The sequence below is a fragment of the Erpetoichthys calabaricus genome, chromosome 12, assembly GCF_900747795.2.
Source record: "Erpetoichthys calabaricus chromosome 12, fErpCal1.3, whole genome shotgun sequence".
In the NCBI taxonomy this organism is placed as follows: domain Eukaryota; kingdom Metazoa; phylum Chordata; class Cladistia; order Polypteriformes; family Polypteridae; genus Erpetoichthys; species Erpetoichthys calabaricus.
Genome location: NC_041405.2, coordinates 110,377,816 through 110,521,994, shown reverse-complemented (window position 1 = coordinate 110,521,994; position 144,179 = coordinate 110,377,816). Strand labels below are relative to the sequence as shown.

Here is a 144,179-nt window from a genome sequence, read left to right as displayed (position 1 = left end):
AGATAGATAGATAGATAGATAGATAGATAGATAGATAGATAGATAGATAGATAGATAGATAGATAGATAGATAGATAGATAGATAGATAGATAGATAGATAGATAGATAGATAGAATTCTTTATTGTCATTATGCATACATATAATGACATTTTTTTTTGGTAGGACTCGACTTCAAGGCAGAATACTTAAATACATAATACACTATAAATAATAAGGTAAACATAATAAGTATAAAAGACAGCAGCAATAAAACATGTGTGTGCATGTCTACAGGGGGCATGTTAGGGGTAGATGTAGATGTATGTGTGTGTATCAGCAGGGGCAGATGGACTTCACAGTTCTGGGGAAAAAGCTGTCTTTAAGTCTGCTGGTACGTGTTTTTATGTTTCTGTACCGCTTTCCTGAAGGCAGTGGTACAAACAGTCCATTTCCTGGATGGGTTAGATCCGCAGCTATACATTTGGCTCTCTTCTGCACCCTTCCAGCATATACAGAGTCCAGATCTAGGAGAGGATTTCCCACGATCCCCTGTGCTGTTCTCACCACCCGTGCCAAGTCCTTCCTGTCCTGTGCTGTGCAGCTGCCGTACAACACTGTCATACTGTGACAGAGAATGCTTTCTATAGTGAATCTGTAGAAGTTTGTGAGCAGCCAAGAGGAGAATCCAGCATGTCTCATCTTCCTGAGGAAGTAGTCCTTGTTGGGCCTTCTTTACCAGGTGAGATGTGCTCAAAGACCAGGTCACATCCGATGTGATGTGGATACCCAAGAACTTGATATTGTCCACACACATTACAGCCTCCTCATGTATGAATATAGGAGCATGTTCTGTTCTTCTGGACCTCCTATAGTCCACAATGATCTCTTTGATCTTGCTGGTGTTTAAGATGAACACCAGCAAGATCAAAGAGACGCAGAGTACTGTGTCTACTCACTCCCATCCCTCTACCGCAGCTAACACTGCTGGTGGAGCTTCTTTGATGCTGACTTTTCCAAGTAGTGCAGAGCTGTCATTCCTGCCACACAGCACCAGGGTCTGCATGAGTTTTATATGTTCACCCCAAGTATTACCAGATTGATCGATATAAGTGAGTGTCAATGAGTGTACTCACTCAAACACGTTATCCTAAGTTGTTTTATTACCATATCCTCAGCTAGAGTGACTCTTTGTCAATCTGCTCTGTCACACACTCTGCCTTTTCCATTTCCTGAGTATTTTATTTTTATTGTGCATGTGCTCAACACATCATGGAAACTTCAACACACAGATGGATTGGCCCTTTCAAAAATCTAAGGCTTTTATTAAAAGTAAAACGCAGTGTAATCAAATCAGTTCAGATGTATTGTTATTTGTACAAAGTACAATTAAAACTCTTATGTGCTCTTATCATTACACTCCCACATGGTATGAATCTCACTCTGTAAGCTATGTAAAATAACAACACAGAATGTAATGGGCGAAAAGTAACTTCCATTTAGGGGAAAAAAAAAATGTGATTTGAGTGTGTATCTGTTTTGTTATTACAAGCCATGGCAAAACATAACTGCAGAGGAAAGTGAATTGCAGAAGCAAATGTAGGATTATAAGCTCTGTATAGCTTTTTTGCTTCTTTTTCCTTCCTTGCTTTTTTGTTAATCCCTTTCCTTTAAATACATTCTTTAAATATAAAAAAACTGTTCCTTTGTGGTCCTTTTGGCCCAGAGGTTTCACAATTTCCCTATCATTTTGTGAACTTTAGATTTTTTCATATTTAAAATCCTTAGCCCTCATGCAGGCCAGAAGCCTACCATATGAGTTTGGGGCCAGGCTTCCTGGGATAGGACTAAACCTGTAAACAACACATGTGTTGTTTTGAGAACTGCTCAGCTTTATATGCTTCGCATTAGCAGGAATCATAACACCCAGACACTATGCTCCAAGGTGCCTATATAGTGTGCACCACCAGGAGGCATACCAGTCACCCTATCCAACACAGACAGATGCAGGAGGCACAAGTGCAAGCACCCGCTTTTATTTCTTCTTTTTCCCTCATGGGAAATCCTTTCTCCTGTTTCCCACAAGTACAACAGAGTTCACAGCACAGCAAACAGACATGATACTCTTCTTCTTTCTTTCTCTTTTCTCCTCCACTCCTCCTGTCAAGCTTTGTCTTTTTCCCACTCGACTATGGCTCCTGGAGTAGTGGCTGCTGGCTCCATGTATAAGGCACCCGGAAGTGCTCCAGGTGCTCATTAACCCAGTTCCAGCAGCACTTCTGGGTACGGCAGAAAAGCTTCACTCAGGGGCTCAGCAGCAGCTGCAGTGCCCCCTGGTGGCACCCACAGAACCCAACAGTCCTGCACCAAACTGAGGGAGTTCGAGGCACTGCTGCAACCCAAGTGGGCTGCCATCTAGCACTCCAGGAAAGGTAGTGCTCTGGATAGGCTCCCTCCCCAGTGCTTCCAGTGTGGAGGCGTCCTGGCCAGGCAAGGGCTCCGGCTGTACAATAGTTAATTCAATCTAGTAACACAAATTAGTAAAATTGTGTTCTTCTGTTTTTGTGCATGAACACTTTGACCAGTGTAAGCAAATTATAAATTATGTTTAAAGTCTGAAACAATTACACTAATTAGGCCATCCCAAACTGCAACTAAACTTTAGTATTGGCTTGCCTTGTTTAAAGTTCTTATTCATTTAATGTTGTCACTTTATTTTGTCTGTACAGCAGTCAGATGTATTTCCATGATGTGCCTTTAATGATAACACAATCTAGTAAGTGGGATTAAAATCATTAGCTTTTAAGTCAGTTAGGAGAGCTGTATTACAACTTTGCTAATTTGATGCTTAAAAAATTGTGAAGCAACTCAGTTAAATAAAAAGCATATTTGTTAGAACTCTCTCTCCCTGTCCTCTTTTACCTCAAATAAACTGTCATCCCGAGGGAACTGAGCATTTCCAAAACAATGGTGCAATCACTACTTCATCTTTCAGGAAATTCCCACAGTGCTGTGTGCTAGTTTTAAGATGTGTTTATTCAAAGAGCCAGACAGAGGAACAGTAATATTCACCAATCCAGTTCATAATGCCATCTACAAATGGATTTGGGATTTGAGTGCAAACTGTTATCTAATGTGACTGCAGATTAGCAGGACTTGCTGTAGCATGCTAACATGGCAATTTCTGCAATCTATGACTATTAACACCTACACACCCTTTTAAAACCATTTAAAACTTATTTGACACAGAATGTTAAAGACTGAGTACAGTAGATGCCAAAGAGCTGCAAGGGCGTATGGGGGCACTAAAGCATTACACAGCAGAGTACTACATATTGTAGAAAAGAGAAGCCCACACATTTAACTATAGAGTCTCTTGAAGTAGAAACGGTGCCATGTAGATAGTGCTCTAACACAGGGCTTCTCAAAGTCGGTCCTGGGGGCCCACTGTGGCTTCAGGTTTTTGCTTCAACCAGATTCATAATCAGTGGCAACGACTGGTAACACTGATCTCAATTAATTAGCTGGTATTTTGTTTCTCTTCTCTTATTCTACATTAAGAAAGCACAGAGGCATGATTTTTACATTTATAAGACATTTAGGAATGTTTACATTTTTGCTAGAGATGTAAATGCTTAACTCCCTTTTGTTGATTTCATTATATTTTGCTCTTTCTTTGTGCAGTTTGCTCCCTTCATTGTATCTTAATATTGACAATGAGCAGAGCAGACAGCCAGGCAAACAATACTGAATCAATCATCAAAGTTAGCGTTAGACCCACTAATTAGGAAATAATGAATTAATGAAACAATTAGAACACCTGGAAAAATAGAATGAAAATTAAGATGAAAATATTCTTCAAAAGAAAAACAAATATATTATTCCCATATAACTGCTTGGTACATTTTAATATATATATATATATAGAATCTGGGAAATAACAAATCACTTAATTAGCCCAGGAGTCCAATTAATAACATAAACTGGTTGGAACAAAAACCTGCAGCCACAGTGGGTTCCCAGGACCGACTTTGAGATTCCCTGCTCTAGAAGGATATCCATCCATCCATTTTCCAACCCTCTGAATCTGAACACAGGGTCACGGGGGTCTGCTGGAGCCAATTCCAGCCAACACAGGGCACAAGACAGGAACCAATCCCAGGCAGGGTGCTAACCCATCGCAGGACACACACAAACACACCCAGCACACACTAGGGCCAATTTAGAATCGTCAATCCACCTAACCTGCAGGTCTTTGGACTGTGGGAGGAAACCGGAGTGCACGGAGGAAACCCACGCAGACATGGGGAGAACATGCAAACTCCACGCAGGGAGGACCCGGGAAGTGAACCCAGATCCCCAGGTCTCCCAACTGCGAGGCAGCAGCGCTACCCACTGCGCCACCGTGCCGCCCTCTAGACGGATACTCTACAGGATTTCCATCTGAAGAGAGGCCATGGGGGACTGATGAAAAGCCACAGTTATTCCCCCAAGGTGCTAGATCAGGGGTCCTCAATCACAGTCCTGGAGGGCCGCAGTGGCTGCAGGTTTTTGTACTAACCTGGTTGCTTAATTAGAAAGAAATTCTTGCCAATAATTTAATTTCATGGCTTGTTAGTGCTTTAACTCTGCTATGTCAGATCATTCTCATATCCTAGGTTTTCTTCCCCTTTCTAAGGATATCATCAAAAAGATTTTAAGGCTAAAATGGAGAAGTAATTCTCAGTCCTTCACTTTTTTCAATTCACTTTCCCTCCAAGTATTTAATTAAACCAAATAGTGCATAATAAATACACACAAGTGTAAATGGAAATAAGCTAAATCGAGAAATGCTGGGGGGTATTTTCCGTACGTCGCTTAAATCATCCGAGATCAGATGTCTCATCTTGGATGAGTTAATGCCGGTGAAACTCATCCGGGATAAGTCGGTTTTTCAAACGCAGCTGTGCAGTAGATTAGTCTAGCTGGATCCAGCTGGATATTGAGTCTAGAAAACATGATCAGCAAGTCTTTGATAGGCTGTAACAAAATGACAAAAGAACGGGTGCTGGAAAAAAGTGGCCAACAAATTAAACGCGTAAGTAGTGTGAATTGTTGCATTGTACTTACTGAATGCAGCGTTTCATTTCCTATGTGTCAGATTAATTATTATTTAATATGTCATAATTCCAGATCAAATGTGAGCACAAGGAGAACATGGGAACAGGTTAAAGTGAAGTACAAGAATATACTTCAAACTGGTAAATATTGGTATATAACTATTTAAAGAATTGTTGACATAAATAATCATATATAATATAAAAAACATTCATTTTAAAGCTAATAAGAAGGCAGACAAGCAAAAAACAGGTGGAGGTCCACGCGGTCCAGACCTAACCCGTGCAGAAGAGTTGGTTCTCCAGCAAAATGCCCATCGCCCTGTTTCTGAGGGCATACCAGGGGGAAGCTCCTCCTCAGAACCAGTGGCAGGATGCAGTGGTCACTTCATTTCAGGTAAAGGATGGTCATTGCATATATTTGTCCTCAATGTGTGCCATAGGTATGTTCCATATAGCCCTCTTTTTTTTGGTTGGGTCAGTTGCAGGGAATGTCATATCCCTAGAACCTGTGTCTGACCAACGAGATATTGACGAAGGTCAAATATTTGATAAAGACACTGTCTCTGATTATTCATCAGGAGGAGAGGTAAATTTTCCAAATAATGTTTGATCAAACTCCACTGTGATCAATCCCATGTACCCCAATCACATTTGGAAACCCTGGGTAATGAGAATGTTAGGCTGATTGTGAGATTCTTTATGGAACTGTGGATGTTTTTGCATGTTGTGGCACGCGGCTGGGGGTTGTACCCAGCCGGGATGCCCAAGAGGACCGGAGGAGGGCTCTCGCCTCCTCCAGACCATGAGGGGGCGACCGCCCTGGTTGCTGTGGGGTCCACAGGTACAGAGCTTTGAAGCTCAACCTTGTAGGGGCCCGTGGTCACCGCCAGGGGACACCCCAATGCCTGGAGAGCCCTGGACCTCAGCACTTCTGCTACACCTGGAAGTGCTGGGGGGAAGAGGAGCAGGGACACCCGGAGTGCTTCCGGGGATATAGCTGGCACTTCTGCCACACTAGGGCGTGTCGGTGGAAGATTGCCGGAGTACACCTGGAGCACATCCGGGGGAACATAAAAAGGGCTGCCTCCCTTCATTCAGGGCTGGAGTCGTGTGGAAGAGGACAAGGTCTGAGAGGAGAGAGAAGAAGGCGGCCTGAAGAGATGAGGCAGATTGTGGGTTGGCCTGGACTGTTGTGGTGATTGGTGCTGTGGCACTGGGTTTGTGCACTTTATTATTGTAAATAAACGTGTGTTGGACTTTAAAATCATGTCCGTCTGTCTGTGTCGGGGCTGCTTCCCACACTGTGTATTACCTACCTGCAATGGCATGAAACGCCTCTTTTATTGTCTGCACACTCAGGTGCCTAGGAAACACTATGAAAACCCGAAGGAAATCTTTCAGAGCCAAACAGATTTTACGAATTGCCTGGCAAACTGCACTTTTAGATAGATTTTTCCGAATCGCCTACAATATATCAAAAAAGTGCCGCTTGCAAAAAACCTCAAAGCAATGCATACTGTCTGTGTGTTTCTGAGAGCCCGACTTCGCCTAGTTTGACTTCGAATATAAGGTGCTAATAAATCTTTGAGGTACAATATTCCCTCCCGGCTAAAGCGGTATCTTTCGAAAAAATTTCCTCCGGGAGCAATAATGGATCTTGCCGATCGCGCAAAACCCTCTCTATATGAAATTCTCTTCTTATAATTTGCGCACCGATATCAATTGGTCGTTCATTCATGAACAGCGAAGCCATGACTGAATGAATTCCATGCATGGACAGTGATTAAGTGTGTAAACTAATCCTTGTTTACATCAAACAAACCTGCTCCAAGCAGGTTTAAGGATTTGGATGAGCTGCTATGACAACACATCCAGCAAGAGTTTCGAAAAACCGACAGGTCCAGGATCAGGCCATATCGTCAACAATTACATCCGGCTAAACGAGTAATCCACGTATGAAAAATACCCCCCCCCGGTCTCTTTTGTCATTTGCATCTTATTGCTAATACCAAGAAAACAGCTGTTTAAAAGTAAAATAAGCAATAAGGGTTCAAAATCTTAATGAGTAAGACAACTAAAGTGAAGCAGAAGTGTTACTTGAGAAATAAGGGCTTCTTATTAAGCAATTGGGTTGAAGCAAAAACCTGCAGCCACTGCGGCCCTCCAGGACCGTGATTGAGGACCCCTGTGCTAGATGGTAACAAATGAGCCTGCTAAAAAACAACATGAGTCCTGCCAAGAAGGCTTCATTGATACATGGGCTTTAAAATATAAGGCAGGCTTTAGGGGGGAATTAGGCAACACTGGATTATAATGACTTCCACTGGCTTTTGTACTCATACTAGGAAAGTATCTCAGAAAAATGGAGGATTTCAATTAGCACATATTAAATCTACAGTATAGAATAAAACTCTGGAAAAGTCTTAGAGACAGAAAGAAGTGCAGACAGAATTAAATAGAAACAAATTAGGAAGGAGGGTGGAAGTGTGCTTTTGTGGTTTATGAGACAGACAAGATAGCAAGCCATTACACTAGAAAAAAGAGATAACAGTCAGTATTTTCTCAGGTTCTGTTATGAACTAGAAGTCACAAAGCATGTAAGCCCCAAAAGCACTACCAGAAATGTCCACCGAGGGAGAAATTCCATCAAAACCCCTTGCTCAATAAAAAAAAGGGTTATTAAGAATCTTTATCAAATGACATGTTTATTTCCACAACTACTCAGTGGCACAAAAGAAAGATCTGTGGAGCGCAAAAAGCCAAATGGAATTCTCCATAACAGGAAGGCAATCCAAAGCAAGTAAGTCTAAAAACAGATTCCAATAGCAAGGTCAAAACACAGAGGAGAAGGTCGAAAAAATCCAGAATTTTACAAAAAGCAGCAAAATACTCACAAGTTCACCAACTCCAGAGTGCATTCACAATGAACTGTCTGGAACTGTGGAAGACCTTCTGGATTTATAGACAGAGGGCAGTTCCTGGTGGTAATTGTTAGGGGGCCCCCACAACATACATGAACATTAGCAAGGCATTGAAACATAAACACAATCTATATCAAATAAACATAAATAACATGAATACATACAAAAGAATCAAAAATAAACAAATACAACATAAAACATGAAGTCGAACAGGTTCATTGGCTCAGTTGTCTTTGTATGTACGCTGAGATATTATTAACTAAGGGATTTCTGACAAACTTTCTTCTGCATCCTTTGCTATATTTAGGAATATGGGATATAGTCCGTTTCATTTTTGAACTATTTACATTTGTGTTTGTGGTTGTTTTTATTCCTTTATTGCTATTCTGGCAATGCCATTTTCTGAGTTTTGTTTGTGACAGTCTTTGCACGGTTACAGCCCTATTATTTTCAGTTGATCAGGTCTTCTGCTGGTTATGTGACAGTGGGATGGTACTGAGTCTGTGTTGTTGGCACATTGCCTCTCATTTCCAGGAGAATGGGTTGAAATCTTGCCTCAGCCACTGTCTTTGGGGTATTGGTATACAGTACTCTCCAGTGTTACATAAAGTACCCAAAAGCAATGCTTCAGTAAAAGCAGAGTTACCTTTCTTAAAAGTGACTTCAGCTAAATTTCAGTAAAAGCAAAATTTGCTCATGAAAAAATATGCAAGTAGAAGGTTTGACATTAAGTGTACTTCAGTATTAAAATTACAAGTAAATAAATGATCTCTCCTGGTTTTATATATAATCAAACAAGTTTGTATAAACCTAAAATAATTCAGGCTACTTTCTTTTTGTGTGTGTTGTATTAGAGTCAAAGCTTTGAGCCAAGTACTGTAACTGCATCTTCAAGTTGTGACTTTCAGAATGAGGTGGTGTAACCATAAGGGGGTGCCACTAAACCCCAAACCATAGACACAATAACACCCAAGCACATTTATGGGTTCAAATAAAAGATTTTATTTGGTTCCAACACATTCTTCATGCAATTACTAGCCAAATACGAATCGTCTACTTTTAACTCCCATAGAGCTCTGCTTGCTGCCTCCCAACTCTAACTTAGTCAGTTTTTAAAATCTGACCTGTAAACTGCTTCTGATGTCATGCTCAGGTCGTCTAACTTCATGCTGAAACCAGGGCAGCACCCTCCCCAAGCAGCACCCTCTAGCGGTATCCAAAGGTTCCGACAGGGTCTTTTTTCGTATTTGTAAAAATATTGTGACTGTGTTTGTTTTCCCAAAGGAATGTTTGCAGCACTGAAAGCATTTTATTTAATAGGTAAATTTAATGTACAAGTTTAACTCAAATGGAGAACTATATCAATGTATATGCAGCAGGGTGCCTTATCTTTCTCCTAGATATTTCGGATACCTCTCCAAATGGGGATTGTGGAAGAGAGGTGAAAAAGAGAGTGCAGGCAAGGTGGAATAGGTGGAGAACAGTGTCAGGAGTAATTTGTGACAGATGGGTATCAGCAAGAGTGAAAGAAAAGGTCTACAGGACAGTAGTGAGACCAGCTGTGTTATATGGGTTGGAGATGGTGGCACTGACCAGAAAGCAGGAGACAGAGCTGGAGGTGACAGAGTTAAAGATGCTAGGATTTGCATTGGGTGTGGCGAGGATGGATAGGATTAGAAATGAGGACATTAGAGGGTCAGCTCAAGTTGGACGGTTGGGAGACAAAGTCAGAGAGGCAAGACTGCATTGGTTTGGACATGTGCAGAGGAGAGATGCTGGGTATATTGGGAGAAGGATGCTAAGGATAGAGCTGCCAGGCAAGAGAAAAAGAGGAAGACCTAAGAGAAGTTTTACAGATGTGGTGTGAGAGGACATGCAGGTGATGGGTGTAACAGAACAAAGATGCAGAGGACAGAAAGATATGGAAGAAGATGATCCGCTGTGGCAACCCCTAATGGGAGCAGCCGAAAGAAGAAGAAGAAGAAGATTTTGGATACCTCTGCAGCTGTTTTAACATATAAACATGAGAGGTAATTAGTTAAGCATAACATCAATGATGACTTGCTTTGTGCTTTAATTTGCAGTCAGTCAAAGAGAAGGTATTATATTAGGCATAATACTGGGAACACACTCTTGTTTTATTAGTAGTAGAAGACAAGCAACATGCAAAAATATAAAGATACTTGTGAACTTTATTTGGATCATAACAGTATCTCATTACTAAACTATCCTTCTTTCCCACTAAATATATGCAGAGTTTGGAGAACTGGGACCACGAAAAAAAAAAAAAAATGAAAAAAATGCACAAATCTGCTTTGAGTGAGACGCTAGTTCATTACATGGCACACTTGCTAAGACTTTGTTAATTAATTTAACAGCACATCTTTGGGATGTGTGAGAAGTCTGTGGTCCCAGAAGGAAAACCTGCACTATTACAGTACGGTTTATGGAACCAGGATTTCCATTCTCTTTTACACATTCATGTTATCCTAGGAATTTATCAGTAAATTAAAGGGTAAGCACCTTGTGTAAATGAATGCTGGTGATGATATCTTGGAAAACTGGTTGACAGACAAAATCTAGGAAAACTGGTTGACAGACGAGATTAGACAGGAGTCCCCGTGGACTATAATGTTTGTGATCTGTAGTAAGAGTAGGGAGCAGGTTGAGGAGACCCTGGAGAGGTGGAGATATGCTGTAGAGAGGAAAGGAATGAAGGTCAGTAGGAACAAGACAGAATACATGTGTGTAAATGAGAGGGAGGTCAGTGGAATGGTGAGGATGCAGGGAGTATAGATAGATAGATAGATAGATAGATAGATAGATAGATAGATAGATAGATAGATAGATAGATAGATAGATAGATAGATAGATAGATAGATAGATAGATAGATAGATAGATAGATAGATAGATAGATAGATAGATATGCACACACACTATGGTCTGAACACACACTAGATTGACTAGAAAGACAGTATAAAGGCAAATGTTCATTGGTAAAAAAGAGCCGCTGCAGTGTTTTGACATATTTCTGCTGATTGATTCATTGGCTGAAAGTTCTATGAGTTAGTGTGTCATGGAGAGGATGTGCAGCATTGTTCTTAATGGCACTCCATTTTATTTTGTTTTAATTTTCTCCTTTGCTACTACATCTAGAGTGTCCAGAGTGCATCCCATAACTGAGCTTACCCTTTTGATGTTCTACGCGGTGGTCTCATTTCGAAGCAAACTGAGTTCAAAAGATGCACAATGCCTTAACAATCTTATCAGGGAAGCCTGTGGACACACTGAAAGCTGTTGTGGAAAAGAGGATGGTGGCAAAATTGTATGCCATCATGAAAATCCCCTCCATTCCCAGAAAGAAGTGCTGGTTTCCTCTCTGTGATTATATAACATTACTTCTATTTTTTATGTATATAACATTACTTCTATTAATTATGTATTTTATTTTATGTTCATATATTTTATTTCTATTTATGTTTTATGTTAATTATTTTGTTTTTCTTTTATTCTATTATTGTAAAGCACTTTGGCCACAGCATTACTATGTTGTTTTAAATGTGCTATATAAATACATTGACATTGACATTGATTGTCTCTCCTGTGAGTCTATATCCTTGTTTTATATGTTTATCGGAATTTCCCCTTGGGATTATTAAAGTTTATCTAATTTAATTGAATCTAATCTAATCTAATCTTAATTAGCTTGTTGATTTGGTGAGCCTCTCCTGAAGTAACGTTACCAACCCAGATCACTATAATGTAGAAAATCTCACTGGCCATCACAGGGTTGTAGAAGATGTGAGGGATGTCACTACCCACCTAAAGGAACACAGTCTCCTAAGAAAAAAGACTGGGAATCGCATATGGAATTAATGCATGAAAATGCTACCAGGCAGGAATTAAATGTGTTTCTTTTTGTGTGAGTGACACAAATTTTGCTGTAAAACACAGTTTTGTTTTGTTTTTTTTGTGAAGTAAAAGTAAGGACACAGTCCCAAGCACAACACAGCACAACATAGTCCAAAAGAACAACAGAACTCTCCCTTCTTCTTCTCTTTCTCCTCCACTCCTCCGAGCAAGCTTCATCTCCCTCCTCTCAACTCGACTTGCGGTGTCCACAGATCCCAACAGGGCTGTATCCAAATCCAAATCCCATGGAGCCCTGCAGGAGTCCGAGGTACCACTGCAACCCAGGAGGGTTGCCACCTAGCACTCTGGGGAAGGTATTGCTCAGACCATGCTTCCTCCCCTGGTCCTTCCAGTGTTTGGCTGTCCATCCATGGCATCTGGCCATCCGCTGCACACTAGATAAAACAAAGTGAAATCTCTTCAAATGCTGGAGATCACAGACATTTTGCAATACTTCTATAATTTTACCTTTTTACAATATTATGACTGAAATTTATGAATAGTGTCATGAACTGCCTGAAGTGGATCTACATAAGTGCCAGTACTATTTGTTTAAGAATGATTTATTCAATCAATGGGGGCTTTTCTCCCTTTGATGTTTGAGCGTTGCAGGTGTAGTAGGGGAGGTGAGCTTCAGTATTTATTAGATAGATAGATAGATAGATAGATAGATAGATAGATAGATAGATAGATAGATAGATAGATAGATAGATAGATAGATAGATAGATAGATAGATAGATAGATAGATAGATAGATAGATAGATAGATAGATAGATAGATAGATAGATACTTTATTAATCCCAAGGGGAAATTCACATACTCCAGCAGCACCATACTGATACAAAAAACAATATTAAATTAAAGATTGATAATAATGCAGGTAAAAACAGACAATATCTTTGTATAATGTTAATGTTTACCCCAGGGTGGAATTGAAGAGTCGCATAGTTTGGGGGTGGAACGATCTTCTCAGTCTGTCAGTGGAGCAGGACATTGACAGCAGTCTGTCGCTGAAGCTGCTCTTCTGTCTGGAGATGACACCGTTTAGTGGATGCAGTGGATTTTCCATAATTGATGGGAGCCTGCTGAGCACCCTTCGCTCTGCCACATATGTCAAGCTGTCCAGCTCCATGCCAACAATAGAGCCTGCCTTCCTCACCAGTTTGTCCAGGCGTGAGGGGTCTTTCTTCTTAATGCTGCCTCCCCAGCACACCACTGCGTAGAAGAGGGCGCTCGCCACAACCGTCTGATAGAACATCTGCAGCATCTTATTGCAGATGTTGAAGGACGCCAACCGGCTCTGTCCTTTCTTACACAGAGAATCAGTATTGGCAGTCCAGTCCAATTTATCATCCAGCTGCACTCCCAGGTATTTATAGGTCTGCACCATCTGCACACAGTCACCTCTGATGATCACGGGGTCCATGAGGGGTCTGGGCCTCCTAAAATCCACCACCAGCTCCTTGGTTTTGCTGGTGTTCAGGTGTAGGTGGTTTGAGTCGCACCATTTAACAAAGTCATTGATTAGGTCCCTATACTCCTCCTCCTGCCCACTCCTGATGCAGCCCACGATAGCAGTGTCATCAGCGAACTTTTGCACGTGGCAGGACACCGAGTTGTATTGGAAGTCCGATGTATATAGGCTGAACAGGACCGGAGAAAGTACAGTCCCCTGTGGCGCTCCTGTGTTGCTGACCACAATGTCAGACGTGCAGTTCCCAAGACACACATACTGAGGTCTGTCTTTAAGATAGTCCACGATCCATGCCACCAGGTATGAATCTACTCCGATCTCTGTCAGCTTGTCCCTAAGGAGCAGAGGTCGGATTGTGTTGAAGGCGCTAGAGAAGTCTAGAAACATAATTCTTACAGCACCACTGCCTCTGTACATATTTCTGAGCATAACAGTATGCTTGAAAACACTGATGGTACACAACTGGTAAAAGTGAGAAGTGTAGCTACTCCGTACTATTGCATTCCAGTTCACTTCAAGTCCTGGTGTTTCCCCAATTGCAGAGTTCTTTTGTCCATTCACTGACATTGTCATTCACTGACTTAAAATGCTTTGTTCTTCTTGAGTCCATTTCATGCCTTCTGGCTCATGAAATTTACACAGGGGCCTCTGGAAAGATGTCAGGTCAACTGTGATTTACACTGTTGTTATCAGATGAAGTACAGGCAGATCCTGCTAATGTAATCAGGAGTATTGTGCCTGTTAAATCTAGTGCCTTAACAGGCCTGCTGTGCCAGCAAAGCCAGGCAGAATTGGCAATGCCCACTTTGCCCTACAGTGCACACTCACTCTTACCGTAGCCAGTTTGATTGGGAACTAACTCAGTTCAATTTGGAACTAATGTTGCAGTTTTAGCAATGAAAGAGGAGGACTACAGTGTCAACACATACACAGAGAGAATGTGCAGACTCTAAAGACAGTAATGGGGGCCATGTTTAATTCAAACCCAGTCTTCAGGAGTTGTGCTGGAGTACCAATAACTACTGCAATAATATGTTGTCCAGCTGAAAACAAGCAAAAAGTAAAGCTTATGACAATAAAGTTATTAAACATAGTAAGCTTGAAAGAGAAAAAAACAAACAAAAAAAAGAGAAAAAGAATGTCACTGTAGAGTACCTATTCTTTGTTGCTTTAGTGAGCATCTCATAAAAATACCAAGAAAACAAAAGCAAAATAACTCGTACAATAGTACATAACAAGGTCAGCATGAATGTCTATGCACTGTGTTGAACTTTTATAGCTTCATTCTCAGCTCAAGTGGAATTTTACTACATTTTCCAAGGCGGGGCCCTTGAAAGAAAAGCAAACAATCTGTGTGGTTGTGACTAGCTTTGTTAAATGGTTATCTGTTCATAAGAAGAAAACAGTTTGGCAGGCCTGAGACTCTGCTGTTGATGGGTCGCGGTGACTGTTGGCATTTCTTCCAGCCTATCTAGTAATTTAAAGCTAGTTGTTCCTCCTTTCTTTTAATCAGGCTTTCTGTTTTTCTGTTTCCAAACTCTGAAGCCACTTAAAAATCAGAGGTGTCAGACTCTTATTAGTGAGGACTACGGTGCTGAAGGATTTCATTTCAGTTGCACCCTTAATGAGAGTCTGTTTTGCAGCTTTATTGTGCCTTCTTGCTTAATTTAGCTTTCCATTTCCATATTTTCACATTTAGTTCCATTTCTGCTTAATTTCATAAGATGTGTGAAAATTTCATGAATTCTCTCATCTAACTCTATAGTACATTCTGTGTCTCCATGACTCCTATTAACTGGCACATCATGACTCTAGATTGTATGCTTAAGTGTCCACTGGGATAGAGAAGTGGACCCATGCTATGTGTGCCATGCTGTCACAATGCTTTTACTTCATTTAAAAAATTAAATTTATTTAAAAAATAAATGAAAGAATGGATGAATGGGTAATTCTAAAAAAGTAGCCAAGTAATGAAGGAAAAAGATGGTGCTCATTATTGGGAAACCCAGGGAAATAAACATATGCTGGTACTTTTTGGGTATTTTTTAACAGTTTATTTCACTGAAGAAAATGTTTCTTTGTTGTTTCCCTTTTCTTGTTGTTCATCTCAAGGATGATAGTCCCATCACGTTTCACATCCAAATAGGTTTTCTTGATGTAGTGCTCCCTGTGCATGTGTTAATTAATGATTGATCAAATGTGGCCTATTTAACAGCCTTAAAGTATATTTTACTTAAAAATAAAGGAAAGACTTCACAAGAAGGACTGTTGTTTAGAATTTCAGATTTCTTACTAAAGCGCTTTATAATTTCAGGTTCACCCTTATAAATGAAATTTTGCTTGTTCATTTGAACTTTACTTCTTCTGGTCTCCAGAACCCATAATATTACTATGAATTGTGGAAAGACATTTTAACTGGTCACACACACCATAGCATACTGGCTTCTGGGAGGTGGTCATGTGATGTACACTTCTGCATGCACATTTAACGTTTTGATTTTATTTTCTTACAAAAGAACAGCATAGAGGTAAGAAAGATGATGACAGAATTCAAACCTGTCTCCTCAAATGAATTTTTTAAAGACATCTTTATTAAATAAGGTACCTCTGACTATTTTCAAAGACACAGATTTGGCAGCACTAGGTAGAAGACAGGAGCTAAACCTGGTCTGTACAGCAATTCATCTCAGGGGACATTCACCAACAGACATACTCAATCCCCATTAGGCCTGTTTGGGGATGCCATGAAACCTTGTACACCATTATGACATGAAAAAGTTCCAGAAAATGAGAAAAGCTTGTAAACTATTCACAAACAGTGGCCAAGAGGTCTTGACAAAGCATGTCACTGTGGTGTGCTGCCACATCAGCTTTATGACACCAGGTTTGAACTCTGGACCAGACACTGACTGTGTGTCATTTGAATATTCTGTCTGTGTCTGGATAGATTTTCCATCCAAATTCCAAAGATGTACAGGTGAGGTTGGTTGGTTCTCTAAATTGGCATTGGAGAGTATGTGTGTATTTGTGTGCTTTGTGGCCTACAATGGGGCGCCCCACTGGCATTTCTCCTTCCTTGGGACTTTAGGGTTGGATTAGCTGGGCTCAGAAAATGGATGAATAGATAAAAGTGTTAACCTTTGTTAAAAAGTTTGGTTAGAATGAGAACTATTAGGCAGTGCTCCCTTCCAGAAAGTTAGTTTTGATGCCCATATTGTACACTGTAGTATGACAAAACTCTGCTGTGTAAACTGGTAAAACAAACAACAGAAGTGAAAAGAAATATTTAAGATATTTGTTTATTTTACATACACACTCATTAAACATATTAAATAGGAACACTGTATTAATACTGGGTAGAACTTCCGTTTGCTCTTAAAACAGCCTCATTTCTTCATGGCATTGATTCCAAAGGATGTTGGGAACATTCCTTTCAGGTTCTGGTCAATGCAGATCATGTCAGCTGCACATTCATGCTGCAGATCTCCCCGTTCTACCTACCACATCCCAAAGATGTTCTATTAGATTCAGATACAGTGATTGGAAGGCCACTGATGACCTCTGGACCTCTGTTCATGAAACCAGTCTAAGATGACTTTTGCTTTGTGTGCCTTATCATGCTGGAAGTAACTTTTATAAGAACAACAGTTTTTAACAATATGTGGCATTCAAGCAATAATACATTGGTACAAGTATTAACAGGCCTAGAGTGCCAAGAAAACATTCCTCATGGAATTACACCACAACCACCAGCCTGGACTGTTGACACAAGCCAGGGTGGGTGCATGTATTTATGCTGTTGGTGCCAAGTTCTGAATCTACCATCTGTGTGCCTCAGCCAAAATTGAGATTCGTCAGACCAGGCCACATTTTTCTAGTATTCAGCTATCCAGTTTTGGTGAGCCTGCACCCACTGCAGCCTCAGCTTTCTGTTCTTGGCTCACAGGAGTGGAAACTGATTTGGTCTTCTGCTGTTGTAGGCCATCCAGCTCAAGGTTTGACATGTTATGCATTCTGAGATGCTTTTCTGCTTACCACAGTTGTACAGAGAGGTTAACTGAGTTACCGCAGCTTTTTTGTCAGCTTGAACCAGTCAGGCCATTCTCCTTTGGCCTCTCTCATTGCAGAACTGCCATTCATTAAATGTTTTTGTCTTTTACATTATTCTGAGTAAACTCTAGAGACTGTTGTGTGTGAAAATCCTAAGAGATCACCAGTTACAGGAAATACTCCAACCATCCTTAGCACCATAGTTGAAATCACTGAGATCACATTTTTCCTTGTTATGGTTTTTGATGTGAATATCGACTGAAGCTCTTGACCTGCATCTGCATGATTTTATGTATTGCGTTGCTGCCACATGATTGGCTGATTAGCTAATAAAAGTCTGGTTCATGCGCAGATAAGCAGGTGCACAGGTGTTCCTAATAATTTCAGTGCAAGGTTAAGATAGCACAGTGAAGCACTTTAAATTTCTTTATTATCAAAGACATGGTCAAAGCAACACTGTATCATTTTATGAGGAGCTTTAAGCTGAATAGAAAAAGACTTCCACCACCTAAAGATCGTTTAGGTATGAATCTTTTTATAAACTGTACTTTGTCACTAATTAAGTCATCTGTTTGTTTTGTATTTACAAGAAATTATACAACAATGACAGTACCAGTATCTGAAACAAACAAATAGTTCATGTGGTAGTAAGGAAAAAAGCCTGTAGAAATAAAGAAAGAGAGCTGACTGAAGATATATAAGAAATATGATTCTTGGGTGGTCTTTTTCAACTTGGCTCTAGTCTGTGTTCATCTGCATGAGAGATTTAGGTGACAGCATGAATTTTAAGTTCAATTTGAAAGTGAAAAAGGAAAGGACTAAACAACCGATTGTACCTGTTCACTTAAAATCTGTCTGTGTGTTAGGCTGTGCCCTGGGCATTGGACACAATGGCCACGCCTCTTGGCCACACCTTTCACACGAGTTTGGTCTTCAGCTATACCCCTTGTGTGCTGTTGCCCGGTGACAGCCATTACTTTGAAATCATGTGTAATATAGTAAAAGTATATATTTTCTTATTTGGAGGTTTTTATACATACAGTTTCAGTTTTAATGTTACTTTGATGTTTTGTTTCAAATTAAGAAAGTTATATAATAATAATAACAAATAATACATTTTATTGATATAGCACCTTTCCCATACTCAAGTTGATTTTCTTTACTCCTTTTCTACTACAATGACATTTTGATTCTGGTCACATGGCCACAGGATGTGTGATGATGCCATCACAGGAAGTGATCATGTAAATACTGTATGGCTCTATTCCTTATCCTTCTGTAGATGCAACAACTTTGTCCATTTCTTAGTGTTAGCTGGCTTCTTTTTTAAATAGGCTCTAACACTAGAATTCTGAATTCTGATTACAACTTCCTTCCTTTCGATTTTTTTTTTGCCTTCTCACTCTTGATTCCCCTGCTCTCATTGACTCTGTCTCTGGGTTTTCAAAGTCATTTATCCTCTCACAGTAATCCTCAGACACTGTGCATGCCTGTAATATCAAGTGAACTTGTTTCAGAAACATACAGGTATTTGTTGTTATTTTACAGCCTCATGTACATATTAATACTTTGTGTTACAATATGATTTTTAACTTGCATTTTCTGTTTTAATTTTTGATTGCTTCCTCATGGTTGCTTCCATTTGGAAACGTAATGTAAGCAAATGTGATGGCTGCTGGTGGCTCAGCTCTGTTATAAAAGAAGGCTGCACACATTGTGCTACAAAGAAGAAAGACTTATTGTTTAAACAAACTGTCTCTTAGGGAAACAAATGTGATCAAAGATATCCAAATTATGTGTATTAATTGTGTTACATATTTGAATATTCTTATGTTCTGCCCTATGAAATACCTTTAAGATAAATTAAACCTCTGCTACTTAGGACATCAATATGTCTTGTCAAACACCTTTTTTGTCTTGATTATCAGCATAATTGATCTGGCCACTCAGTTACACCATTTTTAAGATCCCTTGCTGTATGTTCTGATCCTCTCAACATCATTTTTACATTTGTTTTTTGTATGTTCATTTTTGGGACAGGTCTTACCTAGAAAAGACATAACAATCTAAAACCTGTTTAATATCATAGAATTTCCTGGCAGTGCTGAGTGCAAGATGAAAACCAATTCTGAGTGAAGTTCCTGTCCTTCCTAGTGCCCAGTTAAACACAGGTTCATACTCACACCTTCAGACCATGGTCTATCTATCTATCTATCTATCTATCTATCTATCTATCTATCTATCTATCTATCTATCTATCTATCTATCTATTGAACTGGGCAGAACATACAAGATCCACATTGATAGTGACTGGGATTCTGTGTCAAACCTAAGATGCTAGATTTGTAAAATAGCAGCCATTTGTGTAACCAAGCTTCACCTTCATAAGAACAGCTACAATAACACCATACATGTCTTTTAGTTTTAGTTTATGTTGCAAAATAGAAGTTCAAGCTTTTGCCTTTTTTGTTTATTCATGGTCAGAGAGGACCATGCACAAATCTTGCTAATAAAAGTCTGGTTCAGTGATCTACAGTAAATATTTATAAAGAAATACTGTGGCCCTTAGCCACACCCCTGCAATAACTATCCTTAATGCCAAATGTACTTTGTATATTTCTACCAGAGTTTCAGACTAGTAACATTGTACTCAGGTGACATCTTCTGGATGAATATGGGGAGTGCAGGGTTTCTGGCTTGAGTGCAATTAACACTGAACATCGTCTTACATTTCAAGAATTCATACTCAGGAGCTGACAAGGAAAATTGATATAATGCACATTTCTCATATATTTTTGGCTATATTTAGATTTTTCTTCCAGACCATTAAAAATATGAATAAAAACCAGCGGCGGCACGGTGGCGCAGTGGGTAGCGCTGCTGCCTCGCAGTTGAGAGATCTGGGGACCCGGGTTCACTTCCCGGGTCCTCCCTGCGTGGAGTTTGCATGTTCTCCCCGTGTCTGCGTGGGTTTCCTCCGGGCGCTCCGGTTTCCTCCCACAGTCCAAAGACATGCAGGTTAGGTGGATTGGCGATTCTAAATTGGCCCTAGTGTGTGCTTGGGGTGTGTTTGTGTGTGTCCTGCGGTGGGTTGGCACCCTGCCCGGGATTGGTTCCCTGCCTTGTGCCCTGTGTTGGCTGGGATTGGCTCCAGCAGACCCCCGTGACCCTGTGTTCGGATTCAGCGGGTTGGAAAATGGATGGATGGATAAAAACCAGCACATATTAATGTTGCAAACACCAATAAACATGACGGTTTCAAGACAAAAGCAGGCAGAAGTTCTATGGCCTAAGAGTAGGAGAAATAAGGGTATCAAATTTAGCGGGCAGCTGGCTTGAGTCATGGAATATTTATTCAAAGCAGAATTTCATGTTGGTATGTGTCAGGCGATGCTGATGTGGTCCACAGTATTTGCTTAACAAAGGGTATTGCAAAGTGGTGGTAGAGCCCTACTGTTTCATCATTTGCCCTGAAAATCATTCTTCTTGTGTCTGGAACTTACAGGAATACAGAGGAAGACAGCTGATGCTTCTATCTACCCACCAACTGTGGAAGCATGCAGTAGAAGTAATGTCATGTGTACAGCATATGGTTTAAATTCTCATTTTAGATAAACATTTACAAAAATCTCAATTCTAATTAAGAGAATTAGAATTGATAGATTGACTATCTAAATATGTACTTGGCATACAGACTTCAAACTCAATAACAAAATTAATATGTATGAATGCTTGTAGAAGTGCCACACTCTGTTTTTTCTGTCTGTATTGTCCATTTATGGTAAAACATACTGCAACAAAGGAAATCTAAGCAAGTGAAAAGTATTCATATCATGACATTAAATCTTGTTTTCCTTATTGTAAGAATTAGATAGATAGATAGATAGATAGATAGATAGATAGATAGATAGATAGATAGATAGATAGATAGATAGATAGATAGATAGATAGATAGATAGATACTTTATTAATCCCAAGGGGAAATTCACATACTTCAGCAGCAGCATACTGATACAAAAAACAATATTAAATTAAAGATTGATAACAATGCAGGTAAAAACAGACAATAACTTTGTATAATTGACTTATCAAAAAAATTGTAGTTACGATTATTTGGCTTACTTTCAGAAATCTTGTTAAGTAAACTTTTCTTACCCCATTGCCACATTTTTTGCTAAATAAAAGCAGTTTTTGCATATGCATTTTTTGCAGTACAGTTTGTTCATGTGAGGATACACTGACAATTGTGCAGATTGTTTCAGTGCCTTTTCAAATTGCAGGGAAAACAATAAAACATGAAAAGATACATGTACAAATTATGTCATAAAATCATACAAACATCTGCGTAACAGAATAGAGTACAATATGTTCTTTTGACAAAGACAGCATTTATTTTGCTTGTGGCCTCAGTATGTTTCTTGCTATATGAGATTTGGATATTGCAATTTTACACAAACTATCACAGAAACCTGAGAACAAACAAAGATGTAAGAGAAAAATATTTTTTAAAATACCATAAATTGTGCTGTTAAATGTATTTGAGGTGTTAAAAGATTTAGGCATAAAAAAAACAGCATAAATGGAACTTTCCGATCATACAGTATGTGTGTAAGCAAGAAGCAGGAAACAGGTATTAGTTCTCATTATTCTGAATGGATAGATTACTGGTGTGAATTGTGTGCAAAAATAAAATGAAGCTAAATTAAACATCTAAAAAATACAACATAGCCAAACAGTATATGCAAATATTTATAAACACTTGTAAAACATGGAGCAGACTAATAAAAACATGTGCTGATGATAACAATCTGTAGGTTTTAAATTATGGTGTTACCAGATAGAAAGGTTATTCCCAATATGCTAGTGCATTTTCATACAGGAAGTACTAATGTGGTTTCAAAGTAAAATGTATCCAGGATGGATAAAGACACTGTCACGCTTTGCAGTAATGATTCATAAAGGATCTTCTATAGTGATCTTTCCGTAAAATATTTGTTTATATAGTTAGATGGCACAGATAACTTTCTAAAAGAGGAAACGTGGTCAGACAGGCCTTGGTTATTCACAAAGCTTTCAAAACAAATACCTAAAAGACAAAACAAATGGAAGGCCAGAATTCCTAATCAGGAGTCAAAAGCAAGTAAACAAAATCTGTGTCTTTTTTAAGTGGTTTTTGATCAGGCTTTGGCTAAATTCAAACACTATTGTTTTGAACTGCTGTGCTTATATATCTGCAGTTTCCAAGGCTGCTGCCTTGACAGTCATGCTTTTTGCTAATGCACATGCATCTGCACTATTTTTGATAATGTATAATGAAAGTACAGTGATGCAATGATTATGGAATACAAATTTACATCTGTCTGACCTGGTTGTTTCAGATAAAAGCTACACTGCTATGAAAGTTGAGGGAACTAGTGAGCTAGTGGCCTGCTACTTGAGGGGGCCTCCAAGAAGAGCTGAGCACACAAAGGATGTATGCTGATGGACTTCATAAGAACAAAGTAAACAAACTAATGGACAACCTGGGCAGCGTAATCATGGCAAAGTACTGATAAAAAAGAATCTGACGCTGGAAGACATTGCTGCCAAAAGTATGGACTTTCTAATAACTGATGGACATTTGCATATGGAGTAACCAATCAGAATATTGATCAGTATATTGGTATACATTATTACATTGAATTTGAAGAAAACAAATGCATTTAAGGATAATGTAGTACATTTAAGGGGTTGACACAAACTACTAATTGTAGAGACATTGCTGCAGCGAGACAGAGAGAAGCAGTGCTCACAAGAAAGTACTGTAGCTACATACCAGCCTCCAAGCAAGTCGCTATCCAAGAGCCGATACAGAGAAGAATATGCATTCATTGGTTGTAAATCCTTTAAGGAAGTATCTTTAAATAATGAACTTTTCTTGTTGAGAAGTGTAAAGCTTTGCTAGAGTTTGTGCGATTTGTGACGCTTAATGGTATTGATCAAGTTTAACATCACCATAATTCAAACAGAGGATATATGGGTTCTTCCCTGCCATAACTCTAACTTGGAAACTGTAAGATGTGTATTCCTAATAAGCTTACAGTCATTCAGGGTAAGAACTCTGAGAGGTGTGAATGTATGTGTGCTTACAGTGTAAAGGTGAGGTCTCTTTGGTAGCAGAGAAGGAACTATCAGATAAAGTTCTACTACTGTGACTTATATTTAACCCGAATATAAAGGGACAATTTTAAATCATGATACCATGCAGCAAACAAACTAAAAACTAATAGTAATAAAAATACTGAATGATAAATATCATAATATTAACAAAGAGTACATTTAAAAAAACACATGAAAAATGATAATTGAAAAATGACAAAAAAATAGAAAATAAACATAAGCCAGGAAACAAACTCTGTCTGCACCATAACACATGTAGTGTACCCAGGCCATGCTGTCCCCAAGAGGACATCTCCTTCAAACCCTAAACTAACCCAGAGATCTGTCCTATCATTTGTTGCTATCAAAATGCTAACCTAAGAACTGTAATAAGGAGACAAAATGAAGAATCAGAAACGAAGAAATCAAAAGCACAAGAACTAAACACACAGGTATGTAAGACTGCTCTTTCCATGAGAACCTTAAATACAAAGAGGACTATTTCATTTCTGTTAGGTAGAATGCCCAGAGGGGACTGGGCGGTCTCGTGGCCTGGAACCCCTGCAGATTTTATTTTTTTCTCCAGCTGTCTGGGGTTTTTTTTGTTTTTGTTTTTTCTGTCCTCCCTGGCCATTGGACCTTACTCTTATTCTATGTTAACTAATGTTGTCTTATTTTAATTTCTTACTTTGCCTTTTATTTTTCTTTCTTCATTATGTAAAGCACTTCAAGCTACTTTTTTGTATGAAAATGTGCTATATAAATAAATGTTGTTGTTGTTGTGAACATCTACAAACTCAGATAATGATGTGTCTGCTTTGCAGCTTTTTATACTTTCGTGTCAATTATGTTAATTATGATTTTTCTTGAGATGCCCTCTGTAGCAATCAACACCACATAGTAACTACGTCAACTCAACATGGTGGTGCCTATAAAAAAAAACTGCAACAGAAACAACACAATTATTTTTGTTATAAATAAAAACCATAATAATAATAGCTGAAACAGGTGCTCAGGAAATACGCAGAATCATAATACTTGCTATAAACACAATGAGAATGCATCCATCTCTCCATACTTAATTCATAGGATTGTTGGGTAACTGAGCACTAGAAACTACAAGCTTTTAGAAATAGACATGTGATAAGGAGTGTATTATTAAGGTGCCTGAAATTGCCAATTAATAAGTGCCCAGATCCATCAGCCAAGTAATTTTATATGCTTAAAGTATTTATTTATATTGGCATGTGGTAAATATAGACAGTCTTCTAAAAGAAATCAAAGAAAAGCTTAAAAAAGCCAGTAATAGAGTAAGGAAAAATAATAACATAGATAAAAGGATCAGGAAGATTAAAAGGGAAAGAAGTAAGCTGCCCCTAAGTATCAAATTAGGTTTGCATAAGGAAAATATGTGTCTATTGTTTTGTGCATTTGTTTTTTTTTTTACTTTCAAAATGCTCACACATTATATGGCCAGAGATTCTAAGATTATACTAGGTTAAAGAGACCTGTGACAGCCAGCAATTATTTTCCTCTTTGGAACAGCAACCTTGTGTTTAGATGAGCTATACAGAAACCAGTCTATCAGAACATGTGTCTTGATCCACTTATATTATCAGTTAAGAAATGTACTTTTTACATGTATCAGAGCTCATATAAGCAGTGAGTAAGTAAAAGACTTCATCATCTGCTTCCCAAGATGGGGAAATAATCCTTCAGATTTTCAAGCTAATGTGTGGTATTATGTAGCAGCTGTAGTAGAAACTTGTGAATGATACAGAATTGGCACTTTTGACTCAAATGTAGGATTTCAACAATAAAAGTGACTTCTTTCTTCGTTGACCTTAATATTCTAATATAAAAATGTGTCATTATGACAGATAATTTATTTGGCTGCACGTATAGTGACTCCAAACATGGATAAGGGTTTCATTTGACTCTCATTAGGCTCTATTCAATTCCGTTTATTCTTGGTATTTGTCACATTATAATTTTTATCAATAATTTACTAAAAAGTGATATTTTCTTTGATATTAAGATAATGGCTAGTTTACAAAATAAATTGCTCTTCAGTTTTATGTCATACCTCCCTTGCTTTCTGTTTAAACAGTCATGAAACAAGCTACACTCGGGAGGGACAAGTCAGGGGACAGGCTTGGGAGACCTGCAGCATTGAAAAATGTCTCCAAGCCGCCCCTCCATTACTGAAACCCTTCACTTTGAGTTTTCTGCCAAATAAAATAAATGTTCAGGGGTCATAGTTTAGGGGAGATATACATTTTCTTCCCTTCATCATGTGACAGTGATCAGTTTGAAATTGTATTTTGTATCACAAAAATGAAATCACCAGCAGTATAAATGAGTTTATAGAAAAGCAGCCCTAACAGGAAGCGTATAGTGATGGCTAGAGCATAATCATGATTTTACCATACAGCCCCAAAAACCATAAACATACATTAAATGTACATTCCTGAAATAAACTGACTAGCCTAATATAATCATAAAATTCAATGAAACTAAAGTATAATTAGTATCTTTAAACATTTACCCATAAATCCTGTTTTCTGGATCCTCACCAAAATATGTAAACTATGCAGTATCACCATCCAACTAATGTGCTACATTTTTTTTCAGTGAGAGAGAGACTGACTTTGGAGAACATTTTAGCATGCTAGGTTTGATAGGTGTTGATACACTGAATTCAAAGAATAGAGTTGCAGTCTCATTGCTGTGTTGATTCTTTAATTTTGCAGTGTCTGTGCCTCCCATGCTCTACTAGTTTGATGATGATTATTATTATTATTATTGTTGTTGTTGGAGTATTATCTATGTGATACCCTATAATTTGACCTCCCTATTGTTGATGATGAGTCAATGCCCATGATTTCTGACTGGGAACCAGATTAGGAGGGCTTGATAATGGATGCATGAATGTTAGCAAGAGAGAACACTGTTCTCTTCAAACCTCTGTAATAAGTTTATATGTTTAATATGTCACTGTGCTCTGTACAAAAATATTTTATAAATCTAGTTTTCTTCTACTCACATGTACAGCTAACACAAAGCCAGATTTAGCACACAGGAGTTCACCATATAAGAACTGCTAGGCAAGCATTTTAAGACAAGACAAGTTAAGGACAACTGCAAAATGGGCAACGTGCATTATTTCTGTGTGTCAAACTCAGCATGAAGTTGCATCCTCTCTTTGCCTTGTTTGGAATGGCATGATTCACCTAAGTGGGAGCCTGCACATAAAGAAAGAGTATAAAGCCTTGGAACATTGCCCGGCACACCTTTGAAGCCGACGAACGGATGGGAGATAACGTCATCCAATCCTGAAAATCCTTCCAAAGCAGTGACGAAAATGGCAGACTCTATACATCGGGCTCCCACTCCTGAACTGGGTTTTTGTCATGACTTCCTCATCTGTTATGCCACGTAAACTGTCATTAAAGAAAGCTAAGTGATTTCTCCTATGTGATTTCTTACTGCCGTATCACTAAGGGAGGGATATCACCTTTTTATATTATATCTATATAGTTTCTGGTTATGTAACATGCTGCAATTACAAAATAATTTATTCCAACAAGGGAGCTAGCGCCCCCTGCTGAATACAGCCGCAAATAATGGCAAAAAAAAAAATTCACATGCATCAAAAAATATGCAGTGACGACTATGGCGCTGCTCCCTGAGCACCAATACCATGAATGTGAATGTGGGCGATAATGCCCAGAACAGGTGGGAATGTTGCTGTGCCAAGTGTCTGTATGTGATGCATACTACGGTCCTCCAAGCTCTGGGAGGTGGAATCTGTGGGACTGGGCCATCCAGTCAGGTTCCTAAAAGTGGCTAGAGTAAACAAAGGCTGACTGCTCTATGCAAATCTATTTCTAATAGTTTTGAGGGTTTTTTTCTCTGACCATTTTCCTTTCAAGAAGAATCATTCAATTTATAGGTGGGAAGTGATTTTTTATTTTAGAATGATTTTTATTTTTATTATAATGAAATGGTGGCACCGTAGTTAACGGTCTTTCCTCACAGCTACAGAGTTCTGGGCTCAAATCCCAAGCTACTTGCTATATATATGGAGCTTACGCATTTTCTCTGTAGCTGTACCCACATTACAAGGACTTGTGTTTTAAGTTCTGAGTAAAAGTTATTTATTCTGGGTTCCTGTTTAAGTCCTGTTGCTGTCTCAAGGGACTCCGCAACATTAAAGTGGATTCATCAGGCTTGAAGATGAATAGAATTCTTTTGTATGACCATAATTATTACATTCAAGTGTTATCTTGTCATTAGAGCATCTGAGAATCTGAGAGGTGAAACGAATTGGTAACCCTCCATGAAGATAGTCGAGATCTGTTGATTCCAGTTCTGATTGTCACCGATGAGAAATATTGTAGAAAAAGCTAAAGGATGACTGAAAGAAATTCTTTCAATATTTTAGTAGTAAAACCACAACTAGTAACAAATGCAAATAAAAACATAAAGTAGTGATTTCAAAGTTTACCTAAAGTTTACGTTGATTTGTAATCCATTACAAACAGTATAAATGCAAGATATCTCATTTTTAGTCTGGTCAGCTTCGTTATTTTCATAAACATACTGTATATTATTAATTCTTGCCATTGAGGACCTGACACACATTCCAAAAAATGGAGAATGGGGCAATTTTGTGCCAAAAATGAGTTAAATATAGAAAACAATGAAGGGAGAGGATGCTGATGATGTTCAACAGGTAATTGTAATCATGCTTTGGTATCAAGACGGCATCTAGGAAAAGCCAAGTCCTTTAGGATCAAATGCATGAGAAAAAATCATTCAAATGTTTCTTACGGTCATATGAAAAAGTTTGGGAACCCCTCTTAATTCTTTGGATTTTTGTTTATCATTGGGTGAGCTTTCAAAATAGGAACTTCCTTTTAAAATATGACATGCCTTATGGAAACAGTAGTATTTCAGCAGTGACATTAAGTTTATTGGATTAACAGAAAATATGCATCATAACAAAATTAGACAGGTGCAGAAATTTGGGCACCCCAACAGAGATATTACATCAATACTTAGTTGAGCCTCCTTTTGCAAATATAACAGCCTCTAGACGCCTCTTATAGCCTTTGATGAGTGTCTGGATTGTGGATGGAGGTATTTTTGACCATTCTTCCATACAAAATCTCGCCAGTTCAATTAAATTTGATGGCTGCCAAACATGGACAGGCTGCTTCAAATCATCCCATAGATTTTCGATGATATTCAAGTCAGGGGACTGTGACGGCCATTCCAGAACATTGTACTTCTCCCTCTACATGAATGCCTTTGTAGATTTTGAACTTTGTTTTGGGTCATTGTCTTGTTGGAATATTCAACCCCTGCATAACTTCAACTTTGTGACTGATGCTTGAACATTATCCTGACAAATTTTTTGCTATTGGGTTGAATTCATCCGACCCTGGACTTTAACAAGGGCCCCAGTCCCTGAACTAGCCACACTAGCCACACAGCATGATGGAACCTCCACCAAATTTGACAGTAGGTAGCAGGTGTTTTTCTTGGAATGCGGTGTTCTTCCGCCATGCAAAGCACTTTTTTATCTCATCAGTCCAAAGCACTTTGTTCCAAAATGAATCTGGCTTGTCTTAATGAGCATTTGCATACAACAAGTGACTCTGTTTGTGGCGTGAGTGCAGAAAGGGCTTCTTTCTCATCGCCCTGCCATACAGATGTTCTTTGTGCAAAGTAGATTAAATTATTATTCAGGCTGAGAGGGGTTCCCAAACTTTTTCATATGACTGTAAAAGCAAAGTGGAAGGGATTTGAGTACTTTATTCTCAACAGTGCATAGTATAATTAACAAATTGAATTTTGGTTCATAAAGGGCAATGGTGCAAGCCTTAGGTGACTGGCCATGATCTCTGATCCATCAGACAGCACCGCATCAAGAGCCGTCATTTATCAGTAAGTGATATTACCACATGGACTCAGGAGTACTCTTTTAAACCTTTATCAAATAACACAATATAAAGTTACATCCACAAATGCTTATTTCACTGTACTGTACCAAAAGGAAGCCATATGTTAATAGTGTCCAGAAACATTATTAAGTTCTTTGTGATGGAATATCACACAGTGGAAATGTGTATTATGGTTAAACAAATCAATATTTCAGGTTTTTCATGTCCAGAAGCCACCATCTTTGATGTTATGGGATTGTGTCAGTGCCCTGGGCAAGAGTAATTTGCACTTCTGTGAACGCACGATTAATGCCAAAAAGTACATGCAGATTTTGGTGCAAAACATGCTGCATTCAAGACATTTTTTCCATGGACACCCAAACATCTTTCAGCAAGACAATACAAAACCACATTCTGTGCACATTACAAAGGTATCACTGCATAGGAAGGGGTTGCTCAACTGACCTGCCTGCGGTCCCTCATTGAGAATGTGTGGAGCATTTTGAAATGTAAAACACAATAATGAAGACCTTGTGCTGTTGCACACCTTAAGACTTGTCTGCATGAAAAATGAGACAAAGTTATACCTGAAACACTCAGTACATTGGTGCCATCACTACCTTAATGTTTATTAAATGCTGTGAGAAGGAAAGGCAAAGTTACTAATCGGTAAATTTTTTACTGTCCAAAATTTTTTTGGAATATGTTACAAGTATCTAAATCAAATTACGTGTTTATTATTGAAGCTTCAAATAATGAGCTAAGTGGGTTTGAGAATGTTCGAGCCAAAAGCATGAACTAGAGTAGGCATCAGCCCATGGGTATGCCTACACTCACTCACAATAGACCGGTTTTCGAGCTGCCAACTAACTTAACACACATATCTTTCAGATGTGTGAGGAAAATCCAGTAAGCCACAGGGAGAATATGCACTGAGGACTCTGGATCCATGAAGCAGCGCTAACCACTGAGCTAGCACACTGCCTTTGCCTCTGTGTCATTCCTAAAGGTTAAACATTGAAATAAACCCAATTGTGTTTTTATGATATTTTACTTGAACATAATGTTGTTGTGACTAAGACTAATAATAATAATAATAATAATACATTTAATTACACATTTGTTTTTTTTGTTTCTGCCCATGAACAGAGATAGTGAGAAAGGATGGGAGCATGCACTGATGCAGCGCCACACAACGAACCACCTCAGGATCCCAAATTAGGGCTTATTATGCAGTCTTGGAGGAGAGAGCTGCACATTCTGAACAAACTGGACATTCGACCCAGAGTGCCCGACCCAGGAGCAAGCCTTTGCTCTCTGGAAAAAGGTGGCATTTTGGCTACAGCCATTTGATTGCACCCCCTTCCAGATAGTGCAGCAGGTAGCCTGCTTTCTTTTGCTCACTAAACTCCCTGAGCATTTCACCCAACTGGTCTGGGAGACTTTTAGAACATGGATGAGCTCATCGAAACATCTAGTATAGCTTTGCAATCTGGGAGAGCAGAACGGTCCTTTAGCAGATGTGATAGGAATTACGTCCCTGCACCTGTGGGCGGACAAACCGTTCGGGAATGAGGTTGAATGCAACTGAAGGGAAAAGGGGGGGTTGAGTGCACTTATAAACCCCCTGACGATGTTGTATATGTGAGTAGTGACGTTTAATGGATTTAAGGTCGAAGCCCTTTTCAATTCCGGCAGCAACATTTCCATTGTTGATTGCCGATATGTACTACCACAACAATGGGTGAAAGTAAAGACCAGCATTACTTGTATACACAAAGAAATTCAAAAGTATAAAACCTATGTTTCATCAGCCATGAAGGTTCACTGAAGAAATTCCCCGTAGTGGTCCTCCGGAATACATCCTTTCCTGTGATTCTTGGGGCAGGACTGGACTAACAATAAATGCGGTATAGTACTATCTACTCCCAATTATAATTTAGGCCTGGTTATAGACGGGAATGACCCATCTCAAACTGTTTCTACGTCATGTAATCAGATGGCGGAGAGAGAAACGGGAGGCCAAGAGACAAGAGGGGCCAAGGGAGGTTTGTGGACCATCACAGGCCGAAACCTCATCTCCCAGGGCCTCGACAAGCCGGTAGGAATCCCCATCCCTTGAGGTCAGACCAGACCCTCTCTCCGAGATTCAATTCCAATTGAAAGAAACTCCGGCTTCTTTCAAAAGGGAGCAGTGGAATGATGACTCCCTGAAATTTGCTAAGAATGCAGTTGTACTAGTCAATGGCAATGCACTCATCAGCCCATGCCACAAGGACCTCTGTGGTTGAAAATGATCTATTATATCGGGTAGCAGAGCATGAGGGGGAGATGCAGAAGCTGTTGTTAATACCACGAATCTACCAGCGGCAGGTCTGTGAATTGGCACAAGCCCACCTCCTAGAAGGCCATTTGGGCACCGAGAAAACGTTAGAGAGTATTAAGCTCTGATTCTATTGGCCAGGAATTAATGAGGAGGTTCACCGTTTTTATGTCTCTTGCCCAGAGCGTCAATGACGGCAAATTCCTAGGAGGAACCGAGCTCCTCTTGTTCCCCTTCTCCTGATTGATGTCCCCTTGGAAAGGATTGAGGTTGATATAGTAGGACCACTAAAGCCCTCAGCCCGAGGACACAAATATATATTAGTCCTTGTGGATTACGTGACCTGATATCCAGTAGCTGTTCCATTGTGCTCAGCCACATCAAAAGCGACTGCACGGAGTCGGTATCCCTAAGGAAATCCTCACGGATCAAGGGACTCCTTTCACCTCGGAGATGTCCAGGGAAATGGCCAAGTAACTTAAAATAAAGCACTTAAAGACAGCGATGTATCATCCTCAAAAGCGGTCTAGTCAAGAGGTTTAATCAGACTCTCAAACAAATGCTTCGCAAGGTGGTCAGTGGGGATGGAGGAACTGGGATCAGCTTCCCCCTTCGTACTCTTTGCCTATCAGGAAGCTCCACAAGCCTCTATGGGGTTCTCGCCTTTCGAATTACTATATGGACGACAACCTCATGGAACATTGGATATTTAAAAGAAGGTTGGGAAGGAGATGCTCTTCCCTCAACCAATATATTAGAATACATTGCGCAATTATGCAATCGATTTGGGAAAATTAGACCTATTTTAAAAACTCACATGGAAGGGGAAGCAGCACAGGCCCATTATTATGACCGTGGCACGACTCTCTGAGAATTTCATCTGGGGGATCATGTCATAGTTTTAGTGCCTACCTTCCATTCTAAATTGCTAACCCTTTGGCAAGGCCCCTATGAAGTTAAGGAGAGTAAAGGACTCGTCGATTATTTGGTGAAACAGCCCAATCATCAAACGAGTGAACAGGTATATCATGCAAACTTGCTGAAGCTGTGGAAGGAAAGGGATCCTAATCCCTCCTCCACTCAGCACCATTCTTTCTTTGTTCAGATAAATACCCTTAACTTTGAATTATATGCCAGACAGAGATTGGAGCTCGAAGCAGCTATCCTGTCCATCCTGGAGGTAGTGAACTAGAAACAAGGAAGGACCTCTCTAATTACGCACGATATTGTGACTAAGCCCGGGGTTATCGATCGAGAGTGCCCCTATTGTCTTCCCAAAGTAAAGAAAACTGAGGTGGAGCAGGAAATCAAGCACATGCTGGAACTAGGAGTTATTGAGGAAAGTTATAGTCCCTGGTCCAGCCCGATCGTCTTGGTTAGTAAGCCTGATGGGAGGTGGAGGTTTTGCAATGAATTCCGTCATCTTAATCAAATCTCCTAATTTGATGCTTATCCAATGCCTCGAGTGGACAACCTCCTCGAGAGGCTTGAACAGGCAAATTACTTGACCATGCTTGACATGATGAAGGGGTACTGGCAGGTTCCTTTAAAGGACTCTGATAAGTTGAAGACCATGTTCAGCACCCCTAGTGGACACTGGCAATATCATGTCCTTCCATTCGGGTTACATGGGGCCCCTGCGACTTTCCTGCATCTGGTGGATAAAGTGCTCCGACCCCATAACATGTATAGTACTTAGATGATGTTGTTATTTTTTCCAGCACATTGAAGGAACACATAGAGCAGGTCCAAGTGATATTACGGACACTGGGTGAAGCTGGACTTCAGATCAATCCAAAAAAATGTTTTTTTGGGTTGAATGAAGCCAAATATTTAGGCTACCTGGTGGGTCGGGGTACTGTAAAGCCACAGTGTTCCAAAGTAGATGCCATATTGAAGAGGCCCCGTCCATGAAACAAGTGGCAAGTCCAAGCATATCTCGGATTAGCCAGGTATTACCGCCGGTTTGTACCTTGGTTTTTGAAGAGAGCAGCGCCCCCAAGTGATTTAACAAAGAAGAGGGCTCCTAACAACATGGTGTGGACTGATAAGACTGACGCTGCATTCTGTGACTTGAAACAGGCCCTTACATCAGCACCAATGTTGAAAGCTCCCAACTTTTCACTTTCTTTTATTTTCCAGACAGACGCTTCGGACACAGGCCTGAGAGCCGTGCTGAACCAGAGCGCCGATGGTGTTGAACACCCCGTTATGTACCTGAGCTGGAAACTGTTGGATCGGGAGACCAGGAATGCGGCAGTGGTTCACTCTTGTTACGGATCATGCACACCTACAGTGGATGGCCCTACACAAAGAGTCAAATCCACGGGTCAGCAGGTGGTTTCTTGATCTCCAACCATATAAGTTCTCGCTTGTTCATCGTAAGGGTTCTCTCCATGCCAATGCCAATGCCCTTTCTCGTGTTTATGACCTCTTGGTCAAAGCCGCTCAACCCAACGATCTGGGCTGAGGGGGGGGCCCTTCTCACACACGTGTGCATGGGAAGCAGCTAGAGGGCTTAAATAATAGTAATACCACGCCAGACCAGGGGGTGGCAAGCTGCACTAACTCTCTCTCTCCGTCCTCTGCAGACTATCCTCAGGAAATCCCACTAGATGCCTGTGCTTTTGATGATGTCAGTTCCAGAACCAGCACCATTGATGGCATCACTTCCGGTCCAGGTTCCATTGATGGTGTCATGCCTGGTCCTAGCACCATGGATGACGTCGGCTCCGGTCTCAAGGACATCACTTCTGGTTCCAGCCTCAATGACATCACTTCCTGCCATGGCCTTTAAATCCGCCATCTTGTCAAAGCGAAATCAGTTCTGTTTTGGACTTCAACCTGAACACAACTCATCTAAAAATCAATCTTTTGCAGCCGGGCATTATATATGGGTGGCTGCCCCAAACCTTTTTGGTGTATCTGTGTCATTCTTATCACTATATATATATATATATATATATATATATATATATATATATATATATTATATATATATATATATATATATATATATATATATATATATATGGAAGAGAAGGTCTGTGATACGGTTTGCATATTTGCAGTTGGAGATCCACAATGGGAGAAAAAACGAATCACGTATCATAAAATAGTTTTATTCCTGAGCTTTCAACCCCTGTCAGGGGTCTTCATCAGAGGATAATGCTTAGACTTACAAGAATCAAAGGCAATATATAGCAACACATTCAGTGGGGGGTGGGTGGAGGTGACTAAGTCAGTATGATCAAAGGGGGGGGGGGGTGTATCGTTTAATTAAAGTGCATATGTCCTCTTAAGTTGGCATATGCTGGGTTTATGTCCAAGTGTCTGTTGATGGCATTTTCATCTGATAGCCAAGACTCGGCCAACTCTCTGGCGCTTTTTGTACTGGCCTTAAATTTTTTTTTTTTTTTTTTTTTTTTTTTGATGAAGACCCCTGACAGGGGTTGAAAGCTCAGGAACAAAACTATTTTATGATACGTGATTCGTTTTTTCTCCCTTTGTGGATCTCCAACTGCAAATATATATATATATATATATATATATATATTGTGGGGGACGGCCGGCAGCTCAACCCAGACAAGACCCCCAGGATGCTAGATTTCAACTTTCCTGCAGCTTAGCGGTGCCCCAGATTCCCGCAGGGCACTATGGGAGATGGAGTTCGGCTTCACAGCCCTGCTGGGTACCGTGGGTGCCACCAAGGGATGCTGCAGGGAGACACAGAGATTTATGTTTCCAATATAGCCCGGAAGTACTCCCAAGTCATGGGGGCGGAAGGACAGAAGTACTTCCGGGCTAAAGAAAATTGTAATTCTCCATCTGACAAGGAAGTGCTGACAAGTCACGTGAACATAAGAGGAGAAGCACTTCCGGGTCAAGAACTATATAAAGGACTAGTAGAGACCCAGCAAGAGAGCCGAAGTTGGGAGGGAGTGTGACAGAGGTGCTAAGAGGAGAGGAGGAGAATTATTGTGTTATTATTGTCTTTGTATGGTGGCGAAGGTGTTTCGAGGCACCACTATATTTAAAGAGAAGGAATTATAGATCCTTTTGGTGCTTTTACCTGGTGTCTTGGGTGTTTGTCTATTGGGTTTGAGAAGCGACAGAGCCCTCTAGTGTCACAATATATATATATATAAACCTATATAACCCTAACCATAAATATATATAACACACTATTGAGCAAAAGTGTGAAACACTACTGAGGCTCCTTTATACCAATGCCAATACACCTTCATAATGCCTCACTATGACTGTGACAGCAAAGTATTCTTTCTTTCTTTCTTTTTAAATGTTTCTTCCTCTTTCAGTCATTCTGGTGTGTATATGTATATTTATTTATCTATCTCTTTATGCATTTATTTATTCAAAGAGCTTCAGTAAATAGCCAGATTCCCCACTGGGGACAAATAAAGTTCTGTCTATTCTATTATACATAAACATACATCTAACTGCATAACTGCGCAATCCAACATATAAAAGCCATTTGCTGTTATTGATACCAGTTTTTAGCTGTCCATCACCACTCATTCATTAACTCAGGAAACAGTTTCCTTATTTAGTTAACCCAAGAGCACCATGGCGTCAAGGCTAATCAACATCAGTTGTCAAGTATAATCAAACAAATCAATGACTTCAAACAAGCCTATGAACATTGTAAGTATGAGACACAGATTAAATCAAAAATGCACTGTCAAATTCAAGCACTAGTTCAGTAACTGCTACCAGCCACCAAGAAAGCCTTACACAGAAGCCCTGGTTGAGTCTGAAAAAAAATTCCTGTTATCCTCTTCAAACTGGCACAAAACAAAGACAGAAACCATGACTGAAGATTCCCAGACCAGGTACTGTAACAATTTTACCTCCTCCTCGCCATCACAGAAAGAAATTCAGCACACAATAGGTATTTTTGAAAAAGCTGAAGTTGCATCTTCTTGCTTTACATATTTCATTTGGGAATACTGAGCTACAGATTGATAATGTGGTTTAGTAGAATAAATTGTGCTGAGAATAGTGTTGCATATTGTGTAACATACAAGGGGAATAAAATGATTATTTGTTATGAATATTTCTTAACAATCATAATGAAAAAACAACCCAAAATATCTCTATGGCAAGACAGCAAAATATTGGATGTATAGCTTGACAGAAGTAATTTTTTATGTAAACCCAAAGGAGCCTGTTAAGCTAAAGCCCAGCCTAAGTCTTCATATTTGGTGTCCTAGATTTCTTTCAGCTTCTCCATTACATAAATGCATTAGCATTCTAAACTAAAAGGCCATTCCTTCTGATCAAAGTAAAGGACGGAAATTATTCTTCCTGGTAGATTCCCGACCAGCCCAAGCCTTTTTTACTTAATCAGCTGTCTAACTTTTAAAATGTGATACATTGTTTGCTTTCTTTCTTTTAATTATCATCATCAGTTTCTCTCAGATCAAGGATATTTTCAAAAGGCCTTTAGATGTCTGAACCAACTAATCCAAGATTTCCCAAGTTCTAATGCTGTGTGAGCATTAGCGCAACATAGCTGTGAAAGCTTATCATGTTTGTATCACTCATTTCTTTGCTGCTACTTCAGTTCAGCAGCTTTAATATTCATTTTCCGTCATATGCAATCATATTTACAAGTAGAGTACTTTAAAGTATGATGTTCTCCTAATTCAAAGTTGAATTTCCAGATTTTAGTCTTGACATTTTCTTGATGGCATTAAATTTTGCCAGTCAAGGGCTTGTTCACTTTGTTTCTGCTAGAAGTCCCTTTTCTGTTTTTTTAAGCAACCACAAGGCATCTGCATGATGTCTTGTGTGCTAGAGGATAGGTGTTACTTATGTTGACCTCATCTAATATGTTGGTCTTTCCAGGTGATTCTGGAATCCTTTTGCATGCTTGCTTGGTGGTATTTTTCAAGTGCTTAATGTAGATGCTCTTTTATCTTTAATCACATACAATACAGGCATGTATCTATAATCCAGTCAGCTCTCTTTATCTTAGCATTTCACCATGAGATGAATCGACTGTGCTGAGCCTTCCCCTCATATTCCTAAATGTAGGCTAATGTGTAGAAACATTTCCATTAATAGCCACATTAACAGTAATTGAAGAATGAACTGTTTTATATCATAGAGAAATCAATAGTTGCTGTCTATATGTGGAGAAGAGTGTTTTAGGTATTTTGGGAAACTGGTTGGAGATTTTCTGGCTGGAAATGCATTATTTTATTCCCACTTAAAATAATAGGATATATTTTTGATATCGGATTTTCATGTTCTGACCCATTTTCTAGTACAGATTAAAGATGGATAACAGGGGCTGACTCTATAATGTCTGCACAGACTTTGCCAACCTAACAAAAAAATACTAACTCAACTTAAATGGTGGCGGATTTCTCATTAACATCTTTTTTGGATAAGAAAAGTGAACTGTTTGTAAATAATGTTTTTGTCATAACATCTGTGATGGATGATAACCAAGGCCAGGGTTGTTTCCCACCCTGTGGCTGATGTGAACAAAGGCTGCTCCATCCCTCTCATAAAAATGGCAACCCTAAATCAGATCAAGCAGATATCAGAATGTTTTAATTTATTTTATTTTGATCATGTTTTTTAAAAATTGGGGAAACCTTGTTTAGGTAATGGCTGATAGAATGTTTATGACTTTTTTAGGTTTAAAACCTACCCACCAATAATATATTGTTATAAACCCAAGGCGTCAGCGAGCCCCAAACCCCAACACAAACACACTTGTATAGTCCTGGGTTCAAAAGGTTTTTATTTTACATACCTCTAAATGTGACACAAGCACACGCACAAACACAGGTCTTCCTCTCACAATACCTCCTTTCTCCCTACCGCACTACCCTCCTCCACTCAAGCGTTACTCCATTACCTCCCAGCTCCGACTTGCCTGAATAAGGGAGTGCGGCCCCTTTTATTACAGACCCAGGAGTACTTCCGGTGTCAGGGTGACTGCCTGATGAAAGCACTTCCGGGTCACATGGAAGTCCATAATAGGGAGATTGTCTCCCTACAGTGCCCTTTCGTGGTACCCAGTGACCCCAGCAGGGCTCCTCTGCCAGACTACAAATCCTAGCATGCCCTGCTGGTTTCCTACTGTGCACTGACCTCTGGGGCTGCTGCCGTCTAGTGTGTTGGAGGAATAAAAAACCTCCATCAATGTCTCTCTCTTTTTAATGGAGTGTCCGTCCACCCTTTCTGGTCCTTCCTTCCAGGTCTGCTCCCTCTCCTGGCCGGGATGCCCATCCAGCCCTTGTTGCATCTACAACATATACAAGACCAAGTTGGCATGCTGATGTTAACCAAGTTGCCCTGCAGACAGGATCATTTCCTGTGGTAGGTTTTGGTGAGTGAGCTAAAGGGTGGCAAGATGGTGCTGAGACATGTATAGACGCAGACATGTCAACATGCAGCTAACCTGATACCCTGATTTACTAAGTGGCTGAGTCATAGTAATGTCTCTCCAAGAAGACAGTCAATATGTCAAAGTTATTTATTAGGTGTATGAATTCAATTTTTCTTATAACGAATTTCACACCATTACATGCAGGAAAATGTATGTCTATGGCATTTTTGAATGGGTAGAAGATACATTGGGATTTTTAATTATCTTCTCAGATGGTGGTAGAAGGATATTGGCTATAATACATGCCTATGGTAGACAGTATGAAGATGACTCTGTTACTCTCACTTTATTAATTATTTTGGTATCTAAAGATTGTTACAATCATTAGCATATGTCTGAGGGGAGTTCTTTCTTGTACCTTATCTTATGGAAGGAGCAATGTGCTTGTTGAAGGAATTTTAAGAAGCCTTTCCTTACAATATTAACTCAAGATGAGCAGCGTTGTTTCTTAGGCAGTTGATGGCATCCAGCATCTCTGTTGAATTATTTATTACATCAAAGTCATTGTATATGGATCTATGGGATATATGGTTGAACGTCTCTGGGTTTAAGGAGTTGTTACAGTTGAGTAACATTAACAGCAAAAGAAAGTCACTTGTGGCCCTTCCAACCCATCAATTATTTTTAATCATGTTGAATTATGCTTTTTAAGTTCTCATTTCATGCGCTGAAGTTCTGCTGCCATTTCACCTTTTGGTTAATGGACAGTAATTTTGTTAAGGATAAATATTTTCTTTCCTTGGTGACACACTTTCCAATTTCCACCTTGAGCTCATCAATCTAATCCATATATTTTGTGACATGCACCAGAGAGTTTTTTTTGCATATATTGAGGATGACTGAAATGAGAATGTGAGAGTGTCTTTTGATGTCCTCTGGGTGAGCCTAGAGATGTTGTCATACAAAGGAGTCTTCCAGGACACTCTGGGCCAAGTCAGATACTTCAGATTTCTGTTTCTCATAGGTTGGATGGGTATTGTGGGGAGAAATAAGATAAAGATATATGCAGCTATCAATTATATGGAATTTGTATCATGAGTGTAACTTGCATTGAATTACTAAATTACCACTGATTACATTGATGGCAATTCTGCAAAGCTTAACACATGTTTTTGTGGTGGAAGTTGTTTAAAGGAAAGGGCACTCGAATAAAGCAGATGTCGCCAATGCTTCATTTCCATTGTTGCCTCTCCAAGTACTCCCCACAAAATTAAAAAAAAAAAAAAAAAAAAAAGAGTCTAAAATATAGAATTTATAAATGAACACTGGCTACGGACTAAGAATGAAATGATGGGGATTTAATTAAGATTTGTTTAAATGTATTGCTAAATAAAGGAAATGAACTGGCAAATACATTTAGCAGTTTTTACAATGTCAGCAGGCTGCCCAACTCCTTCATGGGCATTCTAACAGAGTAAATATATAGAAGTCTACAAACAAGGTGCTGTCATTTGAAAGACAAATAATGAAGATTGCACCACAACTATCAACCACCTGTGGCTGCATCACCTCACTCAGGTATGAGGAAAAGTTCTGTAACCTAGAGATCACGTTGGAAAAGAAAGGAGCACAAAACTGAAAAAGAGTTCAGCTCAGCTTATAGTCTGCCAACAATGCAATTTGAAACAGGTCTTGATAAAGCGTTTTTTTCTCTATTTATACAATTTGAAATACATATTACATTTAAAACGAAATGGCTATATAAGACTGTTAGATGTTACCATCCATCCATTTACTTAACCTGCTTATTCAAGGTAGGGTTACGGGACAGGTAGAGCCTATCCCTGCAATCATCGGCACAAGACAGAAACAATACCTGGTCAGGGTTCCAGGGTGAACACACATGCACATGCACACACACACACACACACACACACACACACACACACACCCACATGCACATGCACACACACACACACACACACACACACACACACACACACACACACACACACACACATACACTAGAGTTAATTTAGCTATGCCAGTTCATCTAACTTGCATGTACTTGGACTGCTGGGAGGATAACTGAGCACCCAAAGGAAACACATGCAGAGAACAAGAAACCCCGATTTGCAAAGAAGCAGCATTACCACTGCACCACTAGATTGGATACTTCCTTGAGCACATGAATAAGCCCTATAATACTACCATCATTGCTAGAAATGATTCATTATGAAGCATGTTGAATAAACGCAAACATTATCCAAATGAAATTAGACTGACATCTCATTGCACGTGTTTGAGACATTAAGTGCCATGAGTAAAAATTTATCCGTGTCTGTCCTGATACATTTTTGCAGTAAGCAAGTAGTGAAGAGAATGGCCAAAAGTGCTACATCTTCCTATCTTTTAAGATTAATTGAAATACATGTATAGAAAATGCAAGCCATCATTATAGGACAAGTACCGAGCACCCACAGAAAAAGCAACACATGTGCAGGATGATGGTTTGCTTCTCAGCATTTTTCTGAGTAGCTGACAGCAGCAGCAGCATCAGTTGGTACTGAGTCAGATGTTCACACTTACAAGATGTCAGTTTGCACCTTTTATTACTGAGCAGTTTTGACTTTCATAGGGATTATGGACTAAGTCATTGCACCTCTGGAAAATGAGAGGGCAAGAGAAAGATTGGAGAGGAGTTGTTTCCTATCTTGTGTATTCTTTAAGCAAAGTACAGAGCTATAAAAGTTGAAATATTGAGCTAATGTAGCATCTGTCAGAGTAGAAAGAAGGCTGCCCCTGTCTTGGAGTGTGTTGACACAGCTTTAAATATCCAAGATAAGTCAAAGTCTAGGTTATCTGGATTTTAGACGTGCACAGGACAAATACCAAACAGACGCACAATACTTACTTAATGTATTTAACAAAAAATCTATCAACAGCACAGGGTTTCTGTTGTGATGGCAACATCTTTAGGAACATTAAACATCATTCTCAATAACAGCAGCTTGCATTAAGAATAAGTGCAGTCCAGAATGGACATGCAGTATATTGTAGCAAGAAAACTATGCCTTATGTATTATTCAAGGCAGGATAAAATTATTGTATGTACTAGTTGTGAGCCACTACAGTCCTTTTGTTTGCTTTAATAGGGTGGGCTAGGCCAGCTTTACATTTTTGTTTGTCCTTGATTTTTTCTCTGTTTATAATGTGCCTGCAAAAAATACTTGTTACATTTACATTTATTTATCCATTGCTTGTACCCTTCTTCACTTAACTTATTTTCACTCTACTCATCCTAGTAAGTGACTACATCTGGTCACTATTCAAAGAGTGGATGTAGAGGTGGTGTGTTCCTATAAGCATTTGGGGGTCCACATCATTGACATGTTGGACAGGTCTCGGAGCACAGTGGAAATATATAAGAAAGGGCAGAGCAGGCTCTTTTTCCTTAGGAGACTGCATTCCCTTAATGTGAGAAGAGGCATCCTTCACACCTTCTACAGCTCTGTGCTGGCCAGTGTGATTTTCTATGCTGTGGTGTTCTGGGCTGGTAACAGCACTTCAAGAGAGGCCCATCGAATCAACAAGATTATTAAAATTTCAAGCTCAGTTATGGGTCATCTATCTATCTATCTATCTATCTATCTATCTATCTATCTATCTATCTATCTATCTATCTATCTATCTATCTATCTATCTATCTATCTATCTATCTATCTATCTATCTATCTATCTATCTATCTATCGGCTGTTTTGACAATGTGCAAAGCTGATCAGATCCAGCCACATTATCCTCGGCAACTAAAACCAGCTCTTCCTAGACAATTCCCAGAAGTTCCACTTCAGAGATATAAACCCTACAGCGTATCCTGACTCTGCCCATGGGTCCTCTTCTAATGAGTCGTGCCTGGTACATCTTCTGTGGAAGTTACCCAGGAGTCTCATAACTGCCTTTGTGTGGGATGAGGCAGTTGGCTTTTTTATATTACGAAATAATAATAATAAAAAAAAGGTCAGGTATTCAAGAGTTACACACATATCAAGGGCCTAATTTATACACTGCCTTTAAAAACTATAAGAAATATTTTAAAAAATGTGAACATCTCAGTACTGCAATGTTCAATGCTTCGCTGCACTTCACAAATCTACTTCCCAGTAACTGTAGTTACTATAAGTAAATTGTGCTTTGCCAAATTTTGTAAATTTTTGGAATATTATTAAGGCATCAGCCACAGGTACAATGTCTGTTAAATATCTCTTAAGTTGGCAAAGCACATGTTTAGTTAGAAAGGTCAGGCACCTTTTAGCTTGCAGGAAAGAGTTATGTAACATTCAAGGTATTTAGAGAAACGTGGGATTAGCAGAACAGATGAGTTTGGTTTCACATTCAATTTCACTGTTGCAAAACTACAAAAATTATATTTGGATGTAAAACAAGAAGCAGACAAGCAAAAAGGTTTGGTCCATATTTGTGACCCCATATAATGAAAATGCAAAAAAGAGCAATCTTTTTATAAAGAAAATGTGGAACTGCTGGTCATATGGGTTCCAGGCAGGAAGGTACAGGTCCAGGAGGACGGGAAACAGAAGGAACATCGGAGGTGGAATCTTCTATTCCTCACAGGGAGAAAGAGAGTAGGCATTAGCATACAAAGCCATCCCCTGGTTTGGAGTGTAACTACCATCACCCGAGCCTTTAAGATGTCTACGGAGTGCATACGTATGACAGGGTTCAAAGAGAAGCAGTAAAGAATGTATGTATTTGTATAGTTTTTAATGCCTATTTTGTGTATTTTATAGATTTTGAGGTAATCACATTTATTCCAAAAATAATACTTATTATTTAGCCCATTGTTCTAAGCAACCCAGCCACAGGGGATGCACAAACCAGTGTGTTTCTTTGTGCAGTTCACAAGCCCGGAAAAATGGGGAGGATTACGTCAGGAAGGGCATCTGGTGTAAAATTTTGCCAAATCAATATGCGGACAATAATACAAATTCCCATACTGGATTGGTCGAGCCCCTGGTTAACAGCAACCGCCACCAGTAATGTTACCCAACAGGCTGCTGGCGTAAATTGGGATACTGTTGGCCGAAGAAGGAGAAGAAGTGGGGGAAGGAGAGCAGGAAGGTAAATAGAGTGGAACTGAGCGTAGGAACTTTGAATGTTGGCGGTAAGGGGAGAGAGTTAGCAGATATGATGGAGAGAAGGAAGGTTGATATACAGTATTTTGTGTGCAAGAGACTAAATGGAAGGGGGAGTAACGCCAAGTGGATCGGAGGTGGATTCAAATTGTTCTATCATGGGGTGGATGGGAGGAGAAATGGGGTAGGGGTTATTCTGAAGGAACAGTATGTCAGGAGTGTTTTGGAGGTGAGTGTCAGACAGAGTAATGATTATGAAGCTGGAAATTGGAGGTGTGATGATGAATGTTGTTAGTGCATATGCCCCGCAAGTTGGGTGTGCGATGATTGAGAAAAGAAGATTTTTGGAGTGAGTTGGATGAAGTGATGAACAGTGTACCCAAGGGACAGAAAGTGGTGATTGGAGTGGATTCCAATGGACATGTTGGTGAAGGGAACACAGGAGATGAGGAGGTGATGGGTAGATATGGTGTCAAGGAGAGGAATGAAGAAGGTCAGATGATGGAGGAATTTGCCAAAAGAATGGACATGGCTGTGGTGAATACGTATTTTAAGAAGAGGGAGGAAAATAGGGTTATATGCAAGAGTGGAGGAAGATGCACACAGGTAGATTACATACTATGCAGAAGAGTCAATCTGAAGGAGATTGAAGACTGCAAAGTGGTGGCAGGGGAAAGTGTAGTTAAGCAGCATAGGATGGTGGTCTGTAGAATGACGTTGGAGATCAAGAAGAGGAAGAAAGTGAGGGCAGAGCCAAGGATCAAATGGTGGAAGTTGAAAAAGGAGGACTGCAAGGTTGAGTTTAGGAAGAAAATGAGACAGGCACTGGGTGGCAGTGAAGAGTTACCAGATAGCTGGGAAACTACAGCAGATGTAGTAAGGGTAACAGCAAGAAGGGTGCTTGGTGTGACATCTGGACAGAGGAAGAAGGAAAAGGAAACCTGGTGCTGGAATGGGAAAGTACAGGAGAGTATACAGAGGAAGAGGATGGCAAAGAAGAAGTGGGATAGTCAGAGAGATGCAGAAAGTAGTCAAGAGTACAAGGAGATAAGGCACAAGGTGAAGAGAGAGGTGGCAAAGGCTAAGGAAAAGGCGTATGATGAGTTGTATGAGAGGGGACACTAAGGAGGGAGAAAAGGACCTGTACTGATTGGCTAGACAGAGGGACCGAGCTGGGGAAGAAGTGCAGCAGGTTAGGGTGATAAAGGATAAAGATGGAAATGTACTCACAAGTGAGGAGAATGTGTTGAGCAGATGGAAAGAGTACTTTGAGAGGCTGATAAATGAAGAGAACGAGAGAGAAAACAGGTTGGATAATGTGGAGATAGTGAATCAGGAAGTGCAACGGATTAGCAAAAAGGAAGTAAGGACAGCTATGAAGAGGATGAAAAATGGAAAAGCCGTTGGTCCAGATGACATACCTGTGAAAGCATGGAGGTGTTTAGGAGATGGCAGTGGAGTTTTCAAACTAGATTGTTTAATGGAATCTTGGAAAGTGAGAAGATACCTGAGGAGTGGAGAAGAAGTGTACTGGTGCTGATATTTAAGAATAAGCGGAATGTGCAACACTGTAGTAACTACAGGGGGATAAAATTGATGAGCCACAGCATGAAGTTATGGGAAAGAGTAGTGGAAGCTAGGTTAAGAAGTGAGGTGATGATTAGTGAGCAGCAGTATGGTTTCATGCCAAGAAAGAGCACCACAGATGCGATGTTTGCTTTGAGGATGTTAATGGAGAAGTATAGAGAAGGCCAGAAGAAGTTGCACTGCATCTTTGTGGACCTGGAGAAAGCATATGACACGGTGTCCCGAGAGGAGCTGTGGTATTGTATGAAGAAGTCGGGAGTGGCAAAGAAGTACGTAAGAGTTGTACAGGATATGTACGAGGGAAGTGTGACAGTGGTGAGGTCTGCGGTAGGAGTGACGGTTGCATTCAAGGTGGAGGTGGGATTACATCAGGGATCAGCTCTGAGCCCTTTCTTATTTGCAATGGTGATGGACAGGTTGACAGATGAGATTAGACAGGAGTCCCCGTGGACTATGATATTTGCTGATGACACTGTGATCTGTAGCGATAGTAGGGAGCAGTTTGAGGAGACCCTGGAGAGGTGGAGATATGCTCTAGAGAGGAGAGGAATGAAGGTCAGTAGGAACAAGACAGAATACATGTGTAAATGAGAGGGAGGTCAGTGGAATGGTGAGGTTGCAAGGAGTAGAGTTGGCAAAGGTGGATGAGTTTAAATACTTGGGATCAACAGTACAGAGTAATGGCGATTGTGGAAGAGAGGTGAAAAAGAGAGTGCAGGCAGGATGGAATGGGTGGAGAAGAGTGTCAGGAGTAATTTGTGACAGACGGTATCAGCAAGAGCAAAAGAAAAGGTCTGCAGGACAATAGTGAGACCAGCTATGTTATATGGGTTGGAGACGGTGGCACTGACCAGAAAGCTGGAGACAGAGCTGGAGGTAGCAGAGTTAAAGATGCTAGGATTTGCATTGGGTGTGATGAGGATGGACAGGATAAGAAATGAGTACATTAGAGGGTCAGCTCAAGTAGGACGATTGGGAGACAAAGTCAGAGAGGCAAGATTGCGTTGGTTTGGATATGTACAGAGGAGAGATTCTGAGTATATTGGGAGAAGGATGTTAAGGATAGAGCTGCCAGGGAAGAGGAAAAGAGGAAGGCCTAAGAGAAGGTTTATGGATATGGTGAGAGAGGACATGCAGGTGATGGTTGTAACAGAGCAAGATGCAGAGGACAGAAAGATATGCAAGAAGGTGATCCATTGTGGCAACCCCTAATGGAAGCAGCCGAATGAAGAAGAAGAAGCCCATTGTTCTAAGCATTTACTATATTAAGAGCGTATATAATAATGATTCCTGTATTGCAGTATGCATTATATGTGGATTAAGTGTATCAATTTATTCCTAGTATGCATGGGGAATTAGGGGTGAGCAGAAGAAATGTACCTTACCTCAGGTGTCATTATTTAACATGCCAGTCCTACATAACTATATGTCCACATGACCTCAGCTGGTTCCTTTACATATGAAAAAGTAGTAATTCTGTGCTAAATGTCGAAATTATGTCAGGATGTGCCTGTTTTTACATTAGTTTTGTCATTTCCCAGAGACCATGACGACAGGTAAGGATGGTGATATAGACTGATGAGTCTTCTCCCGAAGACTTAGTTCTCTCCTCACTACCAAGGTCCAATAAAAAAAACCTCTACTGTAAACGTTTTCTCCTGCATTGATTTGTTGGCAAGTCCTTTGACGTTCTCTAATATTTCTTGTGAGCAGGACCCTGAGCTACCTGAATTTCTCAACTTAATGCAGCAATTCAACCCTTACATGAAGGGAAAACAAGCCACATGAGATCATGCTGTCAGAGTTGCAGGTGCTAATTGAATCACATGCAACTATGAACCATTACTGTGTCTAAATCACATGTAAACAGTATCGTCAAAATTCCTTAAATATCTGTGCAAAAAGAAAGTGGTTATCTACTTTTCCATAGCCAGTACAAAATCTGAATTTCTTCTCACAGATGTGAGGTTCACCTATTGGATGCATTTGTTGTTCCATTACCCTGACATAAGTTTTCTCACTGTGGCTAAGGAATGTGATAACTTGCTAAGTAACTCAAAGGAATGCCTCCTAAGTACTTCCAGTAAAACCTGTGAGGCTATCGCTGTATTTTTCAATCAAAAAATTAATGATATTAGAAATAACATAGTATATCTCCCCAACACTAAGGATCCTCCTAAACCCCAGTACCCCATAATAAACAAATTAAAGTCTTTCACTAGGATAGATTTACCTGATTTACATAAAATAATTTCTCAAATGAAACCCTCCACCTGTGCACTTGACCCAATACCAACAAATTTTTTCAAAGAAGTATCGGGCGTGCTTAGTGATAATGTTCTTGACATAGTAAATTCGTCATTAGATACGGGGGTCTTCCCAGACTGTCTTAAGACTGCAGTAGTTAAACCCCTACTTAAGAAAAATAATCTCGATCCCTCTGCTCTTGAAAATTATAGACCCATCTCTAACCTGCCTTTCTTAAGTAAAATTCTAGAGAAGGCAGTCATTATACAGTTAAATGAGCACCTCAATAAACATGCTATTCTTGATAAATTTCAGTCAGGTTTTAGAACAAATCACAGCACAGAAACTGCACTCGTTAAAGTAGTAAATGACTTGCGGGTAAATGCAGACAGAGGCCATTTATCTGTTCTCATCCTCTTAGATCTGAGTGCCGCATTTGACACCATTGATCATAATATTCTTAAGAATCGCCTTAGTCAGTGGGTGGGCCTCTCTGGCAGTGTCTTAAATTGGTTTGAATCCTACCTGGCAGGGAGAAAATTCTTTGTTAGTTGTGGTAATTATAACTCAAAGACACATGATATTCTATATGGTGTTCCACAAGGCTCTATCCTGGGTCCACTGCTCTTCTCAATCTACATGCTTCCATTAGGTCAGATTATCTCAGGGCACAACGTGAGCTACCACAGCTATGCTGATGACACACAGCTGTATTTATCAATAGCACCGGATGACCCCAAATCTTTTGATTCGCTAACACAATGTCTAACTTGTATCTCAGAATGGATGAATAGTAACTTTCTCAAATTAAATAAAGAAAAAACCGAAATCTTAGTGATTGGCAATAATGGATACAATGAGGCTATTAGAAATAAACTGGATGCATTAGGATTAAAAGTCAAATCGGAGGTAAAAAGCTTAGGGGTAACCGTTGATTGTAATCTGAATTTTAAATCGCATATTAATCAGATCACTAGGACAGCATTTTTTCACCTAAGAAACATAGCAAAAGTTAGACCTCTTATATCATCGAAAGATGCAGAGAAATTAGTTCATGCGTTTGTTTTCAGTCGGCTAGATTACTGTAACGCACTCCTCTCAGGACTACCCAAAAAAGACATCAATCGTTTGCAACTAGTGCAGAATGCAGCTGCTAGAATCCTTACCAGGAAAAGAAAATCCGAACACATTTCTCCAGTTTTGATGTCACTACACTGGTTACCTGTGTCATTCAGAATTGACTTTAAAATTCTGCTTATGGTTTATAAAGCTTTAAATAATCTCGCCCCGGCTTATATATCGGAATGTCTGACATCTTATATTCCAAATCGTAACCTCAGATCCTCAACTGAGTGTCTCCTTAGAATTCCAAGAGCAAAACTTAAAAGAAGTGGTGAGGCGGCCTTCTGCTGTTATGCACCTAAAATCTGGAATAGCCTGCCAGTAGGAATTCACTAGGCTAATACAGTGGAGCACTTTAAAAAACTACTGAAAACACATTACTTTAACATGGCCTTCTCATAACTTCACTGTAATTTAATCCTGATACTCTGTATATCTAATTCATTATAATAACTATTCATTCAAAATCTGTACTAACCCCTACTCTCTCTTCTGTTTCCTTTTCCGGTGTCCTGTTGGTGGTGGCGTGCGCCACCACCATCTACCCAAAGCACCATGATGTTCCAACAATGATGGATGGATTAAAAGCCAGAAGTCTGTATGACCATCAGCATCAAGTGACTCCGTGAAAAACCCGAACTACAAAGAGGACTATTTCATTTATGTTAGGTAGAATGCCCAGAGGGGACTGGGCGGTCTCGTGGCCTGGAACCCCTACAGATTTTATTTTTTTCTCCAGCCTTCTGGAGTTTTTTTTTGTTTTTTCTGTCCACCCTGGCCATCGGACCTTACTCCTTTCTATGTTAATTAATGTTGTCTTATTTTAATTTCTTATTTTGTCTTTTATTTTTCTTCTCTTCATTATGTAAAGCACTTTGAGCTACTTTTTGTATGAAAATGTGCTATATAAATAAATGTTGTTGTTGTTGTTGTAAGTGAAGCATTGCCCACCCTCCTTTCTAAAATGCAGACTTGGACCTCCGCTTTACTTGCCATTAAAATGGAAGACATGTGTTAGCCCAAACCCCCTGCTAACATATCATGTGCTTTCAGTATTAATGGTCAGATCTCAAACACCCTCACAGCCTTGTCAATAGACAGCCTTTCAATTATTGTAGAGTCTCCAGCCACAGAGATGGGCCCAACTCCAAATGATGCTTCTGGTATTGGCTTATCTAAGGAAAGCATATCTATTTGTTTTAAGAGTTACTCAAAACGCTCCTTCCACTAACATTATAGGGTTTTAATCTCTCTCTTGTTATTATGATGTAGGCTACATCTGCCCTGTGATAAAGTAGTGTTGCTTTTGCCATGGCAACCTCTTCATACTTGTTCCTTTGAACTCTGCTTTTGGCATTTTGAAGCACCATGTGATAATGTTCTCTATGAAAGACAATACTGTATATACAATAACGATGAAAGATTGATGTATTAATCCAAATGGCAACAGCTGGAGAAAGGAAAAAAGTACATTCCTATTCATGTAGTGGTGTCACTGAATTCTTGGCATTCGAAAATAACAGCTTTTTCAGAGTTTAAGCTGCAAGAGACGTGGAAGCTAATGTCAGTGTTTAAGCTTGGAAATGGACTTTGAAATTAAAGGCTTTTCCTGCCTCTCAGATGTTCTAATCATGCTTGCTATGTGTTTCAGTGGCCTCTGTTCAATTTTTATTTAGAATAGTGAAACTCTATTAGAATTTGAACTCAGTGTACCTCCTGAGCTCTCTAAAGATAACAGTATTTAATATAACAGCTGATTACATGAAACTTCCAATATGCATTCAAGCTCCAGCCTATACCTTTAGCAGAATCTTCTAGTTTTTAACATTATTATGCATAGACTCAGATGGATGCATGTTATGGTAACACTTCAATTTAGTTACTGCAAAAATGCATCAATTACTCATATACTGTCATGTAACAATATGCAGGAATATGATGAAACTTATGATCTATACTCTCAATAGATATGGTCCTACAGAAGCTAATTGTATTACTTGCAACAACCACTATACCTACAATCCCTCACAAAAATACATAAGAGTGTGTTATAGTGGAGACTGTTGCCACATGCACTCCAAATGTATCTTTAAAAACACAAGCTCATAAATTACTTTCTCTGTTCCCTGCCAACCTCCCCTATAATCAACCATTTTCAAACCACCTGTACACCTTCACCTCTGTAAATTCTACAACCTCTACAACAAGAAATACATTTACTGCAAAAGATCTGCAAGAAAGTGGCTCTTATGGGCGACAAAGCTGCTATAAGCGGAGTGCAGAATAAATACATACATACATACATACATACATACATACATACATACATACATACATACATACATACATACATAAATAAAACAAAATATTTCATAAAAAGAATAAATAAATAAATAAAACAAAACATTTCATAAAAAGAATAAATAAATAAATAAATAATTTGGGGTGACACAGTGGTGCAGTAGGTAGTGCTGTTGCCTGCCAGATAAAGGTCTGAATCCTTTGCCCAATAGTGTGGAGTCTGCATGTTACTCCTGCATCTGTGGAGTCTGGTTTTCATCAAATATCCCCAAATATGACTAGGTTAGGTTAACTGGTGATTTCATATCCGCCTCTGAGTGTGGGTGTGTGAGTGTGTCTGCACTGCAATGGACAGAGGACTTGTTTAAGTTTATTCTTGCCTTGCTCCTGAAAATGACAGGAGGCTCTGGCACCCACATAACCCTACAACAATGTGCATGTATTTCCATTACATCCACCATCTTCATGTCCTTTCTCACCACACCCATAAACCTTCTCTTAGGTCTTCCTCTTTTCCTGTTACCTGGTAGCTTCATCCTTAACATCCTTGTCGCAATATACCCAGCATATCTCCTCTGCACATATCCAAACCAACGCAATCTAGCCTCTCTGACTTTGTCTCCAAACTGTCCATCCTGAGCTGACCCTCTAATGTACTCCTAATCCTGTTCATCCTTGTAACACCCAATGCAAATCTTAACATCTTTAACTCTGTCACTTCCAGCTTTGTCCTCCTATTTTTTGGTCAGTGCTACCGTCTCCAACCCATATAACATAGCTGGTCTCACTATTGTCTTGTACACCTTCCCTTTCATTCTTGCTGGTACCCATCTGTCACAAATCAAATCTGACACTCTTCTCTTTCCACCCCACCCCTGCCTGCACTCTCTTCTTCACCTCTATTTCACACTCCCTGTTACTCTGTACTGTTGATTCCAAGTATTTAAATTTCTCCACATTTGCCATCTCTACTCGCTGCATCCTCACCATTCCTCTGACCTCCCTCTCATTCACACACCTGCATTCTGTCTTGTTCTTACTGACCTTTATTTCTCTTGACTCTACAGCATATCTCCACCTCTCCAGGGTCTCCTCAACCTTCTCCCTACTCTCACTACAGATGACAATGTCATCAGCAAACGTCATAATCCATGGGGACTACTTTCTAATCTCGTCTGTCAACCGGTCCATCATCATTGCAAATAAGACAGGGCTCTGTCTATACTTCTCCATCAACACACTCAGAGCAAACATTGAATCTGTGATGCTCTTTCCTGGCATGAAACCATACTGCTGCTAATCAGTCATCACCTCCCTTCTTAACCTAGCTTCCACTACTCTTTTCCATAACTTCATGCTGTGGCTCATCAATTTTATCCCTCTGTAATTAGTACAGTTCTGCATATCTCCCTTATTCTTAAAAATCAGTACCAGTACATTTCTCCACTCCTCAGGCATCCTCTCACGTTCCAAGATTGCATTAAACAATCTGGTTAAATACTCCACTGCCAACTCATCTAAACATCTCCATGCTTCAACAGATATGTCATCAGGACCAACAACCTTTCCATTCTTGATCCTCCTCATTGCTGTCCTTATTTCCTCTTTGCTAATCTGTTGCACTTCCTGGTTCACTATCTCTCCATCATCCAAACCATTCTCTCTCTCTCATTTTCTTAATTCATAAGCCTCTCAAAATACTCTTTCCATCTACTCAACACACTCTTCTCGCTTGTGAGCACGTTTCCATGTTTATTGTTAATACCCTGACCTGCTGCACATCTTTCCCAGTTCAGTCCCTCTGTCTAGTGAATTCCTCTTTAGTGTCAACCTCTCATACAACTCATCAAATGCCTTTTCTTTAGCCTTCACCATCTCTCTCTTCACTTTACATCTCGTTGTACTCCTGTCTACTTTCTGCATCTCTCTGCTTATCATACTTCTTCTTCGACAACCTTTTCATCTGTATACTCTCATGTACTTCCCCATTCCACCACCAGGTTCCCTTATCCTCTTTCCGCTGTCCAGATGTCACACCAAGCACCCTTCTATCTGTCTCACTTACCACTTCTGCTGTAGTTGCCAAGCTATCTGGTAACTCTTCACTTCCACACAGTGTCTGTCTTACTTCCTTCCTAAACTCAACCTTACAGTCTTTGTTTTTCAGCTTCCACCATTTGATCTTTGGCTCTGTCCTCACTCTCCTCCTCTTCTATATCCTGACCATCCTGCACAGGATATAATCTACCTGTGGGCATCTTCCTTCACTCTTCTACATCACCCTGTGTTCCTCCCTCTACTTAAAATACGTATTCACCACAGCAATGTCCATTCTTTTCACAAAATTTAGCACCTTATGAACTTTAGCATTCCTCTTCTTGACACCTTACCTATCCATCAATCACCTTCTCATCTGCTCTGTTCCCTTCACCAATGTGTCCACTGAAATCTGCTCCAATCACCACTCTCTCTCCTTTGGTTACACTCTCCACCACTTCATCAAACTCACTCCAGAAATCTTCTTTCTCATCCATGCACACCCAACTTGCAGAGCACATGCACTAACAACATTCATCTTCACACATTCAATTTCCAGTTTCATAATCATTACTCTGTCTGACACTCTTTCACCTCCAAAACACTCATACTGTTCATTCAGGATAACTCCTACCCCATTTCTCCTCCCATCCACACTATAGTAGAACAATCTGAACCTGCCTCTGATACACCTGGCCTTACTCCCCTTCCACCTGGTCTCTTGCACGCACAATATATCAGCCTTCCTTCTTTTTATCACATCAGCTAACTTCTCTCCCCTAATCAGTCATACTGCGAACATTCAAAGTTCCATCCTTCACTTCCATTCTCTTTAACTTCCTCTTCTCCCTCTGCCTCCGAACACAACCCCCGCCTTCTTATCCTTCTTCGGCCAACAGTAGCCCGATTTCCGCCAGCACGCTGTTGGCTAACAGTACTGGTGGCAGCCGTTGTTAACCCGGGCCTTGACCAATCCAGTATGGAAATCTGTATTGTTGTCCGCATATTGATCTGGCAAAATTTTACACTGGAAGCCCATCCTAATTTAACCTTATGTGCAACCTACTTTGCACTCAAAGAATGTCCTGCTTTAAAAAACTGATTGGTAAAAATCAAGGCGGTATTAGTGGCACAATATATTTATTAAGATCAAAAGGAGTAATGGTCTCAGATCCATACCAGCTGACAAACTGGGAGGAATGATTTAAGCAAAATTACACAAGTACTATATATTGTTATTAACTTTATGATATATCTTGGTATGGAGAGAACAATAAGAAATTACAAGATTACTGAATTACAGAATACCTCAGAAACAAATAGATCAAGCCCTCCTCCATCAATTAATTATATGGATCTGGTATTTCTGGGCGCAAAGGCACAACCCAGACAAATACACTTTTTTAGACTTTAACGCACTATGCACCTTAGCAGCCGTTGACCCCGTTCTGTAATTTTATGTGGTCTTCTGCTTCATGGCTGAGTTGCTGTTGTTCCTAAAAACTTAAACAATACATTTACTTTAGACCCAAATGGATTTCAGGTAAGAAAGAAAAACCACAAAAAATGAAATAAACAAGCAAACTACTAACACTGCAGCTAGATGTTGACTTGACAATTCAAGGCTGGCAAACCACAGAAACAACATCTAGCTACATATCTGTTCTTTCAGTGCATCAATTCTGCTTTTCTTAGAAACATGGGCATTACCCCACACCATACCTAATACATAAAGAACTGCTACCACATCAACTGCAATGGCCAGTGACAAGTCCACCTCTGATAACCAATATGGGCTGTCCATAACCTAACACCAAGTAAAGAGATAAATGAGGATGCTACACACAGGAAAATGGAGAAGCTGCGGGACCATATGGAGTCAGTCCTCGATTTCTTAATGCCTGTGCTGACCAACTTTGTGGTGTCCTCAGTCACCTGTTTAGTCTGTCCCTAAGGCTTCAGAAAGTTCTGTTTTTGTGGAAAGCAACCTGCATTGTACCTGTTCCAAAGAAGGAAAGTGCATCTTCTGCTAATGACTATAGACCTCTGGCACTTGAGTCTTACATTATGAAGACCTTTGAAAGTCTGGTCCTGCACTATATGAGCCCTCTTGTGTTAGACCACCTGCACCCACTGCCATTTTCTTATTGGACAAAGAATGGAGTGAAGGATGTAATTACCCATCTGTTCCACAAGGCTTATTTTCGCTTGAACAACGCTGACATCACTGTGAGGATTAATTTTTTTGATTTCTCCAGCTGTCCCTGTTAAGGATAAACTCAGAGATATGCAGGTGGATGAGCCTATAGTGTCTTGGATAATAGACTATCTGTTGGGTAGACCACAGTTTTTGAGACTCAAGGATTGTGTTTCTGATATTGATGTGAGTAACAGTGGACAACCAGAAGGAGCAATCCTGTCTCCTTTTCTCTTCACTCTGTATACCTCTGACTATAAATATAACATCAGATCATGTCACTTGCATAAATTCTTAGATGATTCTGCACTTATGGGGTGTATTGATAAAGTGAATGAGACAGAGTATGTGTCAGGCGGAGAACTTCGTTTCTTGGTGCAAAAAGAATCGTCTGCACCTTCAGCAAAACCAAGGCATGGGTTGTTCACTTTCACCACATCATACAGCCTTTATTTTTGGCCACTATGCAGAAACTGGATGTAGAGCTGGAACATTCCTACAAGTACTTAGGGATCCACAACAATGACAGGTTGGACTTGCCTTGGAACACAGATGAGATACTGTATATAAGAAAAGACAGAGCAGGCTCTTTTTTTCTTAGGACACTGCATTCCTTTAATGTAGAAAGAGACATCTTTCACATCTTTTACAACTCTGTAATGTCCAGTGCGATTTTCTACACTGGTTTGATGGGCTGGTAGCATCAATTCAGAAGAGGCTCACCAAATTAACAAGATAATTTAAAGGACAGGCTCAGTTATAGGATATACTCTGGACCCCCTGGAGGCAGAAATGAGTGTGAGAATTAAAACAAAACTGAGTGCCACTTTGAACAATGCTTCACATCCTCTCTTTGACACACTAGCATTGAGTACTTTCAGCCAATGAATCATTCAGCAGAAATGTGTCAAGTAATCATACTGGGACTCCATTATACCAACAACAATATGCCTGCATAATGCTAAACTGTGGCTGTGACAGCCAAGTCAGTAGTTTTTTCTTTCTTTTTAATTTTCTTCCATTTTTGTCATTTTGCTGTGTATTCAAACCATAGTATGTATGTGTATATATTTATTAAAAAGCCAAATTTCCCTCCTGAGTAGGGTTCTATCTATCTATCTATCTATCTATCTATCTATCTATCTATCTATCTATCTATCTATCTATCTATCTATCTATCTATCTATCTATCTATCTATCTATCTATCTATCTATCTATCTATCTATCTATCTATCTATCTATAATCAAAACAAACTTCCAGAATTGTCATCTGTTTGGGTTTTTTCTGCATCTGGTTTCACTGTGGGCTACTTCTAATTTAGCAAAATCAGCCAGAGATAATGGCCTTCTTCAGTATCCAATGTGGCTGAAGATCAAAAGATGCTCCTCAGCCACATTCTAATTGATGACTTGTGCTCAAAATATTTGTGATATCCATATTCTTGTTTTTTATTATTATAATTTTAACAAGTTTTAATGAATCTAATAGTATTGGGCTTTTTGTAGCTTACCACTGGCTTGCAATGCAAAACCTTGAGTGGGAAAAGCTGAAAACAGAAGTGCAAACTTACATTTAATTTAAAAAAAAATGAAGGCTCCATTTTTCAGCCCACAATATTTAAATACATTTATTACCCACAGTTTCCAGTTTCTTTTAAAAACTTAGAGAATTATTTGAAAGAATTTATGATTATTTATTATTGATGCACCCAAAAAAATAATGCATTTTGCAAATACACATAATAACCTAAATATCCCCCTCACACTCCTATCATTGCTTATCTGAGTCAGGGTTACCATGCAGTCCATACACATCACTGTGTTATTTTTCTAATTTATATTCATTTTTATTCAAGCTAGAGTAGCCAGTTTAAATTAAAATAACATAACTTAAACTTTCCCTTTTTCTCTTTGCCAACCATAGACTTTTAACCTTTTCTTTAACAATGCTTTTTTTATCTCTTGTATGCCTATAGCAATACCCATAATGACTACTCCCGTGCCCAGTGTGCTTTTTTGCCAAGAATTCTGTCAAATTTAATTTCCCTAAATACCAATGTTAGATGGAATGCACACACATTTAATTGTTAAATCAATAATACTTACTAAACAGTTTTAAAAACATTCTTGTCTGTTTGGAGTACTTGCATGAACAACATCAGACAATGCTGCTTAAGAATCAGACAAGGTTAATGTAGCCTAGTTTCCTCTAACTAGATAAAAGCCAAAATGATTCACCATTAGTTCTATGAAAAAAATGAAAGATCATTAAGTTACTAATTTGCCAGACCAAAATACATAACCTACAAACAATACGCAGCTGTAACATCTTTCTCCAAGTCAGGTGTGGCCCTATCTGTTTAAATAGCATACATTTTACATTTCTTTTAAGATCTTCTTACTTACTCGAGCAAATTCACTTCTAACGTGTAAATCCAGAGAAAGCCATGAAAGTCTAATCATTATTAATATAACACCAATAAACAAAATATACCCTAAGCCAAAGTCAATAGCATGTAAACAAAAATAATATGTATTAAAACCTTTTTTTTATCTCTCCGTATATGTATGGTTTAATCCAAACCGATATCTCTTTCTGGGGAAAAAATATATATTAGGTAATCCCCATTATGCAGAACAATTTTCAAATGGTATAATTTAGTTATACCTGTATAACATTCCTTCCCTCCCTCCACAATGCACCATCACTTGCAAACAATGATAAATTGACTTTGTTATTTTTGGTAAATCATTTATCATGCTGAATAAAATTGGACTAATTATACAATGTTGCAGGATAACATTAACATTTCTTCAAATAATTCAACCATTATATTCTGCACTGAGCTTATTATATTGTTTGTAAAAGTGGAGGTATGAGGAAGATTTTTTAATTTTATCAGTTATTTTTTAGCTTGCAGAAAAGAATTAATTACAATGTAACATCCATATTACTAAACGAGAATGGTAAACCGGATATGGACGCAGGGACCTGCCCGTGGACACAAAAGACATAGTGCGCAGGTGCCACACAAAGCCCCCCTCCAACTAACAGAAATCGCAGGAGACATGGTGCGCAGGCGCCACACAAAGCCCCCCTCCACTAACAGAAATAAGAAATGAGGCAACGCGCCCATAGCACACAAAAAAAAAGGAGTGAGACGCAGGCGCCACACAAAGCCCATAGAACACAAAAAAGAGGAGTCCGACCCATGCCCCAGAGTGAAACGGGACAGACTACGGAGTCCACAAAGGGTCACCCATCAAGCCCGAGATTACCGCTCAAAAACGAAAGAGCAACCGCAAGCAAACACCCGACATCATACAGAAACCCCACAAATACGGACAAAACAACATATTTGAATCACATTATCCCCGCCCCACAGTGAAACGGGACATACTACGGAGTCCACAAAGGTTCACAAATCAAGCCCGAGATGGTACTGAAAAAGAGGAGTCACCCCCCCGCACCAGAGTAAAACGGGACAGACTACGGAGTCCACAAAGGGTCACACATCAACCCCGAGATATTACGGAAAGCGAATTGTGGTACGGAAAACGGCAGATACTACGATAGGAGCATTCGCCTACAACGCGCATCTGAAATCAATGTACACACTACACGGCATAATCCACGCACTTCTAAAAAACCGCACGCTGACACCCGACGTCATATATAAACAACAAGAAACCGGTATACACTACATATTGGAATCACATTACAGTGATGCAATATTAACAGGACAACCACAGATAACACAGGCGCAACACCTGATGGGTAATAATAAGAAGAAACGAATGCTCCGTATTAAACATACGTCATTTGAACACGTACAAACTATACAGCATAGGTGAATCTCATTACAGTGATGCACTATTAACCGTACAACCACAGAAAACGCTCCCTATTAACAGTAAGTGCGATCCTCCTTATTACTTACCCATATTACTAACGATAAAGAACAGACATGTCATGAATTCACGATCACGGGTGCAAAACGATACGGCTCGAGTAATGGGACCACAAAGACGAGCCCGCATGAAAAAAAACAATAAACGTAGGCACCTACAACGCGCTTCTGAAACCGCGGAAGAAAAACTGTCTCGGCTCCAAAAACGAAAAGCTCGACTAACACAGGTACAGAAACGAGCCCAAATAGACAGATACAATGAACGTAGACGCATGCAGCGCGCATCTCAAACTGCGGAAGCGAAGCAGGCACGGGTTCAAAAGAAAAGAGCTCCAGTGCCAGACATACAAAAACGGGACTGACGGGAAAAAATCAATGAACGCAGACGTCTACAACGCGAGTCTGAAATGCCGGAAAACAAGCAGGCACGGCTCCAAAATGAGAGAGCTCGACTGACCGGGATACAAAAACGGGCCCGGCTCCATAAAAACAATGAACGCCGGCGACTACAACGCGCTTCTCACACAACACAAGCAAAGCAGTTACAGCTCCAAAACAACACATCCCAAATACTGGACATACAACAACGCACCTCTTAAACGGCACATGCAAAAGATAAATGTCAAAGAGAGTAACGACAAACACCTGCTAAACAATCCCGCCAATTGACTGACAATGCATTCTATAATGAGTCCACTATTAATGAAAATTCATTGGAATTAATGAATGTCATTTGCAATCATTGTCATTCACTTAACTTCCCTGAAGAAACAACTGGCAATACAACTAATGAGTTTACACGTTGTTGTCAAAAGGGTCAAGTTAGACTGCCTCCTTTACATGAATATCCTGAATATCTACGGAAGCTTCTAACTAACGATGTACCTGAAAGTAAAAACTTTATGAACTGCATTAGATCCTACAATGGTTCATTTGCTTTTGCATCTACCGGAGTAAATATCAGGCCACCAGCTGGCAATGGCCCATACTGCTTTCGTGTATGTGGACAAATACAGTATTACATCGCATTGGAACAGTGCACCCTGAAACAAATCACGAACGCAAATTTGCAGAAATATACATCTTAGATCCAGATGACGCAATCTATCAACGAATGAACCTTCCTGAAAACAAACAATGCATGGAGCTTATAATGAGAAACGTCACTAAGGTCATAAACAATCACCCATTAGTTAAGTCTATAAAAATGCTACATGAGGTTGAAAGAGAGGCCAATACAAAAGCAACCTACGGCTGCCCGGCGGGCACGGGTTCAAAACGCCGGGGGTAGGCGAGCGACGCGAGCAGGGGGCGGAGCCCCCTTGTACATTCAGATTTGTATTTTCAATTGCAAGTGTAGAAGGAGAGAAGTGGGTGTGTCATTTATGATTTATAAAACACAAGCGTTGGCTCAAAGGACGCAGTTTCAGTGTTGCAGAGTAGGAGTTGTCAAAACAGCTAATTGTCATTCTGTGACGAGTTCTGTTTGTTCATGTACTGTGGAAAATACACATGCATTTACAGGAGATATTGGTTATTTGTGACTCCTTAAGTGCAGTCCATAAACAAAGTTTCTCTCCTTTAGTATGGATCATCATATAAAATTGTGATGTTTGAAAAGTATGAATAAAAAATAATGAAGGAAATGCAACTGTTAATGATAATTGCAGGAAAGAATGCATATTATTTTTGCAGCAGACATGTGAAACAACAAAGTAATTAAAAAGTATAAGCTCTCTTTAGGTTTATGAGCATGGCTACAAAGAAAATAAAAACTTCACAAATAAAATGAACATTTTTTTAGATTTGGATTTTCATGGACTGGTGATGAAGAACAGCCTATTAAACTTCAATTTTAATTAATCTTTACTGTTTATCAGATTCTAGGTATATAAATGATCTTTTATTCTGCCAACCTATGCCTGGACATACAAATGAGAAGATATTTTTGAAGTTTTTGTAATAAATAAATTGGATAGGAGCTGAGGTATTGGAATTATACAAGGATGGATTAAAAGCCAAGGTTTAAAGGAAGGACTAGAAAGTTGATTCAGTTTCCCTAGACACAGTTCTTTTCCAGGGAAATACGTTACATCACTCATCCAAGTGACTTCCTCAGACTGAAACCAATTTAACACACTGGAAGATATGTCTGAGTCTACACATTACTACATAATACTTATGTAGTAGAAGGCATATCTGTATTTGAACAGCCAACCTAACTGGTGATGGTGACAGCAAAATTATAGTCTTACCAAAGCCACCCAATAAACAATAGACATAAATTTAATTTAGTTTTCTGGAATAAACACTGGTCCATTATAATCACAAAATGTGATTCAATGGAAATATAACTATTAGATTTAAACAGTGACTTATATTCCTGAGTACTGTGCCCACATCAACCTGTGCAGAAAATGCAATACTGTATCTTTATTCACTCAGTACATAATGGCAAAGGGACTTTCAAATGAGATTTAGACTATAGAGAACATAAGAGCAAACCAAGATTGAATGTGAAGAGCGTTATCAATCAGTTCATTAATTATAGTGAACAAAGAAGAATGACATTTGCCAGGTTTTGACACAAGCTTTAATTTCAATTTTTTTTCAGACTTTTTTGACTTTGAATTAAATCATTATTTAGCATTGCGTTTTATGCCTAGCGTTATGGACAGGTTGTTGTGTTGATCGATTATTTTAGTTTTGCCATGTCTGTGTCTCCTATGCCACACCATTTGGAGGATCATATTATAATTATTGTTGTAGCTGTTGCTTTTGTATTATGAAAAATTAAGTAATACAAATACAAGTTTCACACAAAGAACAAACATCAATATTTTTGTTGTTACAATGGCACAAATATTTCCTATATATTGAAAATCAAAAAAAAAAAAAAAAAACAAATGTGAAAAATACACCCTAAAATAGCCCGCAAAGCCTTTCAATAAGTATTCAAAATCACTGCACATCTGGCCAGGTTATTCAAATGCATCAGAGTTTTTAATGCTTTATGTAAATACATTTATTAATTTGGTCATTTGCTGATTTGATTTGATATAAATCTTTCAATAACAATGACAAGTCTCCAAACTCACGCAATACAAGTTGTCAATGACTGCTGTTAAATGTGGCCCAACTGAATTAATATTATTTATATTGCTGATAATTTTTGCCTCCCAATCTATATAACAATTTGGAGCTTGTGTCAATGGCTAAAAATTACAAATATAGATATCCCTGCACTAATTTAATTACAACACAAGCAGTCATATCTTTCATATTTCCGTGCAGTACCCAGTATACTTTGGACAGGTTTTGGCTCCCATGACCCTGAATCAGGCCGTCTTAATGCATGGGCATAGGGGCCCCATGCTAATCTATGTATGTTGTGACTTGCTGAGTGGTTGTGTAGGTAGGGGTCCCAGCGCACTGCTTTGCCTGGGGGCCTATAATGCTATTAAGATGGCCCTGCCCTGAATTGGATTAAGTGGATTTGATAAACGATGGAAAGATAACTGCAAGAACTGTTTACAGGTCATAGCTCCTAAGATTAAGAACAGGCCATCTTAACAAAATGGTGGAAGTAAAAATAATGCAGATGCAGATCTAATAAAACCATTTATGCAGGAAACAAGGAGCATTACATTTACAATTCCAATTACTGTAGCTAACAATCAATAAATATTAAGATTAATATACAGTATCTAGTGTGTACATAATCACGATACAGCAATATATAGTATCTCCTAAAATTTCTAGTATGCATTACTTCTAACTCTGATTTATTCTACAAAAAAGAATTAAACTGTATAAAAAGCTCTACTTACACCTTAAAGAAAAATATTCTGAAAGACATGGACTACAGTATTAAGTAACTGTGAAAATAAAATTAATGAAAAATCATTGCCCTCTACTGGACATCTTGGATATAACAGCACAAAACAGCACAGAACATAACATTTACAGAGCATTGGGAATTAAAGAATAACATTTTTAGTATTTTTATAAGAATATGTAATACTGGAATATTTCATTAAAGGAGGGTTGGGTAAATGATCCCAATATCTGGTTTCCTATAAGCCATGTAATTAAATAAAATTAAATGTAAGCAATGTAATAAAATAAACATTCCCTAAAAATAGTAATCTTTTACTGTGGAAATTCAGTTAACCACTTGTTGGTATGTAGCACACTTTTTGGAAGAATGCACAGTCACAGGCCATTGCTTTATTCTCTTGTATGTACTACTGTGTTTCCCCGAAAGTAAGACCTAGCAGTAATTTTCTTTTTTCTTTCTTTTAAATCGTTCACAGACAGTGAAAGTTCAGGACACTTTTTCAATAGCCATTCATTCAAACACAGGAAGTCCACAGGGGTGTGTCTTATCAGCATTACTGTTTACTCTGTACACAAGTGACCTGAGACAGAACAATGACCACTGCTCCATTATTAAGTATGCGGATGACACCATGATCATAGGATGCATATCTGGGGAGGATGAAAGCCACTATCTAAATCAAGTGGACTGTATGGTAAACTGGTGCAATAAAAACTCTCTCACTCTGAATGTAAAAAAGACCAAAGAAATGATATTTGATTTTAAGAGACAGAAATCTGTATGTTCACCTATTGTAGTTCTGGGAGAGGAGGTAGAAGTAGTGAATGAATATAAATACTTAGGGCCTTACCTAGATAACAATCTTAACTGGAATACAAATACAAAAAAATTATTTTCTAAATGCAACCAGCGCTTATTTCTCCTCCATAAACTCAAACTATTTAAAGTAGACAAGGACCTCATGTTGTCCTTCTATCGTAGTATGATCCAGTCCGTGATCACTTTCAGTTTCATTGCCTGGTTTAATAGTCTGACAAACCAGAACTCAAAAAAGCTCCAGCAGATTTCGAAGTATGCAGCTAAAGTTATTGGGGCTGATGTAGATGATTTGACTAGTGTGTGTCAGAGGGCAATGCTAAAGAAACTGGAAATCATCTCAACTGATGACAGACATCCATTACATGTAGAACTAAACTTCAGTAAATCAGGAAGGATAGTTGCTTTGAAAACCCACACAAATCGCTCCAGAAACTCCTTTCTTCCTAGTGCCATACGACTTTTCAATAAGAAATATCGGAGATAATGTTTAAGGTTTTGATATATATCCTGTTACCTTTTTTTTTTTTTGGTATAAATATGTTTTATCTAACTGCCTTACCTTAACCTTTCTTATTTCTATTTGTCTGTTTTACTTCATTCTGTCTGTTACCTGTTATTAGATGCAACTGAGAAGGCAAATTTCATGTTTTCCTGTGTAAACATGACTAAATAAAGAAACCTAAACCTAATTTCTGATGTAACGCTAATATAAGCCCTCCCCTGAAAATAAGACCTACCGCTAATCCGCCATTTTGCATCTGCCCTGAGAGCTGCCGTATTTAGCCTAGAAGCTGCCCTGGTTACAAGGTAAGGCGCTTTTACAAGTACAGTGGAACCTCGGTTCACGAACGTCTCTGAACATGTACAAATCGGGTTACAACCAAAAAGTTTGCCAAACTTTTGCATCTGTTCACGACCACACACTCGGTATACGAACAAGCCAGTTTCCCCTATCGGTTTGTGTGCGCCGATGATTTCCATACGTGTTCAGTCTATCCCTGTGAAGACAGAGAGAGAGAGAGAGAGAGAGAGACAGACAGACAGACACACACGCGCGTGAAAGAGAGAGGGCTGGCCACATAAGGCCGAGAAGGCAGTTAAAGAATGCACCAGGCTTGTTTTTAAAGAGACTGATTCAAGCATTGTTTTAACCTCGTTGTATTTAATGAAGACTTTTTTCTATTGGATTTTAACCTCCACTTCACTTCTGTTCATAGCAATCGGTTCGTAGCGTGCATTGTTGCAATGTTACTTTTCTTGGTTGTTTATTAAATTACGGATTTTTCAAATGTTCATTTTTTTCCCTGTGCTTAAAACTCATTAAAAAAAAGTGTTTTTAGTGAGCGATTTGTAGCGCCACAGCATGAACTCTTGCAATGTTAGTTTTCTCTGTTGTTCAAGGTTTTCTCAGTGTTATTCAATGTTTTTACATTTAGTTTACTATTACGCTGCGCATTCTATGGTATAATTAACTATGTTTGTGCTTAAAAATCTTTTAAAAAAATATATTTGCATACAGTTCGTATGGTCTGGAACGGATGAATTGTATTTACATACAATGCTATGGGGGAAATTACTTCAGGTCACGATCAAATCGGGTTACGACCAGAGGTTTGGAACGAATTACGGTCATGACCCGAGATTCCACTGTAGTTAAAAGCGTTAACGTTGTCTTTTGTCCAGCATAACATCGGATAAATATTTTTACCCCCAGACAAGATGAGTGCAAAAAGAAAGAGCTACTCCGTTGAGTACAAAAAAGGGATTGTGGAAAACTCCCAGGGAAAGAATCTAACAGCTTTTTGCAAGGAGCATAAGCTGGATCTCCACATGGTACAAAAATGGCATGCAGAGTATGACAACCTCAGTCACAAGATGGATGAGGGACATGCTAAGAAGCGCAAGTGTGGATCAGGTCGGCAACCATTATTTACTGAGCTGCAAGACATCATCTGTGAATGGATTACTGACAAGAGAGCAAAGGCTTTGATTGTGCGTAGGGCTGATATTCAAGCATTTGCTCTTGCAATGACACCTCACATACCGGCAGAATTAGGCCCAGCCAATTTCAAAGCATCACAACACTGGCTGGATGGCTTCCTTCGGCGATATGATCTGTCTCTAAGAAGATCAACAACACTGTTCAAGCTGGATGACACTGAAATTATTAAACGTGCATTAGTGTTTAAGTCTTTTATTGACAACATAGACTTTACTAAATACCAGCTCTCCAACATGATTGCTATGGATGAAACTGTAGTGTATATTGGTCAAGGATTTCAAATGACAATTGATCAGAGGGGCGCCTTGTCAATCTACATTCCCTCCACTGGTTACGAAACTGCACAGGTGTCCTGTATTTTGGCAATTCGTCTGGATGGAAAGAAGGTCCCACCTCTTATCATCACTAAGGGCAAGAAAGAGAAGACTGACTATGTTTCAGGTATTTATGTTCTTGAAACCAAGAAGGCATGGTGCACTCACGCCGTTATAAGAAAGTGGGTAGATTTAATGTTTCCACCTGTTTTGCGAGGTGCCCAAAGAGGTCTGCTAGTCTGTGATTCTGCTAGCACTCACCGCGCTAAAGACATGAAGAACTTCCTTAAAGAGAGAAGAATAGATCAGATAATGATTCCTGCAGGAATGACAGCCTATCTCCAGACACTTGACATTGCAATAAACAAGCCATCAAGGACCATTTGCGAATAGAAGTCAATGATTACATTGAAAACAGAATGGATAGAAATCAGCGGGAGAACTGTGTGAAGCCTAAGCTGCAAGAGGTGGTGACTTGGGTGAAGAATTCATGGGATAAAATCACTAAAAGCTGTGTTGCCAATGCACTATGAGCAGGTTACCTGGACAAGAAGTGTTCATTTAAGGAGAGCAGTATTGCTGCACTTGAGAGATTGGGGCCATTAATTCTAAAGGAATTAGAGTCAAAAGAAATCCAGGAAGGAATTGCAGGTACAGATATGGAGAGTTATGATGATATTCTAGAAGAAGATGACATGATTGTATTTGAATAAATGTAGAAGCAGTTAACATACGGTAGTTTGTATAACATGAATACATGTTGATTGTTAAACCAGAGTTAACATAGGAGGGGGTGCCCAAGGGAGTCCGTGATACCGTTGCACTGCGCTGGCCGGGGCTTTTGGGGTGCACGTTTTTCCCGCTGCGGTGGGTGAGTGTGGAACAGCTTTCAACCTCGTTTTTTGCTTCTTCTCGTTCTTTGTGATCAGCGTGCAGCTGTGGGTTTTTGTTTCCTGCTGGGGAGGGGTGCTGCATTTCACCTTTTTTTAGGCGAGAAAAATCTTTTTTCGTTTAGGAAAGGGTGAGGTGCGGCGGTTCGGGGTTCGCGGCCGTTCGCTGGCCGCAGGGATCGAGAACGGCAGGAGACGGGGTTGAAACTTGGGGCACTACCTTGGAGTAAGTTGTTCTGTGCTTGCCTGCCATGGCGGGGAAGGTGTGTGCTCCGGGGGCTCCGTCCAACGCGGCGCTATTGCGGATTCTTTTGGGTACCCCCTCGTACAGTAGTTTGTAGAACATGAATACCGTACATGTTGATTTGATTGTTGAACAGGTGTTAACGTACCAGTAGTTTGTACCGTATGATTGTTGAACAGGAATAAATGTAATTTACTTTTTTGAACTTCAATAAAAATAAGACCTACCCGAAAATAAGCCCTTTGGATCTAAAATTAATATAAGACACTGTTTTATTTTCGGGGAAACACAGTATAACCTGGAGTAAATGCCAGTGGGTTAGGGTGGTCAAACCTGTTAAAGAAGTTGTTCATTTGGTTTGCTCTCTTCACGTCTCTCTCGATGGTGGTACCCCGCTTCGAGCTGCAGCCAGTGATGATCTTCATCCCATCCCATACTTCCTTCATGCTGTTATTCTGCAACTTCTGCTCCAGCTTTCTCCTGTACTGCTCCTTCGCCGCCCTGAGCTGGACTCGGAGTTCCTTCTGCACGCGCTTGAGCTCATGCTGATCACCGTCTTTAAAAGCCCTTTTCTTCTGGTTCAAAAGGCCCTTACTTCCTTAGAAGGCTGGCGTCCTTCAACATCTGCAATAAGATGCTGCAGATGTTCAGCGATAGACTGCTGTCACTGTCCTGCTCCACTGACAGATTGAGGAGATCGTTCCTCCCCCAAACTATGCGACTCTTCAATTCCACCCGGGGGGGTAAACGTTAACATTTAACATTATACAAAGTTATTGTCTTTTTTTCACCTGCATTACTATCATTCTTTAATTTAATATTATTTATTGTATCAGTATGCTGCTGCTGGAAAATGTGAATTTCCCATTGGGAATAATAAAGTATCTATCTATCTATCTATCTATCTATCTATCTATCTATCTATCTATCTATCTATCTATCTATCTATCTATCAAAGTACATAACATACACATATAACCATGTTATGAAAATTTAAAATATAAATTTAATTTGTATATATATTTACAAATTAAAAGCTATTGGTCACATGACAGCTGGCAATGGAGGAGAGAAAAAGAAACTAATCGTTTAAAAAAAATAAACCTCAGGGAGTACATTGTTGTTGGAAGAAGACATGGAAAATGTCTAACCCAGGACAGCTGTTCCCTTACTGGGTATTATTCATTAATACACTATGGCACATGATTGTTTTCCTTTGTGTATTTTATCATGGGGTTGATGCCACTCTCAACAAAGTTCATTATTCTCTATTAGTACTCACTCAAACAATTATGTGTGTGAGGACAACGGAAAGTGATGTTTACACTCATTGTTATTTATCAAATTGTAACACATATGCATCAACTGATGTAGCTACTAGAAGGCTGCTGTTTATTTTCTTATAACATCGAGTTTGTTAAATGTTTTATGGGGTTTAGAATTCAAGAAATACCTGTGGAAGATTCACCAAAGGCTTGATATTTTACAATTAAGAGATATTTCTTTCTGATGTTTAGAATTTGTAAGTCATATATAAAGCAATGTATTTTCATTTAATGTCACTCTTCCTACCTATAAATCTTGAAAACAAGATATGTGTTAAAACAGGTTAATTCCAGAAAAATGCACAGTTCTGAATCAGGTGGTCCATTGCTTGGGATTTTGTCTTTAAAAAAGAGAACAATTGCTCTATCTCTTTTACTACTGGTAGGTTCACTGATTTTATTGGTGAGTCTAAGGGACAAAATGAACCAGAAATCATGAGGTTTAAAGTTCAGTGCTTTAGCTAATACATCACTGTGCTTTGCCCAGTGATGTGCAGTAGTGTATTCTGTCTAAGATAAATCCAATCACATCATTAAAATACACTTACAGATACTGTAAATTTGTCAATGACACAAATGCTGTCATTTTAAATATATATACAGTATGTGTGACATAGTGGTTATGACTTTGAACTTCAGACCATGAGGTTGTATCCTGCTACTGACATAGTGTGACCCTGAGCAAGTCGCTTCCCCTCCACATTGACATGCTATGTAATAGTCTAGCAGTGTTGGTTCCCTCCTTATGCCAACAGAAGCTGTGGTAGGATTTTGCTTCCTGAAATCCCAACAGTGAAAATGGTAAAGTACATAAAATGGAGGAACTAGAATGCATATTTTTTTTTAAAATTGTAAATATGATTTAATGGTTCAAGCTTTGAATAATGTCAGATAGTGTAGGGGACAGAAGACTGGAAGCAGCAGTATGGCAGTCCTTTGCAGATTTACAGAAGCTTATTTTTATCTTTATAAACATTATTATTGTGTTACTTCTTTAAAGTATTGTGTTATTATGCAAACATTATTGTGTTATTTTGCAAAAGTATTCCATTATTTCGCAATTATTATTGTGATATTTCACAAAGATCATTCCTGATGTAGCCGTTATCATTATGCAAGAGTGTGTTTTGGTCATTGATATTCTAGTGACATGTATTGACAGAGGCACGTATGTGTAGCTTATGATTGAGTGACAAGAACACAAGAAAGGTTATAGGCATTTACAATTAGTTTTAATCACATTAAAGTTTAGTGCAGATGTTTTAACACAGGCAGAATGATAGCGCAGAACTAGCAATCCTGACTTGCAGCAGCAGGAGCGCCAGGGTATGCATTGGTTTTCCATGTTCTCCCTGTGCATTTGTAGACCGATCAGTATTTCTTTGCAAGTAGTTGGATTAAAACTAAAACACTTTATGCTTATATTTCTATTACTGGACTGGTGAACACTCTTTTCTTATTGGCTGTGATTGTGTCCTGAAAAGGATTACCGAACCGTTGCCCACGTTTCCTTTTTGCTTTTGATCCAGCACTGAAGCGATAATCACTGGCTCCCCGTGACCCTGCAATATTAACTGCATTCAATACCTATAAGGTGTTCAGTTGCACACTACGTTCATGCTTAAAATCAGTACATATGCACGCGCAAGAAACGGTTACTACCGAACCAAGCAGACATACTTTTGCAAAATAACACAAAATTGCAAAATAACGTTTCGGTACAGATTTGTATTCTGAAAAAATAAAGACCAATCAATCTATTTGCTAGACGGCTTGCCGTAGTGATGATTATGAAAGGTAACTAAACAAAAATAGATGCTAAAGTGAACACTTTTTTACATTTAGTTAATACAGAAAGCTGACAAATACCAAATCTGCATCATTTGCCATTTCAGTAATTTGATGTTCTGCGGTATGTTTAGAAGCATTGTTTATGTTACTAGGACAATTATAAACCCACTTTGAGAAAAACGTGCTTCAACTATAGCGACTTATCGATCGGTGGCGTTGTTAGCCAATTTACGTTTTCAGTGTAGAATTTTTACTCTACTATTCTACATTTATATTACAGTTTATTTTTAAACCAAGAGGGTTTCGATGCTCTTTTTACTTCTTTTAAGAAAGTGGGGGAAAAAATCTTTGAAAGTTAATTCACGTAAACCTGCTCTTCAATGACATCACTTTACGACACCATATGGGCAGAGATGAAAGACTGTGACCTTCGGCCCTGTCCTTCCGCCTCTTTCATCCACACGAACTCGTCCATGCCCCGCCCCCTTCACTGCCCGCTCCGGTCACACCCCCGTCCGACACTTGTATGAGGGGCGCGCTCCCGAGTTGACGCTGACGTGCACGCACCACAACACGGAGCTGGTGGGAACGCGCGCCATTGAATTAAGCTGCCGCGAGACCGAGTGGAGAATGAAGGATTTGGTTTTGATGAAGTGTTGTTGCGGAAAATGAACATATAAGAACACTCTTGTTCCACTGAAACCAAAAGAAGTGTAAAGGATATCCTAGCGGTGCTGGATGAAACTAAATTCTGACGGTTCACGATATTCAATTTGAATTTAATTCTACGGAAGGCGCGCACTGGTAGGTTTTTGTTATGGTGTTATTACTTCAGGGCATGTATTGGTGTTGTAAAATAACTGCTTATTTAAAGCATCAGTACTAGTTATATTACAGTGACAGTGGCTTCAAATTATTTACTTTTGATTATCGTCACTTTTTTTGTTTAAGTATGAAGGAAAATCGAAGCTCATTAAATGTTACGTTGTCGTGTTGTGACAGTGGTTTAACATGCACGTATATCGTGCACTTCGCACGATTCCTCTGGGGGACCGTTATTGTTGTCGTCATTAAATATACTGTACTCTTCTGTCTTTAAGGCGTTAGTAAACTGGTAAAAAATCACTTATGTTCTTGTTTTGTGTGCTTGCATAGAATATTCGATAAGAATATTCTTTTTTCCTGGCTCTGAATAGAATGCGTTTTTCCCTTTTGATAATAACCTGAAAAGGGTCACAGGGGCGATCCTTTTGGGTCTTCTCGAATGTGCTTTTGCGTTGTAAATCCTGATGCGAGTTTGCGTATATTTCGGTGTGATTGGGGTTCTCATTCGCACCTTAAAACAGTGGCATACCAAAGGTTACCATATCAGTTTCCAGTAAAAGGGCACATTTGGTTGTCGTATTAGAATGTTTATAAACTCCTTCCTAATGAAACTAGTGTGCCGTTGCGTGTATTCCCAGGTTATAGTGTTTCAATACAAGAACTAAGAATGGCTGGCAGTGTTGTTCCATGGAGGTAACAAATCATTTAAAACTGCGAAATGTCTTTGATTAATATTTAACGAACAGTAAACTTTGACGGTTTGACCAGCAACCCAACTCCTTTATATAATCAAAACATAACAGCCTACGTAACTTTTTATTTGCGCACTATGCCGTTAGGGGTGGCGAAGGAGTGAATTGAGTTACTGTATTTGCTTAGCAAAAAAAGAATTGAAACAACCACCTTCACTGTTAGGCCATGGGATTGTTAAACTTATGTGAGCATTTAATAATGTAATGTGCAGAACTCCAGTATTGGGAGGTGAGATTACCTGTTAAATAAAGCAGGAGGGAATGTCTCAGAAAGCAATGACTCCTGTTACAAGCACAGATAGTAATTCTGTATAAACAGGAGTATTTTAATGCAGTGACCTGCTCAAGCTTTTATAGATTTGCGTTGCAGATTGACTTGACCCCTCCCCCTAAAAATCCAACCCCTGGCTGGTGACAATTAATGAGCTAACAGTGACCATTTAATTGAATTTTTATTCGTATCATCGACTGTTACGTCAATGTCGAATAAACAGTTTAACCAAATGGGGTGATCTGGTAGTACAAAGGTATTTCTAGTTTCAGGTCACATTCGAAGTTAAGCTTATTAAGAGACTAAAAATTGACCTGTAGGAATAAGTATTCCTTATTGTTATGAAATGGGTTCCCATCTGAGGTTGGTTGCTGCCTTGCCGTAATGCTTCTAGGATAGGTTTTTGCCCCCTTTACCCTAAACTGGAATAGGTAGATTTTGAAAATGAATGGCCACATTCATACAATTAAAGTTGGATTTTAGACTATTCTTATTATAACAGAATTATTTGTGATCTGATAAATGTATGCAGTTACCATTTAATCTTTTACTTTTTTTCTCCCTATTTTTTTCTCTCCCATTGCAGTCGTGTCAATCATTACCACAGTTATGTCTTTTCAGTGTCAAAGTGCTCTGCATCTCTCCATGTTGCATTCAGCTTTTCAGTTCTGTATTCATCTGTGGGAAATTACCACCTCCCCTAGGCTTTTTCATTGCAGAGAAACTAAGCGAAGGATAATTGTAATTCCTATATTTAGAAAAGTTGAATCTCATTTTGCTATTTTATTTTTTTGTTTTTTCTTTAATTATATTTAATTCAAAGAAAATGGTTTTATCTGGTGTGTTGATTATTATATATTTGATTAGTTTAACGCTATTGTAATGTTACTGAATATACTGATACTGTTTGGCAGCCATGCCTAATTAAAATAACTTTGCTTAATGTATTGTTTTCTATGTAATGTCCCACACTTGTCTATAACTAATTGCTGCTTATATTGCAAAAAGGATAATACTTTTCTAGACAGAGGATGATATGAAAACAAATGTTTTCCTCATTCTATTTAACATGCAAACATAGCCATGAGGTGAAAGTGGAAAGTCACATGAAATAATTCAACCACTGAATACTGTGTGAAGTTATAACCAATGTGACACAGCACAGTTTCTTACTCTCTTCGAATCTGATCGTTAGCAAGCGACCTATTGCAATGCACCCTATGAACTTGCTCATCCAAGGGAGAAGTGACAAGTGATTATGTATAAGTAATTTTGCATGATAAGCATAATAAGACACACAACAAATCATACACACAACTCTGTTCCTTCTTTTCTCATGCGATTTTAGAATTTAGAATTTGTTTAAATGGGCCTTCAAATTATTGAAAAAGGAAAGAGTACACATTCTCATTGGACAGAAGGTTTGTTGCTCATTGATGGCAATGATAGGTATCCAATCCAAAATATGACCGTGATGTATGAATGCCAGGTCTGAAAAGTTCTATAATGTTGTGTAGTGATGGGTTTAAAATAACACCGCATGCTAGGTAGAATATATTCAAAGTTCAGTTAGGAATATGACAACCACACTACTGACTATAAACAGCCAACATGTGAGTAGCTGCTTGTTAGGTGAACACTGAAATAGGTCTAACAGCTGGGCATGGATTGTGATTAATGCTTGCATATATGGTAGTATCTTCTGCACAGTATGTGACAATTTCCCAAAGAACTTTTATACAATTTAAAAAATGTTTATATAAAAAAAAAAAAAAAAAAAAACACCCACACACACACACTCAGATTGCCATGGTAGGTTAGTGATTAGAATTGGCAGTGTTTTCTGCTCATAGGTAGAAATCCTTTTAAACATGGATACAGTCAAACAACTACTGTGGTTTGAGGTGTTAAGGCAAAGAGTTTTCCTGCAAGCCTAAACTGACCTTGAGATTAAAGGGCTGTTGTACTATAGCTCACATGAATGTTACCTCCTTAACACGGAACAGTATTACTCCTAAAAATTCGAGCAGCAAATTTAAAAAGTTATAAAAACAAATTTCAGGGATTTGGCAAGTTCAATACAATGCTTTTTTATTTATTTATTTTTTTTAAGCTTTCTGGTTCTTATTTGCCAATTTAATTTACACCTTTTTTTTGTAATGAGAAGACAAGCAAAATGACATGAAACGAAATGATGATTACACCTTTCCTGAAGAAGGGGCCTGAGTTGTCTCAGAGGCTTGCATATTGTAATTTTTTTAGTTAACCAATTAAAGGGAAGTCAAGCAAAATGACACCATTCCATCCATAATGGCTAACACGGTACATCACCCTAGTATTACATCTTTTTTGTAGTGAAGCATTTCTGTTTGCATTCTTTTTGTTTTTTTTTCCCATGAGCTGTCATCAGTTACTGTACATGCTGCTTTAATAATGTGTTGCAATTTAACTTTATCTTGAACAAATACTGTTTACTTACATAAACACAAATGAGAACAGAGCACAGAATACCTTTTAAATAAAAATATAGAGCTTTTTTCCCACCCCGTCATAACTCATCCCCCTGACACGAAAAGTGTGTGTAAAACTCAATAGTTTTGCAATGTAGTTTGTATCTTATTTAAGTTGCATATGTGTTATGAATGGTAAGAAATACAACAGCCCTCATACAATTTTTTTTTTTTTTTAAACTTACAAAGCTTTTTCTTTCTGTTTTGGATAGCATGTTCTCGGTTTTCTTCCAAAGATGCAGAATTAATGAATTTGTATAATAAGTGAGTGGCAACTATTCATGCACCGTTCTATACTTACTTGTTATATAAAATAAGTCAAACAAAGACTTGGATTGTTCATGCCCATGGTGTTGCTGCCAACCACCGACAACATTTATGCAACAGTAAGCCTTTAAGTAGTATATAATTGGTGTTGCTTCTCACAGTAAAAACAGTAGTCTGAAAATGCTAAATTCTTTATGTACAGTGATTTAAATGGTTATAAAGGTTTTTTTTTGTGTTTTTCTGTTCCATTTCACACTTTATGTAGAAGGCAAAGCACCTGGAAAGATGTTTTTGTCTTAAGATAATAGTATAGTAAGCCATACATAAAAATGGTGAACACAGAAGCATAATGCAGTATTAGTACAAGAGTTTTCTCATATGTACACAATGGATGTCAAATCTATCCATATTGAATTTTCCTCTTGCTCGTTATAGAAAAGCTTTCCATGTAGCAACGTGGGTAAGAGATGAAATCACCATTATATAAATATTTGCTTGATGACTGTCCTTTGAAAAACACTCTGTCAGTCCATTGTGAATAGGCTTGAAACAGCGGCTATCAACCCATCAGAAAATTTATAAACATCGCACCAACACTTTTCTTTTGGAAGTACAGTATTTGAACATCTTCAAAGAACATGCTCAATTATCCTTAAAATGAGCTGAAAATATGCATCTGTAATATGTTTGTCATAGTTTTTAGATTCAGTTTTTAGTTTGTGTCCAAGGTTAATTCAAGTGTATGATTTCAATCCAAAAGCCTGTGAAATGTACAGTGCATCCAGAAAGTATTCACAGTGCATCACTTTTTCCACATTTTGCTATGTTACAGCCTTATTCCAAAATGGATTAAATTCATTTTTTTCCCTCAGAATTCTACTCACAACACCCCATAATGACAACGTGAAAAAAGTTTACTTGAGGTTTTTGCAAATTTATTAAAAATAAAAAAAAACCTGAGAAATCATATGTACATAAGTATTCACAGCCTTTGCTCAATACTTTGTCGATGCACCTTTGGCAGCAATTACAGCCTCAAGTCTTTTTGAATATGATGCCACAAGCTTGGCACACCTATCCTTGGCCAGTTTCGCCCATTCCTTTTTGCAGCACCTCTCAAGCTCCATCAAGTTGGATGGGAAGCATTGGTGCACAGCCATTTTAAGCTCTCTCCAGAGATGTTCAATTGGATTCAAGTCTGGGCTCTGGCTGGGCCACTCAAGGACATTCACAGAGTTGTCCTGAAGCCACTCCTTTGATATCTTGGCTGTGTGCTTAAGGTCATTGTCCTGCTGAAAGATGAACCGTCGCCCCAGTCTGAGGTCAAGAGCGCTCTGGAGCAGATTTTCATCCAGGATGTGTCTGTACATTGCTGCAGTCATCGTTCCCTTTATCCTGACTAGTCTCCCAGTTCCTGCCGCTGAAAAACATCCCCACAGCATGATGCTGCCACCACCATGCTTCACTGTAGGGATGATATTGGCCTGGTGATGAGCAGTGCCTGGTTTCCTCCAAATGTGACGCCTGGCATTCACACCAAAGAGTTCAATCTTTATCTCATCAGACCAGAGAATTTTCTTTCTCATGGTCTGAGAGTCCTTCAGGTGCCTTTTGGCAAACTCCAGGTGGGCTGCCATGTGCCTTTTACTAAGGAGTGGCTTCTGTCTGGCCACTCTACCATACAGGCCTGATTGGTGGATTGCTGCAGAGATGGTTGTCCTTCTGGAAGGTTCTCCTCTCTCCACAGAGGACCTCTGGAGCTCTGACAGAGTGACCATCGGGTTCTTGATCACCTCCCTGACTAAGGCCCTTCTCCCCCGATCGCTCAGTTTAGATGGCCGGCCAGCTCTAGGAAGAGTCCTGGTAGTTTCGAACTTCTTCCACTTATGGATGATGGAGGCCACTGTGCTCATTGGGACCTTCAAAGCAGCAGAAATTTTTCTGTAACCTTCCCCAGATTTGTGCCTCAAGACAATCCTGTCTTGGAGGTCTACAGACAATTCCTTTGACTTCATGCTTGGTTTGTGCTCTGACACGAACTGTCAACTGTGGGACCTTATATAGACAGGTGTGTGCCTTTCCAAATCATTTCCAATCAACTGAATTTACAACCGGTGGACTCCAATTAAGCTACAGAAACATCTCAAGGATGATCAGGGGAAACAGGATGCACCTGAGCTCAATTTTGAGCTTCATGGCAAAGGCTGTGAATACTTACGTACATGTGATTTCTCAGTTTTTTTTATTTTTAATAAATTTGCAAAAACCTCAAGTAAACATTTTTCACATTGTCATTATGGGGTGTTGTGTGTAGAATTCTGAGGAAAAAAAATGAATTTAATCCATTTTGGAATAAGGCTGTAACATAACAAAAAAAAAGTGATGCGCTGTGAATACTTTCCGGATGCACTGTATATATGTCAGCTTGTAGTCCTTGCTGGGTGTAGAGCCACCAACTCATTTGTGTGCAAATTGAAAGGTGCCAGTATACATTTTTATATGCAAAGCAATCCTTTCCATCTAATACTCTAGGTTGATGCTACTCCTCAGATAGTAAGATTAGGAAATGCATCTTTTGTGCTTGGACCTGTCAGCAACAATTTAAGAACACATGAACAATCTTCCAAGGTAAAAATAATTCAAATAGACTGTGACAATTTCAGACCTGGGTTAACTTTTGCCTGCATGTAGCACTTTGCACATCTGTACATTGAACTGCATTCTCCAAAAGTGGGGTTTGAATTTTAGAGCAGAATTGTGGCAGTCATGGTATCTATTTAAAATTCAGTATGATTAAATTGTAAAAAGTGATTAAAATCCCACTGAACTTTTAACACAAAAAAAGTGAATGGCTTTGTTATTACCAGTTGTATCTCATTAAGAGTGAGCTCAGAAATAAAACCACATGATTTGTGCAAACTTTGCAAGTGTGGTGATGTAGTCAATCAGTTGTGAGTTGCAATTGTTTTAAATTATAGTCTGAAAAGAAATCTTACTTTTTTTTTTTTTTTTGAAGTCAATTTTCTTACCTGGGGTATTTCCACCCATTCTTCCTTGCAAAGGGCTTCTAATTTTGTAAAATTCTTGGTATGTCTTGCATGCACTCCCCATTTTTGAGATCTATCTACTAGTGCTGGGTCGTATGACCAAAATTCTATATCACGGTATTTTTCAAAATTATACTGGTTTCACGGTATTCAACAGTATTTTTTACCATGCTTTGAGTGGATGTTAACCACATTTTCCACTGCAATTGCTGCAGTAGACAGGCTATGAATAACCTATTCCACTGTCATGAGAATTGTACACTGTACAAAAAAATATTTTAATGTGCACACAAGTATTATTTCAGGTTTGCATGACCCCATAAAGTTTGTTTTCAAGAGAGTGGCACTAATGAACAGAAGGAATCACATTGCATGACAGATGCAGTCAAAATATAGAACCTCTTTATTAAACAAAGTTTGCAAACAACTTAAACTAAAATGTTGGCAATATATTTTCAACCATCCAAAGAGGGATTTAGAGTTGGTAAAATATCCAGAGGTGCTTGTCAAAAGTTGTATTGCACTGAACATGTCTTAGAAAAGGAATAGTCAATTTTTTTTGTAAACCAACTACACTTTTAGTGTTAACAATCTCTGTCCACTGACACGTTAAAGTGAGGTTTTAAACAACTTTACCATCATTAAACTGTATAATATTTAAACTAATAAATAATAACAATAAAATATGTCGAGATTAAAGTCGACATTTATTCTTTATTCTGTTTGTTTTGTCATTAAAGTAGAATGTCGTAAACTAAACTTCATCCTAAAATCAATGTTTAATTTACTAGATTTTATCAAACCCTGTCATAATTATTGTAGCACATTAAATGCTTTGCATTAAGTGTTCCCCGACCAAGTTTTTAATCGCTACATGCTTCTTAAACTGACTTCTTCTGCATTAAGAGGAGGCACAGGCAGCTATCGCCACACACAATACATTCACTTCATGATATTCCTGCTCTCTGAAAATTTAGAATGCTAAGATAAATGCTTGATATAATTTTCATGATGAAATGCATTGAAGCAGGTATTAAACATGCACGGCAGTGTGGCGGTAGTGCTGCTCCCTCACAGTAAGGGGTCCCCAGGTGTACGTTCAGTGTAGAGAACTTCATGGCAGGTGTGATGAGGCCCCAAAAAAACTGGATGTATGAATGGGTATCAGACAGGTTTAACTTAAATATTGTGTAAATGTTGGGTTTGTTATCTGGTGGGCGTTGACACGAACACAGAATTCAATGGAGGTTCTTCGGAGCGGACTTTCTTTATTGCATGCATGCTGTCTCTGTCTGACACAACAAACCACCAGTTCCTATCCTTCCTTTTTCTTTCTCCACATAACCAATCACCACGCGATAAACATCTTTGTGAAATATAAACTAGTTATAAACTTAGACCAGAACTTTAAAAAAAATCTTCGTTATACATATTTAATTATGCCAGCCATTCAAGGTTGCGCCCATCCCAGCAAGCATTGTGTGTGTGGCAGGAGCAAATCCTGAACGTGGCGCCAGCACATTGCAGGGTGAGTACGAGCAATACATACACTAGCAGGGTCAATATAACGTAACAAAACCCCACATCCTACATGACTTTGAAAGGAAACTGAAGCATGCTGAGTAAACCCACCAGAAAAACATGCAAATTCAAGGCAGGGAACACCCGGGACCCCCTTGTTGCGAGACAGCTGTGCAACCTCCACGCCACCACATGATTAATACCTGCTTTAATACATTTCATCATGAAAATATCAAGTATTTACCTTAGCATTCTAAATATTCAGAGAGCAGGAATATCATGAAATTAATGTATTCTGTGTGTTACCTGCGCTTCCTCTTAGTGCAAGAGGAAGTCAGTTTAAGAAGCACGTAGCAATTAACATGGCACTTAACACAAAGCATTTAATGTGCTACATAACTTATGACGGGGTTTGAGAAATTCTAGTAAATTTTAATATTCATTTTAAGATGTTTAGTTTACAATGTTCTACTTTAATGACAAATCACGATGATAAAGTCAACATGTCGACTTTAATCTCGAAATAAACAGCAAGAATAAATTCAACATGTCGACTTTATTCTCATCTTAAGCGTCGAGTTTAAAGTGGAAATGTTGAGAATAAAGTCCACATGTCATTGCAATATTACACAGTACCCTAAAGCAAGTACTGTACAACTTGGCTTGCAGTATTATCCAGTAGTATGGAAAATTGTATTTACACATTTGAACATAATGGTCCACATCCGACCTTTTAAAACCAAACTATCTCCAGACAACAGACACGGCTACTTTTTTTGGCAAAAGTTCTTCTGTGTCATCATGTTCGACATTTTTTCAGCTACAGCTTCAGATTCGGAATGTTCTGTCCATTTTCACCGTTCAATACCTCCACTAATGCATATACTCCATTGTATGCGTGTTTAGCGGTGCAGCAGTGAAAAAGGTCCCCCCTTAAACAGTTTCCCGCTGTGCCATGTTCAGAACGTTGTTTAGGCTATTTAAACTGGTGTTGCGGTATAAGAAAAATCCATATCATAACAAAAATAAAGTTTTTGGTGTGAACCGGTATACCGCCCAGCACTACCATCCACATATTTTTGATGATGTTCAGGTCCAGAGACTGTGAGGGCCAGGGTAAAACAGTCAGCTTGCGCCTCTTGAGGTATTCCATTGTACATTTTGAGGTGTGTTTCAGATCATTATTTATGTTCTGTTGTGTTTTTCTTCCTGGAATTTGGCACCTTTTTTTTTCCCTCTCTCTATAATCATACTTTTGCATATTGTGGCCAGAAAGTTCTATTTTGAATTCATTGGTCCTCAGGAATTGTTTCCAAAATGCATCAGGCTTGTTTAGATGTTCATTTGCAAACATCAGAATTTTGTGGCTGGAACGCAGGAAAGGTTTTCTTCTGCGGACTCTGCCTTGAAGGTCATTATTTGTTCAGGTGTCGCTGCACAGTAAAACTGTCCTCCACCACCACCCCAGAGTGTGCTAAATCTTCCTGAAACTCTCTTGCAGTCAAACAGGGTTTTTGTTTGCCTTTCTAGCAATCAAACAAGCTGTTCTTTTCAGAAAGTTTTTTTTTTGGTCTTCCATACCTCAACTTGACCTCCACCATCCCGGTGAGCTGCCATTTCTTAATAACATTACAGACTTGGGAAACAGCTACCTGAAAACAGTTTTCTATTTTCTTGTAGCAGCCTCCTACTTTGTGAGCATCATTTTATTTTTCTGGGTTCTAGGCAGCTTCTTAGAGGAGCCCATGGCTGCTGATTGTTGGGACAGAGTTTGAGGAGTCATAGAATTTTTGTGATTTTCATCACCTGGGGCCTAACAGTGACTGTGAGCAAGCCATAGCCCTAACATGCTAATTGACCTCCTTCCATGTTTTTTTTGAGAAAAAAATATTATTTTAAAGAGCGTTGAATTTTTTTGGCTTGAAAAATTACATTTTTGTTAAATCTCCTCTTTCAACTGTAAAATGTGCAAAACACTAAAAGTGCAAAGTCAAAAGCGTAAAAAGTATAATAATGATACAAATAATACAAAATTAATAATTATGCTAATACTGTATATACTGTCAATGTCTTTTGTGTGATATCTTTAAACTAGAAAACTGCTTAGGTGTATTGTCCTTTAACCAACTCTGTTCAGCATAACCGTTTTTCTTAACAATTCTTTTGATCATCATCAAGAAATAATTTCAGTTAAGTGGATCTTGGCTGCCAATGTTCACTTTTACTCCTGGCTTCCCCACAAAATCAAAACGAGGTGGTGCTGGTTTATTTGAAGCAGGGTAATCGGAATTTCAAATGTGAGTGTCACTTTCAGATTCATCAGAATCTCTTTCGGTTTCACTGTCCTTTTAAATTTTACTGCCTAAAGACTGATTCACTTCATTATCACTGCTGTGGAGAGGCTTCTCAACATCACTGCTCATATCATTGTCAAGAGCGTGCAAAACCTGGTTCTGCTAATAAACGCTTCTTATGAGATGCCATTATGAGGCTAGGAAAAGATGATGCATCTACACTGTTGCCTAAGTAATGCTTGGGCCTGATGCTTATGTAAGACACCCAACACCAGGAGTGCCCACACTTTTTTTTTAAGCTTGCGAGCTACTTTTAAAATGACCAGGTTGAAATGATCTACCTACATTATATATAACTAGGGGGCTTCGCCCCCTGCTCGCTTCGCTCACCAACCCCCGTGTTTGGTTTTCCGGATACACACTTTTAAGATTTTTTTTTCTTTGAATTGTTACTATTTCATTAGTTTCACTTTTATTTCAGAAATTCTGTAAAAACAATATTTGTAATCTTGCGAGCCCCAGTATGCTGAATCTTTTTAATGAGGTCAGGACAGGTTTCTCTGTTTGGAATTTCAGCACAGACAAAAACGATCTACATCATCAGCAGTTAATTTTTTTTTACAAAGTAAAAAAGTAAGTAGAGTTCTGCATTGGACTTCTGTCTGTAAAGTCGTGCTATTTTCCTCTCACAGTTCCAAAGGTACATGGGGTTACCAAGGTGATACCCCAGCTTTTGTCTAGGTTTTTGTACAAGGGCTAGACAGAACGTTTTTGACTCCTGGGGTAAATGTAGCTTTTTAAATAAGCAGACAGATAAATATATATATACACTAACAAAGTAACCAATAAATGCATGTGCGGTAAACTCCGTTTCTGAAATTCTCAAGATTCTTTATTTGTCACGTGCATAGTTATACAGGACAACACGCAGTGAAATGCATCCTGATCTGCTTATCAAAAACTGTGCAAAGTTAGAAGAATATCAGTTAAATTAACAAAAAGTCATAGATTGAAAGATAACAGTATAGTAGAACATAATAAATAAGTAAAATTATGTGAATAAAGTAGAATTAAGTGTTAAGGTGCAATAGTGTAGTAATTATTGTGCAAAACCAAAGTTAGACTGATGCATAGTTAAATGAGGCAGTTTGTTTGTTTGCGCTACTGCAATCTTTACTTTCTTTTTTTACTAGGGGGCTGCGCCCCCTGCTTGCTTCGCTCGTCAACCCCTGGTTTTGGGTAACCCAAAATACATTGATCTATGTATGAGATATATTGGAGTGTAAAGGTGCAGATGACGTACATAGGAAGTAAAGAATACATAGTATGGCACATTACAAAGATTTATTTGAATATTTCTTTATACACACCATTTGTAGTAAAGATGGCGTGTTGTCCTTGAATGAGTTCTCCTTGGTATGGAGTATTTATATCCTTAACCTTAATGTCAGATGAACGCCGAATTCTTGAGAAGGCTACATAAAGTTGTCCATGTCCAAATACAGGCTCAGAGAGGTATATGCCAACTCTGTCCATGGTCCATCCTTGGGATTTGTTGATTGTCTTGGAGAATGCAGGTTTAATGGGAAATTGGCGTCGTTTAAGTGTGCAATCAAAACAGTATTGTTAGTATGTGATCCTGTAAGTACATTTGCTTCAATAACATTGTCTGTCATGGTGTTGATGAGTAATCGTGTACCGTTGCATAAACCTTGTTTAGTATTAAGGTTTCTTAATAGCATGACTATTGTTCCGACCTTAAGATTAAGATTGTGTTGTTGCAATCCGGCAGGGTAATAGTGTTTAAATATTCCAAGGGGAAATTAAGATGCTTATTTGGAGCCAAGAGTGTTTTGCCTCCGCTGTTTCAGACGCGTGTTGTAGGATTCTGTACGTTTAATACGGAGCGATCTTTAATTGTTATTATCTATCTGGTGATGTGTCTGTGTTTTCTGTGGTTGTACTGTGAATATTGTATTACTGTAATGTGATTCACATATGCTGTGTAATCCAGACGTTTATTAGACAACGGGAGTTCCTAACAGCCATATATAACGAAAACAATAGTTCAGCCCTACCTATGAAATGTAATCCCCCAGGATTTGGTGTAAAGCGTTCAGCGGTTTGTACAATCCCAAGCTGCACATTATTCCTAACTTCACTCCCCAGCAGTGCCACCCACAATATGGCGGTGACGCCTGCGCCTTCCGTACTATCTCGGTTTTGACTATGCTGTGTAGTGTGGACGTTTGTGGCATCCGTACTCTCTCCGGTCTGACTTTGGGCGGGGCGACGGATCCTGTTGTGTTTGTTTGTTCTGTGGCCGTGTCGTTAGGTATGGGCTTGTTGTTTTATTTGCTATTTCCGTTAGTTGAGCTGTATTGTGTTTGAATTTGGTGTAAAGCGTTCAGCGGTTTGTACAATACCAAGCAGCACAGTATTCCTAACTTCACTCCGCAGTAGTGCCACTCACAATATGGAGGTGACGCCTGCGTCTTCCGTACTATAGTTTGTCTACCGTTAGTAATAAGTAATATGGATAATTGCACTTACTGTTAATACGAAGTGTGTTCTGTGGTTGTGTGTGTTGTCCTTGAATGAGTTTTCCTTGGTATGGAGTTATTATAATCTTGACGTTTACATCACATGCATGCCGAACTCTTAAGAAGGCTACATAAAGTTGTCCATGTCTAAATACAGGCTCAGAGAGGTAAAGGCCGACTCTGTCCATGGTCTGTCCTTGGGATTTGTTGATTAGGTATACATTGTTTATCTCGTGTTTATGTTTGCGGTGTGTTAGAAGCGCGTGGACCATGCTGTGTAGTGTGGACGTTTAGTTCAGAAGCGCATTGTAGGCGCCTGCGTCTTTCGTACTTTCCCGCGCCTTCCGTACTATCTTTGTGGACCTGTGGGGCCTCCGTAGCCTCTTCCGTTTGACTCTGGGGTGCAGCGCAGAATCCGCTTTTTTGTGTGGCTGTGTCGTTAGCGATGGGTGCGTTGTTGCCTCATTTCTCATTCACGTTAGTTGAGCTCTTTCGTTTTTGGGCCGTGACTCCTTCGTTTTCGCGCTTGCGGTTTATGAGATGCGCGCTGTAGGCCCCTTTCGCACTATGTCTCATGGTCCCATCGCCGTGTACCTGTGTCCATGCCTTCCGGTTTACCATTCTTGGTTAGTAATATGGATATTTTCTAATTTTCCTACTTTTATATCCTTTAACTTTCTCCACATGTGTATAGCACGTTTTTTTTTTTTTGTTTTTTTTTTTTTTTGAGCCTTTCTAATTTCACTGTTTTCATAGTCTCTAACCTGCTCTGCATGTGTTTAGTATCAACGTTTGTAAACGTCTTTATGAAGTTTAGTTTGTCATTTTACTCATTGTCTTTTAATTCTGTGCCGTACAGTACAATACATAGAACAGAATAAATCCTCAATGCAATATAAAAATAAAAATTCTAGAAGTACGGAGTAGAATTTCACATTAGATGTTATCACATAATATGATTTGGATTTGTTTTAAGTCCTGGAGACCTCATTCATCAAGCTGCCTCCCCCATTTTGCCATTCAACATCTGAAATAGCGCTAATCCGATGAAAGAACCCCTCATTCCCACGTCCCAATTCATCAGGGATGACTTTACCTTAGGCAGGCAATCTACAATTTAAAGAGATTATTTTCTTGTGAATTGTTACATATGCATTATTTTCACTTTTACTTTAAAACCTTTTGTAAAAACAATACTTGTTTCTTTATTTCCTGCCCCGCGCGTGTTTACATCTCTTTTTCTTCCCAGACGTATAATACTGCTCGTGTTGTGAAGGGTGTTGCGGCTGAACGTACGCTAAGGATATGCCTTTGGATCATTTGCTGTCTTTTTGCTGCTTGCTAGCTGCCTCTTCTGCCTCTCGCATGTCGTTGTTTTAAGAGCTCCAAGCACATGATGCTTGCCTGCCAAAAGCAATCCAACAACTGCTAGATTAGAGGTCTGTTGACTTGTTTTAAATGATGGCTCAATGCCTGGTCTCGCGTGACTTTGTAAAAGCAATACCTGTCTTTTATTTCTGGCCCCGGGTGTGTTTGAATTCTTTCTTGAAGGATGTATAACGCTGCTCGCGTTCGTTTGGGGTAGCAGCTGTCACGCTACCCTTCGATCTTTTTAAAGCCTGTACAGCCGCTGTCCTTTTTGCTACGCCCCTGGGACAATCTATTGGCACCAAGTCTCATGTTATGGTCCCCGCGAGACGCACCGTGGCAAGTGTCCTTGGTCTCGTGGGTCTTTTACATGTCTTTCGAGATTATCATGTATCGTAGCCTTGCATTTGCTTTCCATTCCAGGATTTCCTTTATTTATATATATATCTGTATATTATTATAATATGACTGAGAATACAGTACTGTGCAAAAGTTTTAGGCAGGTGTGAAAAAAATGCTGTAAACAGAGAATGCTTTAACACTTCCATTTTTGAATCATTTATTTTCATCAATCAACAAAATGCAGTGAATGAACAAAAGAGAAATCTAATTCAAATCAATATTTGGTGTGACCACCCTTTGCCTTCAAAACAGCATCAATTCTTCTAGGTATACTTGCACACAGTTTTTGAAGGAACTCGGCTGGTAGGTTGTTCCAAACATCTTGGAGAACTAACCACAGATCTTCTGTGGATGTAGGCTTCCTCACATCCTTCTGTCTCTTCATGTAATCCCAGACACACTCGATGATGTTGAGATCAGGGCTCTGTGGGGGCCATACCATCACTTCCAGGACTTCTTGTTCTTCTTTACACTGAAGATAGTTCTTAATGATTTTGGCTGTATGTTTGGGGTCGTTGTCCTGCTGCAGAATAAATTTGGGGCCAATCATACGCCTCCCTGATGGTATTGCATGATGGATAAGTATCTGGTGTTTCTCAGCATTGAGAACACCATTAATCCTGACCAAATCTCCAACTCCATTTGCAGAAATGCAGCCCCAAACGTTCAAGGAACCTCCACCATGCTTCACTGTTGCCTGCAGACACTCATTATTGTACCACTCTCCAGCTCTTCGACGAACAAACTGCCTTCTGCTACAGCCAAATATTTCAAATTTTGACTCCTCGGTCCAGAGCACCTGCTGCCATTTTTCTGCACCCCAGTTCCTATGTTTTCGTGCATACTTGAGTTGCTTGGCCTTGTTTCCACGTCGGAGGTATGGCTTTTTGGCTGCAACTCTTCCATGAAGACCTCTTCTGGCCAAACTTCTCCAGACAGTAGATGGGTGTACCTGGGTCCTACTGGTTTCTGCCAGTTCTGAGCTGATGGCACTTCTGGACATCTTCTGATTTCGAAGGTTAATAAACTTAATGTGTCTTTCATCTGCTGCACTAAGTTTTCTTGGCCGACCACTGCATCTATGATTCTCAACATTGGCCATTTCTTTGTGCTTCTTCAAAAGAGCTTGAACAGCACATCTTGAATCCCCAGTCTGCTTTGAAATCTTTGTCTGGGAGAGACCTTTCTGATGCAATATAACTACCTTGTGTCTTGTTGCTGTGCTCAATCTTGCCATGACATGAAACTGTCTTCCACAACCTCACCTTGGTAGCAGAGTTTGGCTGTTCCTCACCCAGTTTTAAGCCTCCTACACAGCTGTTTCTGTTTCAGTTAATGACTGTGTTTCAACCTACGTATGACATTGATGATCATTAGCACCTGTTTGGTATAATTGGTTGATCATACACCTGACTATAATCTTACAAAATCCCTGACTTTGTACAAGTGTACCTATAAGAACTGATGCTGGTTTGAAGGCAGAAGCTAGTAACACCAAATATTGATTTGATTTAGATTTTTCTTTTGTTCGCTCACTTTGCATTTTGTAAATTGATAACAATAAACAATCCTTTATATTTCTGAAAGCATTCTTTGTTTACAGCATTTTTTCGCACCTGCCTGAAACTTTTGCACAGTACTGTACTTTATACATAACATATGTTTTCGTACCTTGCATAACTGAATAACCTTTATGGCACAATAACAATTCAATACATTTTATGGTCACTACAGTATTTGGATTTAATAATCTTCATGTAGGAAAAGGCTGACTCCCATAAATAAGTAGAGCCAAATAATGCAGTGAAGGAGGTAGCACATTTCCTCATGTTTGGGTACTTTTCCTCTGTGAGTAAGTTCCAAAACTGTCCACGAGCCCCAGACTTCAGCTGAATGTCATCCTGTAGTGTCAAAATCTCATCCTCCACTGTAGAGGAGTTTTAGGTGAAACAGTTTTTCTATTTTTGATGCGGGTGAATCACCCTCAACATCTTCCCTAAATGAATAGCAGTTAAATGTAGTGACTGGCTCAAGTAAAGCTGAGTCTTGAAACCGTCTGTCAAAGTCTGACAGGCAATTTTCAAGTTGCGCACACGCCTTCCATTGCGTCTCCAGCTCTGACACGAGGATTTGGATGTTCCCCAAATCAAGGCGCTGCAGCTTTGAGGACAGATGTTGCATTTTTCGTTTGAAAGCATTAACTGAGCTAATCATATTGACCATGAAGTTCTCTTTTTCTTGCAGCTGTAAATTTAAGCTCATTCAACATGTTGGTGAGATCGGGAAAAAAAATGCCAAGTCTAGCGGCCATTGATCATTATTAAGTTGCTTGTATTCTGCATGTTTAATGACAAGGAGAAACTCCCTTTTCTCCGGCCAGGGGTCTTGAAATCTCAGCAGGAATTTCACCCTAGCCATCTGTCTCAATGAAGGCCTCTTTTTATTATGTCTCCATCTTGGAAGGACTTCTTATGCTTAATGATTGAGTGACTCACCCAGAACGATGCTTTCGGTGTGTCTGCCTTTGCTTTTTAATTCAGCCGAGTGAAAAATGACGGCTGTCTGATTAACTGCGATTTTAGTTCCCTCTCCTTTCTCTTTCTCAGATCGCTTTTCGGAAGGAAGTCAGTTTCGTAGTTTTTATGAACAGTTTGAAAGTGCCTTTCCACATTTTCCTTCTTTGGAATAGCAATGTTAGATTGACAGATCAGACAAACACACTTCGATTGTGACATTGTGAGAAAAAAAATCCTCTTCCAATTTCACATCCAACCCATACCCTCCCCAAACAAATTTTTAGTCGATATAAATTGGAAGGCTAAATGGATCACAGCCGGAGTTTTGCAGTAGCTCGCACGTTTTGATCGTGTGTGCAGGATGACCAGTGTGTTAGAAGAAAAGAGATCTCCGACTGGCCTCCCTGCATGTCAATCAAGTGGCAAATGCCATAGGGCGGATATATGATAGACTAATGTTTAAAAAAAGTTTTTTGAATGCAATGCGATCTACCTGCACTACCTTTCTGATCTACCGGTCAATCGCGATCGACGCATTGGGCACCCCTGCCCTACACCGTTGTCTAACGCTTGGGACTAATGCGGGTAGCACCTTTACAGCCTGAGTAATCCTTGGGTCTAACGCTTACGCAAGATGCGTCTATATAGTTGCCCAAATGACAAGCGTGACTGATGCTTTTAACACCGTTTTCATGACCCAAGTGATGCTCTGGTGTAATGCTAAGGATGTTAATGTCTGAGACACGGTAAACGTTTTTTGATACCTCAAGAAGCTTGTACAGAATAAAAACAATACACTAATCTTGCATAAAATGCCGCAAAGAAATGTGTCCTCTTTAAATTTGCCTGTTGGAGATCAGTTCCATCTTTTGCTTACTTAACTTTTCAAATTAACAGAAATTTAAAGGTGCCCAAATATTTGCATGCCCCCATATAGTTCAGGGAACAGCTCCTAGACATATTCCACTACTTAGGGGTGTGAGCCATGATCATCTTTGGGTTATGCAGTTAGATAATTAAGGAGGTCTTAATTGAAGTAATACTGAGTACCATGTGTGACATCCAGCACAAAGACAGCAGCAAGTTCTCATTCTGTGCTACTCCTATCAGCAAAACTCTAGTTTACATGTAATCTTTAGCTTGTTAATGCTACAGATATTCTTTTAGCAGAAGTGATCCTATTTTTCTCTGTTTATAACAGAGTTTCACATCTGCCCATCCACCCTTCTTCTTAGCATGCTTATCCAGGACAAGGTTTCTGGGACACTGGGGCCTATCCTAGCAGTCATTGGGTTCAAGGCAAGAACAATCCCTGAACAGGATGAACATACACTTACGCATAACACAGACACCAGGCTCTGTTTTAACACTATCAGTTTATTTAAAGCTGATGTCACCTCAGGTAACTTTTTGTCATGGGTTATGTTAGATTTGGCAATCCCAGTCGCTGATTTTAGCCCTACACCATGTTAAATTGCCTGACTGAAAATTGCAGCCCATGTCACATTTACCAACTAAGTGCAGATTCCTCCAGCATAGACGTGCTTGCCCCTTGTTCTGACAGCTAATAATCTGCTGGTTGACAAGGTCATTGCTGAATGAAGGGTTAATGGCTACAGTGAGATCTACAGCAATCGTTGCTCTTTATTTTTTTCCATTATTTTTTGGTATGCAAAATGTGAGACTTTGGACAAAACAAGCTTCTCTTCTGCTTTTGAGTTTCAAAACATGCACGTTCCTTATTCCACTTCGCTACATTCTATACATCATACTTGGGGCTGAACGCTCATTGTTCTCAACACTTGTATGCAAAGAGTCCGACCAAAGAGAAATTAAAACCTGTTTGATTTTATTCTAGCCAGTTGTAGACTAGTTGATCTCAGTTGTTGGGCAGCTTGCCCCCAGCTGCTCTCCAACTGGCTAAAATTATATAAATGAAGACTCCAACTAAAAATTGCTGGAAAACTCCATCAAGTGTGACTTAGCCTTTACCTTCCCTCAGTGTGTTACAGTAGGTGAAGTTTCAGGTAAATAAGAGATTCTGTCATAAACAAATACACTTTGCATACTGCATAATCCTGGAGAATGGTATACTAAATAAAAGAATTTTATCCTGTTTTTTGTAAATAAGATACACAGCTAAGAGATCTTTCACAGTGTTACAAAGAATTGTACAGAGGCATACTTCATTCTGTGAATTAGGAGAGTAGCCAGGTGTGATTGTGTATTTTGGGATCATTAAGCTTATGCAAAATGAGAAAAAAGATGAACATCAAGCCTTATGGTTCAAGAACCACATGGTAATCAGTTTGTGCAAAAATTTATATGTGGCAGTGCTTTTCAATTGCACTTGCATTCTTTTCTTCTAGCCCATACTGCATGAAAGTACGTTATATTCATACTCGTGAAGGACCTATTCATGGCAGATATCTTATGAAATTTTTAACAGTCTATAAGTGTAAGTGAAACAGGAAGGACTTCTATAAATGAGGCAATTTGTGTGCATATGAAAAAGTGCCTGCATTTTTTTTTTTATTTTATTTTATTTATTTATTTATTTTGCTTTAAAGCACACCCACTTATCAACATTTTTTGAGGTATGCTTTCAAAAAATATATGGTGGTTCTATGATGTATTTAGGGATGGGGTATTCCTCTGAAATATAGTTTTCATAATTCATCAACAATTTATCAATGTCTGCCTAATGTTAAATGCATAGAATAAATACTAAATTATTAACTGATCCTGACACTTTTTATTATTATAGTTTTGTATTTCGTTCTTGTTTTAAAAGGTCACATTGAACCGATTAGTCATACTTGGCCTTTCCTCATTAGGCAAATGGTCCTCTTCATTTACAATAAGATCTTTGTTTACAAATGCAGACTTGTGCAAACTTTATTCTTTGTGTTATGTGGCTACACTTTCCTGTGCCTTTGCTGGTTATATAAACATTGTGGAGAGAAAGAAAGGTCTTTTCATTAAATGTTTTGCTTTTTTTTTTTCTATGCCTGTTTTTGTTTTGAGCTCATACTGAAAGACAGTGAAATTCAGTGTTAAAATGGTGGTTTTTATTGTCACTAAGAGTGCACCATTCATACTTACCAAGTAATGAATTAGTTAGCATTTCCTTTTAACTAATTTCAAAAGGACTGTTGGATTGCAGTATATTAAAGATTCTTGATATTATAATACAGTGAATTTACATGGATGGGTTGTATGAAATAAACCATTAAGTAAAAATGGCTTAGCATACTGATTAGCATATGAATGTAAGAATTTCACCATACTGTGTACATGTGACAGTCCACTATGTATTTTCCTATATGCTGTTTTTATTTAAAACAGTTATACTAGTTCACCCCTTAACAGTAATTTATTTGCAGCACATTTTATCATATTAAAGCAGAAAATACATGAATAGCATATGAATAGTATTCAATGGTGGTGTAATGATAGAAGTACGTGTATTTGTATTCCTCAACATGAGGGTTCTGAGACGATATGCTTAATTAAAGCATAGTGAATTTTCCCAGCTATATCCACAAGTTAATAGTAGAAGCATTCATTCATTACATTTATATAGCGCTTTTCTCAGTACTCAAAGTGCACAAAAACGATGATCATTAAGCCTCCTTCAGTTTGTATCAGAACATTTTTAGAAGGTGTTGCATCTTGTTTAAAATTTTTTGCTTAAACCATTTATGTTAGCACTGCAGTGGCATTGAAATGAAAAAAGCAGACAAGAATAAATGCCCCAGAGTTTAATAGATCATAAGTGATGTGATTTACATGCCAGAACAAAAATACTGCAAGGATATATAAAGGTCACAAAAGGGCAGTTTATTATCATTTATTGTAAAAGGTGTGTGTGTGTGTGTATATAATATAAATTGCATATGCCATTTTTAATTCTGCACCCCATTTTGGCCATGCATTAGACTCCACCCTTTTGGTGGTAGAATTGTGCTAAATGTCAAAAATGTCTCTGTGCGTCACTGATCTGGATTTTGAACTCCAACAAATGATTCAAACCACTTTGGGAAAACAGTGGAATGAATATAATTAGACAGCAGTATTAACACATCTGTTTAAAACATGAGCTGTAAAGCTGTCAATTTTGTCCAGCCTTTGGCAAAAGTCCACCTTCTGTGATCCCTTCAACAAAACACCAAAATTCCCTTTTTCCTGACAGCTCTAACAAAATGCCATTGGACTTGCATTCTCCAAGAAACCTCCATCTTTTGCTTATCCCTTTGGCTGCGTTAATCTCTCCCTTTTCTTCTTCCTGACCCATTTTCTTCAAAACGAAACATCCATCCATCCTCTTCCGCTTATCCGAGGTCGGGTCGCGGGGGCAGCAGCTTGAGCAGAGATGCCCAGACTTCCCTCTCCCCGGCCACTTCTTCTAGCTCTTCTGGGAGAATCCCAAGGCGTTCCCAGGCCAGTCGAAAGACATAGTCCCTCCAGCGTGTCCTGGGTCTTCCCCGGGGCCTCCTCCCGGTTAGATGTGCCCGGAACACCTCACCAGGGAGGCGTCCAGGAGGCATCCTGATCAGATGCCCGAGCCACCTCATCTGACTCCTCTCTATGCGGAGGAGCAGCGGCTCTACTCTGAGCCCCTCCCGGATGACTGAGCTTCTCACCCTATCTTTAAGGGAAAGCCCAGACACCCTGCGGAGGAAACTCATTTCAGCCGCTTGTATTCGCGATCTCGTTCTTTCGGTCACTACCCATAGTTCATGACCATAGGTGAGGGTAGGAACATAGATCGTCTGGTAAATTGAGAGCTTCGCCTTGCGGCTCAGCTCCTTTTTCACCACGACAGACCGATGCAGAGCCCGCATCACTGCGGACACCTCACTGATCCGCCTGTCGATCTCACGCTCCATTCTTCCCTCACTCGTGAACAAGACCCCGAGATACTTGAACTTCTCCACTTGGGGCAGGATCTCGCTCCCAACCCTGAGAGGGCACTCCACCCTTTTCTGGCTGAGGACCATGGTCTTGGATTTGGAGGTGCTGATTCCCATCCCAGCTGCTTCACACTCAGCTGCGAACCGATCCAGAGAGAGCTGAAGATCAAAACAAAACATGAAAGATGAAAACGAGGAGCAAGGCTACTATTAACCATTTTGCTGTCAACGCCGTTAGTCCACCCAACTCTTTGCTATCAGCTAGTCATTAAAATAGAAATACACATCTGTCAATCTTTATTTAATGCGAAATAACATTTTACTCATGTAATTGCCTTTTTTCTCTAAAAGCTTTCTGTTTGAAAGGATACCATCATGTATCATTATGCCTTTCAATATTTTTGTTTAACAGGATAATTGTAAAAGAAAATGGATATATATTTTTTTTAATTCAAATGTAGGGTTACAGGAGAGTGAAAAAGTACTCTAAAAGAACATACTGTAATAGTCTCAAGCCCAGTGGATCTTAACTGGTTTCCTAAGTTACAGTAAACTTCCAGGATAGCCTCAAGATGACTGAAAATAGCAACAAAATACTTAAATCACTAAAAATCTCCTGGGCCCTCATGCATAATGGCGTGCACACAGACAAAAGTCGAAATATGCGTACACACAGAAAAATTAAGATGCAGAAAAATGTATGTAAGCTAACTTCTACACACTTCCGCTAAATAAATCCCGGTCTGTTCGAAATGTAACGCTCATGTATGTGCCTGCCGCCCCTCCCAGACTCCTCCCAGAATTATGCCTCTTTGAATATGCAAACCAATGTAAATATTCCCTTAAGTTCAGAGTTCTGTGAAAAGACAATGGCAAAAGCTCGGAGAGGAAAGAATATCAGCGAATGCCAAGTGAACGCTAGGAAAAACGTAAGGAAGTTGATCAAAAGTTCAAGTTCAGAAAGTCGCACAGTGCCCGAAAAAAAAAAAAAAAAAAAGTTGTCAAAGTCACTGTGAAAATGCAAGTCGTAGCCCTCCGTCTGAGTGTCATATGGAAGATTATTAGGGTACAGAGAAAAGACAAAAATATGGACACAGTGGGGGGGGGGGGGGGGGGGGAGCTTGAAATGTCAACTTTTAATCTTGAAATTTCCACTTTAATCACATAGTTTATTTTGTCATTAAAGTACAACGTCATAAACTTCATCTTAAAATCTTTTAATAGTTTCTCCGATCCCATCGTAACTAAAATAGCATATTAAATACTTTGTTTTCTATGTGTTCTATGTGCTCTGTGTTTGTGAATCACTACTTGCTTCTTAAACAGGCTTTCTCTTATGCCGACAGGACACGGAATACATTGTTCTTCTTTTTTCGGCTGCTCCCGTTCGGGGGTTGCCACAGCGGATCATCCAGAATTGTTGTCTGTATATTCATTCATGATATTACAGCTCTATGAACAATATAAATACTAAGATATGTACTTGATATCATTTTCTTGATGAAATGAATTAAACATGGGGCCGCAATGGTAACGACGAACTGGCGCTCCATCCAGAGATTATTCCTGCCTCCTGCAAGATGCCTTCTGCGCCGTTTGTGACCCTCGATGAAATAATTTATTGCAGCAATACTGTCTCTTTCAGATGTATTAATCCCCAATTCCTGTCTTTCCTTTTTTTTTTTCTCCAGGTTACCAATCGCCACACAATTGGCTCTTTAATAAATGTCAAGCCATCTGTAAACTTAGAACGACAATGTTCAAAACTTAAGGAACATTGAAATATCTTCGTAGTACAAATTTAATTATCCTATCCATCCAGGGTCACGCCAGTCTCAGCAAGTATACAGCGTGCAGCAGGAACAATCCCTGAACGGGGCACCAGTTTATCGCTACTGCTGTCCACCGTGTCCACACGTTTAATAACAGTATACATTATTTACATGAAGTTAAAAAATAATTCTGTATAGTGCAATATATATGCTTTATTGCATTTCATCTGAAAAATATCAAGAGCTCCAAGAAGATAGGGTCTGGAAATCTAAATCGAATAGATGCTAGTCATCATCATCTGTCAATACGCACTCTATTCTATTGAATTGAATTATTTTATTATTATTATTATTATTGTATGGTGCAATAAGATTCAACATGCATATCCTCCATAAACATATTTTCCTACAAAATGGTAAAATAACAACAAAAACAACAATAACAATAATACAATAAAAAAAACAATGAAAATATGTGGCTCAGGTTGTGCAATATTACAACTGTAATGCAAGTTTACAGTGAGGTAATTGTACTTCGAAGTACAAACAGTTCTACCAGGAGCACTTGATGGACTAATTGAGTGTGTTTATCTCTTTGGGATGAAATGATTTCTGAACGGTGAGGTTCATGCAGGAAAGGCTCTGAAGTGTTTGCCAAAAAGTTCAAATAGACTGTGCGTATGGCTGAGGCAGCGTTTGCTAGAAGCTGTACCCCAAGAATTGTTTCCACTCTTGACACAATCTGCGGGAGATTTCCGATCATCTGCTGTAGAGCTGTGATTCCACACTTGGATACATTGGGTTAAAATACTTGGTGGTTCATTGAGAGTTGCAACACTGAAGTAGCTATAGTATTTGAAATAGTTTGGCCATTCCTTTAACCATTATATGGTTACAGGTTGATTACAATCAGATGCCTTAAACTGAAAAACGATATGTGGTTAATAGCAGTGTACAGTGGTGTGAAAAACTATTTGCCCCCTTCCTGATTTCTTATTCTTTTGCATGTTTGTCACACAAAATGTTTCTGATCATCAAACACATTTAACCATTAGTCAAATATAACACAAGTAAACATAAAATGCAGTTTGTAAATGGTGGTTTTTATTATTTAGGGAGAGAAAAAAATCCAAACCTACATGGCCCTGTGTGAAAAAGTAATTGCCCCCTGAACCTAATAACTGGTTGGGCCACCCTTAGCAGCAATAACTGCAATCAAGCGTTTGCGATAACTTGCAATGAGTCTTTTACAGTGCTCTGGAGGAATTTTGGCCCACTCATCTTTGCAAAATTGTTGTAATTCAGCTTTATTTGAGGGTTTTCTAGCATGAACCGCCTTTTTAAGGTCATGCCATAGCATCTCAATTGGATTCAGGTCAGGACTTTGACTAGGCCACTCCAAAGTCTTCATTTTGTTTTTCTTCAGCCATTCAGAGGTGGATTTGCTGGTGTGTTTTGGGTCATTGTCCTGTTGCACCACCCAAGATCGCTTCAGCTTGAGTTGACGAACAGATGGCCGGACATTCTCCTTCAGGATTTTTTGGTAGACAGTAGAATTCATGGTTCCATCTATCACAGCAAGCCTTCCAGGTCCTGAAGCAGCAAAACAACCCCAGACCATCACACTACCACCACCATATTTTACTGTTGGTATGATGTTCTTTTTCTGAAATGCTGTGTTCCTTTTACGCCAGATGTAACGGGACATTTGCCTTCCAAAAAGTTCAACTTTTGACTCATCAGTCCACAAGGTATTTTCCCAAAAGTCTTGGCAATCATTGAGATGTTTCTTAGCAAAATTGAGACGAGCCCTAATGTTCTTTTTGCTTAACAGTGGTTTGCGTGTTGGAAATCTGCCATGCAGGCCGTTTTTGCCCAGTCTCTTTCTTATGGTGGAGTCGTGAACACTGACCTTAATTGAGGCAAGTGAGGCCTGCAGTTCTTTAGACGTTGTCCTGGGGTCTTTTGTGACCTCTCGGATGAGTCGTCTCTGCGCTCTTGGGGTAATTTTGGGCGGCTGGCCACTCCTGGGAAGGTTCACCACTGTTCCATGTTTTTGCCATTTGTGGATAATGGCTCTCACTGTGGTTCGCTGGAGTCCCAAAGCTTTAGAAATGGCTTTATAACCTTTACCAGACTGATAGATCTCAATTACTTCTGTTCTCATTTGTTCCTGAATTTCTTTGGATCTTGGCATGATGTCTAGCTTTTGAGGTGCTTTTGGTCTACTTCTCTGTGTCAGGCAGCTCCTATTTAAGTGATTTCTTGATTGAAACAGGTGTGGCAGTAATCAGGCCTGGGGGTGGCCACGGAAATTGAACTCAGGTGTGATACACCACAGTTGGGTTATTTTTTAACAAGGGGGCAATTACTTTTTCACACAGGGCCATATAGGTTTGGATTTTTTTTTCTCCCTAAATAATAAAAACCATCATTTAAAAACTGCATTTTGTGTTTACTTGTGTTATATTTGACTAATGGTTAAATGTGTTTGATGATCAGAAACATTTTGTGTGACAAACATGCAAAAGAATACGAAATCAGGAAGGGGGCAAATAGTTTTTCACACCACTGTATTTGTTAAAGCTGTGTCAAGGGATGTGAATCTAAAAAAATAAAGGGAAGCCACCCAGGAACAGTAGCACTGCTTTGATTCTGGGTGCCGCCAGTTTGCAAAACTGAGCCGAAAACTTGCATACACTATGGTTTGAGCTGGCGTGAGAGTGTGTGTGGCTTTACGGCAAGTTTTAGTTTTTATACATCGCGATGTGAGCGTGGAAACAGACGTATGCAACATTTTTGTGCATATACACCATTTATACATGTATGCCCCAGGGGTTTAAACTTTAGATTTGTGGACCGAAATCAACTCTGAGATCTTAACACTAGAATTACCAAAGCCTATGAAAAACTCGTAATCCGGCCCACCTTAAATCCCTTCGCATCTTTTGTTTTGTAAATGTGTCGGTCAACACAAGCAGCAAGCAGCCTACAATTCCATCCCCCCTACCCATCGCCACAGCTCAATTCACAAAGAAGGTTCTCAGTGTTTATATCGGAGTGAATTGCCTGGAGTTGTAGAGGGTAAAGAATATATCGTCATTTGGAATACATACATTTCATTTGTGTTCCATGTCTACAACAATCTATGTAAACACATCGTTAAAACAAAGTTTTTCATGTTTTAGTAATAATTGACAAAATGTAAACCTGAACTGTATAATGTGTGAAGGCTGAAGTCCAAATATCAAATAAACACTTTCACACAAAGTATAATACGGCAGCTTCCGTTGTGCAGCGGTAAGAACTGCTGACTTGTAATCAAGAGGCAAATTTACCGCAAATTTCTCCACTTTTATTCTCTGTCATGATCACGGTTCAACCACCACACCTCAGATCTAACACTGTTAGTTTTTATCTGAATCTAGGAATAACTGTACATGTGAGTGGTTTGAGACAATGTAACTGGAAATTCTCTAATCTGGAGGGATAAAAGCTAACACACAAATGCTGATGAATCATGCCTTCTTGGTATCTCATTGTCATTTGAATTTTTTTTATTCAGTTTTATTGAGTGTTCCTGCTCACGCTGAATTAGTATGCACCTCATGGTCCATGCTGTCAAAGTCCATCCATTTTCCAACCCGCTGAATCCGAACACAGGGTCACAGGGGTCTGCTGGAGCCAATCCCAGCCAACACAGGGCACAAGGCAGGAACCAATCCCGGGCAGGTTGCCAACCCACCACAGGACACACACAAACACACCCACCCACACACCAAGCGCTGTCAAAGTCGCACTGACAAAAAAACAGAAACATCGGTATATGTGATATTTTATGACCTGCGTAGTACGTTTTGGAAAACTTTGTGGTACTGATGAAACATTATTCATATTCATTCGCATACCTTCTTGCGGTTGTAATCAGTGACAGCGTTTTTGTTTTTTTCCACCAGTCTTGCCCAGTCTCCACATTTTGGTGCATGGTGGTGTTTCTTTTGTAGTCCAGGACATGCAGAGGAAAGAATAGTACAGAGATCAGTTCTGCACTATATACAATCGTCAAATTCAAATGTTAACAGTTCCTAAACACCCAAGGACCGTTCTTCCTCCATTTACAACATGTGTACCTGTTGCAATGTACACACTTCTCTCTATGCTGTGGTTCCTATTACATTTAAGGGGCACCGGACACTGAGTATGCTTTCTTGGAGGAAGCGGTGGTCTTAGAACAGAAGCTTGTCGAGGTTGCTTCCTCTTTTTCTTTTTCCATCCACTTTTTTTTTTTTATAAGAAGTGAAGACAAAGTTCCTCTGCAAGGTGAGCCAAGAGCACTCTCTCCTTTTCTCAGTGGACCCGTGCATGCCTTGTACAGTACATGTGCGTTTATCATCGGCAGGTCAAGCATGTTGTAGCACATAGCAACAGGCCACCCGCATGTTCACACTGAATAAGCTCACACCTTCTGGTCCATGATGTCATTGCAGCACCGGGGGAAAAAAAGAAAGATGCAAATATATGTGAGATTTTGAAGAAATCATTTTATGACCTGAATAGTACCAATCAGAAAATACCATCGCACTTTTGCAATATTCTGTGAAAACCAACAGCGTTCGATCGGGTGTAAATTTATGCTGAAGCTGTTGGTTAGGGTCAGACCAGGAGGGGGCAGGGAAAGCGTGAACGTGACGGAGCGAATAAAACTGGGTGGGTGGGTGTGTGGTCGGGAAGCTGACTTTTACAAGTACCATAATGTTACACCTGATCTGACATTGGTCATTATAGATAGCTAGCTATATTGTGCCTTCAATCATTTTGTCAGGTGCAGGAGGTAAGAGAGGTTTTTTTGGAGACTGAACATTTGAAGTAATCTCACGTTTCCTACACTGCGTTCTTATACTAGGTTGTTTTTCTTTCCCATGTTAAGTTTGCATCGGTTTATTCAGGAAACACCAGTTTAATCTCATCTGCTTACTGACTCAAAACTGGAACCGTGTTAATCACAGTAATTATATAATTGGTCAGTGTGTGTTTTTGCAAGGCACCATGTTATATGCTTTGAACAATTTAAATGCATATTTTTAAAAATTCTATAGCTCGAATAAACACTACATAAAGGTAACATAGAAAGGGCATGGCTTGAGAATTTTGAAGAATTTAATTACAGTGTCTGTTGTAAGTGAAATATACCTGTTTTACTATTTTAGTTTGAAAAGAAACAGGAGCTAAAATCTGCATCAAACCAAACCAAAGATACTTGTAGTAGGTCCAGAAAACCAATATATGAATTTAACTGGATTAAAAGCCATATTTACTTTTCTTCCACAAAGCCAGAAACACTACTTGGGAAACAAAATAAGGTCATGAGGTACATGTATATGCCAGACTTCCTATGAATAGCGAAGTCTGTTTCTTATCGATATTGCCTTTTTTAACCTTTTTAGCTGTAGTGGAGGTGACTCAATAATATAACAAGTGCAAATGTGTGGATCCTCACCTGAGGCACTTTGTGCTAGTATTCTGAAGTAATATGCAATTAATTCACTTGACTGCAAAAAAGTGTTTTGAGCCACTGCAGATATCTATCTATCTATAGACAAACTTAAAAGAAAAACGCAAATCTTAGTTGCAAACATTCACAGAGAAATTTATAATATGGCACAGTTTCTGTGGTGAATAGAAGCAGTCAAATTGAGAGTGGTTGCCCACACACTTCTAATGTGATGCTTCGGACGGGGATATATCTGACACAATGTGATGCATGTGCTTGAGGACCCTGCTGGTACACAAGCAGTGTACTGACTTAACTTGCGCACATGCTTTTAATTAAATCTAGAGGATTCCACCAGATGGCAGTGCAAGAGTGAATCATGGTGAGAAAACATCTGGTTTCACTATGTTATGAGTTGAGGGAAGAAAGATGTAAAAAAACAAATTCTTTGCATTTTGATGCTATTGCGAAGGTGAAAAAAAAAAATTAAATAAAAAGACTGCAACAGCGACAAAGATGGTATGCAAGAACTTTACATATATTGCGTCATTATGATGGGGAATATGTGAAGCTTGTATTGCTTATGAGAAATGGAAGAAGAAAAGCACCATAAAGACACTTGCATGTCCGCATTTGATTTGCTTCACCGCATCAAACCATTTATCAAATATTGAAACACACATGTTGATCCTGTTGGAGCTGCAAGCCTGCTATCACGTTTGATAGTAAACAATAACGCTGATGTTGTGTACCAAAACTTATCCCATATTTTCGCTGGTACTGCAACTCGCACACACGTCTTATTAATTTCAGAGCATGCGTCAAAAGAACGCTGGGAATGTATGGCAGCCAGGATACATGTGTGTATGCGTTCGGAGCGTAATGTATAAACCGGCCCTTAGACTCGCAGTTCATTAGATGTTCTAGAAATTAAATGAATTGATCAACAAAGTAATGAAAACAAACTCAGAAGTCATTAATATTTTATATTGAAAATATTTTAAAATCTTTATCCTGAATTAAGTAGTTTTAACATATATAAAGAGTAATATTTCAAGTAAGATTCATCTGTAACTTTTCACATTAATTGTACCGTTGGTATTTTAGCCCTTTTTCAACGTGTTTCATTTAATCTTCCCACTAGACCGACGTATTTAATAGCTCAGTGTTTATACAGTAATCCCTCCTCCATCGCGGGGGTTGCGTTCCAGAGCCACCCGCGAAATAAGAAAATCCGCGAAGTAGAAACCATATGTTTATATGGTTATTTTTATATATTTTAAGCCCTTACAAACTCTCCCACACTATTATAAACATTTCACGCACAGTTATACAGCATAAACCCTTTGTATTCTCTTAGATATTAGGTAAGATTAGTTGAAATTATGTATGTAAACACAGTTTACATACAGTAAAACCTAAATATTATTTTAAAGATATCGAGCGTCTCCGATATCATACGTTGCAGCCATTACAACAGACAGGCCACCAGCAATAAATACGTACAATGCAAGAAAAATTGTATACAGTAAAATGTGTGTACAGCGACACTAAACTATGTACATGTAATAAGTACTGTACGTAAATAATTAATTATGGTTACTCACCAACAATGACACGACGACTTGTCCGATAACGATGAGTTTAATTTTACTGCACAACGAAGGATAGCGTTACAGCTCTTCTAAAGGAGCCTCTTCAGGCAACTGTTTAGCACTGCCGTTGTTCTTCTTCCAGCACTCTTCAATCCAAATCCCTAAAGCAGATTTCATCCAGACTACTGCCTTATCACGTCCCCTTGCAACTCGTTTTGCGCCCTGATTAAAGGACACTGCGGCCGTAGATCTTATATGCTTTTCCTCCTTTTTAAATAAAAAGAATCGTGGACTCATTGATGCTGTAATTGTGTCCTACAGCGGTGTAGCTGTTTCCTTCCTTCAACATATCCAAAACTTTTACCTTTTCTGCAATCCTGAAGCATTAGCAGTAACGTGCATTAATGCTGAATGAGTGAAATGAGACTTCCTGGTTAATGCAGCACTCCGTTGCTGAGCCAATCAGCAGCACACAGGAACTTAACTGCGTGCTCTGATTGGGTAGCTTCTCAGCCATCCGCCAATAGCGTCCCTTGTTTGAATTCAAATGCATCCCTTGTTTGAATTCAAATGGGCAAATCAACTGAGGAAGCACACGTACTGTAGACCACAGACATCCCCGAAGCAGTGAAAAATCCGCGATATATATTCACATATGCTTACATTTAAAATCCGCGATGGAGTGAAGCCGCGAAAGACGAAGCGCGATATAGCGAGGGATCACTGTATACCAAATATATGTATGTCAAAAGTATTGCAACAGAGTTAAAATCTTGTCTGAATTTGTAAAGGTTTTTACAAATACCCAAACACAATTTGAACATTATCAAAGTGATCTTTCTCGAGGTGTCGGAATGTGACTCTATGGAGAGGATGACTCAAAAATGAGCGACTGACTCAATCTAAATTTATCCTAACAAATGTTTAAAAACTAGATGATTTTAAAGAAAATGACTCCGATTCTATTTACATTTGTGCACCAGCTACAGGGGAATATAATATATATATATATATATATATATATATACATATATATATATATATATATATATAATTATTTTTTTTTTTTTTTTTTTTTTTTTTTTTTTTTTAAGCAGAAACAATTTTTTTTTTCATTTTTCTTCCACCCAAAATAGAATATTTGCCTGCTTTGTTTTTTGCTATTAAAATCACATCTTTATATCTTGTAGGGGAAAAAATGGAAGAAACCTTTAGAAAGGCAGTTCAAAAAGAGACCCCTTTCCAGGTAGGTTAAGCGTGCAGTGGGTGTCAAAAAGAAGGGGTCAATACAATGCTATACACAGAACAGAAAAAATCCTCAATGCAGTATAAAAATAAAAAAATTACAAGTATGGAGCAGAATTTAACAGTAGATGATATCACATAATATGATTTGGATTTGTTTAGAGTCCTGGAGACCTCAGCCATCAAGCGGTCACCCCTATTTGGCCATTCCATAGCTGAACAGTGCTGGGCTAGTCAATCCGATGAAAGGACGCCTCTACCCCACAATTTCTACGATCCTCCATCAGGGATGACTTTACCTTAGGCAGGCAAAACAACTTGGCAGGTGGGCCGTGGCACCAAGTGCCACATTTGAGTACCGAGAAGAGAAACCAAATAGGTGAGGGTTAGTAACAAATTATAACCATCATGTTGCTTATGTTTTAGTGCTATTGACTAACAAAAGAGATGCAATCTGTACAGTCAATCAGCAGCTCTAGTCAGGATATGCTAGACTGAAGTAGTGAGTCTTCAGCCGAGATTTAAAAGCTGAGGCTGATGGGGCATCTCTTATAGTAGCAGGCAGACCATTCCACAGTTTAGGGGCCCTGTAACTAAAAACTCAACCTCCCACTGTTATTTTATTAATCCTTGGAATCATAAGCAGACCGGCATCTTGAGATTTCAATGTGCGCTCTGGTTTGTAAGTCCCGATAAGTTAAGACAAGTAAGCCGGACCTCAGCCATTTAATGCTTCATATATTAAAAGGAGGATTTTGAAATCTGCCCTAAACTTAACCGGGAGCCAGTGTAAGGATTTAAGAACTGGAGTTATGTGTTCGTATTTTCTTGTAGCAATTCTTGCAGCAGCATTTTGGATTAACTGGAAGCTGTATAAAGAACAATTTGAACATCCAGTGAACACCGCATTGCAGTAGTCAATCCTACTAGAAATAAATGCATGAATTAATTTCTCAGAATCCTGTTTATTTAGAAAGTACCTCAATTTCCCAATATTTTTAAGATGCAAGAAACATGATTTGGACAACTTTGTAATGTGCACTTTTAATGACATGCTAGAGTCAAAGATAACTCCTAGATTGCGAGCTGATTCCATAAAATTAATGGGGATTCCAACTGAGTTAAATGATGACAAAATATTGTTGTGGTCAGCGTCATTCCTTCCAACAATTAACATCTCTGTTTTATCTGTGTTTAAAGATACTGTTGGTAGCTCTTATCCATCCACTCCTTTAATTCACTAACACAACTAATTAAAGACAATATTGGAGAAACTTCATTTGATCTAAATGAAAGGTATAACTGGGTGTCATCTGCATATGAGTGAAAATTACGATTGTTTCCTAATGATAGATCCCAGTGGAAGCATGTAAAGTGAAAACAGTAAAGGTCCCAGTACTGAGCACTGCAAGATACCATATTTCAGTTCTGTGTATAATGATGGAATACTGTCAGTACATTTCTGTACATATTGGAATCTATTTGATAAATAAGAACTAAACCAGGTGAGCACAGTGCCTGTAAGCACAATGTCATTTTCTAGCCTGTGTGGTAAAATAGAATGGTCAGTGGTGTCAAATGCTGCGCTTAAGTCTAATAACATAATTACAGTGGAGTTTCCTTTATCAGAGGATATCAAAATGTCATTTACAACCCACGTTAGTGCAATTTCTGTATTATGACCAGTGCGGAAACCAGACTGAAATTTCTCAAATAAATTGTAATGTGTCAGGTGTGACTGAAGCTGATTGGCGACTATTTTTTCTAGTATTTTAGAGAGAGAGGGTAAATTTGAAATAGGTCTATAATTATTAAGTGTGTGTGGGTCTAGGTCTGACTTTTAAGTACTAGTTTAATGACTGACACTTTTAGTGCATCAGGTACTGTGCCATGTAATAATGAACTATTGATAGTGTTTAGAATAGGCGCTGCAAGATCATCCACTTTTTACATGCACTTTTTACTAGTTTTGTTGGCACTGGATCTAGGGAACAAGTAGTGGGTTTCATTTTAGAAATTAAAGTTAAGACTTCCTGCCCAGTTACAGGATTAAAATGACTAAAGTGCTAAATGCAATGTAAGACAGGGTCTGCTAAGCTAGTATTCAATTTGTACTGTACTGCTGTTATCTGTTGGTACTTTGCACTGTAGATCTGAATTCCCATTTGTTAATTTAGCCACTGTTCTAAACAGTACCCGAGGCTTTTTATTATTGCTATCTATTATTGTAGAATAGTATTCTGAGCAAGCTTTAAAGAGAGTTTTTTTTATATTTAACACTCTGTCCATGCAGTTTGAAAGACATGTAGCTTTGTTGTTCTCCATCTGCTCTCTAATTTAAGAGCTCGAGCTTGATGTTTACTGATCTAAATGGTTTTCCACAATTACACTCGACTTACTCAAAGTATCTATAAATTTTGAAGCAGAATTACAATCTAGATGTCACACTGTCTTTGTTTTAAACTAGGAGTACATTGGCAAGGACAGGACTAAATCAAATATAATTAAGTAGTGATCGGAAATAACTTCATTTAATGTAGTAATATTTAAATTTTGAATTTCAACTTTGTAAGTTATAATTAAATCTAATGTGTAATTATGAATTGGACTTTTGACAATCTGACAAAATCCTGCTGAATTTAACAAATAAGTAAAACATTTGCTAAAAGTGTCCATTTCCACATCAATATGTACATTAAAATCCCCCATCAATGCTACGTGATCATAATTTATAGCCAAATCAGGTAAAAGGTTGCTAAATTCAGTCATGAACAATGAATATGGCCCTGGTGGTCTGTAGACTAGCACTATAATTGTGTTGGAAACTGTTTTTATATTTGCATAATTGAGGCATTCATTTTAAAGTCTCCTACATTTTTAGAAGTAATTTGCATTTTGTTACAATGAATTATTCCAAGGCCTCCTCCTCGACCAGAATCTCTGGACTTATGAAGGAATGAGTATCTATCTATCTGTCTGTCTAACACCTCAGCTAGGGGAACAGTGTCACATTTACTAAGCCAGGTTTCAGTGAGAAGACACAGATCAGATTTTGTACTTAATATAAAATTACCAAAACAGTTTTACTGCCAAGAGAGCGAATGTTCAATAAGCAGCATTTATATCTGCATGCTTCTTTCTGAACTGGTGATATATTTTTTGTTTTAATTTCTATTCCAGATGCCCCTGGTGGAGGGTCTGGTTTTATCTCTTGGTCTAATTATACACCTTATTTTTTGGTTATCATCACATTTCCCAGTTAAAAAACTCATTTACATAATACAGTACTCCCTCCTCCATCGCGGAGGTTGTGTTCCAGACCCCCCCATGAAAGGTGAAAATCCGCGAAGTAGAAACCATATGTTTATATGGTTATTTTTATATTGTCATGCTTGGGTCACAGATTTGCACAGAAACACAGGAGGTTGTAGAGAGACAGGAATGTTATTCAAACACTGCAAACAAACATTTGTCTCTTTTTCAAAAGTTTAAACTGTGCTCCATGACAAGACAGAAATGACAGTTCCGTCTCACAATTAAAAGAATGCAAACATATCTTCCTCTTCAAAGGAGTGCGCGTCAGAGAGAGAGAAAAAAGCAAACGGTCAAAAATCAATAGGGCTGTTTGGCTTTTAAGTATGCGAAGCACCACCGGACAAAGTAGCTGCAAGGAAGGGAGCAAGCATTTTTCAGCATTTTTTAGAGGAGCATCCGTATCCTCTAGGCCAGTGTGCGAACAGCCCCTCTGCTCAAGCCCCCTCCTGTCAGGAGCAGAGAATGTCAGAGCGAGAGAGAGAGAGAGAGGAAAGCAAACAATCAAAAATCAATACGTGCTGTTTGATCTTTTAAGTATGCAAAGCACCACGCGGGAAGCATATCGCTTGCAAAGCAGCCACATGTAAGCCCAGAAAAGAAGGGAGCAGTGTGACGGTAATCTTTCAGCGTTTTTTGAGGAGCGGCCGTGTCCTCTAGGGGTGTGAACAGCCCCCGTGCTCACAATATATTTGAGGAGTTTTATTTAATACATAATACGCGCTGTGGTTGGGTAGCTTCTCAGCCATCTGCCAATAGCGTCCCTTGTATGAAATCAACTGGGCAAACCAACTGAGGGAGCGTGTACCAGAAATTAAAAGACCCATTGTCCGCAGAAATCCGCAAACCAGGAAAAAATCTGCGATATATATTTAAATATGCTTACATATAAAATCCGCGATGGAGTGAAGCCGCGAAAGTTGAAGCGCGATATAGCGAGGGATTACTGTACAACAGGCTTCACTAAGTGAATGGGGTGTCTTCTGGGACTGCAGGAATACCCTTAAGATTCAGAACCAGGGATGGGGTTTAATTTATTTCTGGAATGAACATAACTTTGTTTATTCCCAATATTCATATTACATACAAATATATAGGTCTGTTTTTTTAAGCTACAAAAATATTCATCAATAGCTGTATTCATTGTAACTGTATAAAGGTTGGTAATATTGTACTAAGGCGAAGTTATTAACGCAGAATATACCATGGAGATTAAGAGAATGGCAGGGTAGTATTCTAGACTTGCCTGTCCATGGCAGTACAGCAGTAGACCCTTGTGCTTAAACCTACTATAATTAGTTTTCAGAAACTAATCTCCCTTCCACCTATTCAATCTTCCAGATCTTGCTTATTGAGAGTAGAGTCACAAGAAAGCTGGAGCTGTCTCCGCAAGCATTGGGAGCAAGGCAGGAATAATTCCTGGACTGGGTGCTTTTCCATCCCAGGGTGAGCACGCCCAAGCACACACACATTCGGTCCAATTTGTCAAGGCCAGTTCACCTAATCAGTCTGTAGACTAGGAGGAAACTGGGGAACCCAGAGGAAACCCACATGAACACAGGAAGAACCTGCAAACTCCATATAGGGAGCACCAGTGACACAAACCCCAGTTTCTGTAGTGTGAGGCAGCAGGACTACCACTGTGCCATTTATTTGATCTTTCAGTAATGAGCAAATTGTACAATGACTACAAAAAAAACATAAAAAAAATTAAGTTGGTGAGAAAACAGTGCTATGGAAAAGTAAGTATACTCCATGAAAAGATGGGTGTTTTTTTAGTATATTTGCATGTATGACTATTTGATCTTCATTTCAACAGTGTTGATAGATACAAGTGATCTGCTATGTGAAAATTAGATACTTCCTTTATGTTTGGTAGATAGTGTTGCTCCCTTTTAAAATAAATAAATAAATTTGAATTACTTGTACTGTAGTTGTCTATCAGTCTCCTACTTATAATAAAATGTGTAATTAAACAGAATTGGGCACATAAAAATGCTTTTCTTCCCTTACATGTCTACACCCTTTAGTGGATGGAAAAAAATGTTTCAGAATCCAAAGAAAAAAAAAAGTTAATGGTTGTGTGCAATAACCTTGTATCCCCCATAGAAATGACAAAAGCATAATTGCTAGTTTCTGGAAGTATGTAGACTGAAATGTTTTATTTAAGCACAAATTAAACTGATGGGTATATGCAGTTTATATTTTCATTTGGTTACCACTCTCTGTTAAATTTATTTCAGTGCTTTGATATACTGCTTTGTAATTTAGTGTGCTGTCTTTTTTTTCTTTTTTTTTTCTTCTCCCCCGATCACCCCACATAGATTTCATCCATTAGTGGCCATGGTTGTTCCAGAAAGTGATGCAGCTGTACAGCCCTCAGAACACTGCAGTTCAACAGAGCTGAATTTGGTGGTTGATCCAGGTTCTGGGTTTGAGGCTAATCAGGATCAGTCTGGACCTGAACTGGAAGAAGTTCGAAAGTTGCAGGAGTTGGTCAGAAGACTTGAAATTCAAAACCAACAACTCAGGAATCGAGGTGGAACAAAGTGCTTTGGAGCAAACAGCAACCTTACTGGAATTAGCAATATTAATGACCGAACTGTAGGGGACAAATCAGGACAGATAAGATTAGAAGGAAACATAAATTTAACCAGTTCTGTTATGAATTTGGAGATGCATCTTGAAGCAAATGCCATCAGTGAAGAAGAATCAGTTGAAAGTAATAATAGTAAAAGCTGTCTTAATGAGAAACTGGCCCCTGATGAGGAAACTAGAGAAAAAATGCAAAGTGAAAACTTTAATTCCCTGGATACAGCTGCAAATAAACTTTTATTTTTTGAGGAGGAAACTGGTTCAGGAGATGCATTTGGTCAGTCAACCCTGGATGAAGTAGAAGTTTTAGACTTAGAAGACTGTAGTGAAGGTGAAGAAGACACATGGTATGTAATTATCTACTCCTTTAAGAAAGAAAACAAAGATGAAATACATTTGAATTGTTTCAGTTAATAATAGCATGTGTGAAAAAAGCATGTTTTTAAGTGATAAGTAACAATTAAAATATAAACGCTATTCTGTATAGTGTGGATCATCAAATGGGTTTAACTTGGTTGCCATAACCTCGCAGAGCAAAAAAACCCTTCTTTAACAGACATATACTTTTACATACTATCAGATGCATTCATGTGACTGTTCTCTCATTCACCGCACGCACACATTACTGTAAACGTCACAAGATAGAGTGAGGGATTTCAGCCTAGCATTTTAAAAGAATGATCACAACATCACAAACCTATTATCTTATTTTCTTACCACGTGTATGTACTAAATGTATTCACTAGTATGTTACTTAGAATTGATTTTAAAAAATAAAACTTTCAAAATTCTTATGTATTGAAGCTTATTGGCACTTCGCAAAAAATACTTTTTTGTTTTATTTTGCAAAAAGTCTGGTGTGTTCAGTATCACCATGCATGTGCATACACTGAACATCCTGTGACAGCAAGTGTGGAATAGATTGTATGTATGTACGTACATCCTTAAATCAAGTAACAAGAAGTGAGCAGAAGTTCAGTTAGTTGAATATATGTATGTACACACCCACCCACCCACCCACACACACACACACACACACACGCACATTAGTTTTGTTTTCTTGTGGGAGGGTCACACAGTGGCCCTATTCTAACTTTCATACTATTACTAGCTGAAATACCCAGCGTTGCCCGGGAGGAAAATAGTGTTTTTTTGTTTTTTTTTTAAATTGAGAAAAACATAATTAAAAAAACACAACTTTATGGTTTAATTTAGTTTTATTTTTAAAGACTCACTAATGCGCTTGTTTTGCGGTCTTGTATGTATGTATGTTATCATCCAGTTGACGCTCGGAACCGGCCAACTCTGTTTAATTTGAAAAGCAACAGGCGCGGTGGTGCTCAAACATAAAGAATGCTGGCAGTCGCCTGCTATATACTAACTGTGTAAGCCGATCCTAGAAAGTATTGAAATCGTCCGAAGTACTCTGGGTATCTCTTGCCGACGTACTTGTATCGTTTGTGCATTAGTAGCTAAGCGACTGTCTTTCTTAGGTTTCCTTTTGCTGATGTGTTGACCTCAGTTGCATATCCTCGGAGTTGGAGCCCTCACCCTGACTCTACGTCTCACTTCCGGGCCGGACACACACTTGCATGCGTAGAACTCTACTTAATTTCACAAGCAACAGGGGTGCGGTGGTGCTCAAACATAAAGAATGCTGGCAGTCCCCTCCATTATGCCTTCTGGTGGTCATTCAGAGTGTCAACTGAATGATAACATGCATACATGAGCGCAAGATCTCCCCCCACCCTACCCAGAAGGGGGTGGGTTAGGGTTGATTTCACCCTACAGTATTTGTAGTCAACCAATGAGAAACATGTGTACCAAGTTTCATGAAAATCGCCCCAGCTGTTCGGAAGTGATGCTGGAACATACATACATACACACATTGACTTTTTGTATTTATTTTATATATATATATATATATATATATATATATATAGAGAGAGAGAATGTAGACCTGAACAGAGTTTTCTAAATCCTAACTATAGTCCTTTGAGGTCTACTGTTACCAGCCTGCCATAAAAATGCAGCTGCAATCTGTAGCTCCACTTATAGTTAATGTTATGATTGATTGGTGTTTTGGCTGAATACTTCCCACTTTCTTTTATATCAGTGACCCCAGCAATAAAATAGATTACCATAACAAGCAGGAGAGAAGTTTTGCACTTTTGTTCATTTACATTAACTTAAGGTTTCTACATTTGCCCAAACAGAAGCAGAATAATGTGAGTATGACAATACTAATACCAGTTCAACCTGGATAGGCAGTAGCTTGTCTTGCATGGAATCTAGGCATTCAATATGCTGATACAACCAGGTGGATCTTTGTCTTAATAACCTGATTGATCTCAGATCTAGTGTTGTCTCCGGATGGAATGGAGACCCTGTCTATGATCCATCATGGTCTCTAGATTGGTGTAATGATAGAGACCATGGGCTCCACTGTTAATTGCACTGTAGCCCTTGGGCTAGGACCAAGTTTATACTGGTTCTGATCTGGTATGTGGCGAGTAGAGCAAACTTTTCTTACTGTGAGAAAGCTGCCTGGAGCAGAAATTCTGTCTTGATGTCTCTCTATATATACACTAGCTGTGTTCCCCAGCTTTGCCCAAAAATTTCTTAAGACAAGGGTCTGGAGTTAATCAGGTATATCAAAAGTAGTATGTAACTAAGTACTTTTTCTGCATACAATATTTGTAGTGTTTTTTTTTTTTTTGTTTTTTTTTACCAAGAGCTAATATTCTTGGCAGGCAGTATGATGTAGTGGATAAGACTTTGGACCTGTTACTTCAGACCCTGATGTTATGGATTCAGATCCTGCTACTGACATTGTGAGACCATGGGAAAAGTCACTTCACCTGCCTGTGATCCAATTTATAAAGAAAAGAAAAAAAAGTGTACAGTGATCCCTCCTCGATCGTGGGGGTTGCGTTCCAGAATCCCCCACAAAAGGTGAAAATCTGTGAAATGAGAACCATATGTTTATATGGTTATTTTTATATATTTTAAGCCCTTATAAACTCTCCCACACTCATAAACATTTCCCACACAGTTATACAGCACAAACCCTTTGTATTCTTTTGGGTATTAGGTAAGATTTGTTGAAATTATGTATGTAAACACACTGTTTATATACAGTAAAACATAAATATTATTTTAAAGATATCGAGCGTCTCCGATATCACATATGTTACAGCCATTATGATAGACAGGACACCAACAATAAAAACGTACAATGCAATAAAAATTATATACTGTACAGTAAAATGTGTGTACAGTGACACTGTACGTAGAAAGTTAATCATGGTTAATCACCAACAATGACATGACAACTTGTCTGATAACGATGAGTTTAATTTTACTGCACAACAAAGGAGAGCGTTACAGCTCTTCTAAAGGAGCCTCTTCAGGCGACTGTTTAGCACCGCCGTTGTTGTTCTTCCAGCAGTCTTCAATCCAAATCCCGAAAGCAGATTCCATCCGGACTACCACCTTATTGCATCCACTTATAGCTCGTTTTGCGCCCTGGTTAAAGGACACTGCGGCCATAGATCTTATATTCTTTTCCTCCTTTTTAAATAAAAAGAATCGTGGACTTATTGTTGCTGTAATGGCATCCTACAGCAGTGTAGCTGTTCCCTTCCTTCAACATATCCAAAACTTTTACCTTTTCGGCAATCGTTAGCATCTTCCATTGGCGCTTGGGCACGGCCCCTGAAGCAGTAGCAGGAGCAGATCGTTTTGGAGCCATAACGAAGGGCTTGACTATGCACAAAGATAAACACAAAAGAGCACGAAAGTTAACTCTTTACAAAGCGAAACACGTTGATGCTGAATGAGCGAGACGAGACTTCCTGGTTAACGCAGCAGAATCGAATTCGTCGCTGAGCCAGTCAGCACACAGGAACTTAACTGCATGCTCTGATTGGGTAGCTTCTCAGCCATCCGCCAATAGCGTCCCTTTGTATGAAATCAACTGGGCAAACCAACTGAGGAAGCATGTACCAGAAGTAAAAAGACCCATTGTCCGCAGAAACCAGCGAAGCAGCGTTCTATATTTAGATCTGCTTACATATAAAATCCGTGATAGAGTGAAGCCGCGAAAGTCGAAGCGTGATATAGCGAGGGATTACTGTAACCAGTTTTATCTCAAAAGTTGTAAGTCGCCTTTAGATAAATGCATCAGTCAAATAGTAATAATATTAATAGGTCACTGGATCTGCTGACTCTTGAACAAGCTACATACATACAGTTGCCATTGAGTTAAACATTGCTGCATTAGATACATTCCTGCTTTTGCTGATGATCATTGCAAAACACAATTTTACAGAAAATTCTGTTCTTTTGAATTGAAACTGATTATCAGTAGGAAAAATGAAATTTGAGTAAGTATTATCATTATTAGATGTTTACTTCAAATACAACTGAAAAAACAAAAATACTGTATGTGGTCCTTCTTTAAAGTCTGCAGATGTGAATGTATATGTAAAGCAAGGCTTAAAGTAGATGTAAGCAAGTGCCGATACCCGTATGGGGTGCACTGATGTGTTAACGTGAAGAGCGAGGAGCAGAGAACGGTAGCTTTGAGTGTTTTTACAAGTATTTTTGGCTTCCCTGTTAGAAATTCAAGGGCCACAATCTGACAGGCATGGGGGTGTTCAACACTAGAATCCCTGAAGTACACTAAAATATTTGTAATGCAGAGCCACCTTAAATTCCCTCGCACATCCTCATCAGCGTCTTTGTTTTGCAAATGTGTCAATCCACACAAGCAGCTTGCTATCCCATCCCCCACTGACACTGCTGAAGTCGAACACAAAATTCTCAGAGCTGAAGTCTTTGTCTGGGAGTTAAGTGCCTGGAATTGTATAGGGTAAATTATATCGTTATTTGGAATACATACATTTCGTGCGTGGTCCACATCTACAATGATCTATGTAAATGTAGGATGACAGGAAAAGCAAGGCAAGAAATGTTGAACACATAACTAAAACTTTTTTCATGTTACAGTAATAATGACAAATGTATCTAAATTTTTCAGTAATTTTTAGCATACCGGTGAAATGGGTTTCTCTAAATACATACCAGAAGATAATTTCATCATTTTATTTTTCACACCAATACAACCAGTGTGTTGTCCTCTACTATTTCAAATATAAACCATTTTAAGTTTATTATTGTTTGAAAGTCCAATTACAAATATATGGATTCCTCAAGCAAATAATCACTAAAATTTAGATGATGTACTATTCTGTATTTTATGTATGGCAATTCAGTTTGAAATTAGCTTCAACAATTATAAGTAATTTAAGTGGGATGATCACGTGGTCGTCTTAATGTTGAAAATGTTAAATATTATAGAATCAGACTGCATTTTATTACTTCCATTACTTACCTCTAAAAAGATAAAATAACAGCATTATTATCCTTAATATTAACCTATTAAATATTATAATAATATTGTATCAAATGGTCCCAGGCAGTTCTTCATTTAGTGTGTGTGTTTTTTGTTCTTGACTCAATGAAATGAATGTCGGGTAAAAAAAAACAACCCTGGCAATCAGTCTGGTTTTATGCTTTGTCGAGCCTTTCACAGTTAATCTAGCACACACCTCTTCAGCAGGGGGAGAAAAAACAAGACTACCTCATGTCAGGTTTTATGGTAATTGGTTGTATGCTAATTTTCTTAGTTTTTGTAGACATTTTTACTTGGTACTATAAATAAAAATCCCTTGATCAGGGAGATTCAACGCTGAAGGCATTTTTTTTGGTGGTTGGTGTTGTGTTATATAAGACAAATACGAAAGTCTTGTACTTCATGTTGCCTCAAGGTACAGAAGAATCATCCTTTTGATTTGCAATTAAGATATGATTGTGTGCTGCCTATAAGGCACAATAACAGTGTTTTAGCCCATTAATAACTTTGCTTCTTTACATTGTTCTTCCACAATGAGAAGAAAATGCTGACTACACATACCATAGAAGCCCATGAAGAATATTGTCTAAATGTAGTACCTTTATTAAAAAAACAAACAAAAAAAAAAAACATGTACATATGGAGAGAAGGTGCCAATCCATGATTAATATTAAAACTTTATAACTGTGAGGCAGCGCTAACAACTTTGCAATCGTGCCATATTTTATGTGTTAAATATATATTTATATTTTTTAACTCTTTCTGTATTGGAATGCTTTTATTCTTAAAGGTTATATGTATCTCCAAAGAAGATTATGTTGGCCGAGCAGAGGCCAGAGAGCCCTTTGAAATGGTGCCGGCAGGTGTTTGATCATCCCAGCCCCGAGACAGAAGCAGCATGTCGCACCTTTATGTGTCGCCTTGATCAAAGTATGTTTTTACATCTTTAAAAGAATTTAAGTCTGTAACAAAAGTTATCTTACATAAAACCTTTTTCAGAATGTCAAAAAAATGTATAGCTTATATATAATAAAAATGTTATTGAGTTTCTTTTTTATAAAGCATTTTAAACGCTGAAACAGAGTATACGTTTAAAGAAACAATTATGTAGTGCTCAGGCATTCTGCATTGCATTATGTATGCAAGACCGGATCAGCACAGATTTTCTGACCATAGACACCTTTTCAGTTGGCCAGAATTTAAAAACGGCATGCTTGGTATAATTCTTCAGTTATGAGTAAGCAAGAGTCCTATGAACATTAAATCTCTTAAGTTTCCACCATTCTAAACATACAGTAGATGGCAAGGTTTTGGCAAAAGTACTTGCCATCTGTGTAGAAACACTCATACATTTTATTATTTTGCAAGACCAAAGTTGGTTAATCAAAGGCAGACACTAGTTTTTTTTTTAATCTTTTTGCTTGTTCTTTAATGTTAGCAATTTAACATAATATACTGTACATTTCAGCCATGTTGGTGCACTCAGAGCTACTATTTTCTCTGGATGTCTAAGATGCTGTACCTAAATCCAGTGTTTATATCAATTATATGCTTTAGCTGTTTATTTCTAGAAAGAAGAACAAAGGGGGAAAAGGTCAAATATGTGGAAGTAGTTTATTTGTTTAAAAAGAGAGAGATGGAAAACCTCAAAAATATAGTATTGTGTGATTAGATAAAGGTTGTGTTTTGTGTGTTTTTTCTTTATATATATATTAAAAAAAAAAAAAGTATTTAACAAAGTTATGAATATATATTGCAGACTTTGAGATCTTGCCACCTATCCATGCTGACCTATTAGCTAGGCTGCGGATGCTTATGGAAGAAGACACTATAAATATGAGTCCAGTGTTTGCTGATGTGAACTGAAATATTTGTCATGATGAGCTGCTTCTCCCTTTCTCTTTCTAGCAGTATGTTCTTGAGAATTTAAGTCAGTAGCTATACTAGAAGTAACCAAACCAACTGCAGTTTTCTTGTATTGTTCTCAAGATTCCATTCATTGCTGTTTTTGTGGGTAGTGAGCGAGGGTTGCTTTTAGCAAGCATAAGTAAACCAGTTCATTTCCACAGAACATATAGCAGCTGAAAATTACTTTGGAACAAATGCTGCATTAGTGTATGATGCATTATTTGACAAAAAGACATAGTCCCTTCTTCCTTTAGACTAAATGGATTCGGTAGTATGGTCTGAGCCAAGGGTGGAGAGCCCATGTACTTGAATGTGAAATGTGCCGATGAGACCAAGCATTTTTTAGTTTCATATTATGTTAGTAAGGGTCTGAGTTCATCCACATTTTTCTTTACCAAACACAAATTCAGAAGTGGTAAACTGATCAACAAATCCATAAGAGTCATAACCTGCAGAACAGTCTGTTGTGCTTATATTTTTCTGTTTGTGCTTCCTCCATATGCAGTGCCTTTTGTTTAATAAATATAGTTTGTGACTTCAGAGTCCGGGGTGTTTAAAAGGATGTTTTGTTCTCAAAAATTAAACAAATTCTGATAGGGGAGTGCTTATATACTGTGTTTATTGTATTATACAATATCACATGGTTTTTTTAAAGTGACTTTATAAGTGCAGTTTATGGCTTCAGTGTTTAAGAGGTTGTTACTGAAATAGACTGGGTCTTTATGTTTTGTCTCCGTGTTAGGAGTGTTACATAAAAGATGTATGTGCAGACTTTCTGAGAGAGTGCAGTAAGAACAACTGTAGAACAAGCAGGACTATATTCAGAATGAGCACTGAGCTTAACATTAACTTTCAAAATTGTGTCAGAAATTTGGTAAGATCCTAAAAATAAAGTACTAGGAGCCAGGATTATTAGTCTTTAGAAAATGTATTTTAGGATCACAATGACAACATCAACCTATGAATGATGCAGTAAAATAAGTGCTCTTCCTTTTGAATTTTCTGAAGTACTGCAGACAAAATAACCTGCTTTCACAGCATCATGAACAGACCAAGGAAACAATCTTATCATTGTGTCAAAAAATTACTTAAGTATAGAAAGTTGTGAGCAGTCTTGACCCTAGGCCATGTAGTCAAATTAATGTCAATAATTATGTTCAAAACAAGTACTTGTCAAAGATTTTTGACAATTGTTTTGTTTTTTTAATCCAGTCAAGAAAAATTTATGAACATTAAAAAGTGAGTTTGTTTTTTGTTAATAATCTATGTTTTACAAAGGAAAAAAAAACTTGTAAGATTTGAAATGAATTTTAACTAATCTATCACAGGCCTAACAATGCATGCATTTCTCCTTCTTTCCTTTTTCTAGCAACCCGTTGGAAGAGCATTTATAGCAGTTCTGCTCAATGTGTTTATAGCTCCACTTCAGAAGCAGGCTCTTCCGGCAATGCTTTAGGGTCTCCAGGGTACCTCAAATCAACTAACAAAACACTACTAACTTGTGGCAGCTCAGGTATGGCTTGGTGATTAGCAACTTATTATTAATTAGTTTAATAAAAGTGCTTAAATGTGCAGCATACTGGCTCACTGTTTAACACTGCTGCCTTATAGCTACAGGAGACTGGGTTTAAATCCTAGCACTGGTCACTTTCTGCACATTCCCTTGGTGTTTACATGGATTTTTCTTCGGGTATGCAACTTTTCCTCCTATATCCCAGAGATGTGCATGCAAGTTTACAGAATTGGAGTAAGCAAATTTAAAATGCATGAATGAAGTGAAAAAAATAGTGAACTGAAGAATAAAATAGTGACAATGCTAATATCTTGGTTTGTAAGGGGGAATTTCAGCAACATTCTGCTTTACTGAGTCTAAAGGCCTACGCATTATCTTATAAGACACTAATTGATTACCGAGTGGCTTTGCTCACAGAGTGCAAGGGGAAAAAAAATAAAATGTAGCCTATAAGTTATTAAACAGTAAAACATTAACATTTAAGAAGTAAAGATTCATTGAGCACTACTGGAGTGGTTTCGGGTAAACTACATTTTAAAGGCGCTATAACACAACAGGTAAGTAGTAGATTCCTTGTGAAAGGCTCTACATGACCACTGTGGTATAGAAATTACATTTTCTATGTGATCGTCCAAATTTTTGCCTGATAACCTTACACTACATGCTTGTGATTTACTTGTTAAAATAATTAATCATAAAAGCAACCTTGAATGTTTTGGGGTTTTAGTGACCTGAACTTACCTTAAGGGACAGTAAGTAGTTGTGCAGGGCAATTTACAAACTGAGTCCTGCTTCGATGGCACCGATTACACTCATTCGCAAAGATTTCCACTCTCCCAGGAGCTGACAGGGGACTTGAAGTGTCCCAAACAGTGCGAGAAGAGAGGACGCTGCCCGAAACTGCGAAGCTCTCAACTTGGCGGAGCAGCCCAGCATTCCGCGCCTCCCAGTGTCCACTTTGTTCTCACGACCCCTCGCAGCTGAAGGTGGTCTCGTCTTCACATTGTTTACAGCTCGGCGCAGTTAAAAAGTAGAAAGACGCAAAGCTGTTTTCCCCATCTCTTCTACTATCAAGTACTGCCAACTAAAAAAAAATTACAATAAGGCAGTTTCACTGACAGTCACGTGGACGAATAAATAAAACTTCTCTGTCAGAATGCGCCTGGCGGCGGACGGCTTAGCGCTGTAGTCCAGACAGGAGGGGTGGGAGAGGGCGACGCAGGGCGCACACAAATAACAATTTGTAAAGACGATATAAAAGTAGCGTCCACAAACGAAGTGATTAGTTCCTGTATTATAATATGTTCTGTGGTCATAGGTAATTTCCGTTTCATACGTAATTTCCATATCACGTGGTCATACGTAATTTCCATTTCAAATGCGAGAAGAATTTTATATATATATATATATATATATATATATAATATATATATTGATACATGATGGCTTCGAATTATGGTACTGTATCATCTCTACATGATTTTGTATATTGCAAGGGTAAACCTATTGTGGAAGGGTGAAAAAAAACAAAGCGCATGTTCTTGTGAGTTCTGCTATTTTCTAATAATTTAAAGACTAGAAAAGGTTTTTTTTTGTAACATTTAGGTTTAACTTTGACTGCATTTTCTGGGAAGTTTAACTGCATGAGTAATTATAATTTTATTACTTTGACTTCAGTGCATGCTAATAACTTGTCCTCAAAAAATTAAGTAAATTCAGATAGGGTAGTGCTTTATATACTGTTTATTTTAAATCCATATTATACAGTATCATATGTTGTTGTTGGGTTTTTTTTTTTTTTTAATTCTCTCCTATGTTTAATATCCTTTTTTTTTTTTTTTTTTAAGGCTACATGAGTATCCACTCTGCACTAAGTTCACAGTCTTCCATAGACAGTGAGTTAAGTACCTCAGATGACTCCATATCCATGGGTTACAAGTTACAGGACCTCACAGATGTTCAGATAATGGCCCGCTTACAGGAAGAAAGTAAGTCTGAAATCTCTTTTATTTAACTTTGAAATAATCAAATGATAAACATCAAATGTAACGATGTTTATTTTTAAGAAGTTCTGCAGGAAAAAAATTCTGATAAACTGTCATCAAATGTTACTATTTTTTTATTCATATAGTGTGAACAATTACAAGTCACTTATGTTCAATTTCAGCCAAAATGATTGCCAAAAAGCTTTAAATGTTCAAACTGATGCTGTTAAGATGCTGGGATGGATTTCTGTGAAGGTGTGTGTATCCCGTTATTGTACTTGAGAACATACCGTAGAATGTCTGTGACACTTGTCAAGCCTTTGAAGGTGTAAATGTTTATTTATAAAATGTATATACAGTTTTATATCTGAACAATATATTCGATCTCTTTTCGCTGTTCCGTTATCTAACTGATTAATTTCCATTTCTTTGCGCTACTGCAATCTTTACTATCATTTTTTTGAGACTTTCAAATTTTAGTACTTTCATTATCTCTAACCTGCTCTGCACGTGTATCACGCCAACATTTTTGAATTTTTTATGACATCCTACTTTGTCATCTACTCTTTTATTTCCTGCCCCGGGCATGGTTAATTTGTCTTGCGGGATGTGAAAGTATCTCGCTGAAAAAGTCTCTTCTCATCCCAGGAATTTTTCTCTCTATTATAACAAAAAATCCTGGGATGAGACGTGACCCAATTTCCCCTATTTCACTTTCTGATTCATCAGATTGTTTGCTAGGAGCTCTTTGAGGTCATATAAAATGCATTTTAAATGACCCAATTAAACTCCATCACACACTGGCTGTTGCTTTCGCCAACACTATAGCTGCTGCCTTTTTGGTCTATCATAATACTGTTACAAATCTGGATACCATCCTGCAAACTACGCATAGAAGGCAGCCTTTTTCAAATTGATAGTTTGCCTTGCTGCTGGTCCAGACAATTGGGTCATAGGATTAGTGGCATGATGGGCTCCAACAACCTTCTAACCACATCCCCAAGCTTCTGCCTCTGCCAGATGTCTTGAACAGGATCCATTCAGAGTCTATGTTCCTGATCATTCCCAAGATGTAGGAATGTTTTTCAGGAGTTCAACTCATACCAAGCAAAAATGTTTTTTGCTAGTTGTTCCCAACATACCTGAAGTACGTGTATGGATATCAAGTTCTCTCCAGAGTATGCTCCATCTGTTTACATAGATCATCACCAAGTGGTATTTAGCTGACAGTGCAGTCCCCGACTACCACAGAAATTCAGTAATGGGTCACCACTTGGATTCTGGTCACATGGATTGTTTCTGACAATCTTACCCCTCCAGTTATTTCTATCTTTCTCAATTTGAGTGTTGACCTCCCAGAAGAACCATAGAATCCATAGATGTTACCCATTCAAGAACTGAATCAAATGTGTCAAAAAAGAGTAAATACTGTGAATGGTAGTACAGTGGATGTTGCATTGAGACGACCCGCTAATCTACAGGTGTCCTTTTCCCTGTGTGGGTGTGTGAGAGAGAGAGAGAGCCCTTGATCAAAAAGAGTGGAGTCTGACTATATCTAGGCAGCATGTATAACTTTGTGGACAAGAAACATTACTTTGTTGATTTTTTATTTTGGCTCTGAGTTGAACATGAAGGTTTTTCACATATCTGTTATACTATCTCTAAATAATTAAATTATAATTGTAAATCCCTCTCCATTATTTTTTTTTTTTTTCGCACACTTTATTAATCCCCAGGTATGCATGATTTATAGTCACAGGAGTGCCAAATGTAGTAACGACAGATACATGGCATATTTGAGAGCATGTACAAATGCATAGACATCATGGTTTTTGCATTGTTGGTTTGTTTTCTGTTCATCACATTTAAGCATCATATAGAAAAGAGATTTAACCATAGGCGAGGGCATGGGTAAGTAACCCTAGTGATGGTTAAATACTGTCTGCAATTTGCTTGATGCGTAGCCAGTTAATGGAAATTATTTGGGTTCTCGCTTTGATTTTTGCCTCTTCAGAATTTCCTTATTGTATATAAATTACTGACCTGAGAAAATCGGCACAATAGTCTGTGAACAAGAGGATTAATATCTTTCATTGCTCAGCTACTTTTCTCCCATACTTTACTAAAATATCTTTTCCACAAACAGACAGAGATGGATATAGTACCATGCTAGTAAGTTTGTTATTAATCAAAGTTCTCTAATTCTGCACTTAATAATGAACACTAAGAAAACCTGACTGAAATGAGCAACATTTTATTGGTACCATACAGTATTTTTTTACTGGTTAAAGATAATGTAACAAGCTCAAATTTAACTTTGCCTGTACTTGTTCAGATAAAGCATGGTCTTTTCTAAACAATGCATTTCATTTTTAAATACTAACCTCTGCAATCGGGGTTTGATAGACTAACCTGTTTATTAAAACACCAACACCACTGCCTATGATACATTTCATTAAAAAACATTTTACTGAACAGGTAACTATACAAGTCATTAACACTGACACTTCAAAATTGAAAATAAAAATGTTGCAATATTCTTAAGTAAGCATTTCCTGAAACTATACTGGCTCTAAATATATTTTATCCAAATGCAGTAACCAGCTGCCAAAGAGTCTGCATGCAGTTTATTTGCTTCCAGATATTGATCCACGGAAAAAATGTTAATGTAACCCTAATTAATCAAAAGAGGCTACAAATACATGAATTATTTGAAAATTTCTCTATTTTTTTCATGAACTCAGGTCTAAGGCAAGATTATGCTTCCAGTTCAGCATCCGTGTCTCGACGCAGCTCTAGTGCATCTCTGCATTCTCTGCGCAGAGGGACTTATAGTGACCAGGAATTTGACACCTACAGTCTAGAAGATGAGGAAGATGATTGTTCTTTTTCGCTCCGCAGCGCACATCGCTATTCCCCTTCTCCACTGAGCTCACCACGCTGCCAATCGCCTAGTTCAGTTGTGGAGTACAGCAGAGTTGTGGCTTCACGTGTACGGCCACCTCGTCGTTCTTTTCAGGGTCCTGTTCCTGAACTTGTCAAATTTACAAAGAGTGAAGGTAGGAAATATACAAAAGTGGATATCGTCTGAAAATGTACATGAGCTTTCATAACTGTTACTCAAGTACAAGATTATGATCTGGCTGAAAATTTTGCTGTTTATTTCCTTATGTTTTAGATGACATGAGACGTAGCATGCCTAATCTTGCAAGGACCAGCTTGCGCTCTCTAGAGGCAGTAAGGAACAGTCGAAGTATGGAGTCTAATCTTCAAGGACCTAGTAATCGCATATCCCGTTTGCATTCCTCTACAGGTTTGTATTAATTGATAATTATGAAAAGATGCTATGGTTTTGTTTTTTTTTTTTTTTTTTTTAAAAAAAAAGGTTTTGAACATAAATTAATAGATTGCAAGAGAATTTAAAATAACTTTCAACATACTAGCAATATTTGTGTTCTAGGCCAAAAATAATGAAAGTGCTGAAAAAAATTTTATTACTGGTTTTGATGCTGCTTTATGGTTAATTTATCACATCCTTTAATAAGATATATAATCCAGGAAAATTTGAAACACAGCTAAAAAGATGGATACAATTGTATGTTGTTTCTGGATCATTTAAATTACTAAGTTTTAAACAATACCTGCACTAATGAAAGCTACCATACCATTTACCGTATTTTTTGCACCATAAGACGCACCTGACCATTAGACGCACTTAGGTTTAGAAGAGGAAAACAAGAAAAAAAATATTCTGAACCAAATGGTGCACTAATATGTTTAATAAAATATAGCAGAATAATATTTCAACCAAGTAAATTCAACAGCGGTATTAAGAAACATCATCACTGTCATTAACAAATAAGGAGAGACTTTAAGGTTCAAGCACTCTTCTAGTTTTATGGAAACCCCAAGAACTCTACATCGCTAGTGTCAGAATTTATGAAGCTCAGTTGCTCACAAACACTTTGCAGGAACACGTACCTATCATCACGCGGCATAACCTGTCCAAAGCCACCAGGGGACAAAGCACGTTTGGACCAATGCTCCCTGAAGTTATATCGCCAGTCTAGTCCCATCTATATTTGTAATACCACAAAGCCCTTCATCTCGTGTTTTGTTGTGGGTTTCCAGTTTGAAAAACGAGAATGCGGTGCAAGCATAGCCTCGATTCAAAAAATTGGTCTGCATACCTGTTTGTCTCGTCTAACAGTAGCTGAAAGGCAGCTTCAGGAAAGGACAGCCTGAAGTAGTCCAGCGGCTGGTAATCTGTCGAGTCCAACAGCAAGCCATACTGTCTTGTGAAGTCCGGTAGCCAGTTTGGCTCCCACGGATCAATGTCTAGGTATTCCTCCCACACAAACCTTGCCATAGGTGCATTGGCTGCACGAATATGCTCAGCTGGGGCGGTATCGGCTGGTGTCCCGATCAGCTGATGCCAGTTCCTCACTCTCTTGTTCGATCTCCTGATCACTCTCAACAAAATCAGATTCTGAAAAATCAGAGTCCAACTCAGTGATAATGCGCAAAACATCATCTGCTGAGTATTTTGTTTTCTGCACTCGCTTCACTCCCTCATGAGATGTAGATGCCATCTTGCCTTTGTGTATATTTGTTTACATTTCACAACTCACGCACACACAAGGATTAGATGTCAAGTCAATGAGTCTAACATTCCTCCAAGCACAGAGGGAATGCCTGTAACATAACAGTGAGTTTTGTCGCCCTCTACCACTGGATTTCGACTTTTGTCAGGTAATACACATCATGGTCTGTGACGCAATATTCGCTCCATAAGACGCACAGACATTTCCAACTTTCTTTTGGGGGGAAAAAAAGTGCGTCTTATGGTGCGAAAAATACGGTATATGCTCACTAATTCTTAGTGATGAGAGAAGTAACATCAAAAATGAAATCTTAGAAGGTTCTGCATCTGCCTGTGAAAATTAAGTCATATTTTATGAGGTCACACCAAACATTAACATTTACTTTACAGTATACAGTCATATGAAAAATTTTGGGAACCCCTCTTAATTCTTTGGATTTTTGTTTATCATTTGCTTAACTTTCAAAGTAGCAACTTCCTTTTAATATATGACATGCCTTATGGAAACAGTAGTGTTTCAGCAGTGACATTAAGTTGATTGGATTAACAGAGAATATGCAATATGCATCATAACAGAATTAGACAGGTGTATAAATTTGGACACCCCGACAGAGATATTACATCAATACTTAGTTGAGCCTCCTTTCGCAAATATAACAGCCTCTAGATGCCTCCTATAGCCTTTTGAGTGTCTCGATTCTGGATGGAGGTTAAATTTGATGGCTGCCGAGCATGGACAGCCTGCTTCAAATCATCCCATAGATTTTCGATGATATTCAAGTCAGAGGACTGTGACAGCCATTGCAGAACATTGTACTTCTCCCTCTGCATGAATGCCTTTGTAGATTTTGAACTGTGTTTTGGGTTATTGTCTTGTTGGAATATCCAACCCCTGCGTAACTTTGGGGTGGAGTGGTGGCTCTGAGGCTAAGGATCTGCGCTGGTATCCCAAAGGTTGCCGGTTCGAATCCCCGTCACTACCAAAAGAGATCCTACTCTGCTGGGCCCTTGAGCAAGACCCTTAACCTGTAATTGCTCCAGGGGCGCTGTACAATGGCTGACCCTGCGCTCTGACCCCAAGGGGTATGCGAAAACTAACAAATTCCTAATACGAGAAATCGTATAAGGCGAAATAAAGAACAAAGACAAAAAAAGAAAAAAAAAAACTTCAACTTTGTGACTGATGCTTGAACATTATCCTGAAGATTTTGTTGATATTGGGTTGAATTCATCCGACCCTCAACTTTAACAAGGGCCCCAGTCCCTGAACTAGCCACACAGCATGATGGAACCTCCACCAAATGTGACAGTAGGTAGCAGGTGTTTTTCTTGGAATGTGGTGTTCTTCTTCCGCCATGCAAAGCGCTTTTTGTTATGACCAAATAACTCAATTTTTGTCTCATCAGTCCAAAGCACTTTATCTGGCTTGTCTTAATGAGCATTTGCATACAACAAGCGACTCTGTTTGTGGCGTGAGTGCAGAAAGAGCTTCTTTCTCATCACCCTGCCATACAGATGTTCTTTGTGCAAATTGCACTGAATTGTAGAACAATGTACAGATACACCATCTGCAGCAAGATGTTCTTGTAGGTCTTTGGAGGTGATCTGTCGGTTGTCTGTAACCATTCTCAGAATCCTGCGCATATTCTGCTCCTGTATTTTTCTTGGCCTGCCTCGGTTTAACAGCAACTGTGCCTGTGGCCTTCCATTTCCTGATTACATTCCTTAAAGTTGAAACTGACAGTTTAAACCTCTGAAATAGCTTGTTGTATCCTTCCCCTAAACCAGGGGTGTCGAACTCCAGTCCTGGAGGGCCGCAGTGGCTGCAGGTTTTCCTTCTAACTATCTTCTTAATTAGTGACCAGTTTTTGCTGCTAATTATTTATTTTAATTAACTTGACTCAGGCCCCTTAGTCGTTTCTTTTTCCTTAATTACCGGCCAAACAATGAGAGACAAAACAAGTGGCCACATGACCAGCTTACCTGTGCCCATCTCACAGAATCTGAAAATAGAGAAAGGTGGAGGTCTCAGTAAGGCTGATCTCTCAGGTCATCAAAACATCTTGATGATGGTGTTAGAAAAAAACAATCATCAGTTTTGGAAATTTCTGCTGTGTCAGAATTAATAATTGCATAACGTGTTTAATTAACAGCAAGCATTGGCTTCTCATTAAGAAACTGGTTGTAGTTTGAAGCCCCAGGTTAAGCTGGTCATCTGTTGGCCCGTTTCACGTCTCGTTTCTGTTTGGCTGCCATTTAATGAAGAAACAAATCAATTCAGAGGGCTGAATCTTTCTAACAGGGCTATTAAAATGAAGGGAAAAAGTGAATTAGCACTGGTCCCGGATTAGGAAAAGGGTTAGAATGAAAACCTGTAGCCACTGTGGCCCTCCAGGCCTGGAGTTCAACACCTGTGCCCTAAACCATGATACTGAACAATCTTTGTTTTCAGATCTTTTGAGAGTTGCTTTGAGGATCCCATGCTGTCACTCTTCAGAGGAGAATCAAAAGGAAGTGCAACTTGCAGTTCACCACCTTAAATACCTTTTCTCATGATTGGACACACCTGTCTATGAAGTTTTGGTCTTGCAAGTAATCAGTATTGAGCAGTGACATGCATTCAAATCAGCAAAATTACAAGGGTACCAAAATTTTTGCACAGCCAGTTATTCACATTTGATTTAATTTCATCCAACTAAGTACTGCTTCACTAAAAATCTTTGTTCGGAAAACACCCCAGTACTCAGATGTTCCTAGGAAATTAAAGACATTCCACGGTTATCTTTTTTGTTGAAAATAGAGTAAATTATTATGCAGGCTGAGAGGGGTTCCCAGACTTTTTCATATGGCTGTAATAAAGAAAACTGCTAATAGCTCAGTCATGTTTACATATCTTTTGTCTTATTTCCTGATGTATGAATTTTTGACACCGGCCTAGAAGTCTGAAGATCTGTTTCTGGCAGAACTCCAGCCATGCACTGAATTGCCTGGTGCCATTTTTCAGTCACTTTTTACATTTTTTTCAGATTGCCATGTGTTCATTCTCTCTTATGAACTTGTTGATTGTTTTGTACTGACTTCATGAAGAAAAAATATCTGTGAATGACCACTATATGGTTGATCAGTGATGTTTGTAGTCTGGTCTTTAAATTTCTTTATTCTTCTTTCAGCATTGCTAGTGCTGTGTAGATGTTTACATTCAATTATTTGTAAATATCAGTAATAGAAAGTACCTTTTATCGGCAAATTTTGTCTCGCTCAACTATGAACGCATGACTTAAGCCAGTTGCATGTTTTGTTTTTCTTTTTTTTCCCCTGTTACAATTTTTTGCTTGTTACATTTCAGCTTATTCCAATTTTGTCAGACATTTCTAGGTAATTTAATACCATGTTACATGTATTTTGGGTGCTTGATGCAATAGATTTTTAATACTGTACATCTTTTCTCTTTGCCATTGTATCCAACAAGGTAAAAAAGTGCTCCCAAACAGGAGATGTGCATGATGGTGATTTGTGTTATTCAATCTCAGACTTGTTCTTCCCACTTGTGTTTTTCAAACTGCTGGACTAGTCAGTGCTGCCTGTACTTTCCTAAATACGTCATTTTTAGGTTTCTTCTAACCTTAAACAATGTCATTCAGTGCAATATGATGGACCGGACATGAAAGCAGTACAAATTTGAAAGATGGCATGTGTAAAACTTAAACAGCAGCAAATTGTTGTGTACAGGAAAGGTACAAATACAAAATGAAAAAAGATGCTGGTTACTAGAAAGAACTGTCACTGATGCTGGAGTATAATTTTGAAAAGGCACACAGACTGGGAAAGGTCTCTTAACTATATTGATATTTAAAATGTTTGGATATTTATTGATTTGTGTTTTGCACAATTGTCACTATATTCTCATATTTCTTTGATAGTATAAGAAATTAATCACATTGCGTGGCATTTTTGTAGGATACTACTTTGATTTTTATCATAATACTGAGAAGCATCACTTCCAAACTTCAACTTAAATGCTGCAGTTTTAGCTAAACAAAAAAGATACATGAACATCAACAATATATTGAATTCTGTGTGCATGTGCACTGGGATAGGCATTTCCTTTGTGCAGTTATGTATATTAAAACTATTCCAACACCACCAGGTCGATTTAAATTAAATCCAACAAAGATATAGAGGTCTATATCCATTCATCTGTTTTCTGGAGAATGGAAAAGAAAAGCAAGGCAGTCAGAATCCTTGAACTGATCAAAGTCTCACGTATTTAACTGTGCTCTGTTATACTTGATCAGTGTAAAGTTGCTAAGCTTGTGGGAGGAAACCAGTCTCCAGGATAAACTAAAGCGGTTCTATGTGAACTCTTCACAGAGAGGATTCACACTACTACCTGAATGTGTGTGTGAGAGTGAGAGTGAGAGTGTCCAAGGCAGAATTCAGACTTGGGTCCTGCCACACTCACAGATGGGGAACGACTGTCTTAGCCAGCTAAGCCTAAGAGAAGTCTATTAGTTTTAGTAACTTTTTTTGCTTACGAGTGTTCATAATGTAGTAAGCACACTTCACTTGAATATCGTCACACACAGTATGTAATAGAACTCCTGTTTAAAATGTATTTCCAGTTTAAGTAGCCACAGCACAGCAATTTCAGTCTCTCCACAAATTGCCAATTTGCTCCCACTCCATATTTGTAGGTGTATTCACTTTCAAGGGTTATCGAACAATGCAAATAAATACATACCAACTTTTCCCCCTGTTTTACTGAATGATGGCGGCTGGTGAGTGTTAACCATAATGACAGCAATTGAACATTCAAGGAAAAAGAAACATCACATGGCAAAGTGACCATAATGGATTAGAGAAAACATATTTGCCATTTACAGTCATTGTGCTACTCCACATTTAGTATATTTCAAAGTGAAATTAAATGTTTTTGAAATATATACAGTACTGTGCAAAAGTTTTAGGCAGGTGTGAAAAAATGCTGTAAACAAAGAATGCTTTCAAAAATGAAAGTGTTAATCATTTATTTTCATCAATCAACAAAATGCAGTGAATGAACAAAAGAGAAATCTAAATCAAATCAATATTTGGTGTGACCACTCTTTGCCTTCAAAACAGCATCAATTCTTCTAGGTACACTTGCACACAGTTTTTGAAGGAACTCGGCTGGTAGGGTGTTCCTGACATCTTGGAGAACTAACCACAGATCTTCTATGGATGTAGGCTTCCTCACATCCTTCTGTCTCTTCATGTAATCCCAGACACACTCGATGATGTTGAGATCAGGGCTCTGTGGGGGCCATACCATCACTTCCAGGACTTTTTGTTCTTCTTTACGCTGAAGATAGTTCTTAATGACTTTGGCTGTATGTTTGGGGTCATTGTCCTGCTGCAGAATAAATTTGGGGCCAATCGTACAGCTCCCTGATGGTACTGCATGATGGATAAGTATCTGCCTATATTTCTCAGCATTGAGAGCACCATTAATCCTGACCAAATCTCCGACTCCATTTGCAGAAATGCAGCCCCAAATGTTCAAGGAACCTCCACCATGCTTCACTGTTGCCTGCAGACACTCATTATTGTACCGCTCTCCAGCCCTTCGATGAACAAACTGCCTTCTGCTACAGCCAAATATTTCAGGTTTTGATTCATCAGTCTAGAGCACCTGCTGCCATTTTTCTGCACCCCGGTTCCTATGTTTTCGTGCATACTTGAGTCACTTGGCCTTGTTTCCACGTCGGAGGTATGGCTTTTTGGCTGCAACTCTTCCATGAAGACCACTTCTGGCCAGACTTCTCCAGACAGTAGATGTACGTGGGTCCCACTGGTTTCTGCCAGTTCTGAGCTGATGGCACTGCTGGACATCTTCTGATTTAGAAGGGTAATAAGCTTGATGTGTCTTTCATCTGCTGCACTAAGTTTCCTTGGCCGACCACTGCGTCTACGATCCTCAATGTTGCCCGTTTCTTTGTGCTTCTTCAAAAGAGCTTGAACAGCACATCTTGAAACCCCAGTCTGCTTTGAAATCTTTGTCTGGGAGAGACCTTGCTGATGCAATACAACTACCTTGTGTCTTGTTGCTGTGCTCAATCTTGCCATGACATGAAACTGTCTTCCACAACCTCACCTTGGTAGCAGAGTTTGGCTGTTCCTCACCCAGTTTTAAGCCTCCTACACAGCTGTTTCTGTTTCAGTTAATGACTGTGTTTCAGCCTATGTGTGACATTGATGATCATTAGCACCTGTTTGGTATCATTGGTTGATCATACACCTGACTATAATCCTACAAAATCCCTGACTTTGTGCAAGTGTACCTATAAGAATTGATGCTGGTTTGAAGGCAAAATGTAGTAACACCAAATATTGATTTTGATTTAGATTTTTCTTTTGTTCGCTCACTTTGCAATTTGTAAATTGATAACAATAAACAATCATTTATATTTCTGAAAGCATTCTTTGTTTACAGCATTTTTTCACACCTGCCTAAAACTTTTGCACAGTACTGTATATAAACTGTCCATATTACAGTATTGTTTTTACTTACATTCTTATTTTGGGTCCTTTTCTCCTAATCGTAGGTCTTCCGTCTACTAAATTGTCTAATCATTCTGGGAATGCTCAGTCTCCACTGTCAGTCCGTGTACCTGTCAAAGCTCTTGGGCCTACTGCATCAATGGGAGCATCAAGACAGCCTCCAAAAGCAACAGGTGCTTTTGGAACATCAAATGGCAGTATTCGCAGAGTCCAGTCCCCTACTTACTCTGGTTCAGGTTCTTCCAGTGGTGGAGTTTCCTCAAGTAGCAGAGGAGCTGCGGGATTTGCAGGGAAACACACTCCTAGTCGAAGTCGCACTTCTTTTGGCGCTCCTTCAGCGTTACCCAGGAGCAGAGTGTCACAGCCCTCCAGAAGGTATTTTTTTTTCTTTTGACTTTATTTATGTTTGTTTACTTTATCCCAACAGGAGTGTGTTCTTGGGTACATTTTACCTTTTTAAGACATAAGCATACCATTGGTCAATTTGCAAACATAAATTATATGTATTATACAGAATAAGAGCAGTAAAACCCTGATAGAAGTGTGGGGGGAAAATGCACCAGCAGGGAGATGAAACAGAGACTTTGATTTTTCAGATGAGCCTTTATTTCAAAGTAGGTTATTTGGTTTTAGGATGGGTGTTTCTGTAATGCAGCAACCATTAGCTGGCACAGATAATATTGACTGCGGTGGGCTGGCGCCCTGCCCAGGGTTTGTTTCCTGCCTTGCGCCCTGTGTTGCCTGGGATTGGCTCCAGCAGACCCCCATGACCCTGTAGTTAGGATATAGCAGGTTGGATAATGGATGGATGGAGATAATGTTGATATGTTCCTCCTTTCTGAAACAGTACAATTAAGAATTCTGACTGCAGTATGTAATAATTTTTCTGTGCCTAGTGTTTTATGGAATGTTTAGTTGATCTTCTCCTACTTGCTGGACCTTGCATCTACCAAAAAAATAAAATAATATAAAGTACAATTTTATTAAACATGTTTCTTCTCAGTATATCTATATGCAGACATTTAGAAATCATCTTGTTTCTCTGAACCTTTTGAAGCTAATGGTGATGTAAGTCAAACACGATTACCTCTTGACAAGTGAACAAACATAGACTGTCGGGAACTATATGAGGTCATTGTTTCAATTTAAAAAAAGTAGTAACTTTACACAATTTTATTAATTTTCTGATATGGTACATATTAATAAAGTTATTTATTTTCAAAATGTTTAAAAACTGGATTTTTTTAATTAATGCTTGTGAAGCAGGTACAAACATTTTTAACGTTGTATGTAATAACTTGAATAAATTTGTCTTTGGTTCCTTGACCGTTGGCCCATCTACTAATATTTACTCATACTTATAAATTATGTATTATAGAAATGTTTCAAATAATCCAACACAGAGTAATAATTTCCAGATAGTTCAATGTTAAAGTTTAAGTTGTTGAAGTTTAGATTTAACTAGATTCAGCCTTCTCATATCTATATTTAAAGTTAGTGTCATTATTTTATTAGATGTTTACACTCCGTTTCAGATTTTAAAATGAATGTAAATGATTTATAGTTGTAGTTCTGTAATATAAATGTATTTTTAATCCCTTTTAATATGAATGCTTATTTTGTGGTTTCCATAAATTACACAATTTATATTATTTTGGGAACTCTTTACTTAGTTCTAGGGCTAATGTGTTTGATGGCCTCCTTCTCCCATACTTGAAAATCACTTCCTGTGTTACTGATGTGGTTTAGCATTGTGATGTTTGTGTATATGCTTGTCTGTTCATGCTGCTCTGTTTTTAGATTTTAGATGTTCAATATTCTGTTTTTTAGAGTGTTTCTCTTTGAGGTTTATTTTAGCTAATGTATTACAGACTCAAAACATATCTTTTTATTCTGATGACAGATCTATTGGATTAACAAAAACCTGTAGCCCTGTTACTGATGAATCTTGGAAAGACGGATGTTACTAAAACCCCATGAAGCATGGAAATGAAAATTTTCAGTCTCCTAATCACAGCAGACCCAGCTGGCTGGGCAGCAACAAATTTTTCAATGCATGTGTACATTGTTTTGTCTTGACCTGGTCATTTTCCAAACAGAGACTTTTCCTCTGATTTTTTTTTTCTCTTTTTTTATATACTTTATTACTTCTTTGGGCTGTTGAAATCAGCACTTTTATTTGTAATACAGATATGAAAACATACTCAATTTAGAATTAATTTTTGTAATAGGCTAAAATTTGCAGTTTTTCCAATTTTGATAAAATGTATATTTTACCCTAAAAGATAAACCATTCCTTGATGTAGTTGTGAAATGTTTACAGTTTTTATTTTATTTATTTTGTTGTGATGCCAAGCTAATAGATGCAATGTACTTTTTTCAATGGAGATCTACAGTAGTCTTCTAAATGTAAATAAGTCTTTTCTTTTACTGCTGGAAAAAGAATGTGAAAAAGTGACATTTTTTTCAATTTTTATGTTATTTTTTTATCTGGCACAGTTTTCTATCTTAATTGTTTCTGTATAGATGTGAGATGTACTTTCATCCCTCTAAGTTGAATTATAATAACATTCTGTTGCATTTTTGTGTTTGTTTATTTTCATATTTTGTAATACAACTATTTAAAACTATTTATCAAGTTAGATGTTAATAGCTGCTTCAACAGCTGTCCTCGTCCTGTTTGTGTTTTCCCATCACACTTATAGTAGCATAAAAGGGTATAAACACCATCAGAGGTACCATTTACTTCAACACATGTCCACTGGTTTTCAAGTCTAGAGCTATGGACCTCCTTGGCTGCAGGTTTTTATTCCAAAAACATCTGCAATCAGTGCATCTTTCATACTTTCAATTGATCTCATTGTTTAGTCATTTGCCTTGTAGACATTTCTAGAAAATTTTTTTTGTATTATTTGCCATAGTTTTAAAAATGTCTTTTATTCTTTTTAATGTAACCTTTTCTGTTGCTTCCGCCATTAATTATATCCAAATGCCAATGAGTAGTATTGAGTCGTGCATGCAGCAGATTTAAAGAATGGGAGTCTTCCCTTGCCTACACATTAAAATGTTTCTTACAAATGAGCAGATAATTAAATATGGAACAGAGATAACAGTTCTTCTTTAGCGTTCAGTATTGTCAGCAAAGATAGCTATCAATCCCATATTAAAAGAGTGAATTAAAAAGAAAATGTGAGGGGGAAGCTTCAGATGTGTAAGTATTGGTAAAATGCAAATATTTCTAAATTTAAAGGAATTAGAAAGTAAAACTTAGGAGACTCCGTAAGTAATGAGATGAGATAAAAGTTAAGAATGATGCAGTGATGGTAAAATTTTTTTAATAAAAGTCCACAGCCATAGCGGTCCCCCAGGACTAAAACTGGGAGTCATTGGTCATGCTTTAGTCCAAAATAAGATGTTTTTATTAAAGGATTTCCTTGTGGTTTGTGTGGCATGAAAAGAAATTGTGAAATCAGTTCACAAAAGGTTTGGGTACTTGTAAGGATGTTGTTAGAGAAAATACTCTGAGAGTCACGGTTAACAATGTTTTCAAGATTTATTACATCAGTCTTGATGGAGCTTGCCGTATGTGTACTGCTAAGTGCACCATGACAAGAATGAATAATCAAGCAAAGCAGTGGCCCTAAATAAATTACGTTCCTTTTGCATATCACAGTCAAGAAGAATTTTAGTTTACACCAATCATTGATATTATCTATCCATCCATTTTCCAACCCGCTGAATCCGAACACAGGGTCACGGGGGTCCGCTGGAGCCAATCCCAGCCAACACAGGGCAGGAACCAATCCTGGGCAGGGTGCCAACCCACCGCAGGACCCACACAAACACACCCGCACACACTAGGGCCAATTTAGAATCGCCAATCCACCTAACCTGCATGTCTTTGGACTGTGGGAGGAAACCGGAGCGCCCGGAAGAAACCCACGCAGACACGGGGAGAACATGCATACTCCACACAGGGAGGGCCCGGGAAGCGAACCCGGGTCCCCAGGTCTCCCAACTGCGAGGCAGCATCGCTACCCACTGCGCCACCATGCCGCCATGATATTATCTAAATATCCCAAAATAGTTAAACAGGTTAAAAGTCTTCAGCAAATATCTGGTTCAATAAATAGGATTTCTTATATGTATATTATTATAAAGAACAAAATAAAACCTACTAAGTTGTCATTTTCCCATCCCATACCTTGGTAACTTGTGCCAAGTACAAATGTTAAAAAAATGTCTTAAGTTAAACAGGCAGGCACAGTTTAACACACTTTACAAGTTCATGCCATTGGGCCTCTTCCCATTCGCCTTGTCTCCCGACAACTGCATTAGGTCACACACTCTTGATTTTACTCCCTTCTCAATCTCGCTTTTCCTCCTTTATCCTGCCGAGTCTGTTTTTTATATATATACAGTGTGTGTGTATATATATATATATATATATATATATATATATATATATATATATATATATATAATGTATATACTGTGTGGGTGCAGGTGCTTTGCTTACCATCCCACAGAGTGTCAGTGAGGAAACTTGCTGAGCTGATCTGGTTTGCAATCAGCCAATCTCTCCATTAAACCCTCTGGGACTGCACAGTATGGCAGCAGCATGAACTGATATCTACCAAGTGTGAGCCTCAATGTTTTTATTTTAATACTCTGCACTGCCACAGACCTCAACTTGCTTTACTACAGTGAACTATAGGTATGTATTTGTTTTAACGAGTTTTTTTGAAATTTCAGGGTTTTTTTATTTTTAACTTTTTATAGAAAGCTTTCTGTTTATTATGTGAATTAGATAATTTAATATAAATGTAACTTAGTATTTTAGAACTTTGTAGATTTTAAATTTCATAATGTGCAAACACAAAAATATATAAATATAACAGTACTGGTTGATGTTAGTTCCATTTTGCAAAACAAATACCAGTTTTAAAAAGTAAATAAGTTTTTCCAATCGCTAAAATTCAAAACTACTTTTTTTCTTGCCTTTATCTTTACAAACTTTGTCGGGGCTAGTTTACTCTCCACTGCTAAGGCTGCAGAAAATGATGTGAAGCATAAGGAGATGTGTATGTAGTATAGGATACATGACTGCTACATTGTATGACTGAGGTTTTCTATAATTTTTAACTAATTTCAGAAGTTATTCACATTGTTCCATATTTTTAATAATCATGATGATAACTCTAGTAATACACAACAGGTATAATATACATAGTATAAAATTTTAATTTCAAGAAATGCCAGTGTTTAAAAGTATATGCCGACTGGTTGAGTGATGAGGTAAAAATCCAGCCCAAATATGGTCAGGACTTATAACAGGCACATAACATACAGCAGCGTTTCTCAACCTGTAAGTATTTGCGACCCGAGTTTTCATAACAGTTTTAATCGCACCCCCCTAACATTTTTTTAAAACCCTAATAACGTTTATTCCTATATTTTTTGCTGCTGATACACCACTACAAGTTTAAAATTTCCCTACGAATAGCGAAATTATGCCACATATGGCAACATTTGCGGGTTGGGTGCGCCCCCCACAGATTGAGAACCGCTGACGTACAGTAAGTGATCCCTCTAAAACTACTCATAATGGCAGTGCATTCTTGCTGAAAAATAGAAGAAACAAACAAAAAGTGTATCCTGCATTATTGTCAGCATTTGTATGGAAACTAACATAAAGAACAAACTTGCAAAAATGGAAACCACAACCCTTCACCTGAAGAAAATAAAGTAAGAATGATATTCAGTGTACAAAGTGCTTCTGTGAAGCCAAGTACATTCCATCCATGGATTTGGAAAACCTTCCATATAGAGCTAGTAGGTGTCCTGATTAGCACATAATGCTAAGTAAAAGTGGCATTCTGGAAACAAGCTGAGAGTTTCTGGCATTAAATCAATATCAACTGACCACATTAAAAAATGGGTGTAAAATGTGCTGCAGATGGCTCACACTGACCACAACAACACCATTTATTTATATAGCACATTTTCATACAAAAAGTAGCTCAAAGTGCATTACATAATCCATATCCATATTACTAACCGAGAATAAACCGGATATGGACGCAGGTACATGGCATGCCCATGGACGCAGGAGACATAGTGTGCAGGCACCGACAGTGAGCACTAACGGAAATACAAAATAAAGCAACGAGCACAGACAATACGGAACCCTAACCGTCCACACTACACAGCATAGTCAAACCCGACATAGTAACAGGACTGTTAGAAGTCTCCAGTTAGGAGACGTTTGTGAAGGGCCTAAAAATCCCAAAGGAAGCCACAGCTGCTACTAGATAGGTCTCCTGTGTGAAAGTGCACAAGGATGAAAGACATGCTAATTGCAATATGTGCTTGGAAAAAGTACATGTGATGTAACTAAAGTTAAGACATTTGGCACTACTAATTTGACAAACAATTTTCATTACATACGAGTAAATGCAGTGTTCTTATGACACCCTTGCTCACATATTTTTGATGGTTTCTTCAAAGTACTGTAGTGTTAAGAAAATTGATCACCAATAGTAATAATTATTTTTCTTTTTCTTTGAATAATAGGTACACAGATAATATTTCAGAAATTCACTAAAGTAAGGTTGTCAAACTCAAGGTCTGCTGGCAGATTCATTTAAATGAAGCCCACTTCATCAATATTTAAAATATTACATATGGCCCACAATGATCAATACCATTCTTAAAAACTCATTAACTTGTGTTTCAAATACAGATTGTACCTTAATATAATTTATATTTACACCCACCCTTACAACACATCTCCAGTAGTTGCAAGGCCCTTATATATGCACCACAATGACTAACCTGTGGTTAGAATGAAAACTGACTGCCCAACAAGAAAAATGATGAAATACAACACGTCCAATAAGAACTTGAGTGTTTCAGTATGATGCCCCATAAGTGATCGCATGAAGGTGATGTAGCTTGAAACAAGAGCTGCTGCCACTCTGCTCACTTTTCAAAGCAGCAGTGCTACCCACTGTCCGAGATATCTTTTGTGTTTTTGTTAGATCCAACTTGATTGTTGTATGTGGACAGGAAATGCATTTGCATTTTCACTCTTGTTAATCAGGATTTCTGTTTCTGATCATCTCCAAATGTGATCATCCTCTTGAACGGCAGCCATTCATTACACTATTTTTAAATTGTTTTACCCACATCAAGAAAAGCTAGGAAGGGCAGTATGCATGTGTGCAGCTTACAATTCATTTTAATCCTAAAATCAACTGGTGATTGACAAGTCGCATGCTGATCTGCCAATTATGCATAATGCGCAAAAAAAAAAACCCAACTTGCTTCAATCCTCTGCCTAAACACCTAATTGGTTGACTTTCTTGGCAAACAAGAACCAAAAAGTGGTTGCCAGTTACCTCAGAATTATTGTCAATTGCCTCAACGCTGGCAACCATTAATGTCAAACCCAGTAAAGATGATGGATGAATAGCTAAGTATTTGCTATGTTGTAAGGTGTTTGAACACTTGCAGAAGGTGTAAACTGCACACCCAACATTAACTCACCTCAAATAGTAACACATTAGCCAAAGACAGCCTGGTTGATGCTACTGATAGTTTGCTGTAGAATACCAATGGAAGGTGATGGATAATTCAATTTGATGCTGTTCAGGCCAAAATAACAAATATCATAATCTGGATTATGTGCCAGATAGGATTAAACAGCAGATGTGGGAGGTTGTTGTCATTGACACTATTGTGTTACATGTCAGCAGTACAGGTTATTGGTGGCATTCTGAAGGTTGTACGTCATAGCATACTCAAAGTCCTTTGAGATGGGTGGATCAGCATCTGAATATCACAGTGTAACTAAACACTGCTGCTGAACAGGTGGTGGTGGTCTTTGCTGATTTCAGTTTTCCATGTGGTAGCTATCTTTAAGAAGGATGGTGCCTCATGTTAGTATGATTCCAGGTAAATAAGTGTGCATGTCTAAAAAGTTAAGCAGAAGTATATATTTTGGCTTACTTGATCATTTTTGCTACACATGCAGAGGAGAACTAAAATGTTTATCATATTGATCACTAGTGCCCATCTTCTGCTTTTACTTGTGACAATTGCTAATCTACAATGAGACGCGTTCCTCAAATTACCGTTGTTATGTTTCACTTGTCATTGGTGGCAGTCAAAATCATGTTAATTGATAATACTTTGTGTAAAAACATAAGTCAGACAGATGGCACAAGCACATCTGTACAATTAAACTCTTAACTGTGGCATTTAATAACATGCCCCAAGCAAGATCTAATACTAAAAATACAAAGAATTACAGAATTAACAAAGAATGCAGTGACATGTTCTAATGGAGACCATTTAAGTTTTTTATTATTATTATTATTAAAGCCGAGCAATATCATGCTTTAAAACGTTTAAACATGCAGAAAAGTTAATGTCTAATAATATCTTAATTTAAAGAGCAGTTGTATAACCAGTTGTCACTTGAACACAGTTGTGTCAGTTGTAAAGACGTGCAGATTCTGCCTGTAAATGGTGATTTGTTTATTTTAATAAAGGAATACCAGGAACACACCCACCCTTGACCTGACACGCACACACTTTAGTACAGAGATGTGAAAAAAGTGATTCAAAATGAGTAAATGGTAAAGAATATCCATCCATCCATTTTCCAACCCGCTGAATCCGAACACAGGGTCACGGGGGTCTGCTGGAGTCAATCCCAGCCAACACAGGGCACAAGGCAGGGAACCAATCCTGGGCAGGGTGCCAACCCACCGCAGGACACACACAAACACACCCACACACCAAGCACACAGTAGGGCCAATTGAGAATCGCCAATCCACCTAACCTGCATGTCTTTGGACTGTGGGAGGAAACCGGAGCGCCCGGAGGAAACCCACGCAGACACGGGGAGAACATGCAAACTCCACGCAGGGAGGACCCGGGAAGTGAACCCGGGTCCCCAGATCTCCCAACTGCGAGGCAGCAGCGCTACCCACTGCGCCACCGTGCCGCCCGGTAAAGAATATATTAAACAAATTTTTAAAAATTATTAAACAACAAATATGTACACAAAAGCCATTAATAAATACTAGATCAATTACACCCGATAAAACAATAAGTACCAAACGATTAATGATAAACACAATACAGTCAACAAAGGGTCTGGTTCCACAGGTGTGGTGATAGTGAAAATAAACTGAGATGCCAAGGGAAAGGGAACAGTTTCCTAAATGTTATAAACGTCTTGTCCTGCTGTGTTCCACTTGTTGCCTGAAGATCTCTAAAAGCTGGGAGCGCTCCCTAGATGAAACATTTGCCATCCCAGGCAAAATTGCACAAACAACCAGGCACAGGACAAAGGAAACTGTAACCCAGAGGTGCGTTGAAGCATGGAAACACAAAAGACGTGATCAACCATTTTTTTCCTGGCTTCTCTTGGCACACCTTTATAGTCTGCACCATAACTTTTTTCCCCCAGCAACCGAGAGCAAAACCCTAAACTGAGCAATGGCGAAGAATTACCGGGGTTATTGGGATTTGTAGTTCATATAAATGGAGCTGCTACAACAGATAAGAACCTTTGTGAAGTGCTGGCCTGGAGCACTGAAGGCTTTGCATTAGTCTGGTTCTAACTGACAGCCCAGCTAGCCTGGAGGAATACAGGTGAGCTGAGATTAAAGGACACCAACAGGCCACAACTTTACTGAATTTGCAACTTAGTTGGCCTGACCAAGAGGTGTGTCAAGGATAACAGGAGAGACTTTAATTTAAGGGCCAAATGAAAAGCAAAGTCTCTCCATCATTCTTCACCCTGAGGAGAGGCAACTTCTGCTGCCCTGTGGAGCTGGCATGCTGGATCAAGGGTCACGCCAGACCCAGTTGGACCAGAAAAATATAACAGAGAGCCACCTGATAATCTAAGCATATGGATGCTTAACAAGAATCAGGTATTATTATTATTATTATTATTATTATTATTATTGTTGTTACTTTGCCATAATTTGCACTCTGCTTACTCATATTTTGGACATTTTATCTATAAAACTTAACACGTGTAACTTTCTCTCCTGCTTGTTCTGATAGTTTATTTAATTGCCAGGGGGTTATTCAGGTGGGAGTATTGAACTACAGCAGAAGTTAATCCCAACAGCATGGTAAGAATGTGTGATTTGAGGTATTCTGTTATGATCTACTTAATGAAGTGATGTCACAAACTCAACAAAGAGCCATAGCAAGGTTTGGGGCAGCCACCCATGTATTGTTTCCTGGCTGCAAAATTGAATAAATTGATGTGTACAGATCAAAGTCCCGAACAGAACTGTGGGGACAGAGGAAAGATGGCAGTTTTTAAAGGCCAGTATAGGAAGTGACCTCAAAAGGGGTCGGACCCGGAAGGGTCTTCATCCATAGGTTTGGACCTCGAAGTGACATCAGTGGGGCCGGAGCTGGAAGTGATGTCAAAGGGGTCAGAACCAGAATTGATGTCATCCAGGCCAGGCGGAATTTCCCGTGAATGGTCTGCAGAAAGTTGAGAAAAAGAGTCAGTGCACTCGGCTACATCCCGGTCTGGTTCGGAATTACTCTCATTCAAGCCCTTTAGCTGCCTCCCATGTGCACGTGTGTGACAGTGGATAAAAGGGAATAAGGTGACCCTGGGACCACACCATGACAAAACGCATACTTACTCTGTAACAGAAAATGTTTAGATGTTCTTATTTTCATATTTTATAGGATAGTTGTTCTGATAAGGTTCAAAAATTGAATACTGAATGTGAAATAAGTGCATTTGCATAATTGTTTTTTGCTAAAAGAAAATATTCAGTTCCCTCCATAATGTTTGGATCAAAAGACACATTCTTCAGAATTTAAAATTACAAATCAAGCAATTCTGCCATGGTTAAAAGTACACATTGCAGACGTTAGTTTAAGGGTTTTTGCACACATTTTGGTCACACCATGTAGAAATGACAGAACCTTTTCTACATAGTCTCCTCATTTCAGGGCACATAATGTTTGGGAAACAATAATGTTCAGTATATTAACGCAATCACATTTAGTACTTTGTCACATGTCCCTTGCATGCAATGACTGCTTGAAGTCTGCAGTTCACCAGGTCTTCTGAGTGTCTTCTCTGCTGCCAAGCCCCCAGTGTAGCCATCTTCAGCCCCTCCTTGTTTTGCAGACTTGATCCCTTAAGGTTTCTCTTCAGTATATGAAAGACATGCTCAGTTGGATTGAAATTGGATGACTGGATTGGTCATTCAAGACTTTTCCAATTTTTACCCTTGAAAAACTCCTGTGTTGCCTTACCAGTATGTTTGGGATCATTATGACGTTTTTGGAATAAGTGTTGTCCAGTAAGTTTGGAGGCATTTACTGAAACTGGAGCAGATGTTTCTATACATCTCAGAATTCATTTTGTGACTCCCATCAGCAGTTACATTATCAATGAAGATACAGTAAGTGTGCCAGTACCTGTGGCAGCCATACGTGTCCAAGCCATAATGCCCCCACCACCAGGTTTAATAGATGAGATGGCATGCTTTAGATGGTCCTGGGAAGTTCCTTCTCATCTCCATACTTTGCTTTTGCCATTACTTTGATGGAGGTTCATCTTTGTCTCATCTGTCTACAAGACCTTTTCAAGAATTCTGCACCCTCTTTTAAGTCCTTTTTTTTGCAAACTGCAATCTGGCCTTCCTGTTTTTTGTGGTTTGCATCTTGCAATGTGGCCTTTGTATTTCTATTCATGACGTTTTCTGCGGATAATAGAAAAAGTGCTGTCATTTCTACATGGTGTGACCAAAACATATGCAAATCATCTTAACTGAAATTCTGCAATGTGCACCTTAATCCCGATGTCTGAATTGTTTGATTTGTCATTTTAAACTCTGGAGTATAAGGGGAAATCAAGAAAATAATGAGTCTTTGTCCCAAACGTTATGGAGAGCACTGTAGGAGTTTC

At 38.7% G+C, this 144,179-nt stretch overlaps 1 protein-coding gene across 2 annotated transcripts; it reads left to right on the top strand.

Annotated features, from left to right (window-relative positions):
- The first annotated feature begins 71,527 nt into the window (after positions 1 to 71,527).
- zgc:66447 (SLAIN motif-containing protein-like) lies at positions 71,528 to 134,787 on the top strand. 2 transcript variants are annotated; one of them, XM_028815998.2, is made up of 9 exons: positions 71,528 to 71,801; positions 109,969 to 110,586; positions 116,449 to 116,588; positions 118,936 to 119,079; positions 120,927 to 121,067; positions 123,809 to 124,123; positions 124,243 to 124,377; positions 132,252 to 132,582; positions 134,111 to 134,787. In XM_028815998.2, the coding sequence occupies exons 2-9, from the start codon at positions 109,988 to 109,990 to the stop codon at positions 134,175 to 134,177; spliced, it is 1,872 nt and encodes a 623-aa protein (XP_028671831.1). In that variant the 5' UTR covers positions 71,528 to 71,801; positions 109,969 to 109,987; the 3' UTR covers positions 134,178 to 134,787. The 2 variants fall into 2 exon arrangements, with proteins under 2 accessions (XP_028671831.1, XP_028671832.1); XM_028815999.2 differs by lacking the exon at positions 118,936 to 119,079.
- Positions 134,788 to 144,179: the final 9,392 nt, after the last annotated feature.

Bases quoted from the DNA above. Each gene is read 5' to 3' on its own strand.
- zgc:66447 (XM_028815998.2), top strand. From the start codon at position 109,988: ATGGTTGTTCCAGAAAGTGATGCAGCTGTACAGCCCTCAGAACACTGC. The intron at 116,589-118,935 runs GTATGTTTTTAC...TCCTTTTTCTAG, and splicing joins TATGTGTCGCCTTGATCAAA to CAACCCGTTGGAAGAGCATT. The intron at 124,378-132,251 runs GTTTGTATTAAT...TCCTAATCGTAG, and splicing joins CCGTTTGCATTCCTCTACAG to GTCTTCCGTCTACTAAATTG.